Genomic DNA, 143,320 nt, shown 5'->3' with positions numbered 1-143,320 from the left:
AGCCCGGATGAAATTTGGAAGGCGGTCGACCGCTGTAGAAACTCGGATGGAGTCTGATTACTGTACAAGTCCTGCTGCTGGAGAAGCTCGGACATTGACGAAGCCTGAAAAAAGCTCGGAGTAAAGTTGATCGTGACAGGAGGAAGTCTGGAAGAGATTCGGAGAGTAGTCGATCACTGTAGAAATCGGCTGATAGTGAAGCCTAGAGAGCATTTAGAGCAGTCCGATAGACGACTAAAGGAGCTCATTATTGGAGAAGTCCGGAGGGTACGATAAGAGTTCGTCCTTTGGAGGAATCTGAAGGACACTGTGGAAGGTTGACTGCTGGAGGAGTCCGGACGGTACTGTAGAAGCTCGGAAGGTCGGGAGAGTTCGAAAAGATGCCGCACAAGGTTGGAAGCCGGAAGAGTTCTGAGAGGATTGGCCTCTTACGAACTTCGATTGGGGTTATTTTATACCCAACAAGTATATTTTAAAAATATAAATTTCAAAGAGTGTTGATAAGGACTACAAATTGGGTTTCATAAAGATAGTAGTTTGTTGCATAAAAAATAATGATCAAAGTCTAGAATATATTCCATCGAACCACTTTAGATACATGTGTTTTACACTCAATGGACTCTATAATTGCTAGTTAAATAGTTCCATTTTGTATTTGGTGGTGCAACATGGAAATTTAAGAAAAATATATTAGTAGTGAGAGATGAAAGCTACTATCTTTGAAAATTCTTGATCAATGCCATGTTCTCTTTCATCTCCAAATCCTCCACTAATTATGACTATGTCACTCTCAAACTTGGCCTCAATAATAAGTACCAGGTCATCCATCCTACCACCACATCTATGTGTGATCAATATAACCTCTCACCATCAATCTATCAATAATGGATTAAGCCAACGTCTATAACCTCTGTTTTCTGACATAAACACACACACACACACACACACATACATACATATATATATTTCTAAAATATTACATTCTCCAAATGATGGTTGTAGACCAAGGAAAATAACTTTGTTGATTTTATCGGGTTCAGAGATCCATGAAAAGCAACATACCAATGTTGAAGTGATGAATGGTAAAAATTGAAGGATGTAGATGCATTATGTTTAGATGAGATTAGAAATATCCACATGGCAAACATCATGTGATCATGCATTTCATTTTGATAGGAAGAGAGTAGAAGGGAAGGGGAGGGAAGGGGGAAGATGTAAGAACCTGCAAGATAGGCGATGAGAGAGAGTTGGGAGATGGAAGGATAAGCAGGAGGGTGCAGGGAGGAGGTGGGGTAGGAACTTGCAGCCGTGAAGAAGATGAAGAGAAAGAAAGGATGGAGCATAGTATGAGTTTGAGAAAGATCAAAGAGATCGCACAACTTTCTTAAAAGTTGAAGATATATATTAAGAAATGATAAGGTTATACATTTCGTGTGAAAGAAGAATTTATCTTTGACTACACAAATCCCCCATTAGATCATCTCCTTTGTAGACCGCAAAGCACCCCAAACTCTATTTTTCATTTGCTTATACAAATGTCAAAAACAATTGATAGGTGATCAGACAAAGATAGGTGGACGCAAAATTTATAGCCCTAACCATTTATCTTGATTTAAGATTTGATTCTTAAATTGGAAAAATTATTTTACCAAAAAAATAATAAATTATTCCCTACATGGCGTGCACCCATGGCTGTGCACCCACCAATCAGAACTGTTCGTCTTTATAGTGATTCATTATTTGACATAGTATTGAGAATAATTTCTCCCCAAAGATGCATTTTTCTCGAGGGTCATTTGGTTGGGAGTAATCTGGCATGAAAAAATGATTCTCATGTCAGATCATATTTGGTATGAGAAAGGAAAGAAAGAGATGGTAAAAAAATTAATAGGTTCATATTTATTTTTTGGAGAGAAAAGATAAAATAAATATCATGGAAGGTTGGTATTTGATAAATTTTCGAATGGCAGTAATTCATATTTGACAAAAATATCATCAATAAAGCTGTATATGTAATTATTAAATTTATTTTGATATATTTTCAAATTATTTAATAAAATTTTTTTATAAAAAAAATAAGATGAAGATGATATCATGTAAAGGACTATATGATTATAGTCATTACATAAAAATTAATTGGAGATAACAATGCTATTATAGTATTAAAAAATTATTTTATATTTAAAAATATATTTGTAAGTTTGGCTATATTGTTATGTAAATTTACATCTAATCAAATATAATAATTTTTTTTAATATTATTTTTTTATAATAATTTTTCACTAATCAAATATAATAAAAATTATTTTTTTCTATAATAATATTTTTTAAATAAATAATTTTTAAAACTTATCAAATTACCCAATCTGACGTATCCAACCAAACGGATCTTTGGGAACTTTGCTTTGACCCTCTGGGCTCAAGCGACTTCTTCCTCTGTAAACGCCCAAAAGCCCTAAGCCGCACCAAAACCTGCTGCTATCCCTCTCGTGAGGCATCATGGCGGAAGGAACGGACGAGCAAATCTCCGCCGTCGAATCCTCACCAAACATGGCCTCTCTTTGTCTAGATTCTTCCTTTTCGGCTCCAGCAACGGCCCCGTAAGAACCTTGGAATCTTACTCATTCCAATCCAAACTCCTTCGCAAAAAGAGAAGAATTAAACTAATTCTCGGCTACGGGTACAAAATTGAGATAATTTGCCGCTTTCTTTGTGCCGTTTGGGCTGCAGGTTAACGTTGGAAGAGAAGTACGCGCTGGTGAGGAGCGTGGCAGAGGAATGCATACAGGAAGACGAACTCAGAAACCTCCTCGAGAAAAAACAGAATCCGATCTGCTACGATGGGTTTGAACCATCAGGGAGGATGCATATTGCCCAGGTTTAATCCTTTATGGCGTTTTGATCTTTTATCTATTTGCTATCCTTTGTCGGAGTGACATCTAATTTTTGTACAGGGGACTTCTACAATTTACCATGATCATGTCGGCTAATTCAAAATATCACCACATTTTAGTAATTTAATTTTCAATGTTGTTTTTTATTCTGATTTTCCCTTCCAATAGTTGCACGGCGTGGGAAATTTTTTGGTATGCTGGAACCACAATATGGTTTTTGGGTTTGCTTTGTCATCAGTTTTATTTGAGAAGGCTATTTCTTTGCTTGGAAGATTAGTTGCGTGGCCATGTATTAGGCTGTCTTTGATTTCTTTGTTTTTCATTTTAGTGTAGTTCTACTTGATTTAGCATGTGGGTTCATGGAATGGAGGTATTATTGGAACAAAATTACAGAGCCACCTGGATTTCTTTTGCCCAGCTATGAAGGAACAAAAGTAGGAATAGATATAGCATTCTGAATGGACTTGAAAAGCTCAAGTTAATAGGTTATGAAGGTTATGCCTATCATTTCCAAGAGCAAATTAGGAAGAGAATAAAAGATCCATCATTCCAATTTCATAGGACAAGGCTTGTTAGTTCTGATTATAGTATTTGAATTAGAGTGTTGATGGTATCTCTGATATGTTATTTATCTAGACTATGCAAGGCATGACATCAATTCACTAGAAAGACCATATCATGTTTCTTATCTTTCTAGGGTATGACTAAGGCATGGGTTATGGGCCTGAGGTTGCTAACAGGAGAGATGGGATGTGTGGAGAGGTAGAAGCCTGCACTTGTTCAAAGAGTGAGTGCAGATCAGAAGCCTGGCAACAATTGGTATCTCGTAGAGAGGAGATGGGCACATAAGGGCTGTCACGTTTTAGTTGGGATGTGGAAAACATGAGATAGTCTTAATGCATGCACATTATTGAATACAGAATTGGTCCATTAGGTCTCTAGCCATGATTGCCTACTTAGATTGTAATAGAGATGGGACGTTGTATGGTTTGATTGGTTAAAATCAGTCTAAAACTTCAGCATGATATTAATTTTTGGTTATCTAGGTGCATTTTGAAAATATCGAATGTGAAATTTTTTTACACTAGAGGAATGTTGGCATTTTTATATAGTTCGCAGGATAACATAATGATAATAAATTGATAGGTGAAGACCAGTATAACATTTGATATGATCATTTCTTGTTTTCTACATTTTGTTTGTCTGAATTCTGCAGTTTTCTTTCCTCTACTTTTTGATCCTTCATACGCCATCATTCTGCTTGGATGACATCACTCTGTAATGTTCAAAAACTTTATTGAATCTTTTTTTTTTTTTTGTTATCTTTTTAAACAGCAAAGGCAACAAAAAAGAAATTTTTTTTTTTTCAATTTTGTAAAGTGACTAACTGGTTCTGGATATTTAAAGTCATCACAGATAAAAAGGTTAATGTTCTTGCATTCTTCTGCTTATGGTACTTTGCTTCTCATCAGGGTGTCTTGAAGACGATCAATGTGAACAAGCTGACATCTGCTGGGTGCACTGTAAAAATATGGATTGCAGATTGGTTTGCACAGCTGAACAATAAAATGGGGGGTGATCTGAAGAAAATCCAAACAGTTGGTCGTTATCTTATTGAGATTTGGAAAGCTGTTGGGATGAATCTTGACAGGGTTGAGTTTCTGTGGTCTTCTGATGAAATTAATAGCCGAGCACATGAATATTGGCCTCTTGTAATGGACATAGCTCGACGAAATACACTGCCACGGATAATAAGGTATAGCTGGCATGTACCCTGTGCCTTATATCTAAATATGCATTTGAGTATGTAAAGGCTATTTGAAGTCTTGCAGGACACTATTTCAGTGAAACTCAATCTGATAGATAAGCTACATCTTCATGCAGGTGCAGTCAGATTATGGGTCGAAGTGAGCAAGATGAGTTGACTGCAGCTCAGATATTTTATCCATGCATGCAGTGTGCAGACATATTCTTCCTGAAGGTTGCTCTCCTTCCAAAACTGAGTAATTCCTTTTCTTTCTTTCCTGATGAATTACTGCCTCGGGAATGTCAGATTTGCAAGTTTAGCTAGATTCTGGATTTTCATATCATGTTGCATTTTTTAATTTTTTATATTTCTTCTTCAATTCTCCTTCTTGTTGTCTAATAATGCAAGATCTGTCGGTGTATTATGTACTTCTGTTTATTATGATTCCATTTCAGGCTGACATCTGTCAGTTAGGCATGGACCAGCGGAAAGTGAATGTGCTCGCAAGAGAGTACTGTGATGACATCAAAAGAAAAAACAAGCCCATTATTCTGTCACATCGTATCCTACTTGATATGGATTTCTTATCTATCAATACCTAATAGTTTACATTGGATCAATATCAAATGGATGTCTGCTGGGCCTTAACTGTTGATGAAATGCAGACATGCTGCCTGGATTACAGCAGGGGCAGGAGAAGATGTCAAAAAGCGATCCATCTTCTTCCATTTTCATGGAGGATGAGGAGGTAGGTGCTCTTCAATGGAAAAGTAAATCTGTTATGCTAAAGGTTATCTTGGGATTTTATGTCTGGCGTGCAATTCACATTTGCTCACATGCGAACTCTTCTTGAGATTGTTAATCATCATTAGCCAATTCTTTGCCATGGTGGAGTATCCTTTCCTGCACCTTGTCTTAGTAACTTGAATTTTTCAAGTCCAGCTTGGTTACCATAATTTTTAAGCATTAAATGGCTACTATATTGAATTTGCCTCTTAATTTACTGGTTTTTAGGTTTCATATTGGTTTCAGCTTTAGACAACAGTTATTATTTATTTTACCATTTTTCCACGTAGTAGACAACAATCTTACCATGTGTTCATCTCTAGCTGTTAGAAAACTGATGTTTCAGCACATTCTCGCATCTATGTTACCTTTTCTGCATGTTCATGATCCTGCAACCAACGAGCTAGTTGGTTATCATTTGTTGCAGGCTGAAGTGAATTTGAAGATAAAGAAAGCTTACTGCCCACCAAAGATTGTGGAAGGAAACCCATGTCTAGAGTACATTAAGTACATCATTTTCCCATGGTTTGGTAAATTTGAGGTTACACGAAATACAGAAAATGGTGGAGACAAGTAAGTTCTTTGATCTCTTGATATCTTTATGTCTATTATGATCTATATTAACTTTAATCTTCAGATAATTTGTCTAGAAGATGTCCATGTCCTTCAAACAAGTACTGGCAGTCAGATCTTTTATGACCTAGGGTTCTGCATTTTTAGCTGTGGCTAAACAATTATTCCTGCATCTATGAGGACGTATAATGGCATGCCAAGACAACTTGATGAATCCTCATCACCAGCCCACATTATCCCCTGAATAGTCCACATATGAATCGAAAACATGATATTGTGCCTAGGTGGAAAGCTACCTTTGGCCAGAATTTTATTGGATGTGTGTAATTTTTAAGTTTGTTTTCTTTTAGTGTTGCCCTGTTATGAATTGATGTGTCTCTCGTTACGCTTTTAATTTAATAAGGGATGCCCGGTAATTTTCTTATGAAGGCCAATCTTGTTCAAGTAGCATTGCTGTTACATGTTAACTGACATCCTATGCTTTTTGGAATATATGATATTGGTTCAGACTTCAGTAGAATTTTTGTTAATGCCTGGCCATAGTTTTCGACTTGTTGGAAGGTCTTTGCAAACTCTGATGCTTAGACCTGTACTAGCTGACCTACAGATGATATCTCCTTTTGCCAGGACATTCAATAACATGGATGAACTAATTGCAGACTATGAAAGCGGGGCATTGCATCCAGCTGATGTAAAACCAGCTCTCGCGAAATCAATAAATCACATATTGCAGGTAATTTTGTTTGTTCTTTCAGTCCTCTCACTTCATTAAGTAGAAGCAAGGCATGGTGCAGGACTGTACGTACTCTGCAAGTGCCAGTCCGGCATAGCACCAGCATGCAACCTCTTAATCCTTCATAAAAGATACGTGATATATAGCTGGTGGCATGAGTATGATATATGTTTTCATTCTTGAGTTTAGAAGTTGCACCATTACAGTGTATATTAATGGAGATGCAATTGAGATGTTTTACTTATATTCTGTTGGGACCATAAAAGAATTTTATTAGGTCTGAGTGTGGATATGAACATTCAGATCAGGGTAAAGAGCACATGGATGCGAGTTTCTGAAAAATTGTTAGGTGTACATGGATCGACTGAGGATTGTGCCCTCTGTGTGAACCGATAGTGGAGAAAATTTTAAAGCCACTATCGATGGCTAAAGCTTGCTGATGATTGTTGCAAATGATGTTTTACTGTGGTTATATCCAATGGAACAATTACCATATAGTTTATTAGATAAGAATTCCATGTGCCCTATCTGATAAACAAGCATCAGAATGGGCAAGTTGGCTGATATAGTTCATCATATGATTATTTTCATTCTCAAGTTCAATAGCTGCTTTATAAGTGGATCAATTACTTTCGATCCAAATGAGATGTTTTAGTTATGCACAACTTAGCGTACACGAACATGGTTTAATTTCTTGTGCTGTATCATGTGTATTGGCCATATTGAACCATGTCAGCAAGATAGCAAGTAATACAGGAGTATGGACCTTGTATCACGCATTTTTAATCTATGCTGGTCCAGCATGCAATTGCACATATTGATACAGACCAGCATGGACCCAATTCATCTGCTACAAGCCTTAGCACATAGACAGACTTGTGACTGGCACATGTTGGCTGACACAGTCTGGTACTCATTTCTTTAAGGACGAGCGGGAGGTGCATATACAATAGAGGAAAGATGGGAAATCATGAATGGAACTATGGAGGTTTTGTAAAGATCTGGAAGCACATTTTGATTCAGGATCAAGTCTTTTATGTGGCTAGTAGTGCAGTTTCTAGCCAACAACCAAACTGATGCTTTCTGATTATTGATGGTTGTAGTGTCTGATATGGTTAAACTATCTTTATTTATAAAAACTTACCAGATAATTAGATAGTAATTTCATAAGTCTTTAAGGGATTAGAGCCTAAGAATGGTTACAGGGCAGACTTGCAACCTATTTGGGACATCCACATCTATTTCAGTATTAGTATTAGTAGCGTACTCTTGGGATGATGCTGCCCTGATTTTTGGCTAAAACTGGTTTTTCTCATGAAAATTTTGTCAATGATTGTGTATTGTGTATATAAGCAGCTATTTTTCTTCTCTAGATGCATTTATACTGCTTTTCTTTTTCTTGTTTCTAACTGCAAAGATCATTATGCTTTGCAGCCTGTCCGCGATCACTTCAAAAACAATAGTGGTGCCAGAGAACTTTTTAGAACTGTAAAGGTATGATGATATGCTACTTAAAACTGAAGCAATTTTACTTTCTTGAGTTGCAAGGAAATTTTGCAGTATGATCTAGAGAAAATGCCTCTACTAGTTGTTTCTCCAGTGTTTTTTCAGTCTGCTGCTCTTAATGAATGAATCTTCCAACCTAACAGGTTCTTAACATAAAACATTTTGTAATTTCTTCCTGGTCTTGCAGAATTACAGAGTTACCAGGTGATTGCTCAAAGAGACTGCTGGATGGATTGCCCACAGATCAGACGTATTCCTATATTTGAATCCCCAAAAAGGCATCCCAATATAATATTAGTAGGCATTCTCATATTTTAGAATCTTCAGATTTCATTTTTTCACCCAAATGCTTAAACTCGTAAAAACTAAGTAGCTTTTTTGATCTTGCTATTTGATTCTTGTGCCTGTATCATCTGATATTTTGAGGTTGGCAAGTAGAGCACAACATGATTGGTGGAAATGAAGATTTAGCAATGCTGTTATGTGGGACAGCGATGAGCTTTATACCCCTCTGTGCTTTTAATATTCAGTGAGAAGAGCAGACATAATCGATATATGCTTGTCTGGTCAGTAAATTTTCATCTGCTAATAATTGATGGCTACTACATTGTGTGCTTAGATTTTAAATCATGTAACAGATGCTTTCTGATGGTCCTGGGACTCAAATTGCAAAAGCTCAATACCTCTCCGTTGTGTTTGCCCGAGTCTCATAGCAAGCATTCGGCTCTTTGTTGGAATGCTTGTAATCAGAACCCTACTTAAAGTGCTTGCACATACTGCATGATGATACATCGAAGTGCAATGTATTCTGTTTAACCAAAAAGCAACCCTACGATAAGGGTATGGAATGAAGGAATATGGGCCTATGGCTAAATATTGCATGATTTAAATGCTTGAAATCTTGTATCCAGCTTGCCCAATGTATTGTTATACATCTATGTACGTGATTTTTCTTCGATAGTGGCTTATAACACTGTATGTCTAGAACGTGGTTTTAGCACATGTTGGGTTGGATAACCATTACATTTTCCTACATTAATACATAAATAATATACAGTGTTTGTGCTTATCTGGCACGTGTGTGCGAAGGTGCAAATGGGTTGGATGGAGCGTGGTTCATTCCATGTAACCGATTTGATTTGAACCTGAGCCAGACCTCTGAAGTTGTGACTTACGAGCTTCTCGTGGCCCTAAACAGTTCTTTTCCTAATTAATATAATTTTTTTTATCTAAATAATTTTATTTTAAATTTATTTATCAGAATGATGTAAAATCAGTAAAATATTATTTTGAATGGTATTTTCTTATGGTCACGTCATCCCTTATTTTTCATATAGATCAGAAAAAAAAAAAAAAAACATCAAAAAATATGATAATTTTAAAAACATCATTTGGAATGACGTTTTTAAAAATGCTATTCCAAATGATGTTTTTAAAATCGTCATATTTTTTGACATTTTTTTTCTCTGTAAAAAAAAAAAATTAAAATTTAAATTTATAAAAAAATAAAAATTTTAATATTGATAAAAATAAAAATTATCATTTAAAATTAGTATCTCCATTTTAAATTATCTTTTTAAAAAATATCTAAAAAAAATTAGTGTAAAAAAAATAAAAATACTATTAAAAAAAGAATTGAAAAGAAATAGGAATTATAATTCTAAAATTATTTAAAAATTAATTTTTTAAAAAAATATCTCCAAAAACATCTTAAAAATAGCATAAAATAAAAAAATACCATAAAATTAATTTTATCAAATTATTTTTTTAAAAATATATCATTAAAGAAGAAAAAATTGAGAAAAAATTGAGAAAAATATAAAAATTATAATTTTGAATGAATTTTAAAAAATAAAAATTCTAATTCTAATTCAAATAAAAAAAGATAATTTTAAATTATTTTGTAGATTTAAAATTAATTTTTTAAAAAAATATCTAAAAAAACTTAAAATATTTTAAAAATAAACAATACCATAAAAAAGAAAGAAATGAGGAAAAAATAAAAATAAAAATTTTGAATTTTTATTTTGATTTTGATTTTAATTCAAATAAAAACCATCATTTCAAATTAGTTTTTTCATTTCAAATTAATTTTTTTAAAAAAATTCAAAAAAATAAAAAAATAAAAAAATAAAAGTACCATAAAGAAGTCAAAAATTTAAAAAAATAAAAAAAAATTATAATTTTAAATTTTTTAAAAAAATTAAAATTTTAATTTTAATTAAAATAAAAGACATCGTCTTGTGAAACACTTCAATACGAGGCATGTCCAAGCTTTGAGATATGTAGAAGATAATCTAAATAATCTTTTTACTCCTCATGTTGCAATTAAGATTGCTGAAGATCAACTTAAAGCTAACCAGCATCGAGTAACAGCATTTAACATTCAAAGAGATATATATGAAGTGCTTATGAGGAGAGCAAGTGCAGGGTTACGAGGTGGAGAAAATTCTCATACTATTACTTTAGCTGAAAGAAAATATTCTTGTGGAAAGTGGAGCATGTATAAATATCCATGTTCACACATTTTAGCTGTGTCAAGAAATTGCTGTACATTTTAGTGGTTTTGTGGATGATGCATATACAATTATAGCATATATGAATGCTTGGAGCGGTGACTTTAATCCATTACCACATGAAGATTATTGAATGCATATATGTATGTTCAAATGTATTCATGATTATCATCGTTTGAGATCCAAGCAGAAAGGTAGATCAAAGTCAACAAGACTACGAAATGAGATGGATGATAGGCAAATAAGAAGTAAGAACCACTGTGGCATTTGTAAGGAACAAGATCATGACCCCCGTCGCTGTCCTAGGATACTTCAACACACTTCAATTTCAAACAGTTGAAGAAATTAAAGACTCCGAAGATGTATTTTTGTCATTGTTTTATGTATTTCTATGAGATGAACTGAATTTTGTGTTTAAGTTGTATTGTGTGACAATATTGTATTTAAAATATATTTCTCATAAAATGAATGGCTATCATGTCATATTTTTTATTTTTTAATATACTTATGATGATATCATTATTTTAGATTCATTGGCGTATTATGGCTTACGATCCACGGTATCTCGATCCTCAAGATAGCAGTATTCTTACATTGTAGGAGCACCATCGATCACAGACTATTTTAGATGGCGGCGTAACCATTCAAATCCTATTTACTATTTAATTTTTTTTTTAAAAGTCATATACATCATCTAATTATTATATTTTATTGCAGGAGCCTAGACACCTTCGTCTACAACAATCTGATGCTGACTTTTGGAGAACAGAGGATATCCCACATAGTGCTGGATTATTTACGATATTTTAGATTCTATGGAGTATATCGAATCGGTCGTATATAGATGGACGTTGGTCTTATTACTGCTTTGCTTGAGAGATAGCGTCCAGAGACACAGATATTTCATCTTTCATTTAGTGAGGCGACCATCACTTTACAGAATGTCAGCATCCTTACTGGACTACCAGTTGATGGCGATCCAGTTACTGGAGTTGATCCCACGCTTATCATTCTGGAGTGGCAGGTTTTGTGCTTGCGATTGCTAGGGTTTGAGTCCGACGCACACTTTTTCAATCATTCACGACTCAGGATTGAGTGTTTGGATGATCGTTATCGATATTTTCATATTGCGGATGATGCACCAGAGGAGATGGTGCAGCAGTATGTTAGAGGTCAGATGCTGCGATTGTTAGGTGGTGTCCTGTTATCCGATACTTCATCGAATAAGATGAAGTTGATGTTTTTGTCATTATTAGAGGATTTAGACTTCGCTCGTAGACTCAGTTGGGGCAGTGTAGTACTAGCTTGCCTGTACAGAGCTATGTGTCGAGGTTCTTATGCTGATCAGAGTGAGATTGGTGGTTATCTTGTATTATTATAGATATGTAAATTAAAAATTTTTATTTTTAATATTCAATTATATTTCAAATATTGGGTATATCATGTATGATTTTTTTTAAATTTGTAAATTTGGATATGGGAGCGTATGCCGACTATCAGTCCATTACGACGATAGTTGCTCGAGATGTCATTAGAGCAGTATGATCCTGATGTTCCATTCAGGCTGGACAGACCATTGGGATATAGATATAAAAATATTATTTTTTTATTTAAAACTTATTATTTTAAATTTGATAAAATTTATTTAACATGAGTAGATTGTGAAACAGATGAAACATTGCATTCAACGTTCATCACGTATCGACGAGAGTGGCACAGGTTTATAGGTGCCAGTTGGATACATTAGTTGATATATATAGACGGATAAATTCTGAATTTTTTACAAATATCATTTTACAGTATTCATAATCTATTAAAATTTTAGCTTACTATTTTTTTTTTATTTTAACTCTATCAGTTTTTGTAGGAGCCATATACAGATGAGATATTGGCTATATTGCCGCAGATGTGTACAGTTGGACATGATATATGGACTGCTAGGGTGCCACTTATTTATTTTGATGTGGTAGAGTGGCATCTTTCCGATCGTGTCTTGCGGCAGTTTGGTCAGATTCAAGGTATCCCAGAGCAGTTTGATACCAGCTGAGAACTTCATCGTATTGATCGACGAGGGAGAGCTCGTATTGACTGGCGTATCAAACATGCAGAGTACATCGATATTTGGGATGCACGTCGAGATCACATTGTTCATGGTGATCCCATTTTGAGAGGTCATTCATATATCGATGACTACATAGCTTGATTTTTTAACATTACAGTGCGAGTCATTGGACAGCCTCGGTATGCAGTTTCAGATACGAGGGCGAGAGTTCTGCTGTGCGTCTTTTGGTAAGACTACGAAAATTAGTTTATGTTGTTTGTGTTATATTTTTATTTTATATTTTACAGTATATTGACTATTTTATTTTTATTTTGTAGACTGATTCTATGTCGGATCTTGTGTTGGACGCTCGTCGTGCTTTATCTATGACTGATGAGGACGAACGGATTCGGATACTGCGTGAGATAGAGAGAACAAGTTTCGGAACATTGATGGCGATTGGTGTTGATCCATATAGCTGTGCACCTTGGTATGGAGCAGCCGATGCGTCAGATATGAGATATACACCGTCACTATATGTTCCACATATGTCATCACCACATATTCCGCAGATGTCATCACTAGATGTTACACAGATACCACCACCTTTTGATCCACAGATAGCAGCGCCTTCTTCTTCCTACATCCCCCAGATGACATCACCGGATACCAGTTGGCCACATTAGTATGATATTTTCTTTTCAGGACCATCCGTGTATCCAGATGAGAGGGTTGAGCGGGTCGCTCAGTCCGTAGATGATCCGACAGCATCCGTTATTTCTGAGCAGCATGACCAGCAGACCTCCTCCACTGATATAGAGGAGGAGCCATCACAGCAGGAACAGGAGCAGCCGTTGAGGACTTTCTTGAGAAGGTCCAAGCGACCACGGGCACCACGACGTCCTTGTGGGACTGAGTCTTTTTTAGATTTGTACTTAGTATTTTTGAAATTTTTATTGTACTATTTTTTGTACGCTTGACATTTTTATTCTATTAAATATTATTAATTATTAATTTTATTTTATATTATTTAATTTTAAGTGATCGGATATTATGCTGTGGATATGGTTACACATACTCTAATATATCTCAGAACATTAGGAGAGAAAAAATTATGCTAAAAGAATTATAGAAATTATAATGTAAATAATAATAGTATATCGAACAATTTAATTATTAGATAAATTGGACTGCATTGGTACATCTCGATCTGGTACGAGCACAAACAGCTATGTACGGTGCGGTATTGAAAAAAATTTTGAATTAAAATTTTTATTTTTTAAATTTAAAATTATAATTTTTATTTTTTTCTTATTTTTTTGATATTTTTATTTTTATGATATTTTTTATTTTTTTAACCCCACAAATTCTTTTGGGATATTTTTTTAACAAAATTAATTTTAAATAAAAAAAATAATTTGAATTTATGTTTTTTATTGGAGTTAACATTTGAATTTTTATTTTTTTTCTCATTTTTTAATTATTTGTTTGGAATATTTTAAAAAAAATAATTTGAAATGAGAAAAGTAATTTGAAATGATATTTTTTATTTTAATTAAAATTAAAAAAAATTATTTTTTTAAATTAAAAATTAAAAATTTTATTTTTTTCTCAATTTTTAAATATTTTGCTCTTTTATGGCACTTTTTTTTATTTTTTATTTTTTTAACATATTTTTTTTAAAAAAATTAATTTGAAATGGGGAAAGTAATTTGAAATGATGATTTTTATTTGAATTAAAATTAAAATTTTTATTTTTTAAAATTTAAAATTATAATTTTTATTTGGCTACATTTTTTCTCATTTTTTTTATGATATTTTTTATTTTTTTAAATTTTTAAATTTTTTTGAGATATTTTTTTAAAAAAATAAATTTTAAATGGATAAAATAATTTTAAATTATTTTTTTATTTGAATTAAAATTAAAATTTTTATTCTTTAAAATTCATTCAAAATTATATTTTTTATTTTTTCTATTTTTTCCTTCCTTTATGATATTTTTTTTAAAAAATTAATTTGAAAAGTAGATTGTAATTTAAAATGATGATTTTTATTTGAATTAAAATTAAAATTTTATTTTTTTAAATTTTAGAATTATAATTTTTATTTCTTAGAATTTTTAATGGTATTTTTAATTTTTTTATATCAATTTTTTTCAAATATTTTTTTAAAAAGATAATTTGAAATGGAGATACTAATTTTAAATGATAATTTTTATTTTTATCAAAATTAAAATTTTTATTTTTTTTATAAATTTAATTTTTTTTTATTTTTTTATTTTTTTTTAGAAAAAAAATACCAAAAGGTATGGTGATTTTAAAAATACCATTTGGAATGGTATTTTTAAAATTATTATATTTTTTTGATATTTTTATTTTTTAATTTTTATTTTGATCCATATGGAAATAGGAGGTGACGTGGCCACAAGAAAATGTTATTTAAAATATCATTTTATCGATTTTACATAATTTTAATAAATAAGTTTAAAATAAAATTATTTAAATAAATAATTTTTTATATTAATTAAAAAAAAACTCTGGTCCTAAATGTGAATGACGACCTCAACTTAGTCAGGTACGAATATTATAAAAATTGGATCCAACAATCATTACATATAGGGCTAGTTTTGTATACAGTCGTGAGTTGATTGCAACCTGGGGAGCGGCACAACTCGATCCGCCGGATAAATTACGTACCGCAACTAGGTCTTACAGTAGATCGCTATCTATTGAAGCGAACCCAGAGAACCAACCGTCACCATCCAACGATCTATAATTTTCCGATGACCCACCACTCACAAATCTGGACATCTTTTAAGTTTTCCAATAGAAGAGTGCATACAACTCATTGCTCTCCACCTCTCTTCGTCGATTGCTCGCAACAGCACAAGAAAAAAAAAAAAAAAATCGAGAAATAAAAGCAAAACAACAGCATAAGCTTAAGACGGAAGAGAGAGGAGCGGCAGCGGGTAACGGGAGGGATCTCATTGTGGTGCGTTCCCCCTACTCTCCTCTCTCGCGGCGACGGCGATCTCGTACCCGGCGGAGATCGTTTCTTCTCGACCTCTCTCTGTCTTTTTTCTCCCCATCCTCATTTCCTCCTCCTCTCTAGATCCAGATCTAAAGTCCCGAGGTCAGAGCTCTTCCTCTCTCGCTGTTTCTTGGTTCCAGATCCGCGCTTCGATCCGAGTCCTAACGCTAAAGCTGGCATCTGATTTGCCCCCGTCTAATCTGGATCCTTTCGATCGGTTTCTTTGGATCTCGCAGGCTTCTTGGGGTAGTTAGGGTTTCCGGAGATCAGGTGGAAAGGGAGGAAGGAAGGAGGAGAGATGCTGACGAAGTTCGAGACCAAGAGCAATCGTGTGAAGGGGCTGACCTTCCACAGCAAGCGGCCATGGATCCTCGCCAGCCTCCACAGCGGCGTCATCCAGCTATGGGACTACCGGATGGGCACCCTCATCGACCGATTCGACGAGCACGATGGGCCTGTGCGCGGCGTTCACTTCCATAAATCTCAGCCCCTCTTCGTCTCCGGAGGTGATTCGTCTTCCCCCGATTGTCATCAGAATCTTCTCTTTGCGGATGGAGTTTTTTGATACCCTACTTTTGTTGTTAATCATGTAAAATATTGGTTAGATCTGCCAAACTTAAAAGAAGTTCCTATTATCTTGGTTTTTTTTAAAATGTATATAGATCTTGGCGGTTCTGTTCAATTCTTTATGAATTGCATGCAAATGATGTTGGGATCGTGCATACAGTTAATATTGGAATGTTTTCTCTGTTCATCTAATTTTTGTGTTAATCCAATTATTTTTGTGTTCGATGTTGTTGTCTATCAATTGTAAAACCCAGAGATCGGACTTTGCTTGCTTCTGCTTTGATATGATATTTTGAGATCCTAAATATTGAGAAATGAATAGTAATTTCTAAGTTTTATGAAGTTGTATAGTGAGTTCTGATTGCCCACTTTCTGTATGCAACTCTAGTGTCTGCATCATGTCTGCAATTGCACTAATGCTATATTTTTGCAGGAGATGATTACAAGATCAAGGTCTGGAATTATAAGACCCATCGGTGCCTATTTACCCTTCTTGGGCATCTCGATTACATTCGGACAGTCCAATTTCATGATGAGTATCCATGGATTGTCAGTGCCAGCGATGATCAAACTATTAGAATCTGGAACTGGCAGTCTCGCACCTGCATTTCAGTGTTAACAGGGCACAATCACTATGTCATGTGTGCCTCATTCCATCCAAAGGAGGACCTGGTTGTATCAGCTTCCCTGGATCAGACGGTTCGGGTTTGGGATATTGGTGCGCTGAGGAAGAAGACTGTGTCACCAGCTGATGACATCTTGCGGCTGAGCCAGATGAACACTGATCTGTTTGGTGGAGTTGATGCTGTTGTCAAGTATGTCTTGGAAGGTCATGATCGTGGAGTCAACTGGGCATCATTTCATCCAAGCCTGCCTCTTATCGTGTCTGGAGCAGATGATCGACAGTTGAAACTATGGCGAATGAATGGTAAGCTCAAAATCTCTTTCTACGCTTCCTCATGTCTTTTATAGTATCGATGGAAGGGCAAAATTTGAAACAACACAAAAAAGTTTAATAAATTCCTACCCTATGTTGACTCTGGGGAATATGCATAGATTATTGTGAAAATCATGAAAATAAAATGAATAAACTATATAGATTCTTTTTTTTTTTTAAGAAAATGAATATTCAAGAATTAAACAAGGAAACTTTTAATATACCATCTGGTCTTTAAATAGAATGGAAATGTATTAACACAAGTCACTTGTCTTGTTGTATAGATACAAAGGCTTGGGAAGTGGACACATTGAGAGGGCATATGAATAATGTCTCTTGTGTAATGTTCCACGCAAAGCAGGATGTTATTGTGTCAAACTCGGAGGACAAAAGCATTCGCATTTGGGATGCTACAAAACGCACTGGTATTCAGACATTTCGCCGTGAACATGACCGTTTCTGGATTCTTGCTGCACATCCAGAACTGAACCTTCTTGCAGCTGGTCATGACAGTGGTATGATTGTTTTTAAATTGGAGAGAGAGCGCCCTGCTTTCTCTGTGAGTGGAGATACTCTCTACTATGTTAAAGATCGGTTTTTGCGGTTCTACGAGTTTTCAGCCCAAAAGGATAATCAAGTGGTTCCAATTAGAAGGCCTGGTTCTGTCAGCTTGAATCAGGGACCCAGAACACTGTCTTACAGCCCTACAGAGAATGCTGTCTTGCTCTGCTCTGATGCAGATGGGGGTTCATATGAACTCTATATTGTTCCCAGGGATTCTGCCGGAAGGGCTGATTATGTGCAGGAAGCAAGGAAGGGATCTGGGGGCTCAGCTGTTTTTGTAGCTCGCAACAGGTTTGCTGTTCTCGACAAGAGTAACAATCAAGCATTGGTGAAGAACCTTAAGAATGAGATTGTTAAAAAGAGCCCTCTTCCTGTTGCTACTGATGCGATATTTTATGCTGGGACAGGCAATCTGCTGTGTAGGGCTGAGGATAGGGTGGTCATCTTTGATCTTCAACAGAGGCTGGTTCTTGGGGAACTTCAGACCCCATCTGTCAAATATGTTGTTTGGTCAAGTGACATGGAGTCTATTGCCTTGTTGAGCAAACATGCTATAGTCATTGCTAGCAAGAAACTTACGCACCGCTGCACGCTTCATGAGACCATCCGTGTGAAAAGTGGTGCCTGGGATGAGAATGGTGTTTTTATTTATACAACCTTAAACCATATTAAGTACTGCCTTCCTAATGGGGACAGTGGAATTGTAAGAACCCTTGATGTTCCTATTTACATCACCAAGGTTTCTGGTAGCAGTATCTACTGCTTGGATCGTGATGGGAAGAATCGGGTTATATCAATTGATGCTACAGAATACATTTTCAAGCTTGCCCTTTTGCGAAAAAGATACGACCATGTGATGAGCATGATAAGGCATTCACAGCTATGCGGACAGGCCGTGATCGCATATCTGCAACAGAAAGGTTTCCCTGAAGTAGCTCTCCATTTTGTCAAAGATGAGAGGACCCGGTTCAACCTGGCTCTTGAAAGTGGTAACATTCAGATTGCCGTTGCTTCAGCTAAGGAGATAGATGAGAAAGATTATTGGTATAGGTTGGGCATTGAGGCACTCCGACAGGGAAACACCAGTATTATGGAATATGCATACCAGAGGACTAAAAACTTTGAGAGGCTATCGTTTCTCTATCTTGTAACAGGGAACATGGAAAAACTGTCCAAAATGTTGAGGATAGCTGAGATTAAAAATGATGTGATGGGCCAGTTCCACAATGCTATGTATCTAGGTGATGTTCAGGAACGTGTCACGATCTTGGAGAGAGCTGGCCAGTTGCCTCTTGCATATGTCACAGCTGCCACTCATGGGCTTGCTGAAGTTGCTGACAGACTTGCAGCTGAATTGGGAGATAATGTTCCCTTTATACCTGAACGAAAAGTCAGTTCTCTTCTGATGCCTTCAAAGCCACTCATGTGCAGTGGTGATTGGCCATTGTTAAGGGTGATGCGAGGTATTTTTGAAGGTGAGTTGGATAACCTTGGGAGGGCAGAACATGAGGAAGAAGAAGCTACTGGTGCTGACTGGGGTGATGAGGATTTGGATATTGTTGATGTTGAAGGCGTGATTCAGAATGGCGATATAGTTGCAGAGGTTGAGGACGGTGAAGCAAATGAAGAGAATGATGAGGAAGGAGGGTGGGACCTTGAAGATTTGGAATTACCACCAGATATGGAAACACCCAAAGCTAGCACCAATGCTCGTTCATCTTTGTTTGTTGCTCCCACTCCTGGCATGCCGGTAAGCCAAATTTGGATTCAGAAATCCTCTCTGGCGGGGGAGCATGTGGCAGCTGGAAATTTCGACACCGCTGTGCGCCTGCTTAGCAGGCAATTGGGCATAAAGAACTTTGCTCCCTTAAGGCCATTGTTTGTGGATCTTTACGAAGGTAGCCACACATATCTTCATGCTTTTGCGACAGCACCGGTGATATCAATTGCTGTTGAGAAGGGGTGGACCGAGTCTGCCAGTCCTAATGTCAGGGGCCCACCAGCCCTTGTTTTTAAGTTTTCACAGATGGATGAGAAGCTTAAGGCTGCTTACCGAGTCACAACAGAAGGAAAGTTTCCAGAGGCTTTGCGGCAATTTCTCAATATTTTGCACACTATCCCACTTTTGGTCGTGGACTCGAGGAGGGAAGTTGATGAAGTGAAGGAACTTATTCAGATAGCGAGAGAGTATGTCCTGGGCTTGAAGATGGAAGTCAAAAGAAAGGAAATCAAAGACAATGCAATTCGTCAGCAGGAGTTGGCAGCCTACTTCACCAATTGTAAGCTTCAAAAGATTCACATGAGACTTGTGGTCGCAAGCGCAATGAGTAGCTGTTACAGGGGAGGGAACTTTGCTACAGCAGCCAATTTTGCTAGGATGCTTCTCGAGAACAGTCCTACTGAAGCCCAAGCGAAGAAGGCTAGGCAAGTGTTGCAGGCTTGCGGTGATAAAAAGGATACCAGCCAGCTGAATTATGATTACAGGAATCCATTTGTAGTTTGTGGGGCTACTTTTGTTCCAATCTACCGTGGGCAGAAGGATATTTCCTGCCCTTATTGTGGGGCTCGCTTTGTGCCAGCTATGGAGGGGCAGATTTGTGCGGTTTGTGAGCTTTCGGTGGTGGGTGCAGATGCATCAGGTCTTCTCTGTTCTCCCACACAGACAAGATAAAAAGGTACTAGGGTTATAATATGGCATTTTTGTTTTTTTTTGTGTTCTTTAGTTTAAAAACGTCATGTTATATCTTTGCCTTGAAACAGACTGATTGTGTGAAAGGTGAAACAATAAAAAATAGGAAATGATGCTTTAGAGCATTTTGCTCAGTTCTTCGGGCCAGATAGGACTTGTTAAATGTACAATTTTGCTTAGTTCATGCAGATTTTGTTTAGAGGGGCAGTGTGAGAGGTTCATGTACTTCAGAAATGTGGTCAGGCTTTTATTTGCTCTGTATTTGTTTAAATACGTGCAGGATTCTTTGTGCTTGTTATTCTAATACATCATGTATCTTCCTGAGTTTGTGTCCTTCTGGAGTAATTTCATTTTGGTTTCATGCCCCAACTACTGGAGCCTTTTTTTGTGACTAAATTCCCTATCACATCCCACTCACATGATAAAGATCTTTTTGTGCGGCCAACAGATGTCTCATTGACTCATTTGCCGGAGCCCACAACTTGCACAGTGAATAATTCTCATATCATAAAAATGGCCTTGCAAGGCTTGAAATCATAATTATGGATAACTGTGTCAACTAACAACGTTGACCATCAAGTGTACTGCTTATGATATACTTTTCATGTTCAACATTTTGTCAAACTGAAAAATATCTTGGTTTCATTTAGCATGCTCTGCACTGGCAAGAACTTGGCATGTAGGAGATTGAACATCAGGATAAGTTAGTTTGGAGAGTCTTGTGCAAACCACCTGTCAGTAACATAGGATTTATCTCTCACCAGAAAGTTGGGGAGATAGGGTTAATGCGACATCAAAGTGATTCAGGCTAGTTGGAGGATAAGACAATTGAAAGTGATATACTGAAGAGGTGAAGTGGCAGTAACCAGTTACGATTTTATTACAGATAAGAGTAAGAGGTTGGAAAAGATTTATATGTGAGTGAGATCTTTTGCATACGCTTTCCATTTCATGGCAATCAATCTAGTAACTAATTGAAGTATAAAAGATGTGGGCTATATGACGTCAGGTCTGTAATGATATGCTTTAAAACGCTGATTAACGTTTCTCCTTTTGCAGACATGCTGTTGGTTCATGAAGAAAGCTATCCGTGGCTGACTGTGGCATCTTGGTGGCGTCTTACTGCCCTTGAGATAACCAAATAGCCAATGGGCTTATGGCCGGCCTCTCTAAAATCCATTCTTTCTTCTTGGTTTCCGGACACTGCTGCTTCGGTGCTCTTTTGTGTTTTTAAATTTATGCACTGTCCTCAGCAGCATACTATTATCTATTCCCAATTATTTGCTTCTCTAGCTGTACTTGCCCCTATCAAAAAATTTCATAATTGATATGCATGGTTTCCATCAGCTCCATGTTTTCCATTTATCAAGATCAGATGGCAGATTGAGCTGCAGTGAGTTTTATATCATTCCTGATGCTGATTCGTGTTGGTGGAGGACTGCGGGGAGAGCTGCTACTCTTTTTTTTTTTCTTTTCTTTTCTTTTTTTTTTTTTATAATGGGGGGAGGGGGGTTTGTTATGGAGAACTACTTTTTGCTAACTAGGATGAAGAATTGTACACTTCCTGTTAGTAGATGTGCATTGGGTTTTGAATGTTTGAATCTCCTATTAAAACGTTGATTTTGCTACGTTGGATGGTAATTTTGTTGTATTCCTAGCATAGGCGCAGAATGTGCTTTCAAATGCATGCTGACTGCCTGGAATGAACTAGTGGGATCACTTTGCATCTTAATGTGGTCTCTTCACCTCCTCGCAGAGCAAACCTGCATCATGGTCTCGTGGACTCCTGCGTCATGTGCACATGCTTCGCTTCCAGTCTGCTGCTGCCGACACCCCTTCTAACAGAACAGCTCCCTAAAATTTGTATGTTACCGTTTATCTGGTTGCACTGATGTCAAAGATATCGGTAGGTGATGCGATGAATCACGCAGGTGAATCCTTCTATCGCGCGAAAAATACAACCCAAGGATGTGTTGAGGTTATTCTTAAGAAATATGCTTAGAGCATTTCTTTAATTTTTTTTTGAGAGAGGAATGGAATCTTTCAAGAAATATATCGAAATATAAAATTTCTATTTTTATATATGATATAGATTTTATATTTATTATTATGTAATTAATAAATAGATATATGGTCTTTTTATATCTCTCTCGGCTCTCATTGGCTTCTTCTCCTGTAAACACCCCAAAATCCTAACCCCCAACGGTACCTGGTGTCATTCCTCCCACGAGGCATTTATGCGGAAGGAACAAAATAAGCAGATCTCTAGTGTCGAATCTTCACGAAACATCGGCTCTCTATGGTTAGATCCTTCTTTGACTTCAGCACCAATACCTGTAAGGATCTTGAAATCTTTAACTCCTTCCAATTCAAACTCTGCAGAAGAAAGAGAAGAATTAAGCTCAATATTGGCTATTGATGTAGTTGCTACTGGTTCTTGATCGGAAGTTGAGGTTAACTGGCTGAAGTGAATTGATGCCGTCTTTAGATAGGAAAAGTATTGAGGAAGAAGATGGGATCTACAAAAAAAGTTTGTTGCTAAAGTTATTTTTAAGTGAAGATCCTTCGATGCTCAAGTTAGTCAGGCATCAGGAACAATGAAAGAAAGAATGGTGGGAATTTCATAGCTTACGTAGGATCTCTTATTGCCTCTTATTTATAGAGAGAGGTCGGTAGCCATTTCCATAGCGGGTGATAGCTATAATTGTGGAGATCATGCTCCACATATCATATATGATTAGGGTGAGCTATCATCTGGTGGTTTTGGATGCCTCACCTATTTCATTGAAATTTGATAACAACTGCGCATAACTATCGTCAAAAATTTCAATCTGGCGAGATCACAATTTCACCTTGTTAGTAGCTGAGATCAATAGGTTGTCCATGTCTAAGGTATTTGCTCTTCGGTTTAGGCCAAGGTCGGCCATATAGCCCCATTTTAGATGCAAAATTGAGATCATTTTCTGCTTTTTTGCGCCATTGGGACTACAAGTAAATGTTGGAAGAGAAGTCCGAACTAGAGAGAGCATGGGAGAGGAATGTATATAGGAAGATGAACTTAGAAACCTCATTGAGAAAAAACTAAATCCGATCTACTATAATGGGGCTGAACCATCAAGGAGCATGCACATTACTCAGATTTAATCTTTTGGGACATTTTTTCTTTTGCCTATTTACTATTTTTTTTAGAGCTTGTTTGGATGTTTGGACCCAAAAGTTTATAGGATTCTTAGGATGGTCCAAAACAAATAGCTAAATAAGAATAGATTAGGCCTATAAAAATCCAAAGAATCGTGGGAGTGGGCTAGTCCGAATCTTATGGAGAGGAAAAAATGATCTACTAAGGTCTTCAGTAATTTAATTTCTCAATGTTGTATTTTTTTTCTATCCTGATTTTTCCTTCTAATAGTTGCACTGCTAAGAAAATTTTTTGGTATATATGCTTCAAACAAAATATAGTTTTCGGATTTGTTTGGTTATCACTTATCAGTTTTGTTTGAGAAGTCAATTTTTCTGCTTGAAAGACTAGTTGCGCAGCCATGTGTTAGGGCTGTCTTTGATTTCTAGGTGGTTTTTTTTTTTTTCTTTCTTTTTTTTTTTTTTTCATTCTAGCTTTACTTTATTTAGCACCTGGGATCATGGAATGGAAGCATGGTCTGAACAAAATTACCCGGGCACTTAGATATCTTTTGCCCAGATATGAATAGAGATACTTGTATACTGAATGGAGTTGAAAAGCTTAATTTAATAGGTTATGCCTGTCGTTTGCAAGACCAAATTATGAAGAAAATAAAAGATCCATTATTCCAATTTGATGGGATGAGGCTTGTTAGCTCTGATCACAGTAATTGAATTAGAATTATTGTGGCCAATTCTTTCGTCGTTCGATCGTCGGGGATGCGCATCTGCAAAAAAAGTTCTCACTGACCGAAAATGTCTCCGATGGAAACCCTCCGATGCTTAAGTCAGAGAGGAGACTAGGCAACAGTGGAAAAATCAGGGGCTCAGCCAGAGAGAGACTTACCAAAACCGTTGTCTTACCCCATTTTATAGTAAAATGCGGTATGGTCCCGTCATTAATGGTGTAGACAACTGGGGAGTTGTCAAATCGCCGGGGGCTATCAAATCATCGTGAGTTGTTATGTCTTTGGCAGGACAACAGCTCATGGCGGTTGTATGACGTTTGGATGGGCTGGCCGACTATATATCGGTATTTGGTTGCCGGGACGTCGGATGATGATTTGGAAATATCGTCGGCTGATCTGGTGCCTTGTGGAAGTCGGATGTCGGCTGCCACCTTCGACAGTGAGTCGGTGATATGGGTTCGGACGCTCGGCCGGTTGGAAACAGTATTGACCTGTCTGGCCGGTATTCTTTTGGTCGAATATTGTCGGCAGTCATTGTCGGAGTCGTTTGTCCGTCCAGTGGGTAGGGTCGGACGTCGGTCGGACCGTTCTGAAGATAAGTCGGTGTATAGGGGTCAGCTGGTATATCCCAATAAGAATGTTAATGGCATATTCGATATGTTAGTGATCTGGGCTATGCAAGGGACACAACCTGTTTCTGCAACACGGGGAATTCTCTATTCTTAAAGATTATCCTCTAAAAAGCAAGGATGTTTGGGCTAGCTTGAGGTGGGTCCACAGAGTCCATCATGCATGATATATCCATGCGCTCCGATATCACCCAGTCCTTGATCTCATTAGCCAAAATGATGGGCCTAAACAGGGGAGATTTTGCCCAAAAGACTTCCCCATCATTTCTATTTGCAAGATATAATTGCGGCAATTAATAGGTGGATGGTGATGTTGAATTGTTGATGCAACGCCACTTGGGACCCAAACTTTATTTACGTTGCACCGTCGGGTGCCTGCACCACCACATCCCTCACTTGATCCAGTCCCACCGGCAACCTCAACCACTCACCAATCACTCCTTTAGCAGCGTTTGGTTGGGAAAACAACGCAAATGTTAGGCTCTGTGAGTCTTTTGCCTGCCAAACAACTTTTGAAAAAAAAAGTCACATGGAATAGTCATGCTAGTCAAAATTGATTATGCCATAAAACTATTCCAAGGGAAAGTCATCATAATCTAATCATGGCATAAAGCCGTTGTTTATGCACGCTCCTAAATTTTTATGGACAAGACCACCCTTAGTCAAAACTTATTGCAAATACGTTACCCTAAACAAAAACATGAATAACTTGTCGATAATTATCCCTTAGACATAAGTTTCATATTCCACCTTTTCTTATTCTTGAACCAGAGCCAACCAAAAGTACCCCACTTAGCCTATCCCCAATCCTAGATAACAACCCCATTAGGCCTACACACCATGCATAACTCAATACTTTGGCGAGGCTTGACAGTGGTGGTTGCTATGGGTGTTCTAGTATTATGGTGGTAAAAGACTAGGCTTCTATTGCTCTGCAGTGAATGAATTGATACCTGATATACGGTTAAGCCCCTTATTTGTTACCTTGTGTGCGCTTTATCCTCTCTCCTGTTTCTTTTTTCTTTAAATTTGAAGATTTTTTTTTTTTTAAAATGTCTTGCTGGGTTTAACGATTCATTTAAAAAATTGCAATGTTGTTGGAGGATGTGGCGGTATTATTTGTTGTATGACATTTTGTCATACAATCCATAACATTTTGTGAAGGTTTGCGAGATCAAGTGTGACGTTCTAGTTCTTAAAGTCCACATATAGATGGATAAAAAGAAAACTTTTGAAAATAATCACAATTCACAACACACTTGGAGATTTATGAGATCAAACATGACACTATAAAGATTCTTGAAGCCCACAAATAGGAGGGAGCAGAAGCTAAATTTGAAGAAACTATTAAGAGTCTATAGCATAACATGAGCTTTGTGAGATCAAATGTCATAGAAAGTGCTCGGAGCTCCCGAGCAAGGAGAACAGCATAAGAAAAATGTTGCTGAAGTTATTAGAGTCATCAACATGTTGTGAGGTTTGTGAGATTAATTGTCATTCTAGAATTTCTTGAAACCCATATATGGGATAAAGAACACTAGTTATGCAAGCTAACAGGAGTCCATTACAAGGAAGTCATGCAAGCTTTGTAGAGGAGAGAAATCTAGGTTTCAAACAAAACATAGGAATTGATTATAACAAGGAACGAAACCACGCGCAAAGGAACTGGAGGCCAAAAAAGGAGGGCCATGATGGGAGGAATAGTTGTGGAGGATGTAAATGTGTGCACACCATTCGTAATGGCATGATTAATAGTTAGGAAGTGTTCAACAATCACATTGTGCAGCAATTGCAATTAAGCCTTCCTAAAGCTATAACTAAGCATGGCTTGGGAGGTGTACACAAGCTTCGTTAGGCCTACTAGGATATGAGGATTGGGTTGTAGGATGATACGGCACATAGTATTTCATCCTCTATATAGAGTTAGAGTTTTTTTCCCCGTTTAAAAAGTAACCTTAAAACGATTTGTATAACATGAGGTAGAAACCAAGCAAGGAAGAGTTCTTTAAATTTCTAACACAAAGAATGGAGCTAAGAGTCAAATACACATGCATCTTATTTGGTTGACGTGTGTTTTCTTCCTTGGGATCCAGTCAACTTTTTCATGCATTTCTTACGTTATCAATTTTAAGGATTTGCACAACTGAAATTAGGTAAATGAAGAGCTGGAGCAATGTTTTTTTGTCCTTTCTTCCTTTCTTCTTCTTCTTCTTCTTTTTTTTGTTTTTTCTCTCTCCCCCTCTCTCTCTCTCTCTCTCTCTCTCTCTTTGACAAGCCCAGCCTGCTTAGCCGAAGAAACATATGAGGCCCTGCTATATTTATATGCCAAACATTAAGGCTGCAAACGGTCAGGCTGATCCATGACCTGATCCGATCCGATCCACTTAGATCCGACTCAATCCATTTAAAAAAATCCATGGGCCGGGTCCAGTTTTAAAATTAAATCCGTTCAATTTTTTAGATCGAGTCTAGATTTACTAAATTTGGATCTGATCAGATCCGAATTCAATATTGGATTCAACATATAAATCATAGAGCAAATAGAGTAGAATTAGAATTCCAAATGACCTTATCGTATTGTTATTTGTTATGCTGTTTTACTCATTTTGACTGTTAGATTTTAAAGAATTATATTTATGCTTATATTGTTGGTCTCTGCCAACTGATAGTATATATTATGTTTATCTTGTACATGCTACCAAGGTAAAGGCCATCAATTTATTTATTTGTTATGATTTGTTTATTTGGATTACAAAATAAATACTATACCAAAAGTAGAAAGAATATTTTAATTGTCAAAAAAAAAAGAGATGTTGCAGAGAACTAAATATGATCTTCAAGTTGGTTTTTGTATTCATTTTACCCTCCTGGATTATAGCTATATTTTAGTTAGTTTTTTATAGTAATATATCAAAGTTGGCATTCATTCATTTATAGGATTTTATGCGAAAGTTTTTTTAAATAATGATTGAGCTCTAGTAGTTAAAAATTATGAATTGCTTGTAAATTAATAGGTTAGATAAAAGAATATATATATTTTTTTGTCATAATTTCTCATATGTTGGTCTATTATACGAACCGAACCTGATCTGAAACTGAGTTCGAACCATATTCAAATTTTTTAGATTGAGACAGAATTATATATGGACTCGACTCGACATAAATGATCCAATGAGGCATAATTTTTGATCATGGACCTGATCCGATCCAATCCGATCTTTTATTGGATTGGGTCTGGATCCAACATTAGGATCTGATCAAAGAACTGGATTGGGTCAAGATCACTCATGATCCGATTCAATCTGACCTATTTACACCTCTACCTAACATTCAATGAGAGCAAACGGGCAATTGATACATATCAATAAATTTTTTTTTTTGATAAACAAATTGGGATTGGAGGGAATCGACCCAGCCTAGCTACCTCCCTTGGGGTGACCATAGAGCCCCAACTCCTATTGGAGAATGTTTAATTCGAAGCTAAATTTTAAGGAAAGGTGGCCTCCTCTCCACAATATGGGCAAACCTAATAGACGAGTACGTTATATCAACAGTGGCGTAGTCAAAATTTTCACTTCGAAGATTCAATATATAAATTAAAATAAATAAATAAATAAATAAAAATAAACTTAATAACATTACATTAATTGAAAGAAGTGAGAAAGAAAAGAGAGAAAAAGGAGAAAAAAAGTAAGATAAAGAATTCAAACCTAGGACATGAGAGATGGAAGGTGGGGGTTCAAATTACTAAACTAACTAAAATTTTTTATTTTATAATATATATATATATATATATATATATATATATATATATATATATATATATATATATATATATATATAATTTTTTAGATAATATTTATATGCTCTTAAGGATATTACATCAAAACTTTCAGGTTCAATTGAACTCTCAAGATTGGCTCCACCCCAGCACCACTACAGGCTAGCGGACCAGATACTGCTTCCAGACCCTATGTCTAGGCTGCCAGTGCAGATCGCCATAGGTCATCTCAGAGTTGGCATTTTTTCTTCGTCTTTTGATAATTGATGTCTACTGGGTTGTGCTCAGATTTTAAATCATATAACGGAAATTCTGATGATCCTTCGATTCTCATTGCAACAGATCAATACCCCTACCCTTTGTTTGCCCACGACTTCTTGTTGGAGTGCTTGAAATCAGAACCCTCCGTAGAGTGACCACGCATTCTGGATAATGATGTCGACTTGCAGCTATTCTCTTCAGTCTTCAACAAAAAGCAACTAAACTATAAGGAATATGGCCAAATTGTGTGGGATTTAAATGCTTGAAGTCTTGTATCCAGCTTGTCCAATGTATTGTTATGCAACGATATGTGATAGCGGCTTATAACACTGCATGTTTGGTAGGGGCGTGTCATGCCTCGGTTTGTGTATGCTTGAGATGGAACCGTCCAGCTTCCTTCCGTTTAACAATCAAAGTAATTACAATCTTGTTGAATTTGTCACATGCCTACGAATACACAGCATGATTTCAGCACATGTTGGGTTGGATGGTGGGTACATTCTCTTGGTACCCACGTTAATGCATAGATAAGTATTCGGTGTGTCAGAGTGTGTGCTTGTCTGGCGCGTGTGGAAAGGAGCAAATGGGTCGGAAGTATCATGGTTCATTCCATAAAATAGAGTTGATTTTTATAAAATCTATTAATTATTAATATATTAATAAATATATTATTATTTTATTTATAATATATTATATATGATTAATAATTATATTTTTATAAAATATATTATTGATAGTTTGGTATTATAAAATCGGTGACTTTAAATTTTGATAAAATATTAAATAAATTATTTAAAAATATCTGTAGATCTTTAATCACTGAATCAACCTACTTAACATGATGATATTAAATCATTAGTGATTAATATAATAATTTTTAGATCATACGATAATTTTAAATTATCATGATGATTCTATATGGATCCCCAAACACTGCAGTACCTACAGGTTCACATGGCCCATATCTAATCCGAGCCCCCAGCGGCCCATGCACATACACAGTATCAAGTATCAAAGTGGGCAAAAGACGAGCATGTACTTTAGATTACGTGGCTAGCGCGGGATTTCTCACCGCCAAATATTGTACATCCGCGGTGCGCTACTAGATCTCACAGCAGATCACTGCCGAACAAGCAAACGCTGCGAACCCAGAGCACCGGCCGTCGCCATCCAACGATCTAAAATATTCCGACGAGTCAACAGTCCCAAATCGTGACGCCTTTCAAGTTTTCCGATACAAGAGGACTACAACTCACCGCTCCCCACATCTCTTCGATTGGTCGCAACAGCACAAAATAATTGAGAAATAAAAATAAAACAACAGCAAGTGGAAGAGAAAGGGGTGATAGTCTATGGTAACAGCGGGAGAGATCTTATTGTGGTGCGTTTCCCCTACTCCTCTCTCGCGGCAACGGCAATCTCGTTTCCGACGGAGATAATTTCTTCTCTACCTCTCTCCGTCTTCTTTCTCTTCATTCTTATTTCCGCCTTCTCTCTAGATCCAGATCTGAGATTCCGAGGTCAGAGTCCTTCTTCTCTCGCCGTTACTTGGTTCCAGATCCGCTCTTCTAATCTGGATCGTTTTGATCGGTTTCTGTGGATCTCGCAGGCTTCTTGGGGTAGTTAGGGTTTCCGGAGATCAGGTGGTTTAAGGAGGCGGCGAAAGGGAGGAAGGAAGGAGGGGGGAGATGCTGACCAAGTTCGAGACGAAGAGCAATCGGGTGAAGGGGCTGAGTTTCCACAGCAAGCGGCCATGGATCCTCGCCAGCCTACACAGCGGCGTCATCCAGCTATGGGACTACCGGATGGGCACCCTCATCGACCGATTCGACGAGCACGACGGCCCTGTGCGCGGTGTTCATTTTCATAAATCTCAGCCGCTCTTCGTCTCCGGAGGTGATTCGTCTTCCCCTTCTTGTCATGAGAATCTTCTCTTCACGGATGGCCTTCTATTATACCTACATTGGTTGTGAATAATGTAAAATATTGGTTTAGATCTGCCAAGCTTAAAAGAAATTCTTATGATCTTGGTTTTAATCATAATATATGTAGATCTGGGCTGTCCTGTTCAATTCTTTATGAATTACATACAAATGATGTAGGTTGTGATTGTGCATACAGTTAATGCTGGAATGTGTTCTTTGCTTATCTAATTTTTATGTTAACCTAATTATTTTTGAGTTTGATGTTGTTGTCTATCCTTTGAAAAGCCTAAAAGATCCAACTTCGCTTTCTTTCGCTTTCATCTGATATTTTGAGATCCTAAGTATGGGGAAATGAATAGCGATTTCTAAGTTTTATGAAGTTGAACTGTGAGTTCGCATTATGCAATTTCTGTGTGCAAGTCTGGTGTCTGCATCATATTTGCAATTGCACTAATGCGTTATTTTTGCAGGAGATGATTACAAGATCAAGGTCTGGAATTACAAGACCCATCGGTGCCTATTTACCCTTCTTGGGCATCTCGATTACATTCGGACAGTCCAATTTCATGATGAGTATCCATGGATTGTCAGTGCAAGCGATGATCAAACAATTAGAATCTGGAACTGGCAGTCTCGCACCTGCATTTCAGTGTTAACAGGGCACAACCACTATGTCATGTGTGCCTCGTTCCATCCAAAGGAGGACCTGGTTGTATCAGCTTCCCTGGATCAGACGGTCCGGGTTTGGGATATTGGTGCGCTGAGGAAGAAGACGGTCTCTCCAGCTGATGACATCTTGCGCCTAAGCCAGATGAACACCGATCTGTTTGGTGGAGTTGATGCTGTTGTCAAGTATGTCTTGGAAGGTCATGATCGTGGAGTCAACTGGGCCTCATTTCATCCAAGCTTGCCTCTTATTGTGTCTGGAGCAGATGATCGGCAGCTGAAGCTATGGCGAATGAATGGTAAGCTCAAAAGCACTTTCTAAGCTTCCTCGTGTCTTTTATAGTATCCATGGAAAGGGAAAATTTGAAACAACACAAAAAAGTTTACTAAATTACTAATCTATGTTGAATCTGGGGAATATGCATAGATTCTTATGAGTATCATGAAAATAAAATGAATAAACAATATATATATATATATATTTTAAATGAATATTCAAGAACGAAACAAGGAAACTTTTAATATAACTTCTGGTCTTTAAATAGAATGGAAGAAATATAATAACTCAAGTCACTTGTCTTGTTATATAGATACGAAGGCTTGGGAAGTGGACACATTGAGAGGGCACATGAATAATGTCTCTTGTGTAATGTTCCATGCAAAGCAGGATATTATTGTGTCAAACTCAGAGGACAAAAGCATCCGCATTTGGGATGCTACAAAACGCACTGGTATTCAGACATTTCGCCGTGAGCATGACCGTTTCTGGATTCTTGCTGCACATCCAGAAATGAACCTTCTGGCAGCTGGTCATGACAGTGGTTTGATTGTTTTTAAATTGGAGAGAGAGCGCCCTGCTTTCTCTGTGAGTGGAGATACTCTCTACTATGTCAAAGATCGGTTTTTGCGGTTCTATGAGTTTTCAGCCCACAAGGATAATCAAGTGGTTCCAATTAGAAGGCCTGGTTCTGTTAGCTTGAATCAGGGGCCCAGAACACTGTCTTACGGCCCCACAGAGAATGCTGTTTTGCTCTGCTCTGATGTGGATGGGGGTTCATATGAACTCTATATTGTTCCCAAGGATTCTGCCGGAAGGGGTGATTGTGTGCTGGAAGCAAGGAAGGGATCTGGGGCCTCAGCTGTTTTCATAGCTCGCAACAGGTTTGCAGTTCTCGACAAGAGTAACAATCAAGCATTGGTGAAGAACCTTAAGAATGAGATTGTTAAAAAGAGTTCTCTTCCTGTTGCTACTGATGCAATATTTTATGCCGGGACAGGCAACCTATTGTGTAGGGCCGAGGATAGGGTGGTCATCTTTGATCTCCAACAGAGGCTGGTTCTTGGGGAACTTCAGACCCCATCTGTCAAATATGTTGTTTGGTCAAGTGACATGGAGTCTGTTGCCTTGTTGAGCAAACATGCTATAGTCATTGCTAGCAAGAAACTTACACACCGCTGCATGCTTCATGAGACCATCCGTGTGAAAAGTGGTGCCTGGGATGAGAATGGCGTCTTTATTTATACAACCTTAAACCATATTAAGTACTGCCTTCCTAATGGGGACAGTGGAATCGTGAGAACCATCGATGTTCCTATTTACATAACCAATGTTTCTGGTAGCAGTATCTACTGCTTGGATCGTGATGGGAAGAATCGGGTTATATCAATTGATGCTACAGAATACATTTTCAAGCTTGCCCTTTTGCGAAAAAGATACGACCATGTGATGAGCATGATAAGGCATTCACAGCTATGTGGACAGGCAGTGATCGCGTATCTGCAACAGAAAGGTTTCCCGGAAGTAGCTCTCCATTTTGTCAAAGATGAGAGAACCCGATTCAACCTGGCTCTTGAAAGTGGTAACATTCAGATTGCCGTTGCTTCAGCAAAGGAGATAGATGAGAAAGATTACTGGTACAGGTTGGGCATTGAGGCTCTCCGACAGGGAAACACCAGTATTATGGAATATGCATACCAGAAGACTAAAAACTTTGAGAGGCTATCTTTTCTCTATCTTGTAACAGGGAACATGGAAAAACTGTCCAAAATGTTGAGGATAGCTGAGATTAAAAATGATGTGATGGGCCAGTTCCACAATGCCATGTATCTAGGTGACGTTCAGGAACGTGTCACGATCTTGGAGAGAACTGGCCATTTGCCTCTTGCATATGTCACGGCTGCCACTCATGGGCTTGCTGAAGTTGCTGACAGGCTTGCAGCTGAATTGGGAGATAATGTTCCCTCTGTACCTGAAGGAAAAGTCAGTTCTCTTCTGATGCCACCTCAGCCACTCATGTGCAGTGGCGATTGGCCATTATTAAGGGTTATGCGAGGTATCTTTGAAGGTGAGTTGGAGAATCTTGGGAGGGCAGGACATGAGGAAGAAGAAGCTACTGGTGCTGACTGGGGTGATGAGGATTTGGATATTGTTGATGTTGAAGGCTTGATTCCGAATGGTGATATAGTAGCAGAGGTTGAGGATGGTGAAGCACATGAAGAGAATGATGAGGAAGGAGGGTGGGACCTCGAAGAATTGGAATTACCACCAGATATGGAAACACCAAAAGCTAGCACCAATGCTCGTTCACCTTTGTTTGTTGCTCCTACACCAGGCATGCCAGTAAGCCAGATTTGGGTTCAGAAATCCTCTCTGGCAGGGGACCATGTGGCAGCTGGGAATTTCGACACTGCCATGCGCCTGCTTAGCAGACAACTGGGCATAAAGAACTTTGCTCCCTTAAAGCCATCGTTTGTGGATCTTTATGAAGGTAGCCACACATATCTTCGTGCTTTTCCTACAGCACCAGTGATATTAATTGCTGTTGAGAAGGGTTGGACTGAGTCTGCCAGTCCTAATGTTAGGGGCCCACCAGAACTTGTTTTTAAGTTTTCACAGATGGATGAGAAGCTTAAGGCTGCTTACCGAGTCACAACAGAGGGAAAATTTCCAGAGGCTTTGCGGCAATTTCTCGGTATCCTGCACACTATCCCACTTTTGGTGGTGGACTCGAGGAGGGAAGTTGATGAAGTGAAGGAGCTTATTGAGATAGTGAGAGAGTATGTCCTGGGCTTGAAGATGGAAGTCCAAAGAAAGGAAATCAAGGACGATGCAATTCGTCAGCAGGAGTTGGCAGCCTACTTCACCAACTGTAAGCTTCAAAAGATTCACATGAGACTGGTGCTTGCAAGCGCAATGAGTAGCTGCTATAGGGGAGGGAACTTTGCTACAGCAGCCAATTTTGCTAGGATGCTTTTGGAGAACAGTCCTACTGAAGCCCAATCAAAGAAGGCTAGGCAGGTGTTGCAGGCTTGCAGCGATAAAAAGGATACCAACCAGCTGAATTATGATTACAGGAATCCATTTGTAGTTTGTGGGGCTACTTTTGTTCCAATCTACCGTGGGCAGAAGGATATTTGCTGCCCGTATTGTGGGGCTCGCTTTGTGCCAGCTACGGAGGGGCAGATTTGTGCTGTTTGTGAGCTGGCAGTGGTGGGTGCAGATGCGTCGGGTCTACTCTGTTCTCCCATGCAGACAAGATAAAAAGGTACTAGGTTTATATTATGGCTTTCTTTTTTGTGTTCTTTAGTTTAAGAACGTCATGTTATATCTTTGCCTTGGAACAGACTGTGAAAGGTGAAACAATAAAAATAGGAAGTGTTGCTTTAGAGCATTTTGCTCAGTTCTTTGGGCCAGATAGTGACTTATTAAATGTACAATTTTGATTAGTTCATGCAGATTTTTTTTAGAGGGGCAATGTGAGAGGTTCCTTTACTTCAGAAATGTGGTGAGGCTTTTATTTTCTTTGTATTTGTTTAAAGATGTGCAGGGTTCTTTGTGCTTGTTATTCTAATACATCATGTATCTTCCTGGGTTTGTGATGTCGTGTGGGAGATTTCATGCCCGAACTGTGGAGCCTTTTTTTGGAACTAAATTCCCTATCACATCCCACTCACATGATAAAGTTTTTTTTGTGCAGTTCTCATGGACTCGTCTGCCTGGAGCCCACAACTTGCACAGTGAATAATTTGCATATCATAAAAATGACCTTGCAAGGCTTGAAATCATAATAATTAATACCTGTGTCAACTAACAACGTCAAGTGTACTGCTTATGACATAATTTTCTTGTTCAACATTTTGTCAACTGAAAAATATCTTGGTTTCACTTACCATCTGTTCTAGCAAGAGCCTAGCATGTAGGGGATTGAAACACCTCTGTTCTTTAAGTTAGCTTGGAGAATCTTGTGCAAGCCCACTGTCAATAACATAGGATTTATTTCTCAACAGAAAGTTGAAGAGATAGGGTTAATTTGAATAAGAAAATGCGACATCAAAGTGATTCAGGCTAATTGGAGGCTAAGACAGTTCAAAATGATTGTACTGAAGAAGTGAAGTGGCAGTAACCAGTTACGATTTTATTACAGATAAAAGGAGTAAGAAGTTGGAAAAGACTTTTGTGTGAGTGAGATCTTTTGCATACGCTATCCATTTCATGGCAATTTGGCTAGTAACTAATTAAAGTATAATAGGTGTGGGCTATGTGAGGTCAAGCTTGTAATGATATGCTTTGAAACACTGGTTGACGTTTCTTCTTTTGCAGACATGCCGTTGGTTTATGAAGAAAGCTATCTGTGGCTGAAATTGGCAGCTCATGGCCGGCCTTCTAAAATCCAATCTTTCTCCTTGGTTTCCTGTGTCTGTTGCTTTAGTGGTTGAAGTTATGCACCGTCCGCAGCAGCGTACCGTTGGATAAATCTATTCCAATTTAATGGCTTCTTCAGCTGTGGTTGCCTGTCAAAATTGATATGAATGGTTACCATCGGTCCCATGTTTTCCATTTATCAAGATCAGCCGGCAGATGGACTTGCATTGAGTTCTATTATCATTCCTGATTCTGATTCGTGTTGGTGGTGGGCTGGCCGGAGAACTACTTTTTGCTAATCATGGACAATTGTACACTTCCTGTTAGTAGATCTGCATTGGGTTTTGAATATATTTGCTGTGTCTTTTGAACCTCCTTTCATGGTAGGAAACAACTAAAACGTTAATTTTGCACCATTAGATGGTAAATGTGTTGCATTTTTTAACAGCAAGGGGGATATCTGGACTTTAGATTCTATGCTGTGCAACCTACATGCCTGGGAGCTCAAATTGATCATCAGTTCCGGAACAGAGAGCCAACCGAGAGAGAGGTGCCGAATGTGCTTTCAGATGCATGCTGACGGCCTGGGATGAACCTGTGGGATCACTGTACACACATCTCCATGCGGTCTCTTCACCGGCTCGCAGGGCAAACCTGCACCTTGGTCTCGTGGACTCCTGATCATGTGCGCACGAGGCCCTCTGCACATGCTTCGCTTCAAGTCTGCTGCTGCCGACACCCCCATCTGCCACTGAAATCGTCAGAACGGCTCCCTTGCATCGATAAGGGAGTGAAGAACTAATTAGAGCTGATCTTTAATTCTCAGTACAGCATATATTCCTGTTTGGAAGGCGAGCAAAACGTGTGACAATGGCAGCCATAGTTTTGCAACACATTGCCCTCAGACCAGCTGAAGTACAAAAATACTTTTTTTTTTTTTAATAAAAAAGATGAGATCATCATTGTGAAACCATCCCCAATTTCGTCAAGGGAAGCAAGCAACCGACCGCAAGCCACCTCTCTCAAATGGACTTCGGGCATCAGTTGAGGAAATAGATCTTCAAAGCTAATATCCCAGTGCAACTTAATAGATGAAATGGAAGTATGATGTTTTGAGACTGACCCTCGTCATGGAACAACACTAGCTGGGCTTTGAAGCGTATAGAGATAAAGACAAAAACAAGAAGAGCTCTGTCCCAAAAAAAAAAAAAAAAAAGAAGAAGAGAGAAAAAGAACCGCACGGGCCTCAACCAACCAATATAATTTTATCATTCCTTCCATGAAATAAAAATCTATTGTAAAATTATAGGATCCAACACCATTGAGAGCAATGCAACATATTGCTCTAGTTGTTGGCGTTGCCCTGTCATTACTTCTGGAATCTAAATGGATCTAACTGCGACTTCATTGTCTCTGGAGGCACGCCTAGAAGCATTTTGACAAATATCCTACCTCTATCATCTCTCTATTTGCACCAAACTGCTACATTTTACATAAAAGAAAATCAATCATCACAGGAAAAAGCAAAGCATCTTCACAGAAGAAGTCCCTTAGTTGCCAGTTCTCTGGATAATGTCCTCATCAGCAATCACTGATCTTCGACTATCTTTCTGGATTTGCCTCTTACAAAAGCCATACTAACAGCAACTAATATTCCAATCACCTTACAAGCAAATTGCAGCAGAAAAATGGATTTTCCCACTGTATTATAAGAAGAAACAAGAAGGCCACTGATTAAACGACCATAACCTTCGAATTGACATCATTGATTACACCTGATATTTTCTTTTTTGAAGAAATTTACCGCTGAACCATCCTCCCCAAGCTTTCTAATTACTTTTCCACAACTATCCGTGGAAAAAACAATCTTTCATGATAACAAGAAACTCCAGAGCACTGCTCAATTAACATGTCATTTATCATCTATGTCAATATCCCAAAACGTATGATGCAAGGTATCCAAATTTTCTGGAGAAATGCAACATTAGATATCTAAAAGTTCAATCCGAACCAGATGTAATATTTCTTCTCATGAAAGCTACAAATAGCAAATGGTTGACATAATACAAGATAATGCACAAGTTTTAATTAAAGGGCAGTGCTATTCATGACAGCTCTTTTGCAACACTGGTAAATATTGCCGAGACCAATTCTTTCTCTAGGCTAATAGACAACCCTGGACTAGTACCCTTCAATGATTGCTAGAACAGGAAAAATAACATTGTACCTTAAACTCGACTATCAGACTATTTTTATGGCAGGAATGTAATGTGAAACAAGAGGACAATGGACTAAAGATAATAAAACAAATTTTACATAAAAATAAAGATGTTAGATATATCACTAACGACGATAGTAAGAGCAGAGTTTGTGATACAAATTAAAAAGGAGCGCTCAATGATATCTTGCTTCCAATTCTAAAAGCACATCTGCAAGTCCACAAAGAACTTAAATTCATGCCTCGCAAGTCTCAGTGTCTGTTTGGCCTTGTAATCATACCTTATAGTTGGAGACATGCTGCACGACAATCCCATTCAGTTTGCAAGTTTACCTTTCATTGTTTAGTGTCGATGCAAGACACTGCTACAATTTCCTTCAACTACCATTCTGTCTGGATCCAACATCTGGCTACTTGCTCCACCAAGGCCCACCAAAAAGCAGATGTACTCAAATCCTTAAAGTAGTAAGCAAGCCTCGATATCTGTTAGTCCAGAATTCCAATATTGATACTTCACAACTATTATAATATCTAAAAAGGCATACACCATGGGTTTCATAATGAGATTCTATCCAGGTTTAACTTCAGAAATCCCTGGTAAAGCAGGTAATCAACCGAACTTGATATTGTCTAATTTGTTATTTTCTAATCTCTTTTCTGATCAAATTATTACAGAGGCCATCCAAAATCACATGTATTAGACATTAGACAATCAAAAATTGGACCAAAGAATTGCAAAACATCAAAGGGGAAAGAAAGAAGAAGGAAGATGTTAATATGACAAATTTAAGATGATCATTTGATTGTAGGGAGGTTGCCAGATCAAGAAGACAAAGGTTTCTTGATGGATCAAGTTCTTTATGTTCAGAAAGTGATCAAATAAGAGAATTGGAAATAACACTAAAATGTCTGAAAAATAAAACAACTATAGGTTTTTTTTTCCAAAGTTTAATATCCAATTTTTGCCTTTCTTTTTGTCCCAGGAAGCCAGGGATTTCTGTGTTCAGGAAGCCCAAAATGAACTGAACCACGGGCTCAACACAATAGACACATCTAATGCAGGCAGGACTTCCAAACAAAATTCTGTGGTTGCACACTGTTGTCACACAAAAATAAGGTGAGATTGTTTATCTCATGCAGCTAAGCCACTACTTTGCTCAATGGATAATTTGATTAACGTTCACCAATTTGATGCTACACTAACCTTATAGGCAAGGTATGCCGTCCCAATACCGGGCCCCATACCGGTGCCACCCTATAACTACGTCAGTACACTCGGTATGGGGGCTGGCTCGGCATATTAAGTGTTGGTATGCTTCTCATACCATGTACCAATTTCGAATCGACAAGGTACACTCCATACCATCCGGTTCGATACGGTATGACATATCTTCCCTATAGGCATCAACATTAAGTCAAAGACAATTTAAAGTACATTAGCAAAAACTAAATTTCCATTAATGGTTGATAAATGTTGTAACCAAGGTTGTGCTTTTATAATAGAATATGCTTACAAATACACACAGATAGAATAACAGAATATGCTTACAAATACACCCAGATAGGATTTCTGCTTTTCCAATGCCTACCATCCACAATTTTGTATACTACCAAACAGGCATATGCAAATGCATGTTTTGGAAATAAGAAGTTTGAGAGTTATCAGATTTATGACTAAGGTTCGTGGGATAGAATTTGAAAAGAGATAAAAATCAGTTAGGGCCTGTTTTGAAATGATCTGCAAATGGATCCACCTGGATCGGGAGGGGAAGAAAGTGCCGAAGGAGAGAAAAGGAGGCAGCGGGAGAGTAGAGGGAGAGGGCAAGAAGTCAAGGGCCCCCATCCCCATTGGATTAACCCAAAAAAAATAAAGGAACCTATAGATGTCTCTTTTACATCACACCAGGATCGGCCTGCAAGCCCAGCAATCTCCTTCTCTCTTCTCTCACTACCTCCCTCTCTCCCTCTCCAGCATTCTCTTCCCCTTGTGATCCTGCTGGATCCGACAGACAATTCTCAAACAAGTCCTTAAGAGACAAGTATGGGAGAGTTAAGTGAACTATTTGACATGATTTTTTTTTTCCATGTCCATGCTAATATGCCATTAGAATGTCTTACTTTAATCTGAGATGAGTTGATGCATAGGCAAGGGATCTCCAAAACAAGACGTAACAATTTTATTGAAAAAGCAAAATGCGATCTTCTTTGTGCTTGGCAGAAATAATAGATTCAATACAACTATAATATTTCAATATAAGTACTTTGTGTAGCACAAGAGTGGATAAACTGAATGGAGATTCAAGAAACTGCAAGATCAGCAGTAATTACCAACCATGATTCTTAATCATCCATTAGCCTGCAAGTTCTTGTACAGTTTCTAAAGCTTATAAAGTTAATGAAAGGGAGACTGCAAGGCTGCCACTATCTCACCATGCTCAGATCAAAGGAAATGGCTAATCAAGCATTTTCATGTCAAAAGCAATCAAAGTAAAGCAACATTCATTACTGAATGACACCTAAAATAGGTAAGCAAATGTGTCATGCTAGAAGACTATGCAACTCTCACAACACACCGCATAGAAACTACATCAACCATCTAGTGGACACAAGGATACATCGAGCAAAAAATAAAATAAAGCGGCCTCATCCAGTTTACCAGCTTGCTCTCACTCCTTCCCCTCTCCTCCAATTCTTCAAGATAAATAGGAAAAAGAATAGAGCCATAAATGGGCAGAAGAATATAGCCCATTTGGTATCTCTAGATCAGTCCTTTATTCCTGCAAACCCATTTCAAAAGAAAAGGAAAAAAAAAATTTCAATTGCAGTCGGAAAATCAGAACCAGAAAGGAAAGAAAAAAAAAAAAAATCAGAATGGAGGTCAATTCAGATTACCACCTGCAAGATCCACAAGTAGTGAAGTCTTGAAAGAAAAAAATTAGAAAAGGAAAAAAAAGAACAACATCGAAGGCACACCTACGTCTGCTTGGAGAAGGAAGATGAGGAGGGGACGCGCTTGTTGTGGAACATCATATACCCCAGCGGGAGCACCACTCCGACCATCATGATCGCCGCGCCGATCAGATACCTCGGCGGCTCCGGCGGCTCCACCTCCATCAATCTCCTCATCTGGAACCCAACAGCACGAAAACCTACTCAATTTTGTTCCATGGATCACTCTAGAAAAATCCCTAATCCTGGGAATTCAAGGAGTCGTAGGCTTACCGGCATCCTTGTTTGAAGCCGATCGGGGAGCGAGGTCAAAGCGGAGGAAGAAGGCAAGAAGCGAGAGGAGACGGGAAACGGAGGAACTGGGGAGCTTCTCGTTGCGATCGGGTCACCACCACATGGTGGACATCTGGAGTGAAGCGAGTTCCGTCCGGTTCAGGACCTGAACCGATGCCGGTCTGGCAACATTACCTGAACCGAAGGAGTCACCACCCCAAAGCCCAAACGAAGAACCGAATGGCGAGGGGACTTCTTCTCCGGAGCGCTCCATTCGTCCAGAATCTCCGAAAGACCCGCCGCCGCCGTAGAATGGACGCATTCCCTTCCTTTTTTTCAAAAAAAAAAAATCTTGGTTTTTGTTTATTAATTTGAGGAAGTAATAGGGATGGGAGAGTGTGGATGGATGGGAGTTAGGGTTCTAATCGAAGCTGTGGGAATGTATTGCGTTGCGACTTGCGAGGGAGGAAACCTATGCAGTGTGGATGTGTTTGTTCCTCAGATTACTCTGGTATTCTACTTCAGGTGGTGCGTGCAATTACTTTCTTTAACCGTTATCATTTGATTCAAATTTTCTTCATGTGAAGTTGCGGTCGAAATCAGGTTGTTGATACTATGAAATGAATCTTTGATATAGCCTAGTTGCATTCTTAGTTGAAAAGGATAAAGAGGAAGGTAATGGAAATTGGATTCATTTCTAGATATTTTGTTCACCATTTCAACGGTTGTTGGTACCCTGAAAATTTGTGTATTAGATTCCTAAAAATTCGACGGTTTTGTTTTTGATCCTGCATGTTGCCCGTGAGATGTGATCAACAATGACCAAGAAATTGTCCAAGTTGTTCAAGGTGGAAAGACCAATTGGGCAGGTAGCTTATCTGGACTGAAAATACGACACTGCAGTTCTTGCTGTTCTTGCAAGTAATGTTCCAAGCAGGCGTGATATGCTCTGTTGAATTTGTTTACACGAAACCTGTTCGTAATTAAAAGCATCCATGACTTGATCCACTCCCCATAGCCTCAAAAATATTTCTTACTTTTTGTTCTTTTTGGAGCAAACAAAGAGTTGCTCACTGCGATTCCAATAATGGAATATCCCATAGCAGATGCTGTGTGCTGACAACTGCATTCTTATACTGTTTTGGATGCATTTTACATGTTGAGTTAAACTTAAAAATTGTACTCCATTAGTGCATGCAATTGTAAACTTATCATTGTCCAGTAATTGCATCATAGATCTTGTGGGGAAATCCATGGAGGGCTGACCTTATTTTGCACTTTATATCAGCAAGTACTGTAGAACCGTTATAGGAGATATATAGGAGGATCTTTTGAAATAACCTGCTAGATGGAGAATAAGGAGAGATAAGGACATAACTTTCCTACGCCATTCTGTCCGATGAGATCGCTCCACCAACAACCCCCAACCTCTTTGTGCTGTCATGAAACCATGCTACAGTGAAACATGCAAGTATCTAGATACGTAATGAAGCTACAAAAAACGAGTTGTAAGTTTAGAAACATTGTGCTTTGGCAGGAGATCATGTTTTGGCTCCTGAAACTGAACATGCCTCTGAGTTGATCTCATCAGATGAAACCATTCACGGAATGTACATGGGATATGAAGTTGCATTTTTCTCTCTTTATCTACTTCCTACTTCTGTACAAAAGTAGCCACCTTACATCCATGTCAAATTTAATAATTTCCAGTTTGTTGCTTTATTTTTCAAAGCAGGTTGAGAGAGTTTTTCAAAGAGATATCTTACGAAGCTTTGTGCAGGAATTGGAAAACCTTGAAAAGTAATGTTTGGCACAAGCGATAAAATCATGCTGTTAACCTCGAGTGTTACCTTATGAATCAAACAAGACCATTGTTTCTGAAGGAGGTATGTTTTAAACTGCTGCAATTTGTTCAACTTCTCCATTCATTCAGTTGCATAAGGATTCTTCTGTTTGATATCCTATTTGGTTTTTATGTGGTCTCCTTGCATCGTGCTTCACAATCTTCATTTCTATCAATAAGAGGAAGAATGCTTCACAATCTTTATTAATGACTCAGTGATATGGGCTTTCTGAGTAGAGAAACAGCCAAATTTCTTTGCTTTCTGAGTATCTATGTACTTCACTGTTCTTACATATTGCCTTGTGGGCAAAGCTGGCTATTTGTAAATAAACTACACTAGGTGAGTTTTAATACTTCCAGAGAGTGCTCTACTTGCTCTGCACTATCAGTTACTTGTCGAAGCAGGTTTTGCACTGCATCCACCCACTTCTGTTTGCTAGTCCTGTTCTCACATTCGAACTCTATGAGTCCTTGAGCTGTTCTCAAGCCAAAACAGCATCTCTCTTCAGCACAATCCTTTTCACGCCCTGACCATGCTGGGACCTCATCGTACACACCATAAACAACACCTGATCATCACAGATTGTGGTCAGAATACTCCGAAGCCTCCATTTCTGCAGGCTAAATTAATTGACTCAAGTGCTAAGTATACTAGGTGAATCCTAGAACTTACTCTTTTTCTTCTTTGAAAGTGCACCTCCTATATGTTTGCTTTTAAGCTTTATTATGACCTACAATTAATTTGAATTGCATTAGAGGCCATGTTATCTGAAAGTAAATTGTGATATCCGTTATTTCAGCTCCCTACCTGTGGTTTCTTGTTGATATACACTGATACTCTGTTCCTATGTAAAGTCCCTGCAACATGAATGAAATGCATTATCTAATCGTTGCTCTTTTCTTGGGAACCTTCAACTGCATTTAGAAACTTATAAGTGTGACCAAAGGTCATGGTCCCAGTTGGAACATTGTACCTTTTCTCGTGCGTTTGAGCAGCTCGCCTTCCTTACACCAGATATCTGGACTGCCAAATTGGCCCTTTTTATAAGGGATGACCTCCGCATCGTTCCTTGCTTCTCTTTGCACTCTCAGTTTCAATGCTGCTGCTCCGCGTAATGCTGATGGATCAAAATCAATGAGCAGTCGAGAACTAAATGATAGCAGAACAGTCTTACAGAGTGCTTGCTTAGGAATTGGATGCAACTCCAAACCTGTTGCTGCTGCTGCTGTGAGAGTCATCAGATCACCTGCGGTTCTAACATCTACTGCAGATCTAATAGCAGAGACCAAGTGCTCATGGCTGGCTCCTGCTAGCTCTGCAATATCTATGCAATGAGATGCCAAGAGCTCGGTGGCAGAGACCATGGCCGCACTGATCTTTGAGTTTTGATTCTCTGAGCTTGTGCCTGCAGCCATGGCAGCAATTGCTGCAGCTACTCCAGCTACTGATACCGCAGCATGGATGCGGGCTTTCTCTGCTCGATCCTTCTCTTTGTTATTTGTTTTGAACCTGTTAGGCTCCTTGCGGTGAAACCATTTCCCAATTGTTGCACGGTGTGTGATGATTGAGTTTGTGCCCGTGCACGGCTGGAGTCATAATAATGCATTGGAAGTGAGTTGAGAATGCAAAATAATTCTTAAGAAGGAGCTCATAATGGCAAAATTAGCACAAAATAAAATTTTGAGCCCTGGATGCCAATTTGGAATTTTTGGGCATAAACTCATTCTGAGTTCATGGATGTGTATGTTGAATAAACTCATTCTGAGTTCATGGATGTGTATGTTGAATTTTGCCCATCTTAAAACCTTCCTCCTTCCCTGATGGAGGAGGGTTTTTTTTTTTTTTTTTAATTTAGAAAAGGGTTAGAAAGGTCCCAACAATTCAAGGAAGTAGGCCAATCCTAAAGTTTGTCGACCTAATAATGTATAAGATGCCTCAATAAAAGCGTCCACCAACTGAGGAAATTCTTTCATTTGGTTCGTTTGCTTTGGTTCTTTATTTAGAGATCTGTTCAAAGCAAACTACAATCATTTTACCCTAGAATTTGTTTTTAAGAATCGATTCATTATCTTTCAAAAATGACTACGTTGGTATGTCTCAAAGGTGTTTAGAATATCATCATAACATAACTAATATGGCATTTATAAATTCTTTACTGTAATTTTTTTTTTTTTTTTAAAAATCTATAGAGATAAATCGAGAAATTTATTGCTATGATTAGTATCCTGTATTCCAAAGACAGTCGTTATCATGTCACGTTCCTCTGTCTCAAAAGATTGTAAATTTACTATTTCTATCCGCAGAGTACTCATAGCAATCCAGAATACTAGAGGGCCCTAAAACTGCAACATGCTGGCCTGTCGCACTTGTGGTCCTGTACTCCTGTTGCAACCACTACCACATCCTTACATGATCCATGGTCTCGATTTCCATAAAACAAAAGTCGTTTCTTTTAACAGCAGAAGTAACGAAACAATCTAACCAAGATCTTACCTAATCCTTCTGACCGACAATGGTTGATGTCTCTACAATATAAACATCTAACCAAAATCTACTTCAAATCAAGTAAACGAGAATTATTTCAACGGTCAGAAAATTTGAACTACCGTTGATGGAAGGCATAATAGTTTCAAATTTTCTGGTGGAAGACTAGCTTACTCTATGCTGACTCTGAGCAGCAGCACTGAGAACCAAGTTCTCCGGGATCATCATCTCCGGCAGGCGATCGACGACGAAGTTGCTCTTCTTGGTGAAGGCAAGGAGCGCCTTCGAGATCTCCGACGCCGACACACTCCACGCCCTCGACAAGAACTCCATCGGCTCCCTCGGCGTCTGCGGTGGAGGGATGGCCGGCAATTTCTCAACCACCACCTCCTCCTCCTCCCCTCCCACATCGTTCTCCAGCATAACTATATCCGCTCTCTTCTTTCTCCCCCAAAAATAACCCATCTCCGTCCCTCCTCCAATTACTAATATTATAGATTGTTCTTCCTCCCTCTAATTTTTTAACTGGCACTTGGAAGACTCCTATTGTAGGCTATATATAGCGAGGGAGGCCACACGGAGCACAATGGAGACAGGGAGTGGACAACCCTCTGCTCTCCTTTTTCTGGCCTTTGTTTTCTATGGTGAACAGTGGAGTGCTGAACTCATTATGGGGTCATTGGCGTGAAGGCAGCGTTTAAAAATCTCGACGTTGTGTTTCGTTCGAATTTCCGGTGATCCGGGTGCGAGAAGTCTCGAGGATCATAATAACATCATATATAATTCATTATTATCAATTAGAAAAAATAATTCAACGATAAATAAATAATATTTTATGATAACTATGTCAGCATAGGCATCTGTAGTATAACTGTAAATATTTTTATAAGAATAATTAAATATAGCTTTTTATATCGTCACAAGAGACATCCATTGATGACGCCCTCGATCAAATTAGATAATTATGTTTGGCCGGGGTTGAATCATTTACTCGGACTTGAGCGATCCAATAATTAATCTAACCTTGGACTCCTCAAAAAAAGGGTATAGAGGAGTGCAAGAGACCGGCGTTCATTTCTCCTCCAATTCTTCTGTTGCACGTTGGGTTCCATTTCAGAATTCAGAGGGGAGAAAGAAAGAAATCTCGGCAACATGTGATCCTGCTAACCCGGCGTGGGCTCGTGCGTTCCCGCGCGATTCCCTACGCCTTTGCTTGCTGCGGAGATTAATTTGTCGGGACGAATGGATGGAGAAAGGGTGGGGAATGTTGTTTGATGGTTTCTTGTTTGGTCTCACGTGACGAGTGGCGACGATACGTTGCTTTTGGAGGGCTTCGTTTTTGTCCATTATTGGTGATGGAATGGAACTTTCGGTGGGGCAGCGAATTTGGCTGGTGATGGTTACATTGTTGTTGGAATTATGTACCAGTCGCCAACAGGTCTACTGTTTTGCCGTGGCCTTTCACTTTCGTTTCACTTGGAGTCTTGGGGGTTTTTATGTGTTGGTGGAAGAGGAAAGGATAGATTATACCTTGAAAACTACTTATAATTTGGCTCTGTTTGGGTGGATGAGTCTGCGATATTTGGATCATTTCTGATCGTTGGGCCGCTGAAAGCTTTATCCATGAAAGTATGAACTAAAAAGTGATTGTGCCAACATACAATTAATCTTACCTAGATGAGTGATTGCTAATAGCTCGGTAGTATACCCTTCTTCTAGCATCAATATTGCTATGTTCATGACTCAGCACATAAGGTATTGTCCGTTTTGACTTACGATCTATAGTTCGAAGATTGTATAGGTCATTTTTGGGTTTAATGATTTTGTCCGTTAAAAAATACCTCACGTAAAAAAGATAATCTCTTTCTATATAAATTAGATTTTTTTTGACTCCAATCAATATAGAACTAATGATGTTCTTTCTTTTACACTACAACACTTCTCATATTCTAGCATTTTTTATCATTTTGAAGAGATTTCCCACAATTGCAAGTTAGCAACAAACAGAGATAATTCAGCTAAAATAATTGGTTCGAGTGTGGTGTGCGCCATTCCATTGGCCGAAAGTGACAAAGAAAGGTCATCAGCACATTCTCTCCCTTGCTCCAGCTGCACATCCTCGTGTGCGGACATTTAAATCCACACACTTTCATTTCCACATGAGTCATACTTCACATCACACCATCTGAATCCAAGATGAATAAGACACCAGAGTTATCTTTTCTCGGGCCACATAGTCTGTCCCATTGGAACATGCATGTTTAAGTAATTATCTTTAAGTTTAAGACAATCAGTAGGCAGATAATTAAGATATGTTTGATTCTATCCACACCCATGCGCACACACACACCCAAAAAAAAAAAAAGAAAAAGAAAAAGAAAAAAGTTGATTCTTTTGCAGCCAATGGAGACCCCTATATATTCTCTGCAGCGGTTTGAGCCAAAGCTAGCCACACTGATCCTATACATTGCTTGTACGCAAAGCTGACACACAATATAGATGCAGATGGGCCCTGCTCCAACTTCATTTTATGTAGATGAATACAAGTGATTTGCGGAACGATGCTAAGCCTGTACCTGAGAGACGAGTTGAGTCAAACGTCTCGTCTTACTCAAAGTTTTAAATATCTTTAAGATAATATACAGCAAAGGAAAAGCATCATCATCAAAGCGAGGAGGAAAGCGTGACACCAAGCCGGCCATGAGCATCCATCAATATGAAAGGTATTGATAGTGTAGACGGTCTCTTGCATGCCCCATCCCCCTGCAAGCCGAACAAAAGACAAACTTGAAAGCTTGTATTAGTTTATCGACCCTTTCTGTCGTGGGTCGGACTTTAGAATCTGGTGCTGGTGAGGTTTCGATGCCTTTTGATTCATAACTTTTAAAAGGATAAGGTTGGCATCTGCTTCCATCTTTTCTCTTGCTTGTGGAGGAAGCGATAGCTCGTGATGGACTATTTTTATTGGCGTTATTGGGTTCCTACTGCCAGAATCTCCGGTTTATCTTGGACGTTCTTTAGTATTGTTATACATGAAGCATTTGGGAGAGGCATTTTGAGTTGGATAAAGATTTAAAAGGCTTCATATATATATATATATTAATAAAAGAACGATGGAGGAAGTGGCTCACTTCCTCCATCTTACATCTCAAAAAAAAAAAAGAAAAGAAAAAAAAACGTTTGGCATGGGGCCAAAGCATCAAGAATTCAGACACGTCTGGTGAGGGCTATGATAGGAATGGCAGCCACCTTCTTTTCGTCCTTGCTTCAAAAGGCTGTGGAACGCCGCCTACGGAGTGGCGGATTGGACGTCGAATACTGAAGGGACAGCTGTTTTTACTAACGGATATTGCCCTTAACCGCTGCAATAAAATAGGAGAAAAAGCTTGAGAGCTAGTACTATAGCGGGCTAGTGACAAGGATACAGGCCGCTCCCAAATGCGCTACACGTAGTCTTGTCATGCTACAGGATTTTACAAGGCGGAAAGAACACTTGTCACGTCATTGTCTTTGGGTATTTGAATGACCTTGGCTGGTTCGCCTAATGACCTGCTTGGATGCCTTATGCCTCAGAACAATATCTACATTGTATCTCCACCCAGAGATACTGTAATGGTGATAAGAAAGAGTTGAAGCAATTCTCTCTTCTAAAATTATTTTTTGACATTATAACAATTATAATGGTTGTTATTTGCCTAGAGCCATATTGATTGAGATATGCTAAAAATAAGAATTAACAGCTATTATTCATGATTATATTAGATGATGATTATCAATAATCTTATTGGTGTCTCTATCCAGGCCACTATTCAATAAATAAATAAAAAAAAATACTTCTCTGGTTATGGGAGGGAAATGAGAAGTCTATACACGGTAGACTGCAGTCTGGCAAGAGATCAGTAGGCTGGTCCGCAAAAATAACATAGCCAATGTATCACTGTTGATTTTACTATTTTTTCACAAATCTAATGTTTATAATTTTTGGATTTCGTTTCTCTAGCTTCGGTAGATACACTCCAGCCATATACTTAAATAAGTTGAATACTTCATGCATATATCTATTAAGCATGCTATATATATTCATGCAACATGCCCTCATAATTTCTTCCTGCTGAGCTTCATATCATAAATTATAATCGTGGTTATATGATAACTATTGTCCTTGAAACAGAGGCAAAAATTGAACCAACTTTTCTCTCCCTAACAAACGTCTGAAGCCCACTTATCTAGGCCCATAATTTCTTGGGACAAGCTACCTAACCCATTTTAAATTGGGCCTGCAGGACTGGCGGACCCCGGCTTCACCGAGACCCTGAGCTCTACCATATCCAAGGTGCACCTCTGTGAAATCTCTCGACTTTCCGCCCTCTTTTTCCCAAGGAAGTCAACAACGTACATCTCAAACCATCGAACCAAACCGTACGTAGGGGATAGAAAACCGCCAGTAACGACCTCCAACGTCCTTCCCCAGACGGTCATAACCCTCCACCCAAACCCTTTCTCTCTTTAAAACACCACCAACCATCTCCCTTCTTCTATTTCCACACATTTCGCTATCCTCCATTTCCTCCCTCGTTGGCTGGCCGCTTCGACACAAAGTAGAAGAGAAATGACTTCCTCTCTCCGAAGTCAGTTCCAGCAGTCCCTCTCTCTCCCTGCCCTCCGCTCCTATCTCGCCGAGTTCCTATCCACCTTCGTCTTCGTCTTCGCCGCCGTCGGCTCCACCATCCCTGCTCCCCCCCCCCCCCCCCTCCATCTGTGTGTGTGTCTGTCTTTCAATTGTTTTATTTGTAAGATTCATAACTCTGATTGTAGGAATGCTATCTCCGGACGTGACATCGGAGGCGTCGTCCCTGGTTGCGACGGCAGTGGCGCAAAGCTTCGCGCTCTTCGCAGCGGTGTACATCGCTGCCGACCCCTCCGGTGGCCATGTAAACCCCGCCGTCACCTTCGGCTTCGCCGTCGCAGGCTACGTCAGCGTTCCGACCGCCATCTTTTACTGGATCTCTCAGTTAGTGGGCTCCATCCTAGCCTGCCTCGTCCTACGTGTCGCCTCCGCTGGCCAGGTCAGCAAACAACAAGAAATTAAATATATTTCTTTGATGAATTTTGGAAGGAAATGGACTAAGATGGCCTTATGGCAGGCGACTCCTATACCACAGGGATAGCGACTGAGATGACGGGATTCGGAGGGGTAATTCTGGAAAGCGTGACGACGTTCGCCCTGGTGTACACGGTGTACGTGGCGTCCGACCAGAGTGGGAGCAGGACGAGGTGTTGTTCGGCCGGGTCGGCAGTGGGGCCCCTGGCCGTTGGAACGGTGGCGGGCGCGTGCGTCTTGGCGACCGGCTCGCTAACGGGCGGGTCCATGAACCCGGCCCGGTCCTTCGGACCGGCCGTAATCAGCGGGGACTTCAAGAACCAAGCGGTCTACTGGGTGGGTCCTTTGGTCGGGGCAGCGTGGGCCGCGCTGGTGCACCAGAATCTCGTGTACCCGTCTCTCCCTTCTGCTTCTGATTCCGGGCATGGAGAAGCCCTAGTTGTTTAGGCGGTGTCTTTCTCATAATTATTTTTCGAATTTTTTTTGTCGTCAGTTTGATATACATGTAACTGTAATTTCCAACCAGGTAATTTACGTTGGTTTAATTCAAATTAATATCGCTTCAGTTTTTGATATGTCAGTTTCAAGTATTGAGGTAGTTTAAATTGTACAACGGATTATTATTAGAAGATGGTACAGACGGGATCAATAGTTGCTTAAATCCCTGAAGCAAGGCTACTAAGATTATTAGAGAATTCTCTAGTTAACCTCCACATTTCGTGAATTCTCTACAATATTCAAATAAAATGCCTTGAGATGTGACAGCAATGAAGTAAGGTTTTAGGCAGCTTATTTAAATGCATTTTGAATGGATCGATCCGAGCTTTATACGTGAGAATTATGATCCTTAATAGAATCTCATAGAAACTGCGGTCGTTGAACACTGAAAGAACAGTTCTTCACTTGTGATTGAGGCTCGGTTTATATATACTTTTGGTCTTCGAACTGTAACTGCAGATAAAATTCTCTATTTATTCAAAAAAAAAGAAGAAAGAACAATTCACATGTACAAGTTTTTTGCCTTTTACAGTAAACTTAAGTGTTGCTTCTGATCTATACACCTAAAATTGATCCACCGAGATAAGGATGATCGAGGTAAAACTGTCGTCGGAGCTCCATCCGAATATCTGCAAAAAGTCCTCATCGGAGTGTTAAGCTGAGCAGAATATATCTCCATACGATTCTCCAATGCGTACTCCTCATCCACAGACAAGCGGAGCAGAACGCATCTCCACGCCGTTCTCCAACATGCGTTCTTCATCCATGGATGAGCTGAGCGGAACACATCATCTCCGAAATTCTCCGATCCGTGCTTCTTGTCCATAGATAAGCTGAGCGAAACGTGTCTCCATGTACGCGCTCCTCATCTATAGATGAGCTGAGCAGAATGTGTCTTCTTCAAAATTCTCCAACATGCGAACAAGCTAAGAAAAGACAATAGTTGAGCTAGGTAAAGATTAGGAATGATGAAGATGGGACTAACCTATTGGGGACCCCACAGTCGAGTTGACTAGAACATCTCGTATAAAGATAAGATGGATGGAGATCAAACTTTTATCTTGGAGCATGAGTTATATACAATCGATGAACTAAAGGGCTACTAACCTTTGCAACAAGGAATTCTATGGATGGCGATGAAGAAGATGCAATAAAAATGGTAAGGTAGGAGATCTCAACATCCGGTTGCTCCCAGTCCTAAACTTTTATACTCTTCGTATGATCTCAACTTGAGCTCGAACTCGAGAGTAATGGGCTACTGTTGTGGATCACCACCTCGACCTCGACTGACCATATGGCTGAGGTAAGCAAGAGAGTCACAAAATTGAAGTGAAATTGAGTGCAGGGATAAAATGATAATTTTAATTTTTTTTTCAAATTACTATTTTACAGCAAAAATTATTAATTAATCTAATTAATTAACATGTATAAACCCTACACAAGGATCTAAATATGATATATATGTAGCATGCATTTAAATTTGAAATTCAAACTTCTACAGTAAATATTTTACTGTTATGTGTTCAGAACACATTACCTTTGTGCGGGTAGTCGATCGCCGTAAGCTGATCACCGTCGGGAGGGTCTGATCATCGCAATGCAGCTACACAGTGTCTGGTCTCTGCGGATCGTCCACACGAAGCTCCCGATCTAATCGGCTCCTCACGAATGCTAGTTCGTGGCTGAGCCCTTTTGACGGCCGATGTGGATCGAACTACTTCGATCTTGATCTGCCGACTCTTCGGATGCTCCGGATTATCAGCAGAGGTACTTGAGAGGTTGATGAATCTCTCCCTGAGATCTGGTGGGCTCACGACACTCGTAGCTCACTTTCTCACTTCTCGAACCCTAGGCAGAAACCCTAGGATACTCTCAGAAAAGCCTGCGCCTCTTCCTATTTCTTTTCTTTTCTCTTCTTTTTCTTTCTTTAATCACCCACGAGACTTTTCTCACGCACCCTTTTTCTCTCTCATCAGATTAGCGCACGCTCTATCTTCTCTTCCTTTTAAAAAGAGAGCAAACGCGTCTTTGCAGCGTTTTCTCCGCGTGAGAGGATAAAGATAAGTGGTTGCTCATTTGAATTCAAATCGAATTTGAATTCAAATACCAACCAACTCATTCTTATCCACTCTATGCGTGAGAAGAGAGGGGCGTGGGCATATTTGTGCATGGAGACTTTACACGAAAAATTTTTTCTCGTGTGGAAGAAAGGGCGCACAAAATAAAGGGTGGGCACAGAGATTTGTTATCCATTCAAATTCAAACATCTTTTGAATTTGAATGGCCAACCAATCTCATCCTTATCCATTCAAAATGGCACACAAAGAAGGGGTGTGGGATGGCTTCTGCATGGGAAAAAATTCATGAGAACTCGTTTTTCGTGAATTCAAATGGGCGCATGTGAAGTGAGGTGGCGCAGGGAGATTAGTCAAGGTGGTTTGAAATCCAATTGAACCAACCTTATTTAAAATAGGTTAGACACAATTAGACTAAATTAAACCCAACACAATTAGGCTTAATTAGGCTCAATAAAATCTTAATCAAATCAAGAATTGACTAAGCCCAACCTCTGATCAGATCAGGGACCAAACCACCTTAGCGATTAGGTCAATACTTAACCTAATCGGGTCAAACCCAACTGAATCCAATTTAATTGGACTTGATCCAAAAATAATTACTCAATCAAATTGAGTTAATTAGTGATCAAATCATTAATTAAATCTCTCATAAATACTGAGTCCAAATTCGATGGGCAATCGGACATCAGAATCCATCGATATGAAACCCTGATCAAAAAGTCCCAAACCAGTGGGACTCCTGACCTCGGTACCCAAAATGTGTGGTACTCGTGATCAGAGAATCCTGATTCTCGATCACAGAGTCCCAGACATGTAAGACTCATAGTCCACGAGCATTAGGACTCTTCATCAGCCATCAGATCAGATAGGAACCTCTAATGTGTGTGACCCCGTAGGTTCGAACCTAAGCCGGTAGCACAGGAACCAATTCCTGTACTAATCGAAGTGACCATCTAGCAATGGTACTCGACGTCCGGATAGATGGAATAGTCACAATCGAAACATTCAGAACCTACGTGAATATGGTTACTGTATAATTCATCCTTTTGACCCTTGTATTTAGGACGACTCAGGGTTAAACTGTCAACCCTGATTAGATCATCCGAATCATGCTCAACTCAAACAGTCCTGTGACTCCTCACTAGAACTATCCTGGTCAAAGTTTTGCTAAATTGAAATATGACTGTACACAGCTCCTGAACTGGAGTGGTCAATCTCATCTTGACACACGCACCGACAAATCAAGTACTTGACTACACCCAGCATCCTTCCGTCACTGAATTAGAAATTCAGGTAGTCCAGTGCCTAAGTGCAGTGAGTTGTTTGCAAGTCACCGTAGCGGTCTCAGATCGGAGGGATAGTTATACCCATATCCCATCGGAGCAAATCTTGACAGCAGAAAAAGCTCCGGAGTCAGTCACGTTCAGTGCAGATGTACCTTTACATCTCACCTGTATGCCATACCAGTGTCTCCACACTCCTTGGTTAAGAGGACAACCAACCCATATGGCACACAACGACCTATACTTGATAAACATTGTTGTCCTTGGTAACAACGTATCATTTGATCGCAAAAAGGTTTAAGGACTAAACGACAAATCCTCCTTTGTCGAGTCTAAATAGTTTTAAGGACTTCACCACAACACATGAGTTCATTAGAAGATGAAACAATTTGTGATGAAAAATATCAAAATAACTTTTATTTATTTATAATTCATATATGAATACAAGAAAGAGCACAACCGTCAACAGACTAACGATTGGCTTTGAGATACTATTCCCAACAATCTCCCACTTGGTCTAAAGCAAATCGGTGCAATATCTAATACCCATCTTCGACTTGAAGTCGTCGAACTCCTTCACCACAATGGCTTTAGTAAATGAGTCGGCCAGGTTCTCCTTCCCGTCGATCTTCTGAAGGTCGATGTCACCTCGATCCATAATTTTTCGGATGAGATGGTAGCGGCGCAGAATATGCTTCGTCTGCTGGTGTGCCTTCGGTTCCTTCGCTTGAGCAATGGCTCCAGAGCTGTCACTTTAGAGTAGAACTGGACCAACAAGGGAGGGTGCTACTCTGAGCTCAGTGATAAATTTTCTCAGCCACACCGCTTCTTTGGCAGCATCTGATGCAGCGACATACTCTGCCTCGCAAACTGAATCGCCACTGTGTGCTGCTTGGAACTCTTCCAGCAGACAGCCCCACCATTAAGGGTAAAAATAAATCCCGACACACTCTTGCTGTCATCGTGATCAGACTGAGAATTAGAGTCTGTAAACCCTATAAGTCTCAAATTCGATTCACCATAAACAAGCCACTGATCCTTAATATTTCTTAAATACTTCAGGATGATTTTAACAACCTTCCAGTGATTCTCTCCTGGATCAGATTGGTATCTACTCACAACCCCTAGTGAGTATGCCACATCTGATCGTGTACATATCATGGCGTACATGATAGATCCCACTGTCGAAGCATATGAAATTCTACCCATACGCTCTCTCTCTTGAGGTGTTGTCGGACAATCCCTCTTCGAGAGAGAAATTTCATGGCCTATCGGTAGATAGCCTTTCTTGGAATTCTCCATGCTGAACTTCTTCAGCATAGTATCAATGTACGTGGACTGGGATAAGCCAAGCAACCTTTTAGATCTATCCCTATAGATCCTCATCCCTAGGATGTAGGAAGCTTCTCCCAGATCCTTCATGGAGAACTATGACGATAGCCAAATCTTTATTCCCTGTAATGCAGGGACATCATTCCCGATTAAGAGAATATCATCCACATACAATACAAGAAATATCACTACTGGACCATTAGCCCACTTATAAATGATGGGCTCTTCTCTGTTTTTAACGAAGCCATACATTTTGATCGTCCTATCAAAACGTATGTTCCAACTCCGGGATGCTTGCTTAAGCCATAAATGGACCTCTGTAGCCTGCACACCTTAGACTCATCTGTGGATGTGAACCCTTCAGGTTGTATCATATACACCTCTTCGTCCAGCTCTCCGTTTAGGAAAGATATTTTCACATCCATCTGTCAGATTCATAGTCCAGATGGGCAGCTATCGCAAGCATAATCCGAATGGATTTGAGCATTACCACAGAAGAAAACATCTCGTCATAGTCTATACCATAACGTTGATGATATCCCTTGGCAATTAGACGGGCTTTATAGGTCTCTACCTTTCCGTCTGCGCCTCTCTTCCTCTTGAAGACCCACTTACACCTTATGGGTTTTACTCCTTCAGGTGGGTCAACCAATGTCCACACATCGTTGACCTTCATGGACTCCATTTCGGATTTTATGACCTCTAGCCATTTCTCAGAGTCAGGTCTCTGCATTGCATCCATGTAGGTGATCGAATCCTCATCATTTTCATCAAGTTCGACAGGATCTCCGTCTCGGATTAAGAAACCATAGTATCTATCCGGTTGACATGGTACTCTACCAGATCGCCTTAAGGGTGCATAAACAATGGGCTCCGGATCTGATCTAATCAAATTCGGTTCAGGTTCAGCAACTTGTGTCGGTTTTTTCACCTGCCGAACTTCCTCAAGTTCGATCCTAGAAGCAACAGTCCCTTCACCGAGGAACTCTTTTTCCAAAAAGATTGCCTTAAGACTGACAAACACCTTTTGCTCATCAGCTAGGTAGAAATAATACCCTTTGGTCTCTTTTGGGTACCCTATGAAATAACACTTGTCAGACCTAGGTCCAAGCTTATCCGTAATTAAACGTTTAACATAAGTCGGACACCCCCAAATCCTAAGGTGCGAGAGTACTGGCTTACGTCTTATCCATATCTCATATGTCATTTTGGATACAGACTTACTCGAAACCCTATTTAGAAGGTAACAAGCCGATTCGAGTGCATATCCCCAGAGAGAGATCGGCATACCAGAAAAACCCATCATGGATCGAACCATATCCAACAAGGTCCGATTCTTCCTTTCAGACACAACATTAAGCTGTGGTGTTTCAGGAGGAGTCCACTGAGAGAGAATCCCATTCTTCCCAAGATATGTCAGAAACTCATTGGAAAGATATTCACCTCCTCGATCAGATCGAATTATTTTAATATACTTTTCAGTTTATTTTTCTACCTCATTTCGGAATAGTTTGAACATTTCAAAGGACTCCGACTTATGCTTCATTAAGTAGACATACCCATACCTCGATAGGTCGTCTGTGAAGGTTATGAAGTAGAAATATCCACCTCTTGCACTTGAGCTCATGGGTCCACATACATCAGAATGTATCAGACGCAAGAGTTCACTGGCTCGCTCACCTTTTCCAGTAAAAGGTGATTTGGTCATCTTTCCAAGAAGACAGGACTCACAGGTTAGAAGTGATTCACAATCACCAACTTCAAGAATTCCTTCTTGAGCCAACCTGTTTATCCTGTTCTTATTGATATGACCTAGCCTACAGTGTCAAAGGTAGACTTCTGACACATTATTCATTCTAGGACGTTTACCGGAGGTTTGAACCATATTAACAGACTGTGATAGTAAGTAAATTTTATTATTTAGTTGTCCAACAAACATTGTAACACCATTCAAAATGATATTGTAAATGTTTTGTTTTATTAAAAATTCATAACTGTACATGGCCAAAAGGCCTACAGAGATAATATTTAATAAAAAACTTAGACAATAGTGACATTCACTCATAATTACATTACGAGAATTGATTACAAGGTTCATGATTCCTAAAGCTAGAACTGAAACTTTGCTTCCATCTCCAACGTTCAGGAACCTCTCACCTTCATCAAATCTCCTACTGACCTGCAGACCCTGCATCGAATTACAGATATGATAAGGGCTTCTGGTATCCAATATCCAGGCAGTAGTATCACAAATAGAAAAGTTGCAAGGTGTTATCATATAATTACCTTGCTTCTTCTTCGGCCTGTTCGGATTTAGGGAGGCAATATATAGAGGACGGTTCCTCTTCTAGTGCCCCTGCTTCTTGCAAAAGAAGTACTCCGCCTGGCTCTGGTCGGGCTTGCACTTCTTGGTCTGACCTTGTGCAGACGTTCCAGCATGCGGCTGCACCTTATTCTTCTTCTTCTCGTTCTTCTTCCCTTTCTTAAAGGGTCGACGATCAGAAGAAGACCCTCCCGCAACATTCACCGACTCCTTATGGAGTTGGTGATCCTTCTCAAAGTTCTGCAGCAACCCCAACAAGCCGTGGTAATTCACTGCAGGCTTTGTCATCCGAAAATGAGTAAGGAAGGAGAGAAAGGACTTGGACAAAGAATTAAGGATCGCATCCTTACCGAGCTGCTCGTGCAAGGGAAAGCCCAGTATACTTAGGCGCTCAATCATTTCGATCATGTACAGTACATGATCAGTGACTGAGGCCCCATCCCTCATCCGAGCATTGAAAATGGCACAACTTGTTTTGTGTCTTTCAACGTCGTCAGGCATGCCAAAGGAGTCATTCAACATTTGAAGCATCTCCTGCGGCTGGGCATTCTCGAACCTGCGGCTGAACTCATCATTCATTGCCGCCAGCGTTATGCACCGAACGGTGGTGCGGTCGTTGAGCTACTTCTGATAAGTGTCTCGAACCGTTCCTCTAGTGTTCGGGGCTGGCTCTTCAGGTGCCGGATCCGTTACTACATAAAGGATCCGTTCATGCTCAAGGACGATTTTCAATTTTCGATACCAGCTATCGAAATTAGGTCCCATGAGCTTGTCATTATCTAATAATGACCAGAGCGACAGGGTAGTGGCCATAGCTACATAAAAGAAAATCAGACCTTTATTAGTATATAAATTATTAATACTAAAGACTTGGACTTTAGTCTAAAATTTTTCCCAGTATTTTTACGAACTGGTAGCCTCAACCTCCAATTCGAGAAATTACTTTAATTCCTTAGTGGGTACTAGAATCCACACAGACTACATACGAGCTCAACTTTGGTTGGTCAACCCATGTGCATCTATGGGTAGGTTCATAACCAGTTGTTTCTCTAAACAACTTCTAGTAATTAATTTTGCCCCAGAATCTAATCAGTAGGCTTTGGCCTCCATTGAAAAGATCTGGTTAGGTCTAACCATTAACAAGATTAGATTTGGTGAATCAGATCAATAAATGATCATGCCCTATTTTGGCCGGCCAACCTAACCACCATCAGAAAGACTCAACCAAATTATCATATTATGAATGATAATTCCATTAGTCAATAAGCACCAGGCCTTTGGGCCTCCAATGATTATTAAACTAATGGACTCATTATCACTCACTTAATGGGAGGCTATGACTTAGATATCACTATAACTTAATCATTTTAGGGACCTAATAATTTTTGAAGATTTTTATTAAAAGATCAAAAAAAAAATTATCCAGCCAATTTCAATCCTCCCACTGACTTCACCAAGTCAGATTAAAAAAGATTTAATTAAAGCCGGCATTAGGAGTACCTAAATCAGTCACACTGATTTACCTAATGACATGAGTGAGTCCTAATCACCAAGTGATCTAATCAAAACCTAACTCACCAGGTTGGCCAGATAAGTGAGATCAGTGGTGAGGATATGCCATTAACTCGTCAGAGATCGAATCAATGCGAGTAGCTCCCACTTAAAAATCACTGGTCAGACTGCCGAACTTACCTTAGATACCAACCGATTCATTAGTTTTAATTTGATCAACTTAATAAATAGGGTTCCACCGCGTAGCTATGAATTAAGTCCGTTTTGGTCTAGTTAAAGACATGGACCCATTCAACTACAACTATTGGAGTTGAGTCTAAAGTGTCCTTGACCTAATCTAATTCAACTTTTCATTAGATTTGATCAATTACTCCAATTTAGTCCATTTCTTTAAGCTAACCTTAGGTCTAACCCAATTATGGACCTAATCCATCTAACCCATTGACCCACAAGTTTATGCAATTGTCTTAAGTCTTAATTCACAATTCTAGACCAACTAGACAACACTTAATTCTTTTAATTAAGTATTTGGGCTGATGGGTCAGGGTTTGGCATTTCGAAAATAATTTTTAAATTTGAAAGGTTTTATTTTCTGTTCACCAAATGTGTTGACTCATTTCACAAACGGATCAGCACATTTCATAAACAGCAATCCTATTGCTAATTACATAACAGAAAATAACTCAATCAAAATAAATTATGAATATTCCTTTAGATCTAATCTAACATATTCATGATAAATTTTATAATTGAACCTTTACAATTAAGTCCTTTCGTTGCTTCGTCTGCATGGGATATAATCGCATCGGCACCCCTACCGCCATAGGAGAACCCCATCAAATGGGAGGAGAGGGCCTTTAAACCCTACTTTTCTCCTATGACCGGACAACTATGGCAACCAACCCAATTAGACTACTTGCTACTTGGATCAAGTATACCTAAATATACTAATTTTAAAATTTAAATTTTAAATTTTAAATTTTAAATTTTGAATTTCAAATTTCAAACAAATTTTAAATTTCAAATTTTTGAATTTTAAATTTTGAATTTTAAATTTTAAATTTTAAATTTTAAATTTTAAATAAATTTTGAATTTTGAATTTTAAATTTTTGAATTTTGAATTTCAAATTTTAAATTTCAAAATTCAAATTTCAAATTTTAAATTTTAAATTTCTGAATTTTGAATTTTGAACAAATTTTAAAATTCAAATTTTAAATTTTAAATTTCAAATTTTAAATTTAAACTTTTAGATTACTACTTAATCTACGTATGCAAATGTATATCATATTTTAGAACCCGCTTTGATACCATTTGAAGTAAAATTGAGTGCAAGGGTAAAATGATAATTTTAAAATTTTTTCAAAATTACTATTTTACAATAAAAATTATTAATTAATCTAATTAATTAACATGTATAAATTTTATATAAGGATCTAAATATGATATATATATATATAGCATGCATTTAAATTTAAAATTTAAACTTCTACAGTAAATATTTTACTGTTATGTGTTCAGAACACATTATCTTTGTGCGGATAGTCGATCGTCGTAATCTGATCACCGTCGGAAGGGTTTGATCATCGCAACATAGTCACACAGTGTGTCTGGACTCTGTGGATCGTCCACACGAAGCTTCCGATCTAATCGACTCCTCACGAATGCTAGTTCATGGCTGAGCTTTTTTGACGGTCGATGTTGATCGAACTCCTTCGATCTTGATCTGTCGACTCTTTGGATGCTCCAGATCATCAGCAGAGGTACTTGAGAGGTTGATGAATCTCTCTCTGAGATCTGATAGGCTCACGACACTCGTAGCTCACTTTCTCACTTTTCGAACCCTAGGCAGAAATCCTAGGGTACTCTCAGAAAAGCCTGCACCTCTTTCTGTTTCTTTTCTTTTCTCTTCTTTTTCTTTCTTTTCTCACGCACGAGACTTTTCTCACGCACCCTTTTTCTCTCTCATCAAATTAGCTCATGCCCTATCTTCTCTTCCTTTTAAAAAGAGAGCAAAACGCGTCTTTGCAGCATTTTCTCTACGTGAGAGGATAAAGATAAGTGGTTGCTCATTTGAATTCAAATCGAATTTAAATTCAAATGCCAACCAACTCATTCTTATCCACTCTATGCGTGAGAAGAGAGGGGCGTGGGCATATTTGTGCATGGAGACTTTATACGAGAAACTTTTTCTTGTATGGAAGAAGGGGCGCACAAAATAAAGGGTGGGCGCAGAGATTTGTTATCCATTCAAATTCAAACATCTTTTGAATTTGAATGGCCAACCAATCTCATCCTTATCCATTCAAAATGACACACAAAGAAGGGGCGTGGGATGGCTTCTGCGTGGGAGAAAATTTACAAGAACTCGTTTCTCGTGAATTCAAATGGGCGCATGTGAAGTGAGGTGGCGCAGGGAAATTAGTCAAGGTGGTTTGAAATCCAATTGAACCAACCTTATTTAAAATAGGTTAGACACAATTAGACTAAATTAAATCTAATACAATTAGGCTTAATTAGGCTCAATAAAATCCTAATCAAATTAAAAATTGACTAAGTCCAACCCCTGATCAGATCAGGGATCAAACCACCTTGGCGATTAGGTCAACACTTAACCTAATCGGGTCAAACCCAACTGAATCCAATTCAATTGGACTTGATTCAAAAATAATTACTCAATCAAATTGAGTTAATTAGCGATCAAATCACTAATTAAATCTCTCATAAATACTGAGTCCAAATCCGATGGGCAATCGGGCATCAGAATCCATCGATATGAAATCCTGATCAAAAAGTCTCAAACCAGTGGGACTCCTGACCCCGGTACCCAAAATGTGTGGTACTCGTGATCAGAGAATCTTGATTCTCGATCACAGAGTCTCAAAAATATAGGACTCATAGTCCACGAGCATTAGGACTCTTCATCAGCCATCAGATCAGATAGGAACCTCTAATGTGTGTGACCCCGCAGGTTTGAACCTAAGTCGGTAGCACAAGAACCAATTCCTGTACTAATCGAAGTGACCATCTAGCAATGGTACCCGACGTTCGGATAGATCGAATAGTCACAATCGCAACATTCAGAACCTACGTGAATATGGTTACTGTATAATTCATCATTTTGATCCCTGTGTTTAGGACGACTCAGGGTTAAACTGTCAACCCTGATTAGATCATCCGAATCGTGCTCAACTCAAACAGTCCTGTGACTCCTCACTAGGACTACCCTGATCAAGGTTTTGTTAAATTGAAATACGACTGTACACAGCTCCTGAACTGGAGTGGTCAATCCCATCTTGACACATGCACCGACAAGTCAAGTACTTGACTACACCTAGCATCCTTCCGTCACTGAATTAGAAATTCAGATAGTCTAGTGCCTAATGCAGTGAGTTGCTTGCAAGTCACCATGGCGGTCTCAAGTCGGAGGGACAATTATATCCATATCCCATCAGAGCAAATCTTGACAGCAGAAAAAGCTCCGGAGTCGGTCACGTTCAGTGCAGATGTATCCTTACATCTCACCTGTATGCCATACCAGTGTCTCCATACTCCTTAGTTAAGAGGACAACCAACCCATATGGCACACAACGATCTATATTTGATAAATGTTGTTGTCCTTGGTAACAACGTATCATTTGGTCGCGAACAGGTTTAAGGACTAAACGATAAATCCTCTTTTGTCAAGTCTAAATAGTCCTAAGGACTTCACCACAACACAGGAGTTCATTAGAAGATGAAATAATTTGTGATGAAAAATATCAAAATAACTTTTATTTATTTATAATTCATATACTAATACAAGAAAGAGCACAACCGTCAACAGGCTGACGATTGACTTTGGGATACTATTCCCAATAACAACATCACCTTTAAGACTCAACTCAGATCTTGGCTATGGCTGAGGTGTTCACCTCGACCAGGACTGTGGTACTCTCAGGTCGGCCTATGGCTATGATACACAGTAGTCTCTATTGACATATTTTGCTCCTCATCCAGCTTTGAAATGTCCAGATAAAATAGACTATTTTCGTGATTGGATCACGTTCCGAATGGAAATAACTTTTCGTCAGCCTAATCTACTACAATAATCGAAAACTGACCAGACTCCCTGACGTGTACAACTCTGACTCCCCTTCTACAAATAGAGAGGCATAGGGACCTCTAAGATAAGCTCTCGAAAGGCTTCGAAATGCTTTCTTACTGTTGTTCTCCAATTCTAAGCTAACTTGAGCATCGGAAGGTCTCCATCAAAAAATTTTTCGGTCAGAAACTTGTTTTACAGGTCCAACTTTGACATTCAGGAGGCATCTCATCGCCACCTAATCTTCCGATGAGGACGCTTCCACCTCATCACCAGTTGAGGATGCTCCCATCTCATCCCTAGATGAGGACACTTCTACCTCATTTGCAAATAAAGAAACTTCCACCTCATCTCCACATGAGGATACTTCTATCTTATCCTCAAATGAGGATATTTCCACCTCATTTTCAGTCGAAGACTCCTCCATCTCATCTTCTGTCGAAGATCTTTTTATTGTATCTTTTTTTTTTGAAAAATAAAATTCGATCTCATCGGCTTGAATTTTGACCACAATAATCAGCATGTACCATGTTTTTCATACGTATGCCCCCTACATCACTCCTATCTATTCCTGCAATATCAGAAGTCTTAACTATGCGAGGAATTGCAAAACCGGCTATGATATTCTCTTACCTTTTTTTTTTTTTTGATAAATTTGAATCATTGAATCAATCTAAAATAGATACACCTGTGAGCATCTAAAAATGAAATATCTAACGATTCAAATGAATATATATCATACTATCCATAAAGTAAATCATGTACATGATTAGCAGCATATACTGTTGTTGGGGGAGTGAGTCATTTTCCCAACCAGTACGGTTCGGCTTCTGGACGAGAAAGTGACACACCACTTTTATATGAATTGATAATTATCCCAATGAAAAACGAACGTAGAGGATTGAAAACTCCAAAGTGACCTCGGCTCAGAGAGAAATACAATCTCAGATAGTAATCGACCTTGAGCTTGGACATTAATCGACCAAAAAATCAACGGACTGAAAGGAGTGACTGACTTCGGATTTAGCCAAAGTCTTATCTTGACCGTGTGCCGACCAAGCCACCAAAACCTCTCATCCTTTCAACGATGAGATAGAGATCCTCGAAAATAGGTAGTGAAGGATGAATCTCAATATGAAGATTTGGATCCATCTGGATCAAATACAGTGCCATATTAGACAGCTGGCTCGGTCAACTATATACAATCGACTGACCTCAATGAACAATGATGATTAATCTATTCAATAGACAATCGGAGTTAATTGTATAACTTAAGATCTCGAGATTGTTTCACTTAATGACATGCATGTGGGCTGAATGGCCGCATGTTATTCTTGCGGATAATGTGTGCAACTTTCATCCATATCTAATCCTTATCTCTAACAACCATGGATTCTCCGAAGCCATTACCAAACTAGACAGTAACGGGCAACTACTCTCCCTTTGTATAAAAGGAGCGAAAGGAGGCTCAAGCAAGTATTTTTTTTCTACAAAGAAAGAACCCAGACTCTGCCATTCTCTCTCTATTCTATTGTTCGTTGAAGTTTCAGCTGACTTAAGCATCGAAGATTCTTCTATCAAAAAATCTCTAATAAATAGATTTTTTTACAGGTTGCCTTGAATGAGCACTCCATCTCCAATGAAAATCTTCTCCATATTAGTAAGCGACCGACCTTCACCTCGGTACAAGATAAAGCCCAGCAACAGTAAAAATCAGAAACTCCCGATAATAACTACCATCCAATCATCGTTCTATTAGCTTCTTTCACTTCAAAAGATTGAAAGAATGATCCCATTCTCCAATAATCATGTCTCAAAAGATGATTATTATATAGTTTTCTATAAATGTTAAATCAGCAAGCTATCTAATAGTAATCAAAGCGTTCTCCTTCAAAATAATATAAGATGCTCTCAGAACTTTAGTTATATGTACCATGCCTTTCCATATCGCACATAATTCAACCATAGAAAGTATAATATCATACAATTTAACACCTCCACCACCACTACAGGACCACATATTCCTAATGACAAAATTCACCCCATCCAACTTATTGTTATTTAAAACATTACAATTAAAGTTAATCCTTAGAAAATCAAAGGTTGATGGCTATAAAAAATCAAATTATTTATGAAATTGCTGAATTTGCAAAAAAAGAACCATAATTTTTTCCAACCATCGATAACATCCCCAGGACAGTAGCATTAATATACTCCTGCCTAATTAATTACTTTCATTGGGATCAATTGGGGATTCCAAATATTACTATAGAAGATGCAATCATGTCTAACCAATCAAACATCACAAGCTGTATAAATCATCATAACAATCTCTCCTTCCCATTATCTCTAAATAATCACTTTAATATACTGGAGAAAGGTATGAATGGTCAGATTTAGAATATCCACCGGAGTAGAAATAGAAATCTATTGCAATATCTGAACTGCCAATTTGTAGTATAAAATAATATGAGCTGCAGACTTCTTTTTATCACAACATGCAAGCGAAAAAGTGACATCAGGAGAAGAGGGATGGGCTGGGGAGGCAGGCCCAGCAGACAGCTCAAGCAAGAAACCAAATGATTAATTGGATCACACTTGACATACATATCTTTTACAGGTCCCACGTTGTGTACTCTTATATGTACATTTATTATGATAATACAAGCAGAAACACGAAACACGAAACGAGACAGAGACTAGAAATCCAACAGTTTAGTCAAACGTGCCTACGGGTATTCCTGGGCCGGAACCGGTTGATAGGACGCAATAAAGATGTCTCCGTAGATGAGCCCAGCCAGTCCACCGCCGATGAGCGGGCCCACCCAATAAACCCAGTTGCCGGCGAAATTCCCGGCCGCCACCGCCGGTCCGAAGGAGCGGGCGGGGTTCATGGAGCCACCGCTGAATGGGCCGGCGGCGAGTATGTTGGCCCCGACGATGAAGCCGATGGCGATGGGGGCCACCGTCCCGAGCGAGCCCTTCTTGGGGTCAGCCGCCGTCGCGTAGACGGTGTACACCAGCGCGAAGGTGATCACCACCTCCATCACCACCCCCTCCAACTCATTCATCCCCGCCGCCACCCCGTGCGTCGGGATCGCCTGAAATGGAAACGAATCAGACGGTTCGGATAGATTGATTTAGTTCATGGACGACGACGGACAGTGGGGATGTTTTCGTTCTGTTTTACCTTGCCACCGGTGACGAACTTGAGGAGGAGACAGGCCACGGTGGAGCCGAGGAGCTGGGCGACCCAGTAGAAGATGCCGGTGAGGATGGTGATGTGGCCGCCGACCGCGAGGCCGAAGGTGACGGCGGGGTTGAGGTGACCGCCGGAGATGTTGGCCGCCATCGAGACCCCCACAAAGAGCCCGAAGGCGTGGGCGACGGCGACCGCCACCAGGCCTGCCGGGTCCAGCGCCGCATCCGCCGTCAGCTTCGCTGTCGCCACACCACAGGTGGGGAAACGCGTTAGGGAAACGATTCAAGACTTGGAAGCACACCAGCAATACTTAATTGGATATTCACTTTTAATTCCTCTTTTTCCTTTTTTTGTAATTATAAGGACAGCTAATTCTGTCAAAGTATCGGTTGATTTTTTTTTTTTTTTTCCTTCTTATAATTTTCTCAAAATTACAAGTATTACCAGAAGAAATTCTAAAATTTACGATTTTAATATTTTTCATGGTACAAAAAATAAAGCATGCTACGTACGTACTACAATTTTTTCATCTTTTTTCCCTTTTGCCTAAATATTTTTCTAGAGGAAGAGAAAGTAAAGCATGAGACATAACGTTCATCTTTGATCATTTTTATAGTTGCTACGTGTCTTACTGTCTGTAGAATTCCTCACCATAAGCAATTGCAGAGCCAACGCCCGCGAACACGAAGAGGAGGGTGGCGATGAACTCAGCCAAGTACGCCTTCAGTGACCCCACGCTTAACGAGTCGCCGACGCTACCGAAGGCAAGCTTCACCATCTTTGGCGCAGGCCGGAAGCTGGAATAGCAAGCTCTCTGTGAATAAAAAGGCTTCCCCTCCTCTCCTCCTCCTAGCTTTGCACGTCGGAACCACGAGACCTTTGGACTTTATATAGAAGAATTGGGCCTTGCGAGCGCCGCCCGTGGGCCCATTTCCACGGCCCAATGACGAAAAAGTGCGGCTGTTAGGGGTTTAGAATATTGTGGGCGGTGAGAGCTAATCACGAGAGGTTTATTAGTTATTTGACGATTGATGGCCGACCAACCGCCCCTGTTTAGATTTAATGGGAGTAATGGGGGTGAAGACAGCTGCTTCACTCCATTTTTAATGCACAGGCATCGAACGTGGAGATGCCACAAGACAGAGGAGTTCAGCAAAGAGGATGAGAGCATGTTTGTTGGGTGGTCATTTGGAATTTTGATTCTTTGGGGATGAGAACTGTGCCTCAGCCATCAACCACAGTCCTATGATTTGTCCTTTCTTCATTAGGTGCAAGAAAGGAGCTAGCCCCCATATTTTTAACCATGTTTGTGGTCATTGTGAGGGAGCGGTTTTATTAATTTGTCCTATCACGGGTTGACGTGTTGATGTGGTCGACATTATTTGGGATTTAATTAGTAAATTGCATGTAGTGGTAGTTTAATGCCATTGGATAGTTCACTCCAACTAATCTTATATGTATAATTAAATTAATTTTGTGGTTGTCCAAATGAATTCCTTTGTATTTCCTTCTAGTACAATACACACCAACCCCATCACCTCCAGCATGGGACAAATTATTGGTTAGACTTGGTCTAAAGTGGATCATAGATAATTTAGTACTTAGAATGAGGAAAATGGGATTAATATACAAAGTAACGTGTGTTCTTAAGGAGAGAAAAGATATTAAATGCATAATAAGATGTATGTTAAGGAGAAAAAATGATTAAATAATATATGGTCTACTGCAGATCAGGTCTAACTGATAATTGATTCTAACATAAACATTACTCAATTGTTAAAATGGGGTCCATCTCATATGGATTAGACCAAGCTCTTGTAATATTTTTTTCTCTTCATGGAAAACAAAATTTTGTTCATTTAGAGAGGCATGGGCGGTGTATCCATTTAATATATATATATATATATATATATATATATATATATATATATATAGTCTTTTGCATGTAACAAGTCCGGGAAGTCCAACATGAAAAATAATAGATATGTCCGGTAAAGAACAGAAAAAAATGTAAATTGTAGATAAAAAAACATATAGAGATTTATGTGGATCATTCAGAATCGGGTACGTCCACTCGGGAAGATATGGAGGATTTTTCACTTAACTGGTCACGAAGCCCTACTTTTTCTTAGTACATAGAAGATGCGATAGGAGAGAGAAAAGAAGGAAAAAAAAAAAGGGAAAATAGAGAACCGGTAAAGTGGGCTTGATATCAAGCCACCGCATAACAATTGCACTTTAAAACTTGAATTGCTGACACTCGAAACGTTTTTAAGTTAAAGAATTATTGGTAGTGGTTAGCTTGCTTTGTCTTGATGATTATGGCTGAGGTTAGGTGTAGCATTAATCCTTTATATTTCTTAAATAATTATGACTTTATTTGCTATAAAACTTTAATTGTCTATGCTTTCTAGTGTCTAATAAATCGAATGGTCCCATCATCCTCCAAGAGTTGTTCTTTCTTTTCTCCTTCAAGCCTAACCACCAAAAACATGGATCCTTCGAAGCGTGTTTTAGAATATGTAGTATTGCTCTATATTTTTTTTTTCTTGCATTTCTTCATGCAACAGCTTGCCTCTTGCCACGTTGGAATCAGATTTCAAGTTGACATGAGTGGGTTCGGTTCTTTTTATCTATCCTTCTCACAGTCCTTGCATTGGTACTCCACAACAGAGCCTCCTTTGTGCTTTTGGTCTCTGGTTTTGGTTAACACTTTGTACTTTGTAATGCAATGCACCTGTTTCAGTGAATGGAATTACATCTCTTACCAAAAAAAAAATAAAAAAACAACAACTAAACTGGAAGGACCAACGAAATTTGTCTAGTTTCAGTGATGTATTTTTTAATTTTTTAAGTATTTATGTTAGAAGAGGTTCCTGTCCCGACAAACAGTTGACACACCCTTGTCAGCGAACGGGTTGCTTTTGGTGGCATGACCGCATGAAATCGAGGTTGGTGCTCTAATTGCTTTTTTATGTATTCCTGAATACTGTGATGTGCGATGTAGCATAGATTTTAATTGCATTGGGTTAACGTTGCGGTTGGACACATGTAGCCTAAACATGACGAGGCCGGGCTGGCTAGCCGCTACCCCAATTACTTGGATCTTCTTGGGTCAGAACAAATTTCAAAATTTTTATTTTAAAAAATATTTTTTAATAAAATATTTTAAAAATATGATAGCTTGAAAATTATTTTCAAAATTAAGGTTTCACCGTCACCTCAGTTGAAATCGTATGTTGAACCCACGATTTCAAATTTATAAAGTTGTTGGGACAATTCAACCGACTCCCGATTCTGACTATAGATCGGCCTCATAAACACAATATACTGACTAACAATCAGTTGATCAATCGACAGTCGGCTATTCTCAATTATCAACAGACAATTTAGTTAATTTCCGACGGAAGACCATCGGCATGTCAGAGTTACCGACCGATGATCATTCGGACCTCCATGACTACCGACATACTACTATTATTGATATATAGTCGATTTACTTGAAACTGCCAGCGTAGAAGGTCGGAACGTGATCAATGACAGATATAACCATCCATCCCATGATTACATAATGCTTGAATATGTGGAATTTACGTGTCTAACTGTTATGAACAGTTATCGACTACATGTTACAATTATTAATGGATATAAACAATCCATTAACTACATGATTATAGCATGATAATTGGGATAATTACCCTTTAGTACCATAAAAAGTGAGACCACATGCTCGACGGTTATATCTGAATAACCTATAAAAGGAAGATAAATGAACAGCATTGGTAAGACAATTCTGGACTGAGACTCTACCATTTCAAATATTCTTAATCTGTTGTTCACCACTCCCCACTAACTTAAGCATCGGAAGGTTTCCGTCGGACACAATTTCAATAAGTGTGGATTTCATTTTGCAGTGCTCTTCACCGACGACAGGCGCAACAGGAGATAGGCTGCAACAGATTGGCATACCAGAAAGGGACAGTATACAAGCAACCATGCCAAAAATCAGAGCTCAACATTCAATAGGATCTGCGAGGCAATCTTCTCGATGAAAAGATATCCCTCTCCCATCCCCATTGGCAGAGCCTAGCTCTTCGCGTCCTGTGGTTACCACAGACGCACAAATTACTGTATTAATGCAGCAATTGAAGGTATTAACAGAGGTAGTCTAAAACCTCCAGCAGCAACAAACTCAGCAGTAGCAGCAGCTATCGGTTGAGGAGCTGGTAGCTCAGTCAGTGCTATCTAGGCATAGCCGCTGTCCACCACGACGTTCATCTTCCTCATTTTCAGAGCGACGATCGTCTCGACACTCTAATCGAGACGAACAACCGTATTCTCGATACTCCCATCGTACCGCCCACTCTTCACAGCATTCTCCTTCTTCTTCCCATGTATATAGTATCAGGAAAGGAAGAAAGCTGCGTACACCTTCTGTTTCTCCATCCTCAAATTCTTTGGGGGGTTCTACCCTCGGATTGTCCCGACAATGGTGGCTTGATGACTACAAATGCAAGTTTAAAAAGATCGACTGCCAGCTTGCCCGACTTTAGGTGGAAGGTTAAAAATCTTTCCTCGACAACGCTTCTTCCAACTGAGGCACCATCTGCTGAAGATGGGACGGCGAGAGACGATGGAGCTGCGGCAGAACCATCGACGGCTCAATCAGTGGAGGTTCGAGTCAGAGCGAGAGTCATGACCGAACCCGAGCAGTTTGCAGCTGCGCCAGCTATTTCTTCAGTGGAACATTCTCGGGCGTAGTCAAGCACTGACTTCCCGACGGTCTCAAGCATGGGACCACCGATCAAAGATTGAGGGAAGACACTGGCAACTTCAGCCGATGACGGGTCGTCTGCGGGCCTTCTCATATTTTTTGACATCAAGATTTTCGAGGATGAGTCGGCCTTGACCAATCCAGCATTAGCCAAGCGGTTCATTGAAGCCGCTCTTCTCCCGACAGATAGGAAGAACAGGAAGAATCGGACGATATTCGAAATATTCTCTTCCTTCTATCCGACGATACTTGAGGTAATATTCCGACATTCATTGTTGGGACAATTCAACCGATCCCCGATTTTGGCTATAGATCGGCCTCACAAACACAATATACTGACTAACAATCAGTTGATCGACTGACAGTCGGCTATTCTCAATCATCAATAGACAATTTGATTAATCTCCGATGGAAGACCATCGACATATCAGAGTTACCGATCGATACTCATTCGGACCTTCACAACTACCGACATATTACTATTACCGACATATAGTTGGCTTACTTGAAACTGCCGGCGTAAAAATCAAGAACGTGATTAATGGCAGATATAACCGTCTATCCCACGATCATATAATGTCGGAATATGCGAAACCCACGTGTCTAACTGTTATGAATAGTTATTGACTACATGTTACGACTATTAATGGACATAAACAGTCCATTAACTATATGTTATGGCCTGATAATTGGGGTAATTGTCCTTTAGTGCCATAAAAAGCGAGACTACGTGCTCGACTGTTACATCTGAATCACTTATAAAAGGGAGGTAAATGAACAGCATTGGTAAAACAATTCTGGACTGAGATTTTGCCATTTCAAATATTCTTAATCTACTGTTCTCCACTCCCCATTGATTTAAGTATCAGAGGATTTCCGTCGAACATAATTTCGGACCGTGTGAATTTTATTTTGCAGGTACTCTTCACTAGCGATAGACGCAACGGGAGATTGACCGCAACAAAAACTATCTGATGTAGGCTAAAAAATTTAAAATTGTGGGCTCAACCCACGTTTTTACTGAGCCCACGGTTTCATTGGAGTTATTATTTTAAAATATTATTTTTTTCTAATTTTTTTAAAATATTATATTATTATTATTGAAAAATAATATTTTAAATTAATAATAATAATAAAATAATAATATCTTTTTAGTTTTTTTTTCTCCCTAAATATTTTATTTTAAAAAAAAAAATAAAAAATTTCTCCCACCTCTGATGCGCATGCTCCGCTCGCACCCCCATCCCTCACAGCACCCCTCCGCTCCACTCCACGGGTCTGCATTTGTCACCAGCGCTCTCACCTCTATCCACTACAAAAAAAAAAAAAAAAAAAAATTTCTCGTGCTCGCTCCACTCGCGCCCCCCCACCCTCCTGCGGTGCCTCTCCATCCCATCCTGCAGATCCACATCCATCACCACCGCCTCCCACCCCCGGCTCCATCTCCATCCGCCATAAAAAAAAAAAAATCCTTCCCCCACCATCCTCGCACCCCCAAACCCCTCTCTGGCTCAACATCCCTCCACCACCCTAACCCCCCCTCTCTCCCTCTCCTTCTACTTTGCCCGGGCACCAACCCCATGCGCACCCCCAACCCCCTGCCCAGCGCCCGCACAGCTCCTCGATGCCCGCCCGTCATCTGCCGCAGAAAAAAAAAAAAATCATAGATATAATTTTTGATTTTGGATTTGCTTGAAATTTTACGTGGTGGTATGGTAGGAAGGAAAATATTTTTCAACCGACCGTAAATTTAAAATATTTTATTAAAAATATTATTAAAAAAAATTGACACTAGTGCGAGCCTGTGTACCATATTCCCAACTGCATTGGAATGGCGAATGGATTGTTGACCGGGACCGGTACTCTAAAAGTTACGTCATGATTTCTGTCACGCCGGACCACAGCCATGAAGTTTTTCTTTTTGTTTCTTTGTTTATTTTTTTGATAAAGGAGAGTGAAATTGTATCAGAGCAAAGAAAGGTAGACAAAGTATGGACTTACAAACAGTCCCAAAAGTGGTAAAAAACCACATAATAGACCTGGACAGTAATCACATGTTACGTGCAGGTAAGTGCGAAGTAGGAATAAACATTCATGTATGCATATATATCTCCTGGCACCAGAATTTGCATATGCTCAAAGCTTTTTTTTTTTTGGTAGAATGCTCAAAGCCTTTGATGGTGCCTCCTTAGAACACTTTTGAGAAAAAAAGGCAAGTATAGTCCAACAGCAAATCTACCATGTATTTTGACAGCAGCTAGCATCTGAATCATCTTCGTTATCAAATCCAACAGTAGATATGAGGTTAGGAACCAAAACCTTCCGTTGTTGTTGTAAAAATTCCTCAAGCCCTTACTCGTAAAAATATATTTCATCGGATTAAGAATTCTATAAATTAATATTTCTTCCTATATGATCATATTGGTTCATGTTTTTCCGTCGCACTGGTAATGCAAACTTCCCGCAAGCCGATTTTAATTAGACGATAACCATCTCACTTCCCACCGTGCTCGCGCCAACATGAGGCCAAATTTAAGGCGTTAATCGGCTTGGGTGCTGCCCCTCGGATTCCCTTCCTTTTCCTCTTACGGCCACAGTGACGGCTGCGCACCGTACAGGCCCACTTTTAATGCCAAAGATACAAATAGTTTCTGCTTTGAACGGCGTGCATCGCAGGGGAGGTTTTGCAGCAGAGGATTCACCGTATCTCTGTGGGTGGATCGCCGGATGCTGTCCGAGCGTGCGAGGTATGACTCATCGTTATCGCTAACAGCCGAATTCGTATCTCCAACAGGACGCGTCCGGACCGGTCCGTGTCAGCCGGAATGAGAGAAATATCGCAGTCAATTTTTCCACAGGAGTCGCGGGACACGACAAAACCGCATCTTGGGGCGATTCTGAATTCGAAGACGAGTAATCACATGTAGAACATATAGACAAGCGGTAATGAAGGCAGCAGTATGGGCGGGGCCCGTCCGCGGGTTCGCCTTTTTGTTTTATTTCTTGGATTATACTTATATTAGGATGGTGTGAGCGTTCGTATATATATATTTTTTTTAAAAAAAAAGGGCCGCAGTGTGGCTCCCTTACTTTATGTATTTGTGATTTGGGTGGTTTTGTTGAATCCAAGGAGAATTATTGATGACTCCAGGAGATGCCATGTTTAATGGGGTGGAGTTAATAGAGTTGGTACGCTAATCTCTCTCACTCCTCCCATCATTAAAAAATGATCTGCATCACCATATAATGTACATGTCTAATAGCTTTTTTTTTTTTTTGCAAGAAGAACTGTTTTTTGTTTGTATTTGCAGGAAAGGCCGTTTAATTTTTCTGGGAACAAAATGCATCCGGCAACATCACTCTCTTTTTATCCTATCTAGAGAGAGAAAAATGTGCCATAGTTTGAATGACGCACGGCATATTTTGGAATTTAAGATTTAAAAAATATCTAAAAACAATTTGTTAGGGTTTCAAGGGATTTATTCCGGCGCCCCAACCTAAAGAGTTTGAATCCTACTTTGGGACCAGCAACGGAAGTCAAGGGATGTAGATCCCGTATCCATTGTTCACATCTTTGCTTCCAAGAATTGAATTATTATAATGAAGCAAACCACGTTGGAAGTCTTGTAGGTGGGATCTCTACCTCATACAATCATCAGTAGGCAAGTCTCTTGTTGTGCAATCTTTTTCTTGCTTGATTGACCAATTTGTCTTTGATTCTCATCTTTTGTCCAATTAATGTACAAGTAATGACGTTTAACATTAGCATTCTGGTTCTAGGGTTTCATATTTATGTTTGTTTTGGTAGTCAGGCCCAATCTTCATTTGGTTTGGGGTTTTGATGCCCAAGTTTTGTTGAATTGATGTAGTGTTCATAAGCAACTAACGAGATTCCTGATAGTTGAGTTCATTTTTTATACCCTTTTATTTTGGATATTCATGTATATCTTTTAAGCACCCATCACCTTTGAAAGGTTGAGTAGATGAGGTGCAATTAGAATAGATGCATGATATTGCTAAAGATGTCAAAAAGTGAAACAACAAGCATAATTTCATATTGTAAATCACTAGGTTGGCTCTGTTCAATAATTATTGAAATACTCAACGTAGGTTAATGTTGCAAGTGGATCAAATATACGTGTCAAAGGAGGAATAGCTTGTTAATTCTCAATTTTTATGTAGAGAATTTATACATTTAAGCTATGATATTTATCACCAAATCAATTGATGGCAATAGCTTGTTGCATCTCTCTATTAGCACTAACGACACCAATATCCTTTCACTAAAACACAAACTCAGTCTATGCACATTTATAACATCTTCTAAAAACTAACGCTTCTCTCATGAAAAATAATCGTCGGAGCATATTTTTGTGGATCAATCATCAAGACGAGCACAATAAATAAAATCTATAGTAATATGTTTCCGTGATTGATGGGGTGCATGGCACCCGGACATGAGATAATTTCTCCATCCCCCACACCTCTACCTCCCATCCACGCTGTTAACGTATCCGACATGAGTAATAAATTCAGCCGTGCTCTTACACTTGGCATCCCACACTCCACTGGCCGTTGCAAAATTGAATAATGACAGGTGGCAAAACCAGTCATCATCAAAACTATACGGATCAGGGAACAAGAGAGTACGCCTCCAATTTGGTGAAACCAAAAAAGCAACCGTTATACTCACCCGCGGCACAGCATTAACTCTCCATCCCCAGGAACTTCTCATTCGTACGTTAGTCATTGTCGACTCCACCCAACGGCTCATGTAGGGGGAACAGCTTTAGCTTCCACCGAACCGTCGGCAGTACCCTGCGCACGCCATTCAAAGGTCCCCTCCCCGACCTTGTTACCGTCCCCCTTTCCCCCCTTCCCTTTTTCTCTCCCCTTCTTTCTGGCGATCGATGGCGTCGGTTGCATTAACTCTGGGCATTGAAATCCCCAACAACCTTCGGTCCCCACGGCATTCAATCGTTGCGGTAATTCAGCTGGGCTCTTCTTCGGCTATGGCCACCTTAGCGAGGCCGAGACCTCTGCCGGCTCCCGTTTCCACTCTCTGTTTTAGCCAACTGATCCGACATCAGTCCCGAGATTTAAAGAGACGCCATTAATGAACGAACCCCCATCTTGCTTGTAGCTGAAGACCCTCGGTATGCTTCTTTTCCAGGTTTTATGACCATGTGAATCAGATATTTATACTATAGCGCTGTTTTAGCTTGACTTGTTTGGTTGCAGGTGGTGGAGACCTGGGGATAGAAGAAGGGGGAGAGGGAGGAGGAATGGAGAGAGAGGAAGTTGCTACGGATGCAAAGAATGAGGAATGCGTGGCTTCTGTTTCTAAGATTTCTTCTAGTTGTTCTCTGCGTCACAAGCGCTCTAAAAGGTGCGATTTTTATCGAGGTTCTTCTGATTCTGATGTTTTTCTTGGTCGAGATGATGAATTGGGTGTTGTATGTGGGTTATTTCATGTTTTTAAGGTTCCCGTCATCCCAAAACAGACTGCTTTTGGGAAGGTTAGAGATAATGGGTGGTTGTGTCGTTTTTGCTGCCATGCATTAATCTTGTATAGTTAGTTCTCGGATGTATCCCGAGGGACAAGTTGCATAATTGCTTATTTTTGTCCAATGTTACTGGTTCCCTAGTGATTTTCATGTTTTAAAATTTTGATTAGACAAACATGATTATTTTCTTGTTTGCATCCTAGTTCAGATGGTGAAATTTTCATCTAAGATAATATGAATCGGAAAGAGCGCTATTAGTGAGTATTTCATTTGAATTCAGGTTTTGTGTTGTTAACAGTGCTCCTGGGATCTTGCTATTGCTTGTACGCCGTGTATTGTACTTGAGGAATTTCATGATTTATGACTTTCTGATTGAATTGATCGGCCGATCTTTCAGTGATGATGATTGTGATCTTCAGATGCATAATTGTTGATTTCTAGGAGGAATTTTCTGTGTAAGAAGTTTTGGGCACTTCAGCTCTGTCATATAAACTTTTGTTTCCCATAGGCTGGTTATTTTGAAAATGTGGGTGATTGGTCGAATTATGCTGATTTGAAATTTCTCTACTACCAATTAACTTGGGGATACATTTTCTGACCTTTGGTATATAACTCTTTTCCATTCAGCTACCTCCAGTGGTATCTCTTTTTACAAACCGCATGATTTTCTAGGACAAACCTATCTGGTTACCCTTTGTCTTAGGTAACACCCAGGATGGCCAAGATTGTTTTTCTTAATAGAAAACCTAATCAGACATGAAAGTTTACTTTTCTATCCCATTTACCGCTTGACATAATTCATTCTTAAGTACTTATTTTCTACACACATATGCTACATGTACTGCTCCATAAATTGCTTGTTGCTAGCAACAAGGGCTTGGACTGTGTTTCAAGACATGAGTATACTGTGAGGAAAGGTGACTACTTTTACACAATCAACTAATCTTGGCTTGACAATCAGCATGTTAGAAGACCTGTTTACTGAGAGTCATACAGGATTCAGTTTCTCTAATAGTTCTAGGCTTGGATCATGACAGAAAACTTGATGTCATACATTAGTCACTTTTTATAGGCATCATTATGACCTTTATTGTACAAGCATGCTAGTTTTCCTTACAACAACATAGTGTTGGTACCAACAAATGAAGCCTCAAAGTCAACCCAATATGCTTCCCAATTTTGGCAGTCTAGAATAGGATAAGAAGATAATGCCACACGTTTCTTGCTTTTGGACAATCTTTTATTTTTGCATTTGTTGTCTTTTCTTGCGTTTTTTCTTTCATTCATTCCTTTTTGCAAATAAAGGACTGTGTTACGTGATTTCTTCAGTAACCTACAGACATAAGTCAATCAGTGAAAAATTCATGCTTTACTATCATTTTCAATGCAGGCCATTTCCTAATGGCCACCCCTTCCTCATGTTCTCTTCATCAAAATTAATGTTTTTACTCTTTGCTATTCACTGATTAACCCAAAACTTATGTACGTATCTCAGTTTTAAGTATAATAATCATCTCCTTTAAATGACAAAAATGCACTTTTAACATGGGTACCAATATGTCATCAATGAAAACAACAACAGACTGTCCAGAAAAAAGATTGAGCACTTAATTTGTTAATTGCATGAATGTACTTGGTGCACTAGGGAGCCTGGATGAAATTACTGGCCATTCATGCAAGGCCAAACCCGATTTGCATCATGAGCCCCAACTTATATAAGATACTAGATTTTTAATGTGCTTTTGCAAATCATCTTCTTCTTTATCATTTATATGCAGACCTTCATTTTTTCAAATTTACAACTTATTATATGCATTATGCCAATTTTCCCCAACAACCTCTTGTCATTGACTACTATCATAAAAACATGTGGATTCAAGTGCTGGTATTGATTGACTTAACTAGTGATATAAAAGTACAAACTTACCTTCAGTCATGTTTTTAATCCAATCATCCAAATTCCCCTCTTTTCCTCCTATAGAATTGGCCATCTGCCTCTCTCTTCTCTACATGATGATGGAACACTGTCTAAAGATGCCGATGGAATGAAGGGACAAGTCTTATTTGCTGAGAAACTTGACTTAGAGGAGTATCGGCAATATTGGCAAAATATAAGTGTTAAACTGAAAATATGGAAAAGGTCAGTCTTTGTTGAGAGTAAAGGATAATGGATGGTGTTATTTCCAAAAAAAAAAAAAAACAACAACTTTGAGACTAACTCAGACTCTTTGACTGGGCTCGGACAACTATTGATTCTATTGCCTAAGGCAACTTTAAATCTCAAACCTGATATAAGTGATAACTCTGAATTTCAGACTGCTTTCGACCACTTTGCCAATTGTTTTGTGCAACAACCTAAGCCATCAATACATTTTGGGGGTGATCAATTACTTTTCAACCACTTGTCAGAATTGGTTGTCATGGTAACCAGTTGAAAATTAAGGTTTCTGGAAGCAATAAAGGACATATCATAGTGATCTTTCTAGCTAGGGTCCTCTGACTTAGCTTTGTTTGATCTGGATTTTCCCAAGTCATCAAATAATGTTCCACATCAGTTGACAAAGTAAAGACTCTTGGACAAATACATGATGGTGTATCATATTAAAAAAATGCATCTGTTAAATAGTGAACATTGAAGAAGTAATCCATTTCAGGGCAAGTTACTGCCAGTGCAAGTCCAAATTCAAACGACATTTTGTTCAGTTTTGATGGAAAAGTTTCAGACTATGAATCCTTTCCAGGTTTCATCAAGCTAAGTTCAAGCTGTATATTGGTAAGCTTGTAAAAGAGGATCTCTATGACAAGCTGTAAAAGCGTCCATGCAAGATCTGGTAAAGATGTAACTTGGATCTCTGCAGGTTGAAGTTTACATTGTCAAAATTTGCATGCTAAAGACAGTATGAATATGATCCTATTTATGCAGTTGGCACACTTGTATAGGTGCAAAGAGGATCATGCTTTTTGCAATATGAGCATTTTCGACTGTAATACAAAATGTTTTTTTGGTTATAGAAGAACTAAAAATTTAGGCGTTACTACTAACGTTCCAAGTTGGTAAAAAAAAGAACAATGGACCAGACAAAAGACAACTTGCAAGCGATGACACTGATGTGAATATGACATTATTGGACCAGAAAGTGGTTAATCAGTAAATACTAACCATTACTCATCAACAGACACATGATGAAACATCTCTAAGAATTATATTTGGCATGTTACTTGAAATATAGAAGTATTACATTACTTTCCTACATCAGCATGGGTGAAGATTCAGGTTCTGGAATCTATTCTTAGTTAGAATTCAGGCACTATGATAGTTTGATATACTTTATTCCATATCTAAATGATTTATCATTTATATTTAAGATTCCTTTGAGTCAGTAAAGGCTACATGAATTATGTTCAGTTTAAACAAGGGATTGAAGTTGTGCCAAGCATGATGTAGACTTTACAAAAAGGATACTACATACTATAATTAATTTGTAGATTGTTAAAAATTTTTCTTTTTTGAGGTGGATTCTTTATATTTCCTGATCTGCCCTCCAGTGGATTGCACCAGCCTCATCTTACCATTTTCTTCCTTGTTTCTTCTCCTTCACTTTCTCTTCTACTTACCATCTCGGGGCTTGTCATCATTGCAGTGGTTGCATCCATATCTGCATTATAGTACAATCTATGAAATGCCTAAGAAGTATTAAGGTCTCACCTATTTCATGTCCACCTCTTATTTTCCTGCATGTCATATTAAAGCATACCACCAGCATCGAGGCTAGCCTTGTTTATTGAATTCTAAAACTTTTCAATGTGTTGACAATGCTAGTATATTCTGAAATTTACTTTTGTATATCTACCATATGGAAATTTATATTGAAAGAATCAATCACCTTAGTTAAATTACTCCAGAACTTAAACATTATTTTCCTTCTGCAAGGCTGAATGTCTTTCTTCATACTCCTTGTTGCTAATGATCATAGAACAATTGTTTTCCTGTTCAGTGCATCTGATAGGAACCTAAATAGTGCAAAACATGGGACTTTGCATTTCATGGGAAAGGATTGCAATGAATCTAAGGTGAGATTTCCAAAGTGTATTTTATCTGATTAATTCAGAGAATTATGCTGTATACTATTATCTTGCTTGGATGCCATACCCCTTAAAACATAGTTTGATGAATTTGTGAAACTGAGAATTGCTCCTTGCTTATTTCATCATTTTTCTGACCACTTTGGATAATGATGTCAACTTACGGTTCTGTGAATCAGGATTCAAGCAACAAAGTCAGCAAGACTTCATCAAACCACCGAGCTTCCTTGGAAAATGATGTAAGAAAAAATCTTAGTAAAAAATCTTTGTTTTTCTAGGCTTTACTTTCTATTTTATGGTAGATGTAGGCACACACATGCAAATACATTTTGGTTCCAAACACAACTTTCAATGATCAATGCCCTTGATCAATTTATTTTAAATGTATGGGGGTATTTTTGTCATTTGGCTCATGCCATCGATATGCTAAAAACTGAAGCAATCATTGCATGAAAAACATGCATTGATGTCATGTGAGAAATGGTAAAGAGAACCTCATGCACGTTAAACTATAAGTGTAATATATGGGAGGTAAGCTTGTTCTTTGCCCTAGATTAACTCAGAAAGTTGGTCTAGTGGGAATAATAGCATTATATTTCTATCCTATATATGCTACATGTTATGGGAGGATGGCATCCTTAGTCCCACATTGATTGTGAGTCAAGGAAGACTCTGACTTATATGAAATGAGATCTTTTCTCCCCTTAGCGAGGCACCTTTTACCTAAAACAAAACCGCAAGGCCCAAGACGGCACCTGATATGGACCAGAGGCCAAAGCAGACCATATCTCGTCAAGACGGACGCAGAGACTGAGCTATCCGAGCTCTTGATTGCAATATTGGTGCCATCTGTGATAATCAGCTTCCTGCCCACGCACACAAAGTGTCCTTCGATAGGGGATACTGTTATGAAAGGATGACACCTTTAGTCCCACATTGATTGTGAGTCAAAGGAGACTTTGGCTTATATGAGATGGTGTCTTCTCTGCCCCTAGCGAGGTGCCTTTTACATAGGACAAAATCGTGAGGCTCAAGATGGCATTTGATATGGATTATAGGCCAAAGCGGACAATACCTTGTCAAGATAGGCACAGAGACTGACTCATCTGAGCCATCCGAGCTCTTGACTGCAACACTACATGTGAAGTGCCTCTTTAGTCTTTCCAATATCGAAAGTCCTTGGATTGATAGAGAAACTGCCATAAAGCATATATATGTTTGCTTGCTCACATTCACATTAGTAAACAAGTCATTCATGTGGTGTGTATAGTGGGTCAGAAGAAGAAGCATGGTGTAGTCTAATGTGTCTGTACATATGCTCTTGCTGTTGTCAATTAATCTCTTATTGCATTCTTTGAATGAGTTTGTGTTTATTTTATATACATAAGTTCAATAAATACATTAATTCTTGTGCAGTAACATCCTCATCTTTTGTGCTGTACTATATTTAATTGTCCACTTTAACAGGACTGCTGATTCACTCTCAAACTTGCTCCTTAGGTTAGTCATGTAGAGACTATATGTCAACACGGTAGCAGAAGAATTAACCTTGAAAAGCCTTAGAGGATGACAAATGAAACAAAAGCAACTGCAGACCTGCAGAAATTAGATATAGATTTATCCTTGGAGATACTAGAAAAGGTAAACAAAAGTGGTGAATAAAGGCAAGGATAATCGAAAAGGTTAGAATAGAGTAATGAAGAATGAGAATGAATAAGAGGAGAAAGAGGCTGTTTGGCCGTGTTACTTTGCCAGAACCACTATGTCCTTTCATTCATAGAATTTGGGTGCCATGACTTATGGGTAAATTATTGTATCACATTTATGAGCTTCGTTGCATGTGTTACAATACCATTTAGTGGGTCCATTGTATGTAGTTAAGGCCTAACAACATTAACACACTTTGTAATAATGCAATAAATATGAGAATCAAGATCACATACAGCAGGTCTTCAATTTGAAATGACTCACATAATACCGATGCATGCAGGGCATTCTATGTAATGCATAAGTCATTCTTGAAAATAAAATTCATACCAATAGGATCCTTTACATATGATGAATATAAATGAGTAACCTTGAGACAAAAGTAGTTAAATGCATCCTTTTCACATGAGGAGGGGAGATAATGTCTTGTTGAGTGTTGGATTGCATCATGTGCTAAACCATTCTATAAAGTCTTTAAGAAAAGCAATGGAGGCATAGAGATGTGTTGTTTAAAAATATTAGTAATTGTGGATATTAGGCTAAGAATGTAATTTTCCACAGATCAAACAACTACAGATGCATTTATATCAAGAGAAGACTATCAGATATGTGCTTGAAAAGGCAATTGGTCGAGCTTCTAGTACTTTATCTCCTGGACACAGACATTTCCCTGCTCAGGTACGATGAATGCCCTGTTGTAATTTTTTTTCTTAGCTGGAACATCATTAAATGGATATCTTGAATGGTACTAAGCAGGTATAATAGTAGTCTAGAATCATAGAATTCAAACTGATTCACCAAATGCTAGATTGATTATATTTATGACAAGAAATATTTTTTAATGTTGTTTTAGCCTGTTTCTATTCAATAGGTCATGGAAAACAAAAAGCTCCAGGATTTTTTCACTGACCTCAAAATAATATATTATGATTGGGGAGGTTTACAACTATATCTACCTTATGGAGGCACTTTAATTGTTGGTGCATGTAAAATATGAAAGGCGATGGTTTTAACATTTGTATGCCCACTACTAAATCAGCTAAGCTTGTAACTTCATCTAATTAACCTGTGAAGTCCTTTAATAAATTTTGAGGGTTGAATTCTCCTTTAAATTCTCATAATAAAAGTCCAGGTTGAATTTATTGTTGCATGTGATCATATCAATATAATTCTGCAACAGATTGTTTGTTCCTTGAAAAATGCAAAAGTCAGCATTAAGTTGATCCTTTATGCCTTTAAACTCCATGGAGAAAGAATTTGATAAGCCCTTCCAGCCTTCCAGGGCACGGTTAAACTTCGCAGCTACTTTATTATAAGACATAACGAACATGCAGTTTTGGTGTGACTTGAAGTAGGCCTGTGGTTCAGCTTAATCCAAACTTGGTCCGAACTTGTTGTTGCATTGGCATGGCATTTGCTCAGTATATTAGGCTGGACCTAATATGGACTCTACCTTGCATTTTTTTTCACCATTGAAAGTAGGATTTTCATTTCTTTGTCGTGAGTATTTGAAGCACGTGGTTCCACAAAATCCAGGTTCAGATGCCAAAATAGCTTGATGAATGGACCTGAGCTATGCACCCTAGCCAGTCTTGTATAATGATGATGGTGAACAACTATGAAAGGTGAAATGCTCCATATGTGCACTGTACTTGGCAAAAGGCGACTTAGAAAAATATAGCTCTGCCATCATCTTACCTGAGTTCCAAATGTTGGAATACAGGAATCCACAATGGGAGGCAATAGCCAATTCGGCTCACTCAAAATTGGCTATAACCAGCCAACCAGCTTTAGCTCAGCTGGTTGGCATCCCTCTTTACATGGGAGAGGTCCAGTGTTTGAACCCTGGTGGTGGCATTCCCGTATTTCTGACAAAAAAAAATGAAAAAAGGGAAAATGGCTATAACTCTGCAGGAATCATATCATACAAGATGCAAGGGACATGGTGTATGCTTACTCAGGATATAAATATGGACATGTGTGTGTGCGTTTTTCTTTTTCTTTTCTGGAGAAACATGTTTGTGTGATTGGATCCTTTTTTGGTCTTGTTACAGCATAAACAACCTTTCGCCATCTGTTTGTATGTAGCATTTGCAATATATCAAGGAGATAATATTACATTTTGATCAATTGGATTTTGGGCACCATAACTTAGATCATGTGTGGACTGTGGACAAAGGCATGGTGAAAAAGAAATGAAAAAGGAAGTGCATTTCAAATTGCTGATACTTGTTTACCATTTTATATTCTTTCCTTATTTCTACTCCCCATCTTATGGCATTTGTTTGGTGTGTATTCTTTTCTCTTTTTTATGCTTATAAGTAGCAATGTTGATTCTTGCTAGTTCAGGAGGCCAGTATATACTACCTGTTTATGGTAAAGATTCAGAATGATATTAAAATGCACATAAAACTTAGTTTTCTAATATGAGATCACAAGAAACTCTTGATTTTTGTCTTTGAGATTTAGGTCCTTTGGTTCTTTATGAAATCCTTTACTGCTTCAAACCGGTTTATGGTCTTTGACTGTTGTCCCAAGGAGTTCTGACGTCCTACCACCAATCCTGCATTTGCTTGCTGCTTTCTATATCACATCACGTTAGATATCTGATACTTCTTTAGGCGGCTCTCTGCCAAATGCAGTGGAGGCCGAGCAACCTAACTTTTGTCTGACCATCTAAAAGAAAGTTATTCAACGGTTATGATCTAAAGCTTCTGAAAGTCCAATATGTCTATGGTCATTATTTACACTAGAGAAAGCAGGCTGCATGGGGGCTAAGGAGAGCAGTTTGGTGAATGGATGCGATCTGCCACGAAAGGTATTCGAATAAATAGCTATACTCCAGCATAAGAAAGGATGGTGGTTGGAGTAAGGCAGTGATATTACACGACAATGATCTAAATTTTGTATGAAATGTTCTTAATTGGTGTAAAAGTCCTATCTAATTTAAGTTCCGTAGTAGAATATCAACCGACCTCAATTTTGATCACAACTTTCTATTTTATGTGGAAGGCCTCGCCCTGACAGTATGGATGCAGTGTTGATATTAATCAGAAAAACCTTTATTACTCTTAAGTTGTTTTCCAACTTCCAAAGTCTATTATTTGCTTAAGTTCTCATAAACATTGAAGTTCATCCATAATGGAAATTGTCAAGTTCTCATGTTATTGACTATCACTATTAAATTAATTGTCACAGAGATTTTATATTTCTAATAAAGTGCTAATTAATCTGCAGAATTCTGAAAAAACAAGTATCTCTTAAAAGGTATCTTCCTTCAACTTTTGGGATATAAAATCTTTCTGAGAATTTGCTGAAGAGATCTACTCAGAATGATGATCGAATTCTGTCTGATGTGCTCTGCATGTGCATTTATTTATACGTGGCATGCGAAGTGGGTGGGGGATGAAAAATGAAGATGGTCATGGGACCAACAGAAGATATAACTCATGAATACCATGATATAAATCAAGAGAAATAAAGTTCGAGTGTAGACTTATCCTAGGATCAAGCTGTCCAGCTTACTTATACTTTCTAGAAGTCATCAGGACATTTTGTCTATTCTAAATAGAATGGTTGCTTTTGACAAGCTGGATATCATACTTTTATGGTTATATTTATTTTTAAACAACATTTGTTTGACAACTTCTTCACTCTTTATGCTTGATTTTTTTTGTGTGTGTGTGAGAGAGAGCGGGAGGGAGGGAGGGAGGGAGGGAGATGATCTGTTTCTGTTGTTTAGTTAGGAGCTATCAACTAACTGAAAATTAATAAGAATCGAAATGGACGTGACTCTACAATGTAAAGAGCTCATGATAGAGAACTATACTTATAGAAGGTGCATTTTTTTGTGCAATATTTTGCTTATCACTTTTGGGCTTCCCATAATTAGAATGATAACTAATTTGATCTTCCATGTAGGAAAGATTTTTTTCTTAAATATGTTAATTTTCCATTGTTCCCTGCATGTTTGCAATTAAGTTATTCAATTTTCGTTGGACTCCTTTGTTGGTTGTTGCAATATGATAACCACAATAATCAAGAGTTGCCCTAATTTTCTTTGATTATCTCTAAGTAGATTTTGGATGGAAATAACTTAGGATTTTTTTTTTCCTCATTCTAGACAAGGGAACTTATTGCAGAGATCGAGTTACTTGAAGAAGAAATAACAAATCGTGAGCAACATGTTCTTTCTCTCTACAGAAGTATCTTTGACCAATGCATTAGTGGGCCATCATCAGCACAAAGTTCAGGCATGGCTTCTCCTGCTCACACAAAAAGTGGAGCAAGGAAGCACCCAAGCATAATATCAAGTGCATTTTGCTCCTCAAAAAAGTTCCCCTTGCAACCCTTTCAGCTTTTGGCTTCCATAAAAGAGTCTGGGAAAAGTAATCCATTGCTCAAGCCCAAGGTCAGACGTGAATCACTGTCAAGTGAAAACTTGAATGCCGGTTTTGGTAGCAACTCCTCAGATCCTAAGAAGGTATGGTATGTGTGACATGTCTATAGCTCTTACCATATTATGTTCCACTGCTGCTTGTACCTAGGGATATTTAAAAAGCAATCACCATTTAGTTATAACATGTCAGTGCATATATCAACGTTAGCAAGATTTACTGTATCATGTATTATGCCAGTATCAGTCAGCATTTTCTTACCTACAAATTTTGCTTATGTTGGTTCAATTTTTGCTATGTTTCACTTCTCCAATCATTGGACCTTCTCTATCTCACCCTTTTTAAGACATTCTGCTAATGCCATAGGTTGATGAAATATTTTATCGTTGATTTCAATTCCATGTTAAGCTAAGGACTCTTCATGCAATCTCAATCTTTTTGCATAGGACTTCTGGTTATAGTGCACAAGGAGAGGTACACCAAAAACTTGTAGCATAATGTCTTTCTCATTTTAAGAAACATGATGTGATGAAATTTATGCGGTTGAACAGTTGTTGCTTGCTGTCAAGTGCAACTAGATGAGGACATTGTTGCTGCAGATATAGACCTTAGCTTATTGATATTCAAGCTTCCTTGCAAGCATGGGCTCATTGTGGGATCCTTCCAAAGAACAGATTCAGGCTTGAACCTTGACATCAGCTCGAACACTCAGATTATCCATCAATATAGGAGCATAGAATTGGCATTTGCCATTTTGATAGTGCCACATAGCAATTGGAAGCTTTAAGAATTAAGACCGTAATGATGTGAGATAGCTTAACAATAGGCCAATTGCATGTAGGGGGTATACATTTTTGAATGTTAAGAAGACGAATCAAAGGATACATGAAAAATCACATGCCCTTGCTTGGTTGTGGAGAAGTCACATCCATGTGAATACATTACATAATATAAGGATAAGGACACTGAACCTTTTTTTATGCTTTGCATATTCTTTTTCCATCTGTGATCCAGCTGAGCATTTTTGAGACTTGTAGGCTCCATAACACGTGGAATAGATGATAGCAAGTTCCTCATTGAAAGACAGAAAAGCATTGTAAGAATATGATAGATGACTATTAGTGCAAAACCTTCTAGAAGTTGTATAAACATCCCATATCAGAAGCAAGATTGGTCCATCTCTGAAGTCCTCATTATAAAAATACTAGTTTAAAATCTCCCAGCAGAGGGAAGCCTAAATTTTTTAGAGGTCTCATAGCTAGTCATAATTTCTACTTGTATTTTCAGGGTTCAGAAATCTCTGTTACAAACTACTACATCTAAACAATTTATGGCTCTAATATTAGATATTTTTGTTCTTGACTAGTTTCCAGCTGCCAGGAGGAATTATTTGGCTCGCACTCTGAAAGACCATCTCTACGAGTGTCCAAGCAAAATATCTGAGGAATTGGTTAGATGCATGGCGGCTATATATTTTTGGGTACGTAGTGACTCATTCGAAAAGCCTGAAAAAGGCCGCTCGCCCTTCCTGTCAAGATCATCTACCAGTGTTATACTTCCTCGAAGAGGTACTGCAGATGAGCAGCAATGGTCAAGCAGATCCACAGTGGAAATATCTTCAATATCGCTAGACAAGATCCAATTTTCGAGTGCATCATATGCAATAAATAATTATAGGTTAGAACAGAAAATAGAGAAAATAATTTCCTGTGCTATTCTTTCATTCAAATCATTCAGAACTGCCTAAAATGTTTAGTCTTTTCTTTTGTTATTGTAGGCTGCTGGTGGAACAACTGGAGAGAGTAGATGTGAGTGTGTTGGAAAGCAGTGCCAAGTTGGCATTTTGGATCAATATCTACAATTCTCTCATTATGCATGTGGGTCTCATATTTTACAAATTGATGAATCTCAGCTTATATATCTTGGATGTAATTTGTATTTAGTCGACTAATTTCAGGCATACTTGGCTTATGGAATCCCCCATAGTTCTCTGAGAAGGATTGCTTTGTTCCATAAGGTATGAAAGCCTATTTTCATGCCATAATTCAGAGCTCTCTCAAAGAAATGTGCACCTCCCTGGATCAATCGGATGCGATACTGTGCTAACTGACATCTTTTAACGATACATATTTCTTCATTAGCCAAGCAGAATATGATTGTGTTTTCCATTGTCTTCCACTTAAGAGTTAAAATATGCAGCTGTTATAATTCTTTGGATCCTGAAATTGTTTATTTACTTTTAGTTGAAAGGCCCTGTTTTCAGAGTCATCACCAAAGCTGTCCCGAATGATTCTTATGTAATAGAACATAATGAACTGTATAACTTCTTTAACATACTTTTTCAAACTTCGAATAGGCACCATCTTGTTTACAATTTATGGATTATTTCTACATCTAAGTTATTAAAATGATATTAAAGCTATTTTTCCTTTATTTTTTCCTACTTATTTGCATGAGCTGCTTTTTGCTGAAGTGATACTAGAAAATCTTTTTGGATGTCTATTTTCTTCTCTTCTCTTTTCATTTCATTTCTTTTTTATTTTTGTTTTTACTATTCAATTGGTTCTTGCAGGCTGCTTATAATATTGGAGGACACATCATCACTGCCAACTCCATAGAGTACTTCATTTTGAGCTGCCGTACACCTCGAATTGGTCGTGTAAGCTCAACTTCTTTCATTTATATATTCAGTGAAATAATTTCACCTAAACTATCTGAATATGTGATTTTTCTTCCATGGGGACTGCATCCAGCAAGATTTATTTATATTTTTCTATCATGTTCTGGCTTGTGTCTTTTGCATTGCGTCAAGCGACGTTTAATGGCAGCTTTATCATTGCATTGTGTCTTTTGCTGATGTGTATCCACATCTCTCTAATTTTTTCAACTTTTTTGTTTTTTTTAGTGGTTTGAAACTATACTCTCAACTGCAATGCGGAAGAAATCTGGCGAAGAAAAGCAGCTCCTTGGGTCAAAATTTGGTGTCAATGATTCCCATCCACTTGTTCTCTTTGCCCTATGTACTGGAGCTTCTTCTGATCCTATGGTAATCTCCAACTCTTTCAAAAACATGCACCAACATCAAATTCACAAATCTCTTAAGCAGCTCTTATCACGTTGCAGCTGAGAGTCTACACTGCAAAAAATGTAACGGATGAGTTAGAGAAGGCCAAGAAGGAGTTCCTTCAAGCCAATGTGGTGGTCAAGAAATCAAGGAAGATTTTTCTACCAAAGATTCTCGACAGATATGCCAAAGAAACCTGCATAGGCTCCGATGATCTTCTTATCTGGGTGTCTCAGAACATAGATAAGAAGTTGCAGGAGTCAATCCAGAAATGCATAGATTCAAAGAACAAGAGAAAAGCTTCCCAGGTTATTGAATGGTTACCATACAGCACAAGATTTCATTATGTCTTTGGGAAAGATTTGACAGAAAAACCTTGTTGGGTGGAAATTTCTTGCCAATGATTCAGAAGTTAGTAAATTCTGTAACAATTTCAGGCCCAACTACTACATGTTGAAAAGCTAGATATCAAACACTGATCTGTGTGCATATTCCTTGCTGTCTCATTGGGCGCAGTCTGAGAGATTTTTCATCTTATCTATGGCTTAATTTTTTAAGATTGTGTTTGGTGCATTACCAGAAAATTTGAATTATAATTTCTACAATCTGAATAGCTTGTCAGTAATATTGATTATTAAAAATTTTGATTGACATATTTGATATGAGAATCAGGTTATTGATAATGTAACATCAAATTTTTTAAATATTTTTAAATCAAATTTATTAAAAATCACATCTCATGTAATTTTTTTTAATTTTTTTAAATAAAAAAATATATTATATATTATAATATATATTATATATTATATTATATATATAATATATTGTATTATATTATATATAATATTTTTTTTTCTTTCGCACACCATAACCCCCCAACCTTCGATTGCTCCGCCCCCGGCCCTTCAACAGTGCGTCTCCTGCATTGTCCCTACCTCCCGGCCGTCCGTGCCATCTCTTGTATCGTCTTTTGACCCTCCGACGAATCCACACCTCGTGCTTTCCGTAGTCATTTTCACCTACCTGCATCGTTGCCTCACTCGCGCCATTGGTCCCTTGCACCCCATCCTCTGCGGCCTCCCGTGTCGCATCCTGGCCATCCGCACTGTTCGTCAATCACTCGTGTTGCCCCTGTAGTCCCTCGATGAGGGCTATACCGTCGTGCTCTCTTTCTTTTTGAACGATCAGCTGCTCGCATTGCCTCCACAGCTCCTCGGTGAGGGCTACAATGGTGGTCCATCGATTGGTTGGTTTTCAGACATCGTTGGTCAGATTTGTAGAAGTGGGCGTTAGTTTTGGCTCCTCCTCTTTTCGCTGTCTATTGTGAAGAAGAAGACCGTGAGATTTTTTGAAGATATTTTTATTTAAAAAAATATTATCATATTATCAAATATATGATAATCTGGATAGTCATCTCTCTTTAAGATAATACAAATTACCTCCTAAGAGGTAATCCGAATTGTCAGGACGATCTTGATTGCCATTTAAAAAATATATCAAATACAGTAATATAATGGATTTATATTAAATTGCTGGTAATCTATGTGGTGGGCTCATATTAAATTGCTGATAATCTGGATAAATTATCAGCTATCAAACACAATCTAATAATTTTTATTTATTTTTTAAAAATTCCATCAATATCCATGCCGGTCTATATTCTACATGCACCCATCGTCTAAGCTTGTGCAGTTTTCCCATCAAATTGGAGGTCCTAAAACTTCTTGTCATTGTACGAGACTATCCTAGTTAGCGGACTCATGGTTCACATATTGACCTCCGGACTCGGTGCTTCCATACCTACCAGGTCCTATTTCGACTCGATGATGTGGTGGGTCCACTTTCGAAGGTTTCAGCAAGTACGACCCAAGAAACTGAATGGCGAGTTATTGGGCCCTCGGCAATAAAAGTCCATACGATTTTTACCGAAAAAAAATAAAAATAAAAGTCCATACCATCACAGGCTGTGCAACCAAACCATAGGAACCTGACGGTCGGACACACCCTTTGGTTGCAGGCGGTACAAGATGGGGCCCCTTTACCAATGGGAGGGGTTTACTTGGGCGTGTCTTAGACTGGGTGCATCAGACGTTTTTTTTATTCTTCCATACTTTTCCTTGCCAGAGTGACAGGAGAAGGACAGGACACCTACCAAGCCAGAGGAAGAGGTTCGGCAGTCCCCGAAGCAATCCATAGCCTCTCTATCTTGCTAGCCAAAAAAGCATGATTGGTATTCAATTATTCAAACCACAGGCCTATGTATTTTGCACACCAACCGACCATCCGATCATGCCTCTGTATCTGGCCTCCGTATTGCATGCACCAGATGCAATTAGACTGCATCAAATCCTATTAGGACCAGCATTGCTTTTGATAGTTCAAACTCATTATCATTTTGCTGCTGTTTCGCATCTGTTATACTATCAGATAATATCGATCTTATTTGAAAAAAAAAATAATGTAAAAATAATTTTCAAAATGAAAGAAACTAAACAAGAACAAAAAAAATCCATCGAAGAAAGGATAACACAGCATGCTATCCTTTATATTTCATCAATTCTTGATTGCATACTATCCACCGTGCATATGCTCCAAGATTTGCTATGATTCATTTGGTTTGCCCTGAATCATCCGGTGCATTCAATAATTTTTCATCTATCTAACACTTCGCATCCATCCATACACCAAGCAGTGTTCTCATTAGAATTATTTTAAATATTTTTATGTATCTTATTGAAATTGAATTTTTAGAGAAATCAATTTTTGGTTCTTGATCTTATTGCTGTTTAACAACGAGCATCCGACTAATTTTTATTGTATTTTAGTTCTTGCCATGTAATTATATCCATTTGTAATTTGTTTATCATTCCCTTGCTTATAATTATATGCAAATTTTTGTGGATATACAACCTTAGAGTTCCTTTTATTGTGAGATTTAGCATTTGGACTTTGCATTTTTCTTCAATATTTCCACAATGACAAATGCTGGCTCTCATTAACAAAAAAAAATTCCATATATAACTCCTCGAAAGCATATTTGTCACATATGTTGGTTGCTAGTACAAGTATTTAGACATTTTTTAATAGCTAGAAACTTCCGTCCAATTGGTAGAGATTATGGATTCGAATGTTGCAGATTGGATGGCCAAAACATCTGAGATCAATCATACGTGTATAAAGTTCTATATATAATTTGAGACATAATATATAATTGGGGCTACTTTGCACCTAGTCGTATCTCGGCTTTTATATGAACCAGTTGCTAATGAATAAAAAAATTGGAAAATAAAATTTTACTTCAGGAGAGTCCTTAATTGTTAAATTACCGGGGAAACAGGGTTTTTCTTTTTCGTTTTTTTTTTTTAAAGAAAAAAAACGAGGGAAACAGGGTCTAATAATTTCATGTGTCACGTGTGGCTAGGGAAACAGGCTTGGGATCCTGCAAGCAAGTCAAAAAACGCTTGCATCATCTCGCACGTGCGGAAGGAACGATGCGGGGTCTTTCCGTAATTATCCAACAAAAGCATGTGCCTTTCCGGCCGCTCTCCTCACTCAAATGTCGTCCTTACTAAATTCGCCCCCATTCTCACAGTCTCGTCGCTTCGATTCGTCAACGTGTGCGAGCGAGCTTGAAAGGAGCGAAAGAAAAGGGCTTTACGTTTTCTCCGCGTTTGCCCCGAAACCGCCCTCCGATCCGCCGGAGAATTCTTGGAGACCCGCCGGAGAGAGTCGCCGCCGCCGTCCGCCGCGTCGGAAGCATATGTCGGGGGGTCGCGGTGCTAGGGTTTGGTGCCCGGAGGGGAGCCTTCCGATGCCAATCGAGTCCCTTGGGAAATGAGCCTGCGGATCGCCGTAAGATTTGGGGTTCGGACTCTCGACAGCCAAGCTTTCGTCTCCGGATGGAGGGTGGTGGATGCCTAGGCACACTCTTTCTGGTACTTGTGCCTCTTTTCTATCTTTTTACCGCCTCTCACTCTTCACTCCACTTGCCTACTGTTTCACTATTTCTGACAATTCGGTGGTTTGGCGCGGAAGAAAAATTAGGATGTTTCATTTGCTCGATTCCAATGGTATGTGGTGGGAATCTTTACCCTTGTTGTCCTTTGCGGTTATCCGTTCTTGAAAATTAGGGTTTTTTTTTTTGAAATTGTGCGATTTTCTCTGTGTATTGAGCTTATTTGAATGAAGCGATTATCTCGGCTTAGGGTTATTCTGTATTGCGTCCAGAAGTTTGGTTTTTGATTCGTTTTGGACTGATGGCTTTACTGCTCTTTCTTTGTTGCTTTTAACTCGATCACTTTTCAGGTAGAAAATAGGGTTACTAAGACGTACTTCATTGCAATAAATTTGGTCTTGGATGACCCTGAATTTCTTTCCTCTTGCGCGCGCGCGCTACATATGAGTAAATTATTTGTTGGTATTTTGACCGTTAATTCCCTGGTTTCACATGACCTCCATCCAGTAGATTAGGCTGAAAGTATATTTAGCTCACTACGGAGAATGCTTTCTGGTGAACCAGAAAGTATACTACGGGGATTAAGGTTATGTCTAGTTGCTGAATACAGTATTGTTGATGATACGTTAGTTAATGTCCTTAATGCCCTTGATTTCCGTTTTATGTGTCTCTAGTGCATGAGAACCATGGGATGATCAGTTACAACTTACAATTAAGTTTCTGGTCTGAACTAGACTGAAGTGCATGATGAGTTGAAGTTACATCATCCAGGCTGAAAGATATATGTGTCTGGGTTTTTTTGTTGCTGAGCTGATCCCAAACCGATTTCGATCTCACAATGTAGGCTGCTAGGTTTGAAGTTTTTAATTAATTTTACTTGTTTAATGGGAACAGTAGATGGCTTAATAATTTGGCATTTGTCATCAGGCATTTCAGTTCAAAAATTTTGTGCACCTGCTAATTAAATTACCAGCTGGTTTCCATTGCTAGAACGACCTGAACATACTTTGATCGATTGAACAGTGTTAACATGGATGCAGTTAGGTTAACTAGTTAGTTTTGAGGCTTATACAAGTAGAATTAGTTGACAACAGTGTTATATGGACATGTCATTTTAGGAATACCTGGAGATGTTCTCATGTTTCATCCATCTTTTAAGTTTTAAATTTTTTAGGGTTCGAATCAATTCCAGCTTCTCCATATCATTATTGCGTCAACCCTCTAAATACATTTTGTTGATTGTAGAAATTTATTGAAGTGGAAGGTATTGACACTAGTCACTAGTAGGGGAGTTAAGAGAGCAATCACGCGATTTGTTTGTTTTGCTTATCCCAAATCTAGTCAAATTAAAGTGGAATTGACATGATAAGGTTTTAAGGTGCAAATCATAACCTGAAACAACTAAATATGCCACAATTGCTTTACTTCTATATATAATCCTATTGAAGATTTATTTGCATCTGTATTTGAGGGTGATGCTTGTATAACTTTAAGTCCCCTGACCTTAGAAGCATTAACTCAACTTGACTCAATTAAGCCTTAATCCCAAACTGGTTGGGGATGGTTACACGAATCCTTTCCCTTCATTCTTGTCGATTGAGGTTCATACTTTCTGCAAGATGTTGAGATATCAAATCCGTCCTCACTACTTTCTGTCATGTGCTTTTAAGTTACCTCTGCTCATCTTTTCTTCTACATATATCAACTCACCTTTTTGTTCTGGTGCAACCCTCGATCTAAACCATCAAAGTCGTTCTTATCTCAATTTGTCCTTAACTGCTGCTGCCTCCACATCTTACGAATAACTTCGTTTCTTATTCCGTCATTTCTTGTATTACTATATATCCATCTCAACATTCTCATTTTGGCTACACTCATATTGTCTATATGTTGTTTTCTAACTACCCAACATGCTGCACCATAAAGCATTGCTGGTTGTGTGGCTGTCCTGTACAGATCTTCTTTCAATTTGGTATTTTATGATCACATAATAGCTACATTTCTCCATTTTATCAAGCTAGCTTTAATCCTATAGATGGTGGTCTCTTTAATCTCCCCTTTATTATGAATAATCGATCCCTAATGCTGAACATGATCACTCTTATAAATTTCATGATCCTTAATTATCACTCCATCTTTATCTCTATTTCTGAATTTACTGCAATTGCATTTCATGTACTCCATTTGGGTCATATCTAGTCTAAAAGCCCTGGGTTCTAATGCACTCTTTCGTAATTTTAACTTATAGTTAACCCTGACTTTAATTTCATCCACAGATTATATCATCTGTAAATAGCATGCATCGAGGAATATCACCCTGAATATGTCTTGTAAGCTCATCCATAACTAGGGCAAAAAGGTAAGGACATTGAGCAGATTCTTGGAGTAAACCTCATTTGCATCATCATCAGTAGTTCTCAAACTAGTAACCATTGCATTGTGCCAGTCTTTAATCACATTTATATATCTATGGAAACTCCTTTTATTTTTAACATGCTTCATAAGACTTTTTCAGGGACTTTACCCTGTACTTTCTCTAAATCAATGAAAATCATGTCAAGATCTCGTCTCTTTTCTCTATACTTAAACCTTCAAAGGGGAAAAATAGCTTCCATAGTCGACTTTCTTGGCATAAAATCAAATTTTTTCTCTGATATTTTTGTATCACATCTCACTTTGTGCTTAGTCACCCTCTCTCAAAGTTTGATAGGATGACTCATGAGTTAATACCACGATGGTTAGAACAATTTTGAATATCTTCTTTATGTTTATACAGTAGTACCATCATGCTCTTTCTCCTTTGGTCAGGGATCTTCCTGATATTTAAAATCTTATTAGTCAACCAATTTACTCCTATGCCACTTAAACACTTCCAAACCTCAATATGGATTCCTTCAAGTCCAACCACTTTTCTGTCAAGACCAATCACTTTTCCAGACCTCAATGTTTCAAATTTTCTTCTCACGGCATAAGTTATTTGGGTAAGTAAATGCAAATTATTGTAAATGTGATTAGTTCTACTTGGTCCAATAACCCAAGAAAGGCAAGGTAGCTGTGCTGGTAGATCTATTGGCTATATATGGTACAGACTGTAATGTAGTTCTATTACCATGGATGAAACCTGATTATCAAGTGAATACATGGGTCATAAGGGGTGCCCTTAGCACAAGAGGTGGTGATTGAGAAATTAGTGCATGTATTTCTGCATTGCCTTAGCATTTCCATTGTGGATCATTAGCAGAAGTAGGCTGTTTAAATTCGTGCATGATCAACTTTGAACTGGGATTTAACTAAATGACAATTGAAACTTTAATTTAGGTTGTGTCTTGATGAACTAGTTGGCCTGCAGTAAATACTTTTTGGAGCAAAAAGGAATAATTCGAATGCAAGACTGATTAAAAGTTGAAAACTTTTGAAGCAAAAAATATTAAACTTGAAAAATAACAAATGAGGTAAACTATAACAATAAAGCATACATAAAACTAGGGTAGTTTGCTAGTATGTGTCTGCTATTTTGGAAATATCCAGTACAATATTACTGATGTAGCTGTTCAGAGGAATTCATTATTGGATAGCATTTGTCATCTTGAACAAGGTACATAGATATCATTCAAATAACATAGTAAGATTAAATTTAAGGGGTCATTACTTGATCCAATGGTAAAAGCCTTGAGTTGCGTGATGGCATGGGTTTGAGTCTTGGGGCGATCACTTTGTGCAAAAAATGCCAAAAGTTAGGTCCATTCTTAGTTTGCCCCTCATAGGACCTTAGATTGCCAGGACCATACCTGCTAATGGCCCTTCTATTTAATGGTAAGAGAAAAATCATAAAGAAAAACCTGTAGCAGGCTGGAAATGGCTGCTGACCTTGAGTCTCCATTGCAAAATTGGGTAGTTTCACTTTCTGGAATTAATGCTAGCACACTTATGATATGCTGATGTTAGTGTGTTTCAATTTGTGTTAAAGCTTGTGTACTAATTCTTTTTCTGGAGTTACAATTCTTCACAGTTGAAACATGTTAGTGGTTGTGGTTTGCAACATATTTCAAAGCTTGTATAGACGTGTATATGCTGTTTTTACAGATGAATAGAACTGTCAGGTTTCATCACAATAATTTGAATTGCTTATTAGGTATTTTTTGGGCCAAAGTTGTTTTGGTACCTTCATAGTTCATATGTAAGTATTAGGTTGTCTACAATCTTTTGGAAGCATTTTTGCCTACCGGTTAAGGTCAACACATTGCTTGGTTTCGGCTGAAACTAAACTCATCACCCTGCAAAGAGGATCTTATGGTCCTTGTTACTTAACCAATTCTACCATGCTACTTTCTTTTTCAGTAGCATCTTGCTTTACTGTATGGATCTCTTTCCTGAATCTTATAAACATTTATGTTTATGAATCAGTTATGAACTTGTCAATGGGTAAAAGGGATGATAAAGAAATGAAATATGGCCCATGGGTAAACCATTGTCATGGAGCTGTGCCTGTCTGGATGATGGTAGGATAAGGGTTTTGTTGAAACCAATCTGGATGGTCAAGTAAATGAGGTGTGAAGAAGGCCGAACATAAATTAGGACTGTCCTACAAATTTTTTATGTGCATGTAAGTAGTTGTATAAGGTGTTTTCAATGGTTTTATGTGCCTGGTTTGTATTCTCTCAAGTACTCCATTAGCTTGAAAAAATATATTATGGATATAATTGAGCAATATCTTTTATGATTACAAGCACAGTGCATTCCATTTTCTCAATAGACTGGTGCTTGTATAGAATGACTAGAATTGTTTATACCTCTATAACTTCTACCGTAAAGCTGTCACTAAGTTTTCCAAGTAGAAGGTTTTTCATAGCTGGCCAACTTATTTGTGGGCTTACTCTGTGTACTTTACCCTGCATATATACATTTCAATTTGTTGCAGGGATTCATCCATGGATTATGATGATTATGATTTTCAAAGCCAGAATTTTCAACTAGGTGGAGAGGACAGCAGCAAATTTCCTCCAAGCTTGAGGTCATTTGCTCTACCAAAATTTGATTTTGATGAACACCTGCAGCTTAATCTGAGGTTTGACAGTTTGGTTGAACCAGAGGTTTTACTTGGCATACAAGGTCAAGAAAATAATTGGATAAAGGACTTTTCACCGGGAAGTAGTGCAATAGAATTTGGTTCAAGTGCTGCTGAATCTTGCTGCATTTCTAGGCATAATAATGTCTGGTCCGAGGCTACATCTTCCGAATCTGTGGAGATGTTATTGAAATCTGTTGGAGAGGATGAGATGGTAAACAACAAAGCTGTCATTGGAGAGGCAGATATGCATGATCAATTGAATGGGATAGATGATCAAATGGATCCCTTGATAAGACAGGATGATTCGCAGAACTCTTGCCTGGGTGATATTGTGCACTCAGGTCCTAGCCCACTGGCTGATAAGTCTAATAATATCCTTTCAGGGTCAGATAAGAATGCATTTAGGGATCAGCCTCAGGTTGAAGGTATGTCTCAAACTTCCAAGGATGAGAAATCTGAAAAAGGCAGGGACATAAGTTCGTCAGATGAGAAGTTTAACTTGGATGGAAAGGTTGTTGCTGAGCAACATAGTCCTGATAAACCTTCTGATGAAGTTATTAATGAGTTTTTTGAGAGTGTTCAGAATGATGATTCTTTGGATAATGCATTCATGAGGAAGAGCACACCTGATGATCATGGTTGTGCTCCAAGTGGAGGCACTAAAGCAAGTTCTGAATGCAGGAATACTGAAGATGACCCTGCAGCTGTATCCATTGATAAATCTGGTGTGGGTGCTGGGAAGCTGAAAAATCAGTCATTGTCAGAGCAAATAATGGAGGAAAACAAAGAGGTTGGCATGCTTGAGAAATCAGAAGGTCTCCAACCTGATAATCTTCAGAAAGCATATAACCAGATTACATGCAGAGATGGTAGAGTGGATGATCATCATTCTGAAGGCCATTCACTCAACAATGATTTTTGCAGGATAAAGGATTCTACGTGTTTGGATCCATCTATGGGCTCTTTGGTGTATCTAAATGAAGGGTGCAATGTGCCTGCATTTTCTGAGAACTCTGATGGACTATTGGAAGCTATTGCTTACCAGGGTAAGGCCTTGAACAGAGATAGTGAGACAGGTGATAAAGTTGTGGCAAACATGAATGAGAAGTCTTCTTTAGAGGTGGAAGGAGATAGGGAAATTGAGAGGCATTCTATTGAAGTCAGCAATGAAAATATGGAGAAGGTGCCTCATATGACGGAAACATCTAAAAATGTCAGCCATAATGAAACTAAATTTCTTTCTAAAGATGATGACTTTCATGTAAGTACTGTGCCAATTAAAAACACAAATGTCACTCATTTTGGAGAGGAAAAAAAACTTGCTTCTTTTAAGGAAGTCATTGAAGAAAAGCAAAATCTTGAAGACCAGTTATCTGACAAAAACAACAATGATTCTCATAATTCTAAACCCATTGTCATAGAAAAGAGTGTAGAGGATGAAGATCTTATACATACTACAGAGGAATCAAGTGTTACATTGAGTGCTTCAGAAGATGCTTCATTAAAAGCATCTCCTTTGCCTGCTTTACAGCATGATGCAGAAGTAAAGGTCTTATCTTCCACTCATGACAAATCAATTGAGATTAAAAAAGCTTGTATTTCAGAGGTTGAGTCTAATGTTGATGTTGTGATTCCTCCGGATATTTCTGCTATTGGAAAGGAATACACAGCACCATCCATTGATTCATGTGGTGCAAATTTTAGAGCTGACACTTCTAATGTCACTGAGAAGATGGAAGAGGCCTCATTTACAGACCAAAATCCTGGTATGGCAACAGATGGTTCATCAGTCAGGAAACTAATTCAGGATGAATCTGGTAAATATTGCTTTTTCCCTTTCATTTTGAATACTTCTCTTTTTGATAATTGATTTAATTTTGGAGGCACAGTTCTTCATTTTTGGAACTGATGTGCATGTGCTTTTGATCAGTCGCTGATCCTGCTACAGTTGGTGTTGAGTCAACTTCACTCAATAATTCGGCTGTTCTCCACCAGTCATGTTCTGAAGATGCTCTTGCAGTTGATGTGGTTGTAGGACAGAAAGTAGCAGCTGTGTCACCTTTACCTGCATCAGAGTGTTTCCATTCTGATGAGAATGATGTGAAAATCTCAGCATCAGTTACAAGGAGTAACTTAGATTTCAAAATATCAAGTGAGACATCTACAGTTGCTGATGTAGTTCTGGATGGCTCATCACCAATAAAGATGGTTCTGGATGACTCAGGTAATCTTATCTGTTATTTTGCTAAATAATATTAGTCATGGATAAATTTAGAAATCCAATTTCTAAAATGATGGAGCTTATTCATATATTTGTGGAGCAGCTGCTGGTGGTCTTTGTTAGTTTTGAAGGGTAACATGAATTCTCAAGTATCACATGAGCATTTGTCAGATGATCCTGAACAATGTAATTTTAATATTCCATTATAAGCTGCAACTTCTTGGTCAGTCTTTTCCTGTAAAAAAATTGTGTTTCTATAGAACACGAGGACAAACTTGTGATCTATAGCTAACTTAGTCACGCATGATCATCTTGACCAGTTTGAAGGGACTCGTGTTTTCCTCTTTTCCCCCGAAGGAAAGTATGTGTGAGATTTATCTAATTTTTTTCATCTTGAGAGAATGAGGAAGTAATCTCGATGGATGTTGGCAGTGCCATAGGTGGGTAAAACTAATGAAGATATTACCTTAGTTCTTTGGGTTGGATCTGGTTGGTCGGTGGGGGTGCAGGGGGGAATAGTTATATTGTTGTTACTGTGGCAGGAAGTTCGACTCTGCTTCTTTTTTTATTTCTATCATGTAAGTATGCTTGCTTGAATATGTATCATGAATGATGGCTTCTATTTAAACAATGTTGCTTTCTTTACAGCAGAAATCACCAAGAATGATGAGAAGCAGCCGATGCCTGTACATCCATCTGCACAGGAGTGTTCTCCTGGTATATGCCAAAGTGGACAGCAAAATAGTGAAGCTAATTTAACTCCAGGAGATAATGATGATAAGCAGAATCTTGTTGGCAACTGTGAGTTGCCTTTTCATTTTAAATGTTTCACAAGTTGATAAATCAGATTTTGACGTATCAATCTTTTTGCCACTAATATCTGTTTTATGAAAGTTAGGAATTAAAAGATCATGTGTATAGATTAATTTGTCTCTATTGATTGAGAAAAAAAGAACTTGAATTTTTATTTTTGATCAAATGATAGATTAAATGTATTATATAGCAAGTTCGTACATAGACATGGTAGCTAGATTTCCTTTTGTGTACCCTAAATCGCTGTACTCACTGTTTTTACTTGACTTCCTGAATTCAAGTTAATATCGGGTGCTACATATCAAGTTCAGTATGTAGGTGGGTAGTGATGTAGATGGCTGGGTTGTGGGCAATTTTAATATTGCTTGGGCTAGGACATGTGTCAGTCCTATTCAGAATTTTGGTAATCCTTGACTGAGGCCTGTCCCACATGCATCCCTGTGTGTGGGGCATCCGTTGTAGATGCAGCTAATTTAATACAGGTGATATTTATTGTAGCATATCTATGTAGTATTATATAGTGGAAAGTCCTCATGGCTGCTGTGAACTTTCAACTCTCTCATGTGTCACCATGTGAGAGATCCTAGCACGGAGAAGGAGAAAGAAAGGAAAAAAAATAACTCTCTGGAAATTGGCTCAATCCTGAAGAAATCCTTTCCTATTACATATCTTCTCTCTCTCTCTCTCTCTCTCTCTCTCTCTCTCTCTCTGGGAAAAAGAAAAAATTATGCAATCCAAAGAAACCACAGACCATCTCAATGGACTCCTATCTCTTATCCTTTTAATCTATTTACAACTGTTCTTTATTCACTTATCATGTGCATTGCACATGCCCAGTGCTTGTCAGATAAGTGAATGCCTGTTTTTCATGTGTTGTTTTGCTGGTTCTTTAGTAAGTGTAGTTCAACAAGATTGGGCATTATGATAGTTGCCCTGCTTGCCTTGTTGCAGGTGATGCATCAAATGGCCATACAAACAGATCTCCTCAGTCCACTGTGCCTAGAAGTAATGCTGACTTGCAGCTGCTGGAACCTGGAAGTGGTATTCAGAGTTCGTTTGAGCCAAGTTGTGGTTCACCCACAGTCATCAGTTGCACTGAACATTCTCAAGGTGGAGTGGGGTATCAAGAGGGTAGTAGAGGAGGTTTGGAGCGTAGCAGTGCTGCTGCAGATGACTTGCCTCATCTATCTTCTGAGACAATAGCAAGTGCTGGTGAAGTCAAATCCAGTGATCGTGATTCTAAGGATGGTACTGCATCTGAAGATGATAGAAGCTTTACATTTGAGGTTGGATCATTAGCAGAGTTGTCAGAAAAAACCACTGCCAATAACTGGAAACCCTTTTCCAGTATGCATTCTTTGGAACTTCCTCAGGTAACTGGTTTTCTATCTCTCTCTTGAGCTAGTACAGGATCTTCTTTTTATTCTTTAATTTAAATAGCTTATATTTTATGTCTTATTGTTTTCCTGAAGACTGTAAGTCTTTTAACTATTTGTGGCTTTTGCAATCCAATTCTAAGGTCTCAAAAGAGAATTCTCAAGGTGGTCTAAAAGAATCTGAAGAAAGACGTCCACAAAGAACCACCACCAATACCACTGGTGATGTTAAAAGTGAGCAAGTATCTGGGCGTGGAACTGGAAAAGTAAGCACATCAAAAAGGACTGCGAAAGAAACTCCACCAAAGCAGGCAAAAGGAAGGGAAAGGAATACATGCAGCACCTCTCCTACCCGCGATGCTACCATAAGCAGCAACATGCGGTTGGAGGAGATGCGACAAGTCCCCAATGTTGAGAGCAGCAAGATGAAGGCTTCTTGTTCTCTGGCTGTTCAGACATCTATTTTGCCTGACTTGAATACTTCAGTGTCTAGTGCAGCATTGATTCACCAGCCTTTCACAGATTTACAGCAAGTTCAATTGCGTGCACAAATATTTGTTTATGGATCATTAATGTGAGTTGTAAGCTCTGTTTGTTGATTATTTTTATATTTATTGAGTTATTGTTAAAATGTTTTAATATGTTGCTGCAGTCAAGGTATCCCACCAGACGAGGCTTGTATGTTATCGGCATTTGGAGGAACTGGTGGGTATTTGGGCAAAACATAATTAATGAAACTTTTTAGACATGCATCTTAGCCTATTTGATTCTGATGGATCATTGCTGATGAACAAATAGATGGTGGAAGGAGTGTATGGGAGGGAGTGTGGCGTGCTGCTACAGCAAGGTTTCAGAATCAGAAATCACCTCTCAATATTTTTGAAACACCTATACATTCTCATTCAGGTAATTTTTGTCTAGAAATTTGTTTTTGTTAACTAATATATCTGATTACTATATGATTGGTTGGGGTGATTGACATTTGCAGGTGTTAGGATTACTGAGCAGGCAACAAAGTCCAGTCCACTTCAAAGCAAGGCCTTCAGTACCCCTGCTAGCCAAAGTGGCATCAAGGTTGTGCCTTCAAGTACTGTAAATTCCACAATGTCTCTGCCATCGCCTTTGTGGAGTATTTCTTCTCATGATGCCTTAGCTTCTAATGTACAAAGAGGCACACGTCTAGACTTTAATCAGGCTGTATCTCCCTTGCATTCATATCAATCTTCCCAATTGAGGCAATATACAGGCAACACTACACCATTGTTTTCTCTGACCCCTCGTCCTGGTTCCTGGGTTGTTTCATCACAAAGTCCAACTTTAGATGCTAGCTCACAATATTCTGCAACACCTGTTGCCGAAACAATTCGAGGAACACCTTTGAGAGATTCAGCTACACCCCATGCCTCCAATGTGCAGCTTGCGTACCCGAATACTTTGCTGCCTACTCAGGCTCCTATGAGTGTTTCTGCAACATCTGTTGTGCAGGTTGAAAGCCAAAATAAGTCGGCAATTTCTGCAAATACGAGGAATGTATCTAGTGCTCAGAAGTCCAGAAAGAGGAAGAAGGGTTCAGTGCCTGAAGAGCTTGGGCCAATGTTTTTGGCTTCTCAACCTCAAACCGAACCTGCTTCCGCTCCTGCTGTTTCTAAGCATCTACCAACTTCTGGAGGCTTCCCTTTATCCACTGCATCTGGCAGTCTTGTTTCAGCTTCATCTCACATTACCTCTCCTGCTCATTATCAGATAGTTGGCAGTGGTAATGCTGAACAGAGGGTCATCATTTCTGAGGAGACGTGCAATAGAATTGAGCACTCAGAACTGCAAGCAGAAGCTGCTGCTGCTCATGCTGCTGCTGCCTTCCGGCACAGCCAAGGAATATGGAGTCAGTTAGCTGTCCAAAAGAAATCTGGCTTGGTTGCAGAAATTGAAGAGAAACTTATATCTGCAGCCGTTGCAGCTGCAGCAGCTGCTTCTGTTGCAAAAGTGGCTGCAGAAGCTGCTAAGGTTGCATCTGAGGCTGCTTTGCAGGCTAAGATGGTGGCAGATGAAGCTCTGAGTTCTGCCAAAACAGGACATCCTGGTCAAAATTCTGAAGCTGGCCTTGATGTAGGAAAGGATTTGGCAAGGTTAACTCCTGTTTCAATCTTGAAAGGCAAGGACAAGATCAATGGATCTAGTTCTATCATTTCTGCTGCACGAGAGGCTGCTAGAAGAAGGGTGGAAGCAGCTTCTGCTGCCACAAAACGAGCAGAGAACTTAGGTGCCATATTGAAAGCTGCAGAACTGGCTGCAGAAGCGGTTTCACAGGCAGGAATGATCATTGCGATGGGGGATCCCTTACCATTTACTATCAGTGATTTGGTGGAAGCTGGTCCTGAAGGTTATTGGAAAGTTCAACACACAACCATTGAGAAACATACAAAAACAAATGGCTTGCACCAAGAGGAGAATTTGGGTATGCTTGTGCCTGGTGATCATGACATACCTGTTAAACAATCTACTAAGCGATCATCAGGTCATAGAGAGATACAGAAAATTACCGATGAAGAGGGAATAACTTCCCGTAGTGATCAGGCCACACAATCAGAGGAAAATAACATAGGTATGCTAAACTTGCAATCTTTCAAAAAATTGTGATTACTGCAGATGGAATATTGGAAGACTTCAATTTGGTTGATATTTGGGCTTTCTCTACAATTAGGAATCACATCAGTAACTGTTCCAACTGATAGACTTGAAAGAGATTCTGGGGCAAGTAATCTTAAAGGAAATAGCATCCAAAAGGGAACTCTTGTTGAGGTATAAGCTTATTCTTATTGTAATTTTGCTCTTCCAACCAGCATCACTATAGAGTTCATAATTTCTGCATATGGTGTTGAAGGAAATGAAAATCCTAAATTTCTTGGAAGAAAGAAAAATTTGTTGGAAATACATATACATTTATGTGAGGACCTATGTTAGTTTAGGAAGACATGGTATTTGCAGATGTGTGCATAGAAACATAACAGAACATTTGAGATTTATCGACATTCCTTTGAGTCCTGTGTGATAGTGTTTGAAAGAGATAAGATTGCTTTAAGTATGGAGAAGTAATTAAGCAATTTAGACACAATTTTTTGTAATGTCTACACAATGTGCCATTAGAATACAATTCTTAAGGTTTTACTTTAATAAGAAAAAGACAATTTTGGGAATAAGTTAATAGACAAGCGGACTCAAGTCATTTATTTTAATATAATATGGATAAATTATTCAGCAATTTTATTCATCTGTCCCAAAACATGCTTCGTAGTTTAAGAACTTCAACCAGCAACTCTACTTAATGATGAATAATTTTAACTGAAAGTTGGAAATAATTGGTATGTCTTTCACTTGTGAGTCATATACGTTCTGGCTTTAAGACATTAGTGGGAGAGGTAAGGACTTATAACCTGCACTAGCTGACTAGGTCTAGGCAGCTTGCTTGATTGCATGCTAAGAAGCTAGGCCACCTGGGCTGGATGCCTAGGTGGTTGGACCCTGTGTGACAAGTGGCCCACCTGAGTGTGGCTGCTTCTGAGGTTGCTTGGGCTGCAGCATCTATTTGTTTTTTCTTGTTTATCTCATCTTTTCTGATATGTTTTTAATTTTGCAATCTGGTAGGAAGAAATGTTTCCTTTGTTACTCTTAGTTCTTGTACGGCCTTTGAAATTTCCACAAGGATTACTTGATACTTTTATTTTGAATATTTCAGGTTGTGGCTGGTGAGGATGGTCACAGAGGGGTTTGGTTTTCTGCACAGGTTCTTGATGTTAAAGATGGTAAAGCATTGGTCTGCTACAATGATCTTGTTCCCGATGAAGGTAAACAGCTGTTTTTAAATGGCACCAGATACATCTTTGTTGAGGAGAAAACTATTGGGTATCAGAATCCTCTGATTTATGAGAATTTAATATTGGTTTCATAAATTAATTGAAGCTACTCCATTCTGCATCTTTGATTATATAAGTGGACTATCTCCACTCCCTTGTCGTTGGTTTGTTTTTATCACTAAACCACTTTCGTTGTATGCAGGCTCTGGTCAGCTGACAGAGTGGATACCACTTGAGAGTGGAAAAGATAAAGCTCCTAGAATACGTGTTGCTCATCCTATAACTGCTGTGAAACCTGAAGGAACAAGGAAGCGGCGTAGAGAGGCTGTGGGGAATTATGCTTGGGCAGTTGGAGATAGGGTAGATGCATGGATACGGGATGGGTGAGCATGCTTTATTGTATTTCTTGATTTTGCTCTATTTGGTTAACTTTGGGATCATTGGAAGTTGGTGATCATGCCTCAACTTTCATGGTCTTCATTTTTGCAATTCTAAATTGTGGTCTCCTCATCTTTAAATTTTTAAATATTTTTGTTCAGAACTTGTTCCATTTTCCTTTTTAGTTGTGCATCTGACATGGATCTGCTGCCAATGTCATATTTCTCTTCATTTAGACTTTGTCCTTGTCCAAGGACATCTTGGAGGGTTCCCATGATTGAATAGGTTTATGCTACATTGGTTACCATTACCTGCCAATATGATTTCTAGGTACTGTGGTTGTTCCCCGTCTCATGCCTGAAGTTGACTCATCTAAGAGTTTGGTGCCATTTTAAGAGAGCTAATTCAGGTTGAATGCTGGTTTGTAAAATGTCTTCAAACTTTAGTGGACTATTATTTGATCCATAAAGACAATGCATCTAGATGGAGAAGTCCTGTTGTTAAAGTTCCATTGTTTTTTTTTTCCTTTCAAAATTTGGGCATGCACTTTTCACTGTTTTAAAAAATAATCAGGTAAGCAGAGCTTTCTGCCTTTTTTTTTTTGCTTCCTCTAATTACTCAAATTTTTGTTCTTTTTTGTAATGCTTAATTTGGGTGGGCGTTCTTCTTGTTTTCTTTTTCCCTTCTGAATCAGATAATGAGAAGTCTTCTTTTATCCAAATAACCAGAACACAATTCTATTTTCTGATACCTAATTTTTGTTTAATTAACAAATAAAGGGCTGCATGTTTTGGGTTGGTATTTAAGAATTCTTTTTCATTCATTGTCATTAATGGTCATTTCTCTGGTAAATCAATCCTTACCAGTCATTTCTCCTTAATTCAATATAGATTTTCTTAAATCTGACTTGTCAGTCTCATGACTCATAAACAAAACTCAGATAATTTTTTTTTTGATTCCAATATGTATGTGTATGTGTTCAACTGTGCATGTTTACATGGCATTTATCTACTTCAACATTTTGTTTTAGTATCAGATCCTAAATATCCTCACCTAATTTTGTGTTTGTTTTTATGCTCAGTTGGTGGGAAGGGATTGTCGCTGAGAAGAGCCCAGGCGATGAAACAAAGTTGACCGTCCATTTTCCAGGTGCATCCCTTGAAGATGTATTCCAGATGCCTTAATATGCTGGCATCTGCCCTTCTTTTTATATGATTTGAGTAGGTGTTAAACATGCACACATAACCAATTTTTCTCATATAGTATCTTTTTATGACTTCATGCAAACTTATATCCGATAGGAAATAAGAAACTTGCATATATGTACCGCCAAAATCTGAAAAGCGGTATATGCCCCTTGTGGTTAGATGACATCCTCTTGATAGTAATTTTGCCATACTATCTTGACATTTTATCTCCTCAAGGATTCTTTTTTTAAATGCTATTTAGATAGTGTTTGGTGACTTAATTTGCATATTAAAAAGAGGAAAATCCATTTTTCATTACTAGCACAAAATTCCAAATGTTTGCCTTTAAATATTAAAAAAAAAAATCAGTTTTCAAATGAGCTAAATGGACAAGCTGAATTAAATTTTTAAACCTAGCCAGATGAAGGTTTTAATGACAAAATGATAGGAACGGTGCATTTGGTAATATCGGACTGTTGGTAGGATATAAATGCACTATCAACTTCTTGAAGGGTGAATAAGCAAATAGCTGATTTTTGAGGCGTCCATATGGCAAAAAAACCCCTAAAAATAGTATTCTGGTTATAATTGTGTTGTCATGTTTTTCCTAAGAACATATTAGCCTGCCATATAGTTTTTCAAGTTATAATGGTGGAGCATTGAGAATCTTAAACTATGGGATCAAAGGTTGCAAATCCATCAGAGTGGTTTGCTTCAGTTGCAGAGAACCACAAACTAGAGTCCTGTGCACCAGAACTGTTAAGTCCATCCTAAGAAGCAAGCAATCTAATGGACAAATCCAAAGCAGCCATTTGATCTTATGATCTAATGCCCCAGAACTGTTAAGATGGACTGGTATCATCATCAGGCATTAGTGCACACTGTAGATGGAGGGTTGTTGTTGTGGAGTCGCCAACCCAGCCATAGTGGGACCAGACAGCTTTCATGTACACGTAACCAACACCCCAAAGCATTTCCTTTTGAGCTCCCAGTCGGACTAAACTTGATGTAAACCAAATGGAACTAAAACTATATATTTTTATAAACCAATTAATACTAGATTACAGGAAATTATGGCATGCTACATCAGAAGACACTAGATTTAACTCATCCTTCTAAGAATTAATAATCTAACATTGAATAATACATGTCTATGGTATTTAGGGGTGGTTTGTTTGTCTCCAATCCAATTGTATGCAATTGGAATTGCAAAAATTGGCATCTGGGCTGCACTTGGAATTGCAAAAATTGTTTCTGTTGGATCGTCTGTAATTGAAAACTGCAAATTCAATTGCATCTGTTTGATTATATGGTAACCTTGCAAATGATGTTGTCAGGTTACCCCCCCTTGGAAATAGCAAACTGTTTACTTTTCTGTTATACTATAATAATTGTTATACTATTTCATAATTATAATATAACAGTAATTACTACAACTTTACACCATTATAAAATAATGTGGTATGTCACAACAATTAGATATATTATTGCAATTATAAATATATATTTATAATATATTATTATAATGACTAATATTAATATGATAATGATTATTATTATATTAATAAAAATTATAATAATCACAATAATAATTAAATTATATTTTTATCATCATAATAATTATATTATTAATATTATAATAACAATATTTATTTGGATTATAATAACAATATTACAAAATTTATTTGGATTATAATATTTTTATAATATTATAATAAAAATTTATATTTTATAGTTTCTGTTAAAATAACTAATATATTTGATATATTAAAATTATATAATATTGAATTTCAGTCATTAGAATGTGGTTAGGGGATTCTTTCAGGGTTTGCTTCCTATTGCAACATATCTTGTAACTGGAAATGCTGCTAATTTTGTGTGCAGATTCTATTACAAGATCTGAGTCCATTTTTGCAATTCAAATGCAGCTTGTAGAATAGTTGTTTTGGATCAAAATATGCTGATCCTAATCGAGCACTTGGATTATTTTTGGAAGGGATTGGACGATCTTATTTTGGATTGCATGATCCAAATTGTGGATCACCTAATCCACTTAAACAGGCTGTGCACTGCTCATGAACTGATGCCAGAGCATTTTCCGGAACTTTTTTTGTTGATTTTATTTTTAGATTGGCATTTTTCCGATTGCAAGTATAATTTATTTTGCTAATTTTGTTTTATCCTTTCAAAGAGCTCTATTTGAATTCAAATGGGAGTATAATAAATGACCAGCCAGTTGTTTATCATAGTAATAATTTATCAGCTACCTACTTTCTTAGTCGAAGAATTCTAGTCCATTTCAATTCAAGATCTGGTTCATTCGGTGATGGGTGAGTATCGGTTGACTGTCTATGTAGTATATTAGGAGGCCTTACATGATAAGGAAAGGAGTCAGTGGAACCTATCAAACAATCTATATCCAGCTGCAGGGAGTACATTGGACTGACATTTTTTTCTGAAGAAGATTAGTAAATTAACTTTCTGCAAGCCCTTTGTTCTCTTCTCCTCTTTCTTATTATTCTATTTTATATTAATCTCTTCCCCTTCAGCTCTTCTCATCCTTGTTTTCTCATGTTAAGAAAACTTAACTCTGGGATCTTTCTTTCATGTGCTAAATACTGCTGTTAAACATCTTCTCGCTGATAATCAGATTTCTCCTCTTTCTTATGACTTGTTGCTTGCTTTTCAATTTTTACATTTCTTATACTTCTTAAGAAATTCTTAAGAAATCTGAAAACCACCTTCTAGTCCACTACCCAATCTGATCCACCCCCTTCTACTGTTTATGATCCCATCCTGATCTTAACATGGTGGATGACTATGAACTTTTGTGGTGAAGCCTATGCATAGCTAATCAATAGAATTGCATAAAATATCGTCTTTGATAAAATTTTGTTTCTATTTTCCAAAACATATTTGTAGCAGCTGTTAAACCAGCATGTGATTAACTTAGCAAGGGTAATTAATTCACAATGTGGATGAAATTAGGAAGAAATTTGTGAAAATTCCTCTACTATGATCAGCTGTCTGCTTGTCAAGAAATTATTTAGAAGGTTCTTAAATGATATCCTAGCCCTTTGAGCAGAACTTTCAATCAGCTGCTTGTCACCATGAAGCCCATCAAGCAGCTGATTGGTTGTTCAGGGAGGGAATGTACAGCATGAAGTTCACTGTTTGCTGAGTGATTTCCCAGCAACGTTCCCTGACATCCAGAGATGTATAACCTGATTTATTCAATGATAGATTCTTGTACTTGACTAGTCTCCAACCTTTTAATGAATAACAAGAAACATTTAGATAAGTGGGCAGAGTTGGTTAGAGTTCATTAACTTCAACAATTTTGCGGACCTAGAAAAAAGAAAAAAAAAAGATTTTATTTAAAAAGTTGCTGATTAACACTCTACAATAGGTCTGCAGATACAGGATGTTGATGATTTGCTTAAGCAATCTAAATTATGGTGCATCATAAAATTAAAGATTACTAAACAACTAGTAACTACAAAGAAGTTGGCATAGTGATCACTCTTGATTTTAACCATTGTTTCATTATTCTCATTTTTTACATAGCCGCCTTGGCTTTTACTTTGGAAAACAATCCTGACATTCTTTTTTGCCTGAGTTGTATGTTTGTATTATGGGCCTTTTTTTGAAGAAACTATATATTGCAATTTTTTGTTTATACGCAGCTGGAGGTGATTCATCAAGTGTTAGCGCTTGGAATGTTCGGCCATCTCTCATTTGGAAGGATGGTCAATGGATATTGTGGTCACATGTCAGAGAAAGAAATACAGTTGAACCCTCTGAGGTTTGCATAGAGTTCTTTGATTTTTTTCTTGGTATTTTTTGATGTTATGGGAAATTGTCTATGGGTAGTCATGTTAATATCATCTTCACTGGGCTGATTGGTGTATGATGACTATTAGGGTGATACTCCCTATGAGAAACGTCAGAAGCTTGGCAAGCTTGAAGGCAAAATCGATTCAGGAATTGATGGCAGAGGAGTAGGGAGTACGTCAACTGATATGTCCAGTGCTGATTCTAGAAAACCTGAAGATTCAAGATCACTAAATTTATCTGCAAAGGATAAGATCTTTTCTATTGGAAAGAATGTAAGAGAGGAATGTAATTCTGATGCACTGAAAGTAAAACGGACTGGGCTGCAGAAAGAAGGATCAAGAGTGGTCTTTGGTGTACCTAAGCCTGGAAAGAAAAGAAAATTTATGGAAGTAAGCAAGCATTACACTGCAGATAAGATTGGAAAGGCAAGTGAAGGGAATGATTCTATTAAATTTGCAAAGTATTTGATGCCACAAGCATCCCGCTTATGGAGAAGTACTTCAAAAGTGGATACCAAAGGAAAACGGACCAGTGACTCCAAGCGTAGGGGCCTCAAATCTGTAAAATCGCAAAACATTCAGGCTAGAGGTACAGTGGAGAGGGATGGTTCATCCCTTACCACTGCACCTGCTTCAAATGGTGGAGAAAGTGGTCTTGGTTCTTTACCAAATGTCAAAGCTTCTAATGAAGAGAACAATATAGGAAAGAAAAATTTACTGGAAGCTGGTCCTTTGTCAACTGGTCTCGGAACAGCAGATACTACAGCAGTGGAGTCTTCTGTGATGCCTATGCCTGGTGTTCCATCATCTAAGATGAAGTCATCCACTGCTGTTGAGGCTGAAGGAGTAAAAGGAAAGGTTACACACGCTACAGAAAAATCTACTGGAGTTGAAGTTAAGGGCTCTGAAAAACCTGCTAAAATTGTCTCTGATGCCATTGAGCCTCGGAGATCCAACCGCAGAATTCAACCAACCTCGAGGGTAAGCTCTGTTTAATATTTTGTCTGACGGTGATGTGTTTGTTGAATTTCCTTTTCTGTTTGGTCGAGAAGGTATCTGTTTGTAGCATATTCTTATTTTTAATTGTTACCCTACTACTGATAGCTCACAGTTGATATATGTATGGTAACTCTTCTAGACTACCCTCTTTTATATATTGGCTCAAATCTTCTAACAAATGTTTAGTGTGTATAAACCTTGCATTTTGACTTCAAGGATGCGTCAAATTGTTTAACTTTTTTTGACCGATAGATCTATGATATATGAAGTTTCATTTAATAATTTGTGGTGTTTGCTCCAAGGAACATTAAGCTTGCCATTTAAGAGGTTAAAGACTATTCCAGATTGAGATTATTTTTTATTCCTTTATGCTGAGATGAATACTTCATTATTTTCCATGTTTTGCAGACATTAGGCAATATGATGTAGACAGTCAGTTCCGTAGGCAACATTGAGGAACTTTTCTCGATCAACATTTTCCTTGCAATTTTTGGGAAGTACTATTGATTACTACAAAGACATTCTCTCTGAAAGTGATAAGCTAGCTACTTGAAAACCAGTTTCACTGTCTCTCAACATGTAGAAGCCTTTTATGATTCGATGTCATCTTTTTGCCCTTCCGAGAGAAACTTTTAATCTCTATGCCTGTGGTTTTTTTAGCTCAGAATAATCTTCTGTCAGAAAAACTTTTAATCTCTATATGATTCATTATCATCTTTTCCCCTTTATATCTCAATTACCATTTCAGCGATGCTCCATGATACTTCGCTGTCCATAAACAATAACATCTGCCACTTACACCATTTTAGTACTTTTTCTTCGGATCAAATTATCGACGGAACTTTTGACATATTATGTTAGGTGTGTATTGAACCTTACATAGTTTCCCACTATGAAACTGTTCTACTTTGTAGCTTGAATTTTACTTATGCAGTAAGCCCATAATCCTTTTTCCTTATGCCACCTGCCTCCATCAGTCTCATCCTATTATCATATATTTGATGTGATGTTTTCTAGATTAATTCTTTTTGTCCCTGCCCCTGTAGAGAGAGCATTTTATGCAGACACTTTTAGAGGGTTGTCTATTTTTTGTTTAGAAAAAAGAGCTCTCCTATCATGCCCCCAACCCAGAATTTAAATTAAAATAAAATTTGGGGAATGTGAGCAGTCGCCACATACCTACAGAGTACTGTTTCTATAGATAAGCAAGACTTCCAACTTGGCAAAACTCAAAATAATATGTAAAATAGCATACTCCAGACAGTGGTAATAATAAAATAACTAACTATTTTCTATCTTAATTTTTAATTTTAACTTCAATCTATATTTTTATACATCATTAAGCATAACTATCTCAAAAATAACCGTCTTTTACAGACCGATCTTGCCTCTATACATGAATCCCAAAATGTCGAGATCTGATCCTTAAAAATGATTCCAGAATCTGAAAACCACAGATGAAAGTTTATGAGCTTCATGGCTTAGTAAGTAATAGATACATCTATAAAATAGATCTAAATTGTAATGATATGTAATTCAAATACATCATAGGAATGTAATATCAATCTGATCAAGATTAAAGTTATTTCATATATATATATATATATATATATATATCCAGTTCCATAACACTATACTTAAGCATGGGTATTCACTTCTTTTCGCTCTCAGTCTTTACTGTGGTGCCACAATTGCCCCTGTAGCAAGGGATCCCAGAAAAGGTCCACGCTTACGTCCCGTAGTGGGCATCTCAGATCCACGTTTATGTCCCATATTGGATTTCTCAGATCCACGCTTGCATCTCGTGGTGGGTATCTCAAGTCCATGCTTATGCCTCATGGTAGGCATCTCAAGTCCGGACATCATGCACAGTAGGCTGAGAGTTAGATGATACATATATAACTACATATAAGTCAAAGATTTCTTCTTTTTTCGATATGTCTTTTATACGGCTTCAATATGACTTGATACAGCTATGATATATGTATTTCAACAGGCTATAATCATAATTTATCAATCCGAATCTGATCATAGCATATAAAGTTACATAGTTCAACTCATGAACTTCAATTCACTAATCAATGGATCATAGTGTATATATTCCAAGAATAATTAAATCGAAAATCAATTAAGTGACTTACATCATGTCAAGCAGATGATACACCGTAATTTCATGCACAATTGGATCTGATTGCTTATACAATAGTCTGTATCATTCTAGATGAATAAAATAATTATCATTTGATTCAAAGGAATCGTGATAAAACATAAATATCACTTATCATAGTTTGTATCATGTCATAGAGAATGATATATAATGTCATACATAATCAGATTTGAATGTCTTTATAACAATTGGTATTATTTTAACTGAATATGATAATGCTCATTTGATTCAGGTCGATCATGACAACATGTCAGAGATACTTATAATAATTCAAATTGTATTAAAAGATGATATAAAGATCCATTTAATTCGGATCAATTAATCATAAAATATAGTTGTTACCTAAGATGCCGACAGTCAAGCAACTAACCTCTCTAGCATGGTTTCTCAGAACCTGATAATCCATAATTATGGTTAGGTTAGCAATCCATAACAATATTTTAAACGATTTAACAATTTTCTCTCAACTGTCTTAAGTTCGAATTCTCAAAATTTCTCTATTTCGAGGAAAAGAAAGGAAGAAGAGAGGATACAATAACCTTTCCTTCATCCTTTCTTTTTACAACAGCCCACTTCCATTAATTATTTATCCTATCTAGACTTATCCAAAAATTCTCAATTTTCATCTTCAAGTCAACTCATAAGTCAACATTCCTTGGTTAAAATTTTAAGTTAAATTACCTAGACAATCTGAAAATAAAATTCACAGATTAATCCTGGGCCGATTCAATCCGCCCCCAAACACAAAGCATCCATTTTTTCCAAATTTTCTTGTTACAATGCTTGTTAATTCTATTTTTCTTTACCTCATTACTCATTCTATCAACTACTAACTAACAAACACATACAGGAATCCACTACATACCAGAGTTTTACCATCTAATACTTGATTTCCAACAAAAATCAAGTGCAAACTAGGAATTCTAATAGCTATTTATTAATCTTTAATTGGAATCAAGTTAAATAATAGAAAAGAGGCTCTTAATATTCTTACATGTTCAAAAGTTCACCTACAGCAACGACCACGGCCACCAAGACAGCAATAGGGGAGAAGAAGAGAAAGAAGGAAGGAGAAGGGAGGAGAAAGAAAGAAAGAGGAAGGGAGAGGGAGAGTCAGTGAGTGAGAGAGATTCCCCTCTTCTTTTCTTTTCTTTTCTTTTTTCTTGCTATTTGTTTTTTTCTCTTATCTTTTCCTTTTTCCCAACCCACTCACACTCAACACGCACGCACATGTGGAAAGAGGGAGGAAGAGATAAAGGGTCTTTCCTCTGTCTCTCATTCTTTCGTCTTTTTTTTTTTCTCTGCTTTTCAACCCACCCACCAAGGTAGACGTGGGGGCGGGGGGAGGGGGCGAGGGGGGGTTGGGGTGGAGGGGAGAGGGAGAGGAAGAGAGTGGGAGAGAGAGAGACAGGGGGTTGGGGCGGAGGGGAGAGGGAGAGGAAGGGAGTGGGAGAGAGAGAGAGACAGAATGTGGGAGAGGGAAAGAGGGCAGGAGAAGGGGAGGGTTCCACAGCCTTCTGTTTCTTTTTTTCTTTTTTTTTTTTTCCTTTGGTGGGGAGCATGCGGATGCCCCTGTGAGAAGCCACGGATCCACGTGGCATGTGGAAAAAGGCCCCCCCTTGGGCTGGGCCTCATATTTCCTCCCCTCTTAAATAATTTCATCCTCGAAATTTTAAACTTCCAAACTCAAATCACATTCCTAGTTTATCATTACTAATTACAAGTTTTATCGGCCAATTTCATCAACATTAGTGATATACTAGTCTATGGCTAAAATTTTAATGGTGAGCATTCTTTTAAGGTATCTAATCTTTAAGCTTAGCATAGTTCTTATAAATTTTCAAATATCTTTGTAGATAGATAGTTTTACTAACTTCACATTAACTCTTAATGAGCAAGAATTGACTTCATATCAACTTTTGTTATCAATATCTAAGACTTAGTGTCAAGAATTAGAATTTCCTGTTCTGCCCACTAGAGTTATATTATTATGTAATCTCAGCATTCTTTAGAGTTCTTATAATTAGGGTACCAAACAGTAATCATTTCAATGTATTAACCTAGATCATCAGAATCGTCTTAGCATTTATAGCATTATAGTTTTTCTCTCTTAACTATCTTAATTCCAATTCCAACACTTCGTTCTAATATCAAATTTTCTAGAGCCTACTGATTCTTTCCTTTCTTTTCTTTAACATGTATCGATGTTTATTCCACTAGATTAGAACATCTCCCTTTTATTGACATGCAACCTTGACTGGTATCATATCTGCCGTTTTCATAATATTACTATAATCAGCATATAGTTAGCTTCTTCCAAAAATAATAACTCGATTCTTACTACATGCCTCTCTCATGATCCATTGATTCCTGGTTTTCAAAATCCCAAATAAATAATAATATTAAATCTAATCAATCATCAGGTTTTGTCACCATATATGTTAATGCTTAGTAGACCTTTAGTCCTCTTGCTTGTATCTCTAGTTACCAATCAAAATTTTAAACACTTACTATTCAACCTATATGCCCTTAGAGGAAATTCTTATTTCAGATGATTTTAATCTTTTATACAATGGCTTATGCAAATAATTGTATGTATGGTAGAATTTAACTTAGTATGTCATTTCTAGTTCATTCCAAATCTTAGATTCCTCTCTAATTCCCATCCTCTCCCTCTCCCGCATTCCCTCTCCTGCACCCTCTCTCCCTCTCCTGCGCTCTCTCTCTCTATCTGCTAGGTTTCCCTCCCCATTGTGTGCGTGTTGTGTGAGTGGGAAACAGAAAGGGAAAACAGAGGAAGAGGAAAAAGAAGAAAAAAACAAAAAAAGGGAGGAAAATCTCTCTTTCTCTCTCTCACATGCGTGTGTGTTGGGTGTGGGTGGAAAACAGAAAAGAAAAGAGGAAAAGAAAAGAAAGAAAAAAAAAAGCAAAGAAAGAAAGAAAGAGGGGTGGAAAATCTCTCTATCTCTCTCTTCGTCTCTCTTTCTCTCTCTCCTTCCCTCTTCTTCCTTCCCTTTCCTTCTCTTTTTCCTCTTGTTGCTATTGTGGGTTGTCGCTATCGTGGGTCAGCTCGTTAGCAGGTAAGATTAAACATCTTTTGTATTTGTTTGGATTGCTTTCAATTAGAAATTAATGAATAGATGTAGTATGTAGTTGATTTCTATTATAAATTAGTTAGTAGATGATGGGATGAGTAGTTGGATAATGAAAATAGAAATGAAAAAGCATTGTAACAAGAAAATTTGAAAAAACATGGGTGCTTTGTGTTTGGAGGTGGATTGAATTTTCTTAGGATTAATCTGTGAATTTTATTTTCAGATTGACTAGGTAATTTAAACTAAGATTTTAACTGGGGAATGTTGACTTCTGAGTCGACTTGAGGATGAAATTTGAGAATTTTTGGATAAGTTTAGGTAGGGTAAAAATAATTAGTGGAAGTGGACTGTTGTGAAAGGAAAGGATGAAGGAGAGGTTATTGTATCCTCTATTCTCTTTCTTTTTTTTCTCCAAAATAGAGCAATTCTGAGAATTAGAAGCTTTAAGAAGGTTGAGAATGTTGTTAGAAAGAAGTTCAAACCGTTGTTATGGGTTGTTAACCTAACTATGATTGTGGATTACTAGGTTCTAAGAAACTGTGATAAGAGTGGTTAATTTAACTGTCACGTCTCTGATCCAGAATATAAATTAAAATAAAATTCAGGAAATGTGAGCAGTCGCCGCATGCCTACAGAGTATTGTCCCTATAGGCATGCAAGGCATTCCAATCTAGCAAAACTCAACATAATATCCAAAATAATATAATCCAGGCAGTGGTAATAACAAAACAATTAATCATTTTTTATTTCAATTTTGACTTTAACTTTACAATAATCCATATCATTTTTATACATCACTAAGCACAACTATCGCAAAAATAACCATCTTTTACAGACTGGCCTCACCTCTATACACAAAACCCAAAACGTTAAGGTCTGCTTCCTAAAAATAGTCTCTGAATTTAAAAACCATAGGTGAAAGTTTATGAGCTCAGTAAGTAACAGATATATCTATAAAACAGATCTAAATCATAATGATATATAATTCAAATACATTATAAGAATGCAATATTAATCTGATTAAGATCAAAGTTAAAAAATTAAAGATATTCGAGATACCATCTCACGTCAGCTTTGTTATAATATGAAAATCAGTAAATAGTATAAAAATCCTATATATATATATATATATATATATATATACATACATATATATATATACATACATATATATATATATACATACATATATATATATATATATATAGTTCCATAACATTATACTTAAGCAGGGGTACCCACTTCTTTTCACTTACTGTGGTGCCACGATATCCTCCATAGCAATGGATCTCAGAAAGGTCCACGTTTACGTCCCGTGATGGATGTCTCAAGTCCACGCTTACACCCTATGGTGGGTATTTCAAGTCCACTCTTACGTTGCACCACTCGGATCATAAAAAAAAACTTTCCAATGCTGCAATCATTACCATTATACTGCCAACATTTATACAATTTATTCAAAATTCCAAATAGATCAGGATGTATAATCAATAACTATGTCTAGAATAATAAAGAAATTATTTTATTTTATTTTTACAACCTATTGTCTAACAACTATCCTACTTACATTCAATGCATGCCTTGATTCTAATACATTCCTATAAACTAAATCTCTGATACCACTTCTTCATGAAGAATGTTTTATTTTTTGTTGTCTTGGTCAAAATTGTCTATGTTTGAAGTGGACACTTATTATGTTTATGCAACAGTTGCTTGAGGGATTGCAAAGTTCATTGATCATATCCAAGATTCCTAGTGTTTCACATGACAGAGGTGCCAGAGCCCAGCATAGAGGTGCATCGTCTTCTAGAGGTATCCATTTTTCTCTTAATAGTTTGATTCTGTTTTTCCATGGATTCAAGACCAAGTAATCTTAAGTCTAATTGTTGAAGCAGGGAATGCTCATGGTTAAGGAGTGCTTTTGGATGCTGTTATTTGATCTATATAGGAATCCTGTATGTCAGTGAAAGATTCATCAATCAGGGTTTTGTACATAAAAGTAACATTTTAGGAGTGGAACCAGAAAGCTTTGGTCTATTATATTTAGATGTAAAATGCTATAGCGAGCTTAAATTAATCTTATCATTTTCTTTATCTTGTGCAGCTGGAGATTCCTGTTACTTTTTCCTCTTTTTTTTTTTTTTTTTTTTTAATTATTGATTTGTCAATAGAACCAGACTTTTCATATATTTCACCCCGATGACGTCTTTTTAGAGCTCACATATATTGCAGATTCAGGTGATGCAACGGATTGACAGAACTAGAACACGCATCATCTATTTTGCTGATTTGCAGGCATGAGTTTCTGGTATGTGCATGTGGTTTCTCTTTGATTTTATTTCTTTCTGCATTTGTTATTAGCATGAGTAAATTAGAAGTTGCAAGTTCGATTACTCTCTCTGTATTTTCGATTTTCATTACTTGCTTTTTCCTTCATATTATTAACCTCAGAAGAAATTGGGGTTTGCCCTGGTTGTCATGACTCTGTTTAGCAACCAAAGGTTCTGGCTTTGATTCATTCCAAAAATCTAGACTGGTTATTGTAGTGCTGGTGGGACTCTCTTTCTATCAAAAGAAGTCTAAAAAAAAAAAAAAAATCAAAAATTGTATTTTTTTTATTTTATTTACCCTTAATTTAGTTTTGATTCCATTGCAAATAAATCGTGCTCTGCAGGACTTTCTACATGTCCAGTCGGTGACACTTTGATGCATGATCATGGTTGGCTCACTGGAATCGGACGGTGCAGAAGTAGTGGGATAATAGTTTCCACATGGAGGTATCATCAAACAGACACCTTTATTGCGCGACTAATCATTTGTTCTCGGTAGTTTAACTTGATACCAGCCTGGCGAGTGAAAATTAAAGACTGAATGGTAGTTTCAACAATGAAGATCCAACTTTTTTAATTGGGTTGATCAGATGTTATTGTTGAGGTTCAGACAGGTTTGTCTTTATGCCTCTGATATATTATTGATATGGTATTGTTCATGGTAGTAGGATATTTAGCTCGTGGCCTTTGGTCCAGAATGTACGTTTGATGGTGGTGCGTCAGTTGTATCGGCACGACTGTACCGTTGGATTAGAAAATAGCATGTATTTCTGTGTGATTCAAGCCCGTTGCCGCAGGCAAATTTGGAACTCTTTCTTGGTCCTTCGATCTTTATCTTTCTTTTGTTTGGGATAGGCCTTCAGGTTTTCATGTGTTCCATCAATCCTCCATTTCTGATAAGCCAGTTGTACGATTGTTGGCTGTACCTCCCTTCCAATTGAAAAAAGCTGTGCGATTGCTAAAAAACTGGCTAATTTAATTCCCTCCAGAATGCCGATTTGTTTGATCCGTTCGACTGTCTTCTGATTTTTTTTTTTAATGAGGTGTCAGACCTGACGTGCTGCCGGAGAGGGACCAAGTGATTAGAGTCATTTTGAAAAAATCAGCTTGCATTTGTTTGTGTCTACCTAAGCATTTGGTGGATCCTGTCCATTCAAAATTTGTACTAATTACATGGATGTGGAATTACGTATTTTACTTTTGCCTTCTGACATTAGCAACTCGTATGGAATTGAGGCACCTAAAGGCCCATTTAGCCTACATACAACAAAGCCATCCCATACAATTGGCGATAGTTCAGCGTTTACATGCAACATAACAGACAGACCTCCTTTGAGGCTGACTCAAAAAGCATTGAACAGCGAATAAAGAAACCGCCTATATAAATTACAGTCATTTCCATTCCCCGGATGGATATCTGGTCCTGTGGTTCTCTGAACTTCCCCAGCCTAAAACCAGCCAAGTTCAGAGCAGGCATGGTTGTTCCAGTTAGAAAATGATGACTCAACAAACAGGGCGAAGTAAATTGACTTAAGTTGACCAAGTTAGCATCAACTAAGACGCGCGGAAATGTTTCATGCAGCCTCTTCCTTTCCCGTGCTTCCTTGGCCGGGGACTCTTTTCATGGTATCTCCCTGAAGATGTTACCTCTTTAGTGTTACCCTCAGGCAGGCTCGGCAATTTGGTGCTTAACTCCCACAATTATTATTTAATCCAGGCACCCGATGAGGTAACTGTTAGGCGGGCTTCTTCGAATGCTCGCCAATTTTGGGCTCATCTGGTTTCCGGCAGATACAAGATGATGGAAATTCATGGAATTCACCTCGTCCTGGCCTCATCTCATCTGGTTCCCCCATGAAGCCTCTCTGGCATGCCTTGACCTTCCTCGCAAATGTATCCCAGCCCATCTGTTTCAGTGCTTTAAATAGTGAACTAAGCTTCTTAGCATTCGGCCGTATGGTTCTCTTATGTCCCATGTACCTCCTGCAAATTCCAATATCAATCCATTGGAGATCAGAACTTTTCTGCAACTCTCAAGGAATCTGAGGGCATCTGAGAGCAGGTTAGCAGCACAAGAAAAATGAAAATGAAAAACATGGATTCCCAAACAAGTTGTTTTTGCCCCCTTTGGTCCCTCATATGGTTAGACAGGCAAGATATCACCGATGCATGGCATTAAAGCAAGGTAGATGGAGACACTTCAAGCACTTGTTCTGCAAGAGCATTAGGCTGCATCACCAGTAAGACCAGCTCCATCACGTGCAACAAAACAAAATGATGGAAAAATAGGAAGGGTAATGGAGACAAACATAATCAAAGGAAAGGGTGTAAGAGTCATAATGAAGGTGATACTAAGAGGCAAGGGGCAAAATGCCTACAGAAAACAAAGGGAGAGATGAGGTTTGGACATGAACAGCATAGGCAAGAGATGGCCCTCAAACCGGTGGCATCAAACGGTGGATGATCAGAGAAGAGAAGAGAGCTAAGAGTTAATAATAAAGAACTAGTGGGGTATGGATAAATTATTTTAAGTCGTGTTTCCAAGACTTGGCATTTAGGAGGAGCCAGAGGCAAAGTTGGACACTTATAGCTGATCAAAAGTGAAGGGATGGTACTTATGCTTAGGCTCCACATGTAGGTTTCTCACACCTACACAGCACGGCCTGCATCCTCCTCCCCATTATGGGGGCCCCCTACATGCGGGTTCAACATAAACTTCGGTAAAGCTCACATCACAAAGATCATGATCGATGCCATGTATAGGTGCAAGAAATCAAAATAATTAGGTATGTAAGGTACAACTCTGAACAATATGTTGCCAATTTATGCTTTGTGATTTTGAGATGGCAGAAAGGGAATATATAAAGGTTATGTAACCCAAGCAAGAGCAGAGGGGCCAAGGGTTGACCCCTTGGGTTTAATGGAAGCCACTGTGAGAGAAACTTCTACTCACCGGTCAAGGAAAATGCATTGTTAAATTCGTGATTATTCCTTTTTCTACATATAGAGCCCACTAAAACAATACCTAAACCACTGAGGATACTTGTAAAACACTTGATAAATAATACAATATAATCTAGGACTCAATTCAATCCAAAAATTACAAAGAGCATCTTTGATTTCAACTCAGATTAATCCCCTGCTAAAATGTAAGCCAATGATTGAGACTTGTAATGACTGAACTAGCTAAAACAAAAAAGAAACTAGGAGCTCAGATCAGCTTTAAAAAGAATTCTAAGTTTTCTCAAATAGACATGTATAGATTAAGCTACGACCCGGTAAAGGTTGCTGGGACTCCAAAATTGACAAAATTCTAATTCCAATAAGAAACTTGAGTTGAATCCAAAGAATTCCGTACCAACCTGAATCGGCCTGGCGAAAAACAAGAACGGTTTGATTGGAAAAAAAAGATATATCGAAAAAGAGAGAGGGAAAGAGAGAGAGCAGACATCATCGGAGGGCCACAGAAGCTTCCACGGCTTGACTGCTGTTTGATAGAGCTTTTAAACGAACGAGAAAAAGAGAGGAGGGGAGCGACATATGGAAAGAAGGCATAGCTGGCAGAGGGACTATTGAAGTTTTTCGGGTGGCTGTTGTGGCCATCGGACAATGGAAACCGCGCAAGCGAAGCCACAACCACGGAACAAGGGTGACCACGCCTATTCACGCATCAGATTTTTTTTAAAAAAATGAAGATTAATAGTGAAGCCAGCAATCGATTTGTCGGCTTCACTTTTTAAGATTTTTTTTTAAAAAAAATTAAAAACTATGAAGTCCGTAATTTGTCTGTCGGCTTCACTTTTTAAGAATTTTTTTAAAAAATTTAAAAATAGAGTGAAGCCGGCAAAATGATTGCCTACTTCAACGTAATCCATGTTTTTAAAACAAAAATCCATGAAACAAGGGCAATTACCCCTATTTAATGCTGCGGTGCCGCAGGCATTGAGCGCACCATCCGACAGCCACAATAGCTAGCCGGAGGCCCTTCAGCGGCTTTCCCTCTCTCCTTTTCTTTCCCTCCCCCTCTCTCTCTATCTTTATCTCTTTCTTGGTCGAGTGACAGATGAAGCGGAGGCCTTCGTGGCCCTCTGAGTGCGCCGACGGCCAGCTTGTGGCCACTGCCGGCGTCTCCTCTAGCCACGGCCCCCCTTTCTCCCTTCCCTCCCCCTCCCCTCTTTCTCTCTTTTCCTCCTTCCGGTTCGCCTCCTCCTCTATGTCGATTCGCACCGGTCCGATCTGGTACGGACCGTACCAAACCGTACCACCAGCCGACACGAGCTCCGGTATCGAGTCTACGAATCTTGATTGAATCAATTATATTTGTGCATATAACACCACTGAGATGCACAGATGCAAATGTTTCATATCAAGACTAAGACAAAAAAACACCCAGGGTCGAGAAATAAGTTAGCTTGCTGGCAGTACAACAGTAAGTGCTTGCAACAAAAAATGCGCACTATAGGGTATCAATTATACAGGTCTTACTGAACAAGGACACAATCAAGAACTTGGCATAGAAAACTTGTTAAGAGGTAGTGAACCATTATACACTTTACATGGATAAATTTTCAGAAACATCTCCAAAACTTTATACGATCACCAACAACCAAGGTTTTAATAGTTGCAATATTCCATTATAGCAGATCCGCCAAAACTGTTCTTCACCATTATAAAATTTTATAACTGCTGTTATTTGCTCCATCATGCGTCATTTGGTATTAAAATAATGACTATTATAGCAGAAAACAATAGCAATAATGGAAAAATAATGGCGTTTGTCCAAATCTGTTCACTCATTAAGAAAATTCAGGTGGTGAAAGCTGTTTTAGGAAGGAAAATTAGTATAACAATTTGAGATTTATAAATAATTGTTTTATTAAGGAAAAGGGAAAATGTCAAATAACAGCTATTATTTCTGTTATATAATGGCTGTCATAACTCATAAGTCATAACGAAACAGTGGTCAAATAACAGCCATTATTTAAATAAGCAGTAACAGATCCCCTTCAAAACCATTATAATGGTTGTTATAATATTATAATGGCCATTATTTTAAATCATACCTGCAATGGTTGTCAGGCCTCCAGATGAATTTAGTTGCCTCTAGAATAAGACATTATATTCCATGCACAACACGGAAAGCAACAGTCTAGAAGAAGAGGGGAAAATAAAAAAAGTTAGAAGCCCATACCTGCGGCCAGCAAGAATCTTGGCCATGTTTCCATTATTGTTCGTGACAAACACATCACTCTCATCACAGACAATGTAGTCAATTGCAGCAAGACGAGAAGAGAAGGGAAGAAATGGCTTCAAGTCATCTCCAGCAAGCATCTCCTTTGTGTGGAGGTTTGGAAAAAGATCTTTAAGAGGTTGGAGGCTCTGTTCTCCGCCATATATTTCTCCAGATGCAATGTAAATGTGTGTATCATTTTCAAAACCAAGAGCCCTTAGCATTAAACCAACTTCATGTGGAGTCAATGGACATTTCCCTCGACTACGCTCATCCTCAGCACTCAGATCCTGCCAAGATGCAAGCTTCAATCATGTCGTAAATGAAGAACAGTACCAAATATATGTGTATGTTTAATAGATTGTTAATATAGAACTATCAAATACATGCTATAAATTAATTGTCAAGAAGCAAATTCAAGATTTCAGAGAGTAACACAATCTATATCTTTCAAATCCAATGCTTGGCAGCCTTGGAGAACATGTGGACCAGGGGTTCAACATGCTTGGCACATGTAGATGCCTTGGACGGTGACTTGAGCCAATGCATGCATGCAGCATACATTAGCAACTACATTACCGATCAAGAACGATTCAAATGAATTATTCAATAGATAATGCTCTAAGACCATGATCTGCACGAGAACATTGTATCTCTGTAGGCTTAGTTGAAAAAAGACCAAAGGCATGATATCTCCGTGCATTTCAATGAGTAATACAATCCACACGTTTCAAAAGCACTGCCTGGCAGCCTTGGAGACTATGTAGACCAGGGGTTCAACATGCTGGGCGCATGTGGTGCCTTGGAGAGTGACTTGAGCCAAGGCAAATATGTAATATGTATTAGCAATAATACATTACTATTTGAGAATTATTCAATTGAATTATTCAATAGATAGTGCTCTAAGACCATGATCTGCACCGGAATATTGTGGCTCTGCAGGCTTGATAAAAACAAATGAATGATATTTATAAGCATTCCAATAGCATAAGTTAATAGCACTGTCATGACATATCAGATATTTATCAACATGGTGACCCAGGATGTGACCATTGTTGCTAAGAAATTTCTGCTCAATGTGAAAATAAATCAAGATACTGCCACATGGCAGAAACCTTGACAGATAAGGAGAGCACAAACAATCATTTTATCTATGTCCAGTATAAAGTACCGAATCCACCCTCAAAAATTTAAACCAAAATAAATTCCCATAAAATTACTCAACATATAATAAAATTTTACTCAAATGATAAGAAAATATAACAAAAATGGTAGTAGCAGTCTTACAGGTAGTGTTGCCCAGCGCTTCCTTATTTCATTTAGTTCATTGCGTTCTCTCTCCCCACCACCATAATAACAACCAGAAAATGCAAGCATGTCAGGTTCAAACCTGCAGTGTCAATTGAAAATAAGATTCAGAGTGTAGCTCATAAGTGGAAAAGAAAAACTACCATTTAGAAAACACATTAACTTATAGAACAATTACTTTGATCAGGTTAGGAAGTGGATACGAGATTCATTTTATGTTCCATTATTTCTAGAAATAATCATAGGAATATACATAGCATGTAATATAAGGTCCCCTAGGAATATACATAGCATGTAATATAAGGTCTGACACATGCACTTCACATGAGCTTCTCTTTCTAATGCTTATGCCTTGTGTTAAATTAGCTTATCTGTGAGCCTCTAGGCACTTCCTATCAGTCAAGCCCAGAGAATAAGAAAAGGCAAGCCTAGAATACCTTTCTTTCCCAATGATCAAAATTAATTGTTGTGGTACCTCAAAACAGCAAAAATCTACAATAGTGGCAGTATTGTATTTGAAACAGGGAGTTGACAAAGTATGAAGTTTGCCGATTATGGTAAAATTCGGTGAAGGCAATTTTCCAGTCAACTCTGACAGATTCCACGACCACCTTTTAATTCACTGGGGTTGTCAGCAATATGGTGAATTTCAACAATGGGGATTTCTGATTCTATGGAATTACTGTAAATCAAGGTGTCAATTGGACAATTATGCAAGATGCAAGATCTTTCAATTTCAAAAGAATCAGAAGAAAGAAAGAAGGAAAGAAAGCACTGAAGTGGCAGAGGGTATAAACGGGACATGCAGATGCCTATTTTCTTATTTGATATCACAGTAAAAGTTCAACATCAATTAAGAATATAGGGAGGTCGTATTTTTTTAAACATAGTTCTAGTAATTGATAATGCTCCATTTTAATTTCCAAGCAAACAGAGAGTATATACCTTAAGTGAACAGCAATAAATCGTGAGCTCATCTTTCGCATTCTCTTTACCAATCTTTGACCAAGTACTTGGATACGTTTTGTAAACCTCAGTGCATGATAATTCACACGGCAGCGTAACTTTTGCAGTTCATCATCAAGTCTGTTGGTAAGCCTATAATCGAACTTTGTCAACTGCACAGCCTGCAATTTTTTGAACTCCTTAAATGTGCACACATCTCTCAATAATGTCAATGATGACCATATCAGAAAACAACATGGCAATTTTAGCCCAATATCTCACAAGCAATATATTTGTTTTAAACTTCTTGGGTGAAGAAGAGACATCTAAGGTAATCTTGAGTCAGTCAGCTTCCCCTACTAGTTGTCGTAACAGCCAATGTTTATGCAACAATAGCACATGCTAATTAAATTATTGTATACAGTTACCAAAGTCTTCTATACTCCAGGCTCTAGAAGTAAAGATGCAAGTAGCAGGACATTTTCATCTGAGCACTGTAGATTTCTGAGATTTCAATTAAATAATTCAGATGTAAAGTCTTGATCAAGTACGTAGTTGAGTTACTTGGCCTACTTACATGCCTCCGCAAGAGAATTGGCAGTACTTGGTAAAGATAATATTCACGAGTTGATTTCCTTGGAGGGCGCATAGTATAAGGAGGTTTTTCCATTGATCGCATTACTTTATCAGGAATCCTCTTAACAATAGTGACATCTTTTGAAAGTGCAGAAATGAACCAGTTGACATCAAAAATGTTGGCGAACTCACTGCAAAAGGAGTTTTCATTAAATGGATGTAAATCAAGTCTAGAACTGAACCCTGAAGCGCATTTTCGTTAAATTTTCATTAATCTCAACTTACCTATCATCTTTCCAGAAAGAATAATGATCCAGCTCAGGAACAACGAGAGTGGCATTTAGAATCCGTGCAACAACAACTGCATCTGTTATCTGAATACCACAAAAAGCAATGAGAACCAACAAAAAGCATTGGCTGCTAACCAGGGCTCGTTCCTTTTCCCCTTGGTAGATAAAATATGCAAAGCCAAAGAAAAAAAATGCATCATCTGTTGGACTTTATTATGAAGTTTGCTACTCATTCAGGAGTACATGATGACTTAGATTATTAAGTACTCAAAGCTGTAATGAGAACCAAGAAAAATCACTGGCTGATAATCAGGGATTGTTCAGTTTGCATCATCTGTTGGCTTCATTCAAACACATCTAGGGCATGAGATGGCTTAGATGATTAAGTACTTGAAGAATCTGGAAGGCCATTAAAAATATAATAAACTAGCTTGCAAATTCTTTAGAACTGAACGCGGTAGGTCAATTGAATGAACCATGCCAAAGTGGAAACTCTGAGAATTGAAGCAAATGGTACCTTCCTTCGGGAAGCAATCTCAACAATATTCGGAGTTTCAATGGCTGCATAAGCATGCACAGTCCAGCAGCAAAGCATTCCATATTTGTCAATATTCTATTTTAAACAGTACACGAGCTAAATGGTGTGCCATTTCTCATTTAAATAATAAATAAATAAAATATGCATAGGTCTATTTCAGCATAGCCTACTTTACAAGAGGACATGCTTGTCAAACATACATACGTATGTATGTAAAAAAGAAAGATTTGATCTATGCATTCTACTTTTGAACTGATAGTTTGCCACTCAAAAAGAAAGGTGAAAAACAAAAAGGATAGACAAAGAAACAACATATTGAAGTTCATGCAAATTAAAACCAATATAACACATGTAATCCCTACTTTTTAGACTGCTGCTTGATGACACTAAAATAATAGATGAGACGGAGAGAAAATATAAATTTGTGAAAGAAAATCTTAAAACGAAAAAAAACATACCCCTGTCCTTTGTTGATTTAGTCCTCCACTTGTTGCGATTAATAAGTAACCATTAGATTTGCTTTCACGTAACACAGCTAAAAGACATAACACAGCAAAATATAATAAATCAGAATGGATAGCATTCTTTCACTAAAAGAATGCAAGATATTTGATGTTTCTCCAGAGATGTTCGATATTATATGGTAACCACAAAAATCATATGCAAAGCAACAGGACAAAAAGAATAATAGAGATACAATGTAGCACATTGGGGGAGAGGCAAAACCAATACAGAGGAATATGATTTGATGAAACATGAAGTGTGCAAAAGCAGATAACTGATTATGGACAAACACTTGCTTAGTCACAATAAGAACATGTGGAGGAAATTGTTTAATATTGTGAAAGCAAGAAATGATCTTTAGTAATTCTTGAAACTCTTCATAAACTACTCAAGAAAATTTTGACTAGCTGTTTATATGGAGACTTCTTATCATTCAATTAATAGCTACAAATTGCAGTTCAAAAGTCGAAAGCAAGGTTTGCCATACCGGTGAGTACTACCCCTACTGGACATACCATACCAAATACAGGGGACATACCAAGTCTTAGTATGCCGAACCAACTCCTGTAATAGGTGTAAACAACACTCTGCCAGAATGGTGCCGGCACGAGGTTTGATACTAAGATGGTGAACACTGATTGAAACAATAACCATGTAAATGTTTCTCCAGGTTCAAAAGATCCAAAGGTACAGAGTACATGATGAATGCATTAAAAGACCTCCAAAGAATGAATTTTCAAGAAGAACTTGAACAACCAACCAAAACAGAGATGAGAAAAAAATTGTTAACTACAATGATGAAATAACATCGAATGACTCGAGCATGTTTAATAAAAAAAATTAAAGAGCAAGTTTGTAGGCAGCACACGAAAGAGCGGAAAAAGTCTGAGAAGCCATTGTTGTGGAGGAGATTTGAGAATTATTAGCACATTTTGTACTTTAAAAATGTAGCCAATATTGAAAACTCCTAAGAATAAATATGCAGAAAGTATTTACATTTGCCTCAACGTAAAAGCATGGCAACTGAGTATGCAAGTTTGGAAAAAAATTGCCAGATGAACTGATAAAGAACTTACATCTGAAATGAGGACCTCTATCGCTACAACCATAGTAGAGATTTGAATATTCTGATTTCCATATATTAATTGGTTCATTGCGATCCTGCAAATAGCTTCAAATTAATGGCACTTAATCGATATAATTTAAATGAATGGACATTACAATTCATCGCAATAAAAGCTTGCAACGCATATCGTTTTGGAACATGATCACACTTAACCTTCATAACCCACTACATAGAGGATTTAAATGTTGATATCCTCTTTGAACACACTGATTATTGCAGCCATCACCAAATTTGACATAAATATACCAATAAAGTCACGCTAGACAGGATTCCTTTGTCATGATCAATTTTTTCTATACCCTATTACAATTTCAATCAAAATTACAGGAGGCTGCTTGACTACAAAAGATTTAGCTAGGTGTTAGATGATGCACTGGATTATTATCATCAAATAACTCATTGGTATGCACACATAATCGTTAATGTACCCCTTGTTGAGTGAACTAGCAGCTACAAAATAACTAGTACCAATAAGGTTCACCAGATCGAACACAAAACTAGAGAGGTGAGTCCAAACAATATCAATGTATGTAAACAAAATTCTAATGCAGATAGAGCTCCATGAAGGTTATGAGGTAAGTGAATGTCAAGCAAAAAGCCACTCAAGATCAGATGATAAGGATGGTGTGGACCCAGATATCTCTAGAGTCAAATTTAATGCCCCAACAAAAGTCTAGTTTCCACCATCATAAGCCCGTATATAACATGTCTAGTGGAATGCCATCAAGTCCACTTAATCACGATAACTATATATCAATTTAAACATCATTTTAGATAGAATACTTTTGAGAAAGAAAATGTATTTTAACAAATGATTGTAAAATATACAAAAAGCTTACCTCTTGCTCTCTCTTTTTTTTTCTATTCCTGAACCCAAAATTTTTTATTTAGGTTTTAGAAGTTACAAACTCCAATGAGCTTGCTAATTTTTTACATGATCAAGGCTTATTAGTGACAAATAAGTAATTCTACAAGTCATATGGTAAACTAAATTACAAAGAAAGCAGAACTCCTTATGCTTTGATTTGCATATGACATGATCAAGTCATATCTTATGATCCAAGAGACTGCATGATCCATAATATGGATCTAAATCTTATGATCTTAAACGATCCCAATCCAAGAATGAGATCCAGATCACCAAGGTCCATTTTAATACGAATTATAAGTTTAGGATCATGGACTGATTCTACGAATAATGTCTAAATTTTGAACTGGTAATCAATGGCAGTGATCTAGGCAATCCATTGAATACCTAGAATAGTCCTACAAAGGAACTGCGCATAGTGTTCTAAAATTTCAAATGACATGAGACCTAATTACAAGGACTTGATGATTGTGAACTTTTGCTTCTAGTCCTGAATACTAAATCACTATTAGCATGTGCCTCTATTTTAAAGCAATTTTTAAGATAAAGAATGACATGAAAGCAGGAAAATCCTTCAAAATCATGCTAGCATATAGTGGGAATGTAACAATAATGAGCAGAAAATCTTGTGAAACTGTACTAGTCTTGAATAATGGATCACTATTAGCATGTGCCTCTATGTTTAAACGCAAATTTTACGATCAAGAACGAGACAAAAGAAAAAGAAAAACCTTCAAAATTATGCTGAAATATATAGGGATTGCAGCAATAATGAGATGTTCATAGTTCCTCATAGAACCTATTGTCAGACCGGCGAATTCTAGGACTTTTGCCTTCTAAACATTTCATCAAATTTTATCTCAACCTTGAACCGGCAAAGATTATCTGATGAATATGAGGTAGCCTTCATAATATGTTCCATTGGAGTTAAGGTACAATCTATGACCACACTTCCAAGGCCTAGCATACTTGTCGGAGCATCATCTCTAACACGACCTCTTTTAAAGATGTTCACTTCAAGCACTAAATCATTCACACAAGAACCAACATGGCATTATTTTTTGATCTCATATGGTAATTCGCCATATGAGCCATGTTTACATACCATGCCTTCATGCTCATATGAAGGGCCTTGATTGGTGTCTCCACATCATAAAGCTCCATACATTTAAGAGTACATGATAAAACATTAATGCAACAGGGATGACCCAAAAATCCTAGAAGATTGAGGTCTTGAACCGAGAAGCAAGTGGTGGCCGTGTCAATGATTTTGAAGCAAGCAGTGCAAAAGTATTCATGGAAACATGCTTTATGTTAAGACCAACATAGAGTTAAAGACCTTCATCTAGATATAGAATGAAATTGACGGCAGTGGGAAAGATTTCACAAGTCAAAATTAACTGATGCTATAATCATGTGGCTTCATCTGTAAGATGAATAGCTGCCATAACTAAACGGTCCAGGTTACATTGGGCAACTTTCCCAGGGGAGAAATAAGGTGGTAATGCATGCTTTGTGAAGGAAAAGGCATGGCTATCTAACTCACAATCAAACCTAGAGGAAGTGCTATCAGCATGCTCCCTTCCGGCAGATTAGTAACCGGTCACAGTCAAAAATCAAGGAATATACCAATGCAACAACCTCCTGATAGATGTTACATGAGAAAACGAACAGAAAAGGAAAACTTACCATGCAGAAATAATTGTCACTTGATTTGATCACCAAATCAAATAAAAAGAATGTTCCCTATCCCAGGAAGCATGATATACCAAGACACGAAAAAAATTAAGGGTTCAAAAAGTAAAAAATCAAAAAGCAATATTTGGTAACACTATGAAAAGCAAAAAGCAAAAATCAAAATAATTGCTTTATATGCAAAGCAAAAATTTTTTGCTTTCCAAAATTTACTTTTTTGCTTTTTTTGCTTCCGCACATCTAAAACATCAAATTAAGTAAAGAACCCAAACCCTTCTCCTTCGTCAAGCTCTTCACCTCTCCACCCCCTTCTCCCTCCCTTCTTAAATCCTTCTCCCTCGTCGAGCTCTTCATCTGCCATCCCCAAACATTATTTTTTGCTTTATAGCAACATAGTTACCAAATATATTTTTTTATTTTTTGCTTTTACTCAATATCAAAAATTAAAAAAAATAAAAAGTACTTTTTAAAAATAAAAAAGTGTAACCAAACGCACCTTAAAAAATAAAAAGAATGTTGCTTTTACTACGAGCACCATATCCCAGGAAGCAGGCAATCATGCCCGTCCATTCCCTATTGCTTATTACCAACAAAAACCCCAAAATTTGCCTGATCAGCACAGTCACCATAAATTCCCTTGTGCTAAAATAAAGAGAATCAGAGAACACTTTCAAACTATCGAATGTCCGACCAACCCAAAAGTCCACAAGATGCAGCTAGTAATTATAATCTCCCTTCACACTCCTTATAACTAAGCAAGTTAACAATTAGAGGAAAAAAATAGCAAGGAAAAAAGAAACGAATATAAATAGATATAGCCAGATATCTTCTTTCTTACCTATTTTCTTTTTCTTTTTTTTCATTCTTTCCCTTTTTGGTATCCAAAGAAGCCAACATAAAATAAAAATTGAGAGCTATGCTGATCCTATGTCAGGATTGACGGAAACTAATTATAAAGTGCCGACATCATTAAGACGGTACTCTGCCAATTCTTGTCATATGAACTCGTACCTTCTTGGATCGCCACCGTCCCCGGAGGCGCGACCACTCGAGGTCGGCGGCGATCTGGCCGCTAAAGAGCGAGATGAGGCCGAGGGCGAAGAGCATCGACCCGCACAGCACCGAGCGAGGGATGGCCCCAGTGGGGCGGAGCCGCTTCCTCGCGGAAAACAAGAAGAAGCCGCGGGGATCAAACTTCCTCGCCATTCCCACGCCCATCTCGATCAAGATCAAACCCTAGCCTCCAGGCCGTCGAATCAAAAGCCCACGGCATTAACGGCGCGGGCCAATCATCGATCCCTGGACGGATGGAGTGGTCTTCTCAGTACGTAGAGATGGATGAGATCGTCGTAATGGCGGAGGGGAGAGTGGTCGGCGAAACGGCGTTGGGGCCTCGTTGCGGGGCACCGTGGAAAGAAGAGCGGAGGGGAGGGGCGGGGTTTTCTCTGGCTTACACGAGGAAGCGAGCAACGAACGGGCAGTGGGATTTTGGGAATGAATTAAAAAACATAGCGGGATGTGGCCGTGACGATGGGAATGTGGACCGCGGTCCCTCTAGGTTTCTTGGCCGGGTGAGATTTTCTTTTACCTTATTTTGGTAAAGTAATGCCGGTAAGATGGGTTTCGCCAATTCTCTTTCTTTTTGAGGTCTTTTCTACAAAGGAGTTCATTAGTTTCCCATTCATGTTACCTAACCTTTTTTTTTTTTTTTTTTTCCTTTTTCCTTTTCGAGACAGGTATCTAGCTCCCTTCAAACTTCTTTGGACATCTAAAATGGGCTTTTGGAATTTTCTTTATCCATCTAAAATGCTTGACCATGACTTGTCTTTTTTTTTTTTTTTGTTTGATTTACATGGAGTTGTAAAAATGCATAACTATTCTTTCTAGGATTAAGTGGTCTTTTCATGAAGGTTCTCTTTCCTCTTTTAGCTAATGATTGGTACCTAGCAATAATCAAGCATTTAAACATGAAAGTGCAAAGACTTTGATTTTTTCTCCTTCAAATGATTCTATCGGGTGTTTTTCATTAGTAGAATGTGAAGATGATGGAGGTGACATCAGTAAATATGGTAATTTTTTCATACCTTGGAGTTATTATATCATAAGAAGGAGAGGGGATTCAATTTCAAGCTTGAACATTAATAAAAACTACAAAGATAAAGAAAGAAGGACAATTTTTTCATATCTTTCATTCAATTATTAGATATGAAAGGAGCAAATGCTATTTAAAATTTTTTGTTATTTAAAAGAAAATCTAAGGAGAAGTGTGAGATTTTTTGACTGATCAATCCGAATTAAATTGATTGAAAACAATATTGTACTTTATGCCCAAATACAAAAAACATGTATTAAGGCATGTTGCTGCGAGGTTCAAAATCTGAGATGGGAGAGATCGGACGAAGCGAACTGGAGGTCGATAGCAGTCCGATCTAAGATGGCTTCAAAGAAACCTGCAAAACAAGTTAAAAATTGATAGATTCCTCCAATTCTTGACCCTCCGATGCTTAAGTCAGATCGAGCCTCGAAAATAGGAGATAGAAAAAATAGAATAGAGTAGGAGAGTTTGCGTAGAACTCAAGAGATTGGACTTTGTAGGAACCAAAGTCTTTGTTCAAGAACCGGTAAACTTCCCACTGACAGTCTCATTATAATTTCGAAAGATCAGGACCTACCATTGGACGATTCCTGACCCTCTATTTATAGAAGGGCTGGTGAGGTCGTTATAGAGTTTGTTAGGCCATTATGAGAGTTTGTTAGGCAGTTATAGTCAGTTATAAGTGAGCTAGAATATAGCTGTACGTATTAGTTGGAAGTGAGTTCGTACTTAGCTGTATGTGCCAGCTAGGGATGAGTTCATACTTAACTATATGTGCCCACATGTGATGAGTTGTAACATAGCTATAGCAAGCTAGAAGACAGCTATATAATAACCATCTGTATTCTGAGATCACATCGATTCAGATCGGTAGATAGACAAACTGATCATAATACTTCATTAAAAGTTAATTCAAGTTAGTTCAGATCGATATTTAGTTGAACTGAGTTGAATCAGATTGGTATTCAATCAATCTGATCCAGAAGTAGACTTTGATCAATATAATTCTTGGATGATTCTTTCTGATATCGCCACATGCTAGAGATGGCTTTTTAAGAGATCGGCCTTCTACCTCATGATAAAGTCGGCCTTTGGCTTTCTGATGAGGTCGGCCTTATGATGATCTCAGAGTTTCGATGAGATTGACTTTATGATGATCTTAACTTTCTGATGAGATTGGCTTTACGATGACCTTAGCTTTCCACTGAGATCGACTTTATGATGATCTCAATTTTTCGATGAGGTTGGCTTTATGATGACCTTAGCCTTTCATTGAGGTCGGCTTTATAATGATCTTAGCCTCCCGATGAGGTCGGCTTTACAGTCGAGCTTTACATTAGTATTTTTATCAATTCGAGAACTCCTGAGTCTCAGGAACATCAGCTGAGGTGGTATAATATCGACAATACTTGCCCTCCACTTTTGAGTCCGAAGAAGTTGCTTTGGACAAAAGAAATAGTTCAAGAAAAAAGTTCTCAGCTTGAGATTTTTTATCTCCTTCCCTTTTAAGGATATTTCTCGACATCTTTTGATTTGAGCTGTGTATTTTTGTCTCTTGGACAAATTTTCATAACTTTTTCAAAGTAAAAGAATTTCATGCATAACTTGTAAGATCATAGTTCAACCGAACTAAAGAATTAACAATTTAATCTTACCAGTTAATAACTGATTTAAGGTTAAGGTATGAATATACCTTTATCCGATGTAGCTTTATGTAGATCAGATTTGTATTAGAACTTTAAGATAATCTTGATTAGGAGATCAGTATTCTTTATCTGATGTAGCTTTGAATAGGTCGGATTTGTATTAGAACTTCAAGATAATCTCTATTCGAAGATCGATATTTTTTATCTGAGGTAGCTTTGAATAGATCAGATTTTTCATAGAACTTCAAGATAAACTCGATCCGGAGATCAATATTTTGGTCCTCAGGGGCTTGCCTCGATCTGGAGATCGGTATTTTGATCCTCAGGAGACTTTAATCGATCTGAAGATCGATATTTTGGTCCAATGAGATTTTTCTCGATTTGGAGATCGGTATTTTGGTCCAATCGGGACTAGTTTCGATCCGAAGATTGATAATCTGGTCCTCAGGGGACTAGCTTTGATCCAGAGATTGATATTCTGGTCCTCAAGGGACTAGCTTCGATCCAAAGGTCAATATTCTTCTTGACTCTTTCAGAGTTTAAGCTCGATTCAGAAATCAATTTTTTCATTTTGATCTTTTAAGACTTAAACTCGATCTGAAGATCGACTTTTCATTGATCAGGAGATCTTATCTCTATCTTGACCCTTCGGAGCTTAAGCTTGATCCGAAGATCGACTTTTCATCTTTCGAAAGATCTTATCTCCATCTTGATCCTTCGGAGCTTAAGCTCGATCTGAAAATTGACTTTTTTGACGAGCTCGACCTTTTGATAAGGTCGAACTTCTGATGAAGTCGGTCTTTTAATGAGCTCAATCTTCTTATGAGCCCTTCTGATGAGGGTTAGAGCCTTATTTTTTCTTTTTCTTTTTCTTCTTTTCTTTTTTTTTTGGGTGCTTTCTTTTAGGCACCTACAGATGTAAATGATTAGCAAATAAATAAATTGGACTTTTCATATACCTTGTGATCAGATGTTTCTATTGAGAGGAGATCTTGAGAGAACTCTTCGACTTGATCTCGACATTTTGAGCTTCATCGATATGACCGAAGTAACTAGGTAGGACTTCGAGGTTGCACCGATGTTATGCATTAGATTACCTTTGGGGTGAGGTCCTGTCCGAAGTCCAAAGAAAGTGCATGTCATGGGATTTGGTTTCCTGTCAAAGTTGTAATGCCTTGGAAGCATGTCTTCGCGCTGTCGGGCATTGTCCTAAGTCAGCTTCAGTGTTGTTAGATGCGAGGATTCCTGTGGGGGCACGCAGGGAGGACTTCGAAGCCTTTATTGCTAGCTTCGATCGTGCATGGAGGTGCATGGGGAAGCCTCAGCCGCACGGGAGGTGTCAGCCACACATGGGAAATGCACTAACTTTGGCACCATGGGCGACTTCGACTATGCGGGAGCGCATAAGAGACTTCGACCATGCTGGAACGTGCAAGGGAACGCACGGGGGTGCCCGCGAGGCTTCGATCATGTGGGAACCATGCAGAGGCGGCCTTGATCATGTCTTCGGACCATGGGAAGACTTCGGACCGTCGATCCGACGGCCTCGATCATGCATGAAAGCACATGAGGAAGCCTCGAAGCCTCCAATCTTGACTCCAATGTTGGTAGAAGCTCGCGTGCTGTGGAGGCATGCACGGAGGGTTTCGGGGCCTCCGATCTTGCTTGTTACATGTGTAACAGCATGGGGGCCTTCGTGGCCCCAGATCTGATGGGTACGCATGTGAGAGAGACGTCGAGCTCCACCAGAGAGGCTTCAGGCCCTCTTCTTCTCTTCTCCCTTCTTCCTTGCTTCTCTTTCTCTTTTTTTTTGTCTGTAGAGTGATGGGACGAGCATTATTATGCCCATTGGGTGTGGGAGAGCTAAGTCAAATCCTGAAGCAAATGCACAATGGGTAGTGTTGGATAGGATCCGATACCAATTATTATGAAAAAAATAAAAATAAAAAAATAATTAAATACATGGATCAACCAAAAAATTCACCTCCATGAGGCATGCAAAGCTTTACTATAAGAAAAAAATAAGTACAAGAGGAGATCCTCACACTCTCAATCTTTATACACAAATCTTTCTCAACTAGAAGTTATTCTCACAAGAGCTCTTACAAGACACAAAAAGGACCTCTCTGCTTCTCATAGCCCTCCAGGACCTCTCTTTGCCGACCACCCTCTTAGACCTCTAGCAATGCCTCTCTAAGCCTTCTGGACTCTGCTCTATAAATAGAGTAGAAAATTCTCATCCAAAATGTGTAACAGACTGTTCACAAGAGTCCTAACACGACTCGATATCCAGATTTGCCTAAAAAATCCATCTTTGATCGCATCCGCAACGTCCACAGCCGCTAGATCGCACCCGCAACCACCAACCGCTGTCGGATCACGCTCCTACACCAAATTGCACCTGTGGACTATGGTAGACCGCGAGAAACCATCCGAAAATATCTCTGATTCACCATGGACCACACAAAACCGAAGGAAAATGGGTGCCTGGTCCATGTGGCCCTCCATGGATTGCACCAACTCGGTGGACTGTGGTATGTCGCACCTCACATGCGCTCGCTGGGCCGGGTCTGCGGTCGGCCCATGCGCATGCGTGGGTTGGCCCAGTGCCAACACGCTGTTGGGCCTGGTCCGCACCCCCCACTGGCCTGCGTCGGCCCGTGGATCCTTCCAATGGCCCGTGGGTTATAACAGTTGCTCTCGGCCTTGTCTTGCATGTATCTCCTTCATTCGAACTTCGTTTAGACTGATCTTCATCTCTTTGGATTTTATTTTTCATCCTGAACCTCATTTTGGACTTATTATGGATCGAATCTTAAGATATTTTTCTCAACATATAGCATACAGGGGATCATGGGTCACTTACGGAGGGCTACTTATAGGAGGCTTCGATCGCATCCGAGGCCAAATAAGCAAGGATTTTTTTCTTTTCTTCTATTTACTATCATTTTCTCTCTCCCTCTTTTTTTTTGTCACTTGTGATGGGACAGGATGAGTGAGAAAGGGGGGAGCCATCTTAACTTCTGAAGCATGTGCGTGGCGAGTAGTGCGCAATCGAAAATCAAAGAAACATACGAGGTAACATGGCATGTTATCCACCGTAGGTTTTGGCTTGGGGGGCTTGAGAGTCAGTGCATGGATGGCCCTGCATGAGGCCTCGTGCGGATGATCTCAATTCCATCCGAAGTCGGGTACACACGAGAGACCAAGGGATCGCTTACGGGCCTCGACCCCGTCCGAGGTCGGACGTATGCGGCTTCGGCACGAGAAGGTCTCTGCTCATGAGATGATGTGAATGAAAAGCTTTCACTGGGTGTTGAGCTTGCTCCTATTCATGAGGCTCTCCAACTGGATCTTGTCCAAGCTCATTGAAGGCGTTACTAATGAGTGTGCAAAGAGAGATCTCCCTCCTAATTTTTGATCCTGTCAAGAATTCAAAAGTACAGACAAAAAAATAGAAGTTCAACACGACTAAAAGATTTTCATAAATTTATTCCTTATTTAGATCCTGCAACGTCCTTCCTTGTTTGGATCATCCTTTTTGAATGTTATGATCTCCTTCTTCATCTGGATCTTCCTTTCTGATTGAGATTTCTCCTTTATTCGAAGCCTCCTAGTTTGAGCCCGATTGGGATGGTTCAGACAGCATTAGTCGACATCAGCCAGTTCATGGATGGTGGGACCATCTAGCTGTTTTGGAGGTGAAACTACTTCTGGCACACCTTCAAGGGAAGACGATGAAGGCATAGAGTTATTTTGTACTCTTCGATTCATCAATTTTCTATAAAATTTTTAGATAAATCTCCTTCCTCTAGCACTAATTTATTGTTGTGAGACTCAAAATCTGAGTGGGAGAGATCAGACAAAGCTGAGCTGGAGGTTAGTAGTAGTCTGATCTGAGATGGCTTCAAGAAAACAAGTCAAAAATCGATGGAGATCCTTCGATTCTTGATCCTTCAATACTTAAATCAGTTCGAGCCTCGAGAACAAGAGATGAAAAAAGTAGAATAGAGCAGGAGAGTTTGTATAGAATTAGAGAGATTGCACTTTGTAGGAACTAGAGTCTTTATTCAAGAATTGACAAAATTTCTACTGATAGTCTCACTCTAGTTTCAGGAGATCAGAACTTACCATTGGAGGATCCTGGATCCTCTATTT

At 38.4% G+C, this 143,320-nt stretch overlaps 9 protein-coding genes and 1 pseudogene across 24 annotated transcripts; 6 read left to right on the top strand and 4 right to left on the bottom strand.

The window, feature by feature from the left end:
- Positions 1–2,398: 2,398 nt before the first annotated feature.
- On the top strand, positions 2,399–8,926 carry LOC105053982 (tyrosine--tRNA ligase 1, cytoplasmic). Of its 4 annotated transcripts, XR_833536.4 has the most exons (11): positions 2,401–2,600; positions 2,731–2,878; positions 4,367–4,650; positions 4,779–4,875; positions 5,097–5,202; positions 5,307–5,389; positions 5,855–6,000; positions 6,628–6,733; positions 8,168–8,227; positions 8,427–8,536; positions 8,666–8,730. XR_833536.4 is itself a non-coding variant. In XM_010935339.4 (10 exons), the coding sequence occupies exons 1-10, from the start codon at positions 2,500–2,502 to the stop codon at positions 8,445–8,447; spliced, it is 1,152 nt and encodes a 383-aa protein (XP_010933641.1). In that variant the 5' UTR covers positions 2,401–2,499; the 3' UTR covers positions 8,448–8,926. The 4 variants fall into 4 exon arrangements, 2 of the variants coding, with proteins under 2 accessions (XP_029123108.1, XP_010933641.1); XM_010935339.4 differs by having other exon boundaries at positions 8,427–8,926; XR_003802140.2 differs by lacking the exons at positions 8,427–8,536; positions 8,666–8,730 and having other exon boundaries at positions 2,399–2,600; positions 6,660–6,733.
- Positions 8,927–15,703: 6,777 nt separating this feature from the next.
- Positions 15,704–22,211, top strand: LOC105053983 (coatomer subunit alpha-1). Its single transcript, XM_010935340.4, has 5 exons — positions 15,704–15,928; positions 16,063–16,332; positions 16,827–17,321; positions 17,615–20,569; positions 21,643–22,211. Exons 2-4 carry the CDS (start codon positions 16,125–16,127, stop codon positions 20,563–20,565), a joined length of 3,654 nt encoding a protein of 1,217 aa, XP_010933642.1. The 5' UTR covers positions 15,704–15,928; positions 16,063–16,124; the 3' UTR covers positions 20,566–20,569; positions 21,643–22,211.
- An 8,104-nt stretch (positions 22,212–30,315) lies between these two features.
- On the top strand, positions 30,316–36,798 carry LOC105053984 (coatomer subunit alpha-1). 2 transcript variants are annotated; one of them, XM_010935343.4, is made up of 5 exons: positions 30,317–30,640; positions 30,730–31,016; positions 31,516–32,010; positions 32,302–35,256; positions 36,312–36,798. In XM_010935343.4, exons 2-4 carry the CDS (start codon positions 30,809–30,811, stop codon positions 35,250–35,252), a joined length of 3,654 nt encoding a protein of 1,217 aa, XP_010933645.1. In that variant the 5' UTR covers positions 30,317–30,640; positions 30,730–30,808; the 3' UTR covers positions 35,253–35,256; positions 36,312–36,798. The 2 variants fall into 2 exon arrangements, with proteins under 2 accessions (XP_029123107.1, XP_010933645.1); XM_029267274.2 differs by lacking the exon at positions 36,312–36,798 and having other exon boundaries at positions 30,316–30,640; positions 32,302–35,492.
- A 4,255-nt stretch (positions 36,799–41,053) lies between these two features.
- On the bottom strand, positions 41,054–42,034 carry LOC109506397 (uncharacterized). The gene is made up of 3 exons (XM_019853532.2): positions 41,794–42,034; positions 41,545–41,697; positions 41,054–41,348 (listed from the first exon to the last, which is right to left on the bottom strand). The coding sequence occupies exons 1-2, from the start codon at positions 41,797–41,799 to the stop codon at positions 41,545–41,547; spliced, it is 159 nt and encodes a 52-aa protein (XP_019709091.1). The 5' UTR covers positions 41,800–42,034; the 3' UTR covers positions 41,054–41,348.
- Positions 42,035–42,119: 85 nt separating this feature from the next.
- LOC105053985 (VAN3-binding protein) lies at positions 42,120–46,826 on the bottom strand. Of its 3 annotated transcripts, XR_012135351.1 has the most exons (8): positions 46,296–46,826; positions 44,848–45,223; positions 44,611–44,754; positions 44,445–44,494; positions 44,310–44,367; positions 43,991–44,205; positions 43,644–43,805; positions 42,122–43,230 (listed from the first exon to the last, which is right to left on the bottom strand). XR_012135351.1 is itself a non-coding variant. In XM_073245640.1 (7 exons), the coding sequence occupies exons 1-7, from the start codon at positions 46,584–46,586 to the stop codon at positions 43,800–43,802; spliced, it is 1,140 nt and encodes a 379-aa protein (XP_073101741.1). In that variant the 5' UTR covers positions 46,587–46,826; the 3' UTR covers positions 42,120–43,799. The 3 variants fall into 3 exon arrangements, 2 of the variants coding, with proteins under 2 accessions (XP_073101741.1, XP_010933648.1); XM_073245640.1 differs by having other exon boundaries at positions 42,120–43,805; XM_010935346.4 differs by lacking the exons at positions 42,122–43,230; positions 43,644–43,805 and having other exon boundaries at positions 43,818–44,205; positions 46,296–46,823.
- Positions 46,827–50,659: 3,833 nt separating this feature from the next.
- Positions 50,660–51,736, top strand: LOC105054336 (probable aquaporin TIP5-1; annotated as a pseudogene).
- Positions 51,737–66,892: 15,156 nt separating this feature from the next.
- Positions 66,893–68,405, bottom strand: LOC105053986 (probable aquaporin TIP2-1). The gene is made up of 3 exons (XM_010935347.3): positions 68,185–68,405; positions 67,522–67,772; positions 66,893–67,432 (listed from the first exon to the last, which is right to left on the bottom strand). Exons 1-3 carry the CDS (start codon positions 68,309–68,311, stop codon positions 67,061–67,063), a joined length of 750 nt encoding a protein of 249 aa, XP_010933649.1. The 5' UTR covers positions 68,312–68,405; the 3' UTR covers positions 66,893–67,060.
- Positions 68,406–77,180: 8,775 nt separating this feature from the next.
- Positions 77,181–91,622, top strand: LOC105053987 (uncharacterized). Of its 2 annotated transcripts, XM_010935348.3 has the most exons (12): positions 77,181–77,463; positions 77,549–77,696; positions 81,810–81,885; positions 82,077–82,136; positions 84,166–84,282; positions 87,728–88,087; positions 89,368–89,678; positions 89,779–89,878; positions 89,959–90,018; positions 90,574–90,660; positions 90,907–91,047; positions 91,125–91,622. In XM_010935348.3, exons 2-12 carry the CDS (start codon positions 77,593–77,595, stop codon positions 91,467–91,469), a joined length of 1,761 nt encoding a protein of 586 aa, XP_010933650.1. In that variant the 5' UTR covers positions 77,181–77,463; positions 77,549–77,592; the 3' UTR covers positions 91,470–91,622. The 2 variants fall into 2 exon arrangements, with proteins under 2 accessions (XP_010933650.1, XP_010933651.1); XM_010935349.3 differs by lacking the exon at positions 89,959–90,018.
- Positions 91,623–94,655: 3,033 nt separating this feature from the next.
- Positions 94,656–123,152, top strand: LOC105053988 (protein SWOLLEN 1). 7 transcript variants are annotated; one of them, XR_012135501.1, is made up of 18 exons: positions 94,656–95,000; positions 99,939–101,905; positions 102,019–102,312; positions 102,961–103,110; positions 104,074–104,495; positions 104,642–105,072; positions 105,151–105,203; positions 105,297–105,404; positions 105,487–107,100; positions 107,200–107,297; positions 108,232–108,340; positions 108,552–108,732; positions 109,809–109,876; positions 113,601–113,719; positions 113,838–114,731; positions 121,721–121,823; positions 122,226–122,319; positions 122,686–123,152. XR_012135501.1 is itself a non-coding variant. In XM_073246077.1 (17 exons), exons 2-17 carry the CDS (start codon positions 99,949–99,951, stop codon positions 121,921–121,923), a joined length of 6,618 nt encoding a protein of 2,205 aa, XP_073102178.1. In that variant the 5' UTR covers positions 94,656–95,000; positions 99,939–99,948; the 3' UTR covers positions 121,924–122,105. The 7 variants fall into 7 exon arrangements, 2 of the variants coding, with proteins under 2 accessions (XP_073102178.1, XP_010933655.1); XR_012135502.1 differs by having other exon boundaries at positions 102,958–103,110; positions 122,244–122,319; XR_012135499.1 differs by having other exon boundaries at positions 102,958–103,110.
- Positions 123,153–123,517: 365 nt separating this feature from the next.
- LOC105053990 (O-fucosyltransferase 29) lies at positions 123,518–136,988 on the bottom strand. Of its 3 annotated transcripts, none has more exons than XM_010935354.4 (9): positions 136,433–136,984; positions 132,809–132,893; positions 131,687–131,763; positions 130,686–130,774; positions 130,402–130,591; positions 129,825–130,006; positions 128,859–128,961; positions 127,533–127,861; positions 123,518–124,324 (listed from the first exon to the last, which is right to left on the bottom strand). In XM_010935354.4, the coding sequence occupies exons 1-9, from the start codon at positions 136,637–136,639 to the stop codon at positions 124,078–124,080; spliced, it is 1,509 nt and encodes a 502-aa protein (XP_010933656.1). In that variant the 5' UTR covers positions 136,640–136,984; the 3' UTR covers positions 123,518–124,077. The 3 variants fall into 3 exon arrangements, with proteins under 3 accessions (XP_010933656.1, XP_073102179.1, XP_073102180.1); XM_073246078.1 differs by lacking the exon at positions 123,518–124,324 and adding an exon at positions 126,737–126,995 and having other exon boundaries at positions 136,433–136,988; XM_073246079.1 differs by lacking the exon at positions 123,518–124,324 and adding an exon at positions 127,002–127,404 and having other exon boundaries at positions 136,433–136,987.
- Positions 136,989–143,320: the final 6,332 nt, after the last annotated feature.

This window comes from Elaeis guineensis, chromosome 11 (assembly GCF_000442705.2).
Source record: "Elaeis guineensis isolate ETL-2024a chromosome 11, EG11, whole genome shotgun sequence".
Taxonomy (NCBI): Eukaryota; Viridiplantae; Streptophyta; class Magnoliopsida; order Arecales; family Arecaceae; genus Elaeis; species Elaeis guineensis.
This window is presented reverse-complemented; position numbering and strand designations above follow the sequence as displayed.

Coding starts and splice junctions, on each gene's coding strand:
- LOC105053983 (XM_010935340.4), top strand. CDS start 16,125: ATGCTGACGAAGTTCGAGACCAAGAGCAATCGTGTGAAGGGGCTGACC. Junction 16,333..16,826: donor GCCCCTCTTCGTCTCCGGAG/GTGATTCGTCTT, acceptor ATATTTTTGCAG/GAGATGATTACAAGATCAAG. Junction 17,322..17,614: donor GAAACTATGGCGAATGAATG/GTAAGCTCAAAA, acceptor CTTGTTGTATAG/ATACAAAGGCTTGGGAAGTG.
- LOC105053986 (XM_010935347.3), bottom strand. CDS start 68,311: ATGGTGAAGCTTGCCTTCGGTAGCGTCGGCGACTCGTTAAGCGTGGGG. Junction 67,773..68,184: donor TGGCTCTGCAATTGCTTATG/GTGAGGAATTCT, acceptor GTGTGGCGACAG/CGAAGCTGACGGCGGATGCG. Junction 67,433..67,521: donor AGTTCGTCACCGGTGGCAAG/GTAAAACAGAAC, acceptor TTTCCATTTCAG/GCGATCCCGACGCACGGGGT.
- LOC105053985 (XM_010935346.4), bottom strand. CDS start 46,586: ATGGGTTATTTTTGGGGGAGAAAGAAGAGAGCGGATATAGTTATGCTG. Junction 44,755..44,847: donor CACAGCAGCAGCAGCAACAG/GTTTGGAGTTGC, acceptor TTGATCCATCAG/CATTACGCGGAGCAGCAGCA. Junction 44,368..44,444: donor ATATCAACAAGAAACCACAG/GTAGGGAGCTGA, acceptor AATTAATTGTAG/GTCATAATAAAGCTTAAAAG.
- LOC105053990 (XM_010935354.4), bottom strand. CDS start 136,639: ATGGGCGTGGGAATGGCGAGGAAGTTTGATCCCCGCGGCTTCTTCTTG. Junction 131,764..132,808: donor TAGAGGTCCTCATTTCAGAT/GTAAGTTCTTTA, acceptor TATGTCTTTTAG/CTGTGTTACGTGAAAGCAAA. Junction 130,007..130,401: donor CAATTCTCTTGCGGAGGCAT/GTAAGTAGGCCA, acceptor AAAAAATTGCAG/GCTGTGCAGTTGACAAAGTT.
- LOC105053987 (XM_010935348.3), top strand. CDS start 77,593: ATGGAGAGAGAGGAAGTTGCTACGGATGCAAAGAATGAGGAATGCGTG. Junction 81,886..82,076: donor AGGATTGCAATGAATCTAAG/GTGAGATTTCCA, acceptor TCTGTGAATCAG/GATTCAAGCAACAAAGTCAG. Junction 90,661..90,906: donor GTACACCTCGAATTGGTCGT/GTAAGCTCAACT, acceptor TGTTTTTTTTAG/TGGTTTGAAACTATACTCTC.
- LOC105053984 (XM_010935343.4), top strand. CDS start 30,809: ATGCTGACCAAGTTCGAGACGAAGAGCAATCGGGTGAAGGGGCTGAGT. Junction 31,017..31,515: donor GCCGCTCTTCGTCTCCGGAG/GTGATTCGTCTT, acceptor TTATTTTTGCAG/GAGATGATTACAAGATCAAG. Junction 32,011..32,301: donor GAAGCTATGGCGAATGAATG/GTAAGCTCAAAA, acceptor CTTGTTATATAG/ATACGAAGGCTTGGGAAGTG.
- LOC105053982 (XM_010935339.4), top strand. CDS start 2,500: ATGGCGGAAGGAACGGACGAGCAAATCTCCGCCGTCGAATCCTCACCA. Junction 2,879..4,366: donor GGAGGATGCATATTGCCCAG/GTTTAATCCTTT, acceptor GCTTCTCATCAG/GGTGTCTTGAAGACGATCAA. Junction 5,390..5,854: donor TTTTCATGGAGGATGAGGAG/GTAGGTGCTCTT, acceptor CATTTGTTGCAG/GCTGAAGTGAATTTGAAGAT.
- LOC105053988 (XM_010935353.3), top strand. CDS start 99,949: ATGGATTATGATGATTATGATTTTCAAAGCCAGAATTTTCAACTAGGT. Junction 107,298..108,231: donor AAAAGGGAACTCTTGTTGAG/GTATAAGCTTAT, acceptor TGAATATTTCAG/GTTGTGGCTGGTGAGGATGG. Junction 108,733..109,808: donor GATGCATGGATACGGGATGG/GTGAGCATGCTT, acceptor TTTTATGCTCAG/TTGGTGGGAAGGGATTGTCG.